Source organism: Hakea prostrata, chromosome 9 (assembly GCF_041222555.1).
Source record: "Hakea prostrata isolate BN-2017 chromosome 9, UWA_Hpros_2, whole genome shotgun sequence".
NCBI lineage: Eukaryota > Viridiplantae > Streptophyta > Magnoliopsida > Proteales > Proteaceae > Hakea > Hakea prostrata.
This window is the reverse complement of record NC_142608.1, coordinates 17,705,973-17,850,151: the sequence shown is the minus strand read 5'-3', so window position 1 is coordinate 17,850,151 and position 144,179 is coordinate 17,705,973. Positions and strand designations below refer to the sequence as shown.

Sequence of the window (144,179 nt, the reverse complement as noted above, 5' to 3'; positions counted from 1 at the left end):
TGGATCAGATCTCGAGGTTGCTGCCTAGGAGATGCTTACCAAATTTCTTGAAGTTTGAATGGTTAAATCTCAAGTTGTGAAGAATCTTGATTTTAGAAGGTGAAAAGAGGCTTTGAAATCAAGATTTGCTAGGTAACCAGGGTTTGGGAGAAAAGTAGAAATTAAAGGGGATTAGGTAAAGGGGGATGGCTGGTAAATTACTGGATGAGGAGCCTTTTGTAGAAGCTTGGATTGATGGAGATAGTATCTTGAAGGCTGTCAGTTGGGCCATACCAAGGATCTTAGCTGGATTTCACGTAGATCCTTGAAAGTTTCTCCAATCTTGGATCTTCTTGAACCAAATTGAACAAAAGCAGAAGTTGCAACAGAAGACACCAGTAAGAAACACTAAAAGCTTACAAGAATTATTTAATAATGTTAATTGTGTCAATTCCAACTGATTCAGGGCCTGTTTATAGCCTTTTACTTGAGAAGTCTAAACTAGGAGTGAAAGTAGCAATTACTCTAGGTCTTTATAAATAGAACTTTACAAGGACTGTTGACCCACAATTGTGGGCTCAATTAAATAAGACTGACTTTAAATAAAACCTAGTTGAAGTACAAGACTAGCTTCACGAGTTGGGCAGAATTGCTAGACTGCCCCTGCCCAATCAAAATAATGAAGTACAAGATAAAGTAAGTACTGAAAAAACTAAGCCCAATCAAAATAATGAAGTACTAGATAAAGAAGTACTGAAAAAACTAAGTTATGGGATGTGGCCCATTTGTTCTTGTGCTGCTGGGCAGCAGTCCTAGGTTCTGAGCTGCAACCCTAGAGGCTTCTTTTGGACATGGCCCTCCACTTACTTTGGGTATTGGTTGCTGCATCACATTTTGTGTTATATTTTTGTTTCAGAACTCCCATAGTCCACACATACACAAGCGGTCCTGCTGCATGATGGGGCATTCTAACTCCTACCTAGGGGCATCTCAGAAATACCGAGATCTCGACCGAGATGGCAAGATCTCGGTCGAGATATGCCAAAAAATTGGCGGTAGTCTCGGGTGGCCCATCTCGGTGGGTTTTAGGGCTCTGGTTGGGCTGAAATTTGGTATTTAGCCTATTTAAGGCCTTTTGAACACATTGGTGGCTTTAGATTTGTGAGAAAATAACCCTAACTATGTCTTCTAAGTCAACCCTATGTGTAAAACCGAAATGTAGAGATATCAAGTAATTCATGTTATCAACTATAAAGTATTAAATACATTACACATCAAACTATCAAAGAACTTGAATGGCTTCAAAATTTTACAACCATAAGAAGTTTTAGACTTTTAGTAAGTCATAAATCATAATCCATAGGTTCACAATCACAATCACAAGAGTATGTGAGTAATAAGATTACAAGACAAGCAAGAGTATCACTCAGCATTCTGCATCAACTGATTCTGAACGGTGGCCACATATGACTCCCAAGTCAACTCATCACTATAGTATGTCACATATAGGTTTAAATGTCACATTAAATTGGTTTCCATGAAAGTTAGATAAAAGCTTGTGGATCAACATATATTTACACTAAACTCACACACCCATTGTAGAATATTCTATTTGAAAAAATTTAAATTTGGGGAAAAATCTTACCTTTGTTGTAGATCTAGTTGAAATAGGCTTGAATGATGATAATTTGATGTTGTAGATGTCTTAAAGATGTTTAGAAGTTGAATCCCCAACAAATTCCGACAAAAATTCAAGTTTCTGGCAATTTTTTATGGTTGCAGCGAGATATGGCGAGATCTCGGCGAGATGTGGCGAGATCTCCCATCTCGCAGATCTCACCTCTCCTCTAGTCTCGCTATGTCAAAATAGCGAGATATCTCGCGAGATCTCGGTGAGATCTTGGAAGATCTCCCACCATGCCTAGGGGTGTAAGCGGATCGGATTCGGATCGGATCGGATAGTGGTAATACCATATCCGCATTATTATTATATTCGGACGAATTCGGATAATATCCTATCGGTTTTCGGACGGATTCAGTCGGATTCGGATGATAATTGGATAGTTATTTTCTTCAGTAGATTCTTCTAAATGGGCATGAATACAAATTGAATACAAGTTTTCGACTACCTGTTATATCTTTACCATTTTATTTGTGAGGGCTAGGCTTGAAATTTAAGAATTTAACAACTTTGATAGCTATTTTAGTATAAAATCTAGAAATATAGTCACGTATCATGGGTAAAAAGTTTATAAAATAAGAAAAATAAATCTAAATAGCTAACTTAATCGGATAATTTTATTGAACAGATAATAATCGGTAAGAAAGGAGTATACCATATCCATAGGAATTAGTAATCGGACGGATTCGGATACTCCTAAACGGATGTGAATGCGAATTCGGAAGCGGATTTTGGTTATCCATTTACACCCCTACTCCTACCTAGTAGTATGCTTATTTGCAACTGCTTATAACTTGGCAGACCCTACCAAGGACGAGGGCCAAATAAACCAATTTATGTGATCAAAACCTAAGTGCAAGGCCAACCTGTGTAGGTAGGGTAGGCAAGGTTTGGTTGGTGTCATGGTGTGTATGGGATGGGTCTTGTGGTGTAGTCTCAAATGGACTCTTGTTTTGTTGCTAGTGATGGAGATACTAACTAGATGGTCTCGGATGATTTGAGATGGGGTGTTTTAGGATAGGTTGGCTAATGGGAGGTTTTTGATATGGGATGCTATTTTGGGTATGTGTTTTGAGTGATCTATAGGGGTTTTGAAACTTGGGGGGTTTCTGGTGTGGATGATGCTCTATAAGTTTGAAGGGCTTAGGATGGCTGGTTAGGGAATTTGGAGATTTCTTAAGTTTAGGTCAAGAAGTTAGGGTTTCCTGCAAGATTTAATGGATTTTAGGGTGAAGGTTGTCAGATAAATGCATTCTGTTTCAAACAGTCTAGGGAATTTAGGGCCGTAGTGTATGAAGTTTGGGATAGTTCAGATGGTTGATAGATGAGATATGGGTATTCTTGATTTTGGTGGAAGGCATCAAACAAGGGGTTGGGGGCAGAATTACAACATATGCCACTATCTAACTAAAATTACTAGTGGAGGCTGAACTGAGGATTGAGATAATGAAATAGAAGACTGAAAAAACTACAAGGATTCTGCCCCTGACTCAAATTTGGGCAGAATTACAACATGTGCCACTATCTAACTAAAATTACTAGTGTACTGCTGAATTGCAATATATATGACTCTGCTTAATCAAAATTACTAGTATTACTTAAAAAAACCAAGTATAAAAGGACTATAATTAGTTAAAGTGTTGCTAGGTAGCAACCCTAGGGGCCACTCTGGGCTTCTAAATGCTGAGCACCAAATCTGGTGCCAGATTGCATCAGATCTGAATTTGAAACAGTAATTAAGTAAGGACTTATAGATCAGAAATCAAATTAAAATCTGTACTCCCAGTTGGTTTGACATACAGGATTGGAGGATCCTGTCACATTGGATCTTGTCCCCAGTTGGAGAGGGGAGAGAGCAAGAGAGGTAGAGATTTCTGAAGAGAAAGTGAGAATTTATTTATCCAGTCTTGAATTTATTTAACAAACTGGTTAGAATTTCTTCAACATTCAAAAGGGGCTTCTGCAATGGAATAACAATTAGCTTTGGCTGTAAGCTGGTTGCTCTTAAAACAAATGAGTAGAGCATGGGTTTAGAGTATTCAACTAATTCTAAGTGCCAAACAAGACAATCAATGTAAAAGATTTTTCTTGGGTCTATTATATTCTGGGTCTAAATATTTTCCTTTAGTTACCTTGAAACTGTAAGAAAAAATTATTTGTTCTTGAAAGTTGAGAAGGTATAAACTGACCTTATAACATTTTTTTATTTTTATTTTTTCAGGCTGAAGGTCAGATGGAAGGATATATGTGCATTTAAGTTTTTTCCTTCAAAGATTCAGGTGTTATTTCAACTTTGTGATCTTGCTGATGAATACATTCAAGAAGTGATCAGGAAACCTTCTGATCTATCAAAATGTCTTGTAAGTATTTCATCCTAGTCTCTTCCTTGCTTAAACAATACAGAGGGCGACAACTGTGACTGAGATAATTTCTATGCTGGGGGAGGTGTCACACCCAAGAAATGACTCAAACCCATTGAGCCCTAAAGCTTGTGCAAGAAACAGGAGAGACCTTGAGGGACAGGCTCTTGAGAAACAGGAGGTTTACTCCTTTAGGGTCATGATGTGTTTTAAAATTGAGAGGGATCATCTCAAACTTGCTGTGAGGCTGTTGCATTACAAATAATGTCAGAGTGACTTTGACACCATGTGGGCCAGAATGGGGACATTGTGCCACAGACCCAGGGAGAGAATGTCAACCCTAAGAAACAACTTACATCCCTTAAGCCCCAAATTTGAGTAGAAACTGTAGACTGGTAGAGGCACTGAGGATTGGACAAGGACTGGAGGCTCTCATTGTGATGCAGATCCAACACTGAAGTGGACTTATCAACCTAGGGCTGATAGATATTGGTGTTTGGTCTTTGTCCCCTACAATTTATAAGGTCATGGGGCCTAACAGTGGACTGTCTAGGCCAGGAATGAAAGTAGTTTAATTATGTAAATTCTCCCAACTTATAAGGGCAGAATAGTCATTTCTTATGTTTCATCTAAGATTTAGTATTGAAGTTGTAAGCCTATTGGAGTCTTAGGTCTAATAGAGTATTTTAAGTGCTATTTCTATCAGGAGTTATTTCCCATTTCTATTATGAGTTGAAACACTGATTATAAGCCTCTTTAAACTGCCCTAGAGGGGTTAGAATTAAAGCCTTTTGATTTAAAACTTTGCGTTGTAAAGTTGAGTATGATCATTTCTTGTGTGGGGATCCTCCTTGGTGGAGACCGAGAGTATGTGCAGCTCTGGTGGTTCAAGTTCAGGGAAGCTTCCAGTTACTTGGGTTTGAAAACCTAATTCTTTTTGCAGACTGGAATCAATCTATATACATTCCACCTTCGTTCACTATCCAGGTAAGGAAGATTGATCCCCATGCCCCTTCTTTTCCATTGGTTTCTCTTTTCGTTCTTGGAGGCCTCCATTTGCAGGAACCCTCCCAAATTTAATCAACACCCCTACATCATAACACACCTGGCTGCTTCACCTAACCACCATGAAACCTAAGTTTCAGGTTCAAACAAGCTGGTCTTTTGGAAAATCTTCAACTACCTTCTAGGAGAACATACACAAGATGTTTTTCACAGAGAGCCTGCCCTGTTCAATCCAACCATCATTGTTCATCCCCTTTGGACCACATCAACTAGGCTTTTACGATTCAGTCCTATCCCTAGTAGGAATGATCTGCTTCCAAATTCAAGTTGGCTCTGATTGAGATCTTGGAAGGACTGGCACCTAAGTGATCCTATTCAATCTAGGGCTACTTCATATTGGCTACAGAGAAGAGTTTGTGCTAGTAAATAACCTCATGCTCCTAGGTCAAGATGCATTTTCAGTCCATGTAGTTTTCACCTCAGAATGGACAATGCCTTGTGGTGCTGGGTTTTGGGGAATTATAATAGCAGTAGCTACCATTCCTACATTCTCAATTTCTTTTCAGAGTTCTTTCTAGGTTGTTATTCTTACATTCTCAAATTTTTTTGTAAGAGTTCTTTCGAGGTTCTACTAGAATAGATTCAATAGAATGGACTTTGATATGCTGGCATGTAACAAGACCCAGATTAGGGTAATTGCATTGATTAACATATTAGTGACTGAAATGAAACATATAGAACCCTCCCGAAAGTAAATTAAAGGACAAGCCACATGATTGTCACAAAACCGGGAAAATTTGACTATAATGGCAGCCTTTAGTGAAAACATCTGCTGCATGTTGATTGAAGCAAGCAAAGGCAACATTAATTGCAACCTTACTGACAAGCTTCTTAGAAAGATGATAATTGATCTCAAAATGTTAAGAGGAATGAGTGCTCAGTATTCAATTTCCAAGCTGGATTGACTAAACTGTTGGCTGCTTTTTGGTATGTGATCCCAAAAAATGAGATTGGGGCCACAATTAGTAAAACCTTTACCTTCTGTCATGATGTGTTTTAGAGCAGCTTCTCAACCTGGTTCTCTGCATTGAGCATCAGAAGTTTCTAATCAGATCATTCCTTTTCATTCTCATGTATGTTAAGGGTTCCATTTTGGGTGCCCCTTTCTGTCTCTCTCTCTCTCTCTCTCTCTCTCTCTCTCTCTCTCTCTCTCTCTCTCTTTTTTTTTTTTTTTTTTTTTTTTTTTTTTTTTTTTTTTGGGGGGGGGGGGGATATCACCATTTATAATTTGTATAATTAATATGGTTCAATCTGTAGTGTTCGACAGGGTGGCTTTCGTCATATGTGGTCAGTTGCTTGACATTGTGTGTTAAAGTGAGATTCATATCCATATATCCCAAAGTGGGTGCAAATGCCTTGTTGAGATCTGTATCTTTACGCTTTGAGAAAGCAAAAAGGATGCCACTTCATAAAACCGGTTTCAGGCCTGATGAAAAAGAACATCATACTAATGAAGGTTGGTTATTTATCTTTTGGGCCTTAACTGTTATTTGTGTATGTGGATAAGAAAGGTTGCTATTGCACATCCAGGTTTCTTGTTAACGCTTAACACTAGTCAATTTTACCAAGTCTTTGGCTTGAAGTATTTGCAAGGTTGCTATTGCACATCCAAGTTTCTAGTTAGCACTTGACACTAATCAATTTTACCATGTCTTGCCTTGAATTAGTTGCAGCATGTGCTTCTTATAGGTATTGATTTCATTTGCAGGCTCAGATAGTCATGTTCACAGAGAATCACCAGTGAAATCTAATGATCCAGAAAGCAGCAGCAACTATGATAAAAATGAACAAGAAATTGAGGATTACTTTGATGAAGATGATGATGATGATGATGATGAAATTGAGGATGAGGAGGAAGAAATAGATGAACTTGGGTCACCCCCTTTGGTAAGAATTTTCTTACATGATGTAGGCTTCAGGTTTTACTGGTTACAAACCTAGATCCCATAGGTGGTTGGCCCTTGATTTTAGCCATGTGGTCGAATGATATGGTTGTATGGTACTGCTAGCATAACTAATGAATTTGGAGGCATTAAACTGCTACATGGAGAACATGAGTTGGTCCTTGCAATAGAGACTGTGATTGCATCCCAGTGGTCATTTTTTACACTTGGAATAAGTACGTCATGTGGTGGAAAATTGAGTTTCTCCCCCTCCAACTAAGAAAGAATCCCTCGCTTTAAATTACCAAGTGGCAGTGTTGTAGCTCTTGTAGATTTATATCTGCACTTAGGTGTCCTAAGACTTGATAAATGAGAAGTTTGTGGGCCTTCAATCTTGATACAGAAGAATTTGTTGACAAGAGTAAGAGCCCATGTCTCTGTTACATGCTTTCATTGTGGGGTTTCTATTTCCTTTATTCTTATTTCTTGAGAGAGATTTTAACTACTTTCTTACACATTCCATGTTTGTCAGGATTTATATTTTGCTCTCTTATTCATAGACTCATATTTTTTTCCCCTCTAATTTGTAGGCTGGTGAGGATGGTGATTTTACTCAGCAACCATTTTCTTGTATCCTTGCATCTTAAAATATACTAATCTGAGGCTCTTTTCTTTCTTCTATGCCAAGTTCAAATTTCAAGTCAATGATTTAACTACCAATTAGTCTTGCCTCAATTGAGGCCATATACTATATTCTGTATAATGTCTTAGAAGTTATCTTCTTTTATTCTTTCATGTTTAAATGCTTTCAAATTTTATTTTTCTAAGAGCCTTCCATCATTGTCTTGCCTCAGTGAAGGTCACATATTATATTTTGGATATATTATATTCTGGATAGTGTCTTAGGAATTATCTTCTTTCTTCTTTCATGTTTAAGTTCTTTCCATTTTTCTTTTTCTTTTTTTTTTTTTTTTTTTTTTTTTTTTTTTTTTTTTCCTTTTTTTTTTTAATTATAGGCACAGATATATCATTCTTCCCTCAAGTGTAGGCACCTTGTTACTGAAGGTAACCAAATTTCTTGAGCCAAGGAGCACTTGATAACAGTCTTTGCTATTATATTAGTATCCAGTCAGTAGCAGTCACTCTATGAAGCACACCAAAAGCATATGTGGTTTTTTACATGTCATTCTTTTCTCATTTCCTCCTCTATTTTAACTATTCTTTGCATCAATTTCCTCTATTTAGTCTATTTCTAGGAAGGTTTCACCAGAACACACCTTTAATTGTTTAGAAGTACAGAGAATAAACATTTGTCAGTCCACTTCCGGCCTCCATTTATTCTGCTTTCTGTCCTTTTTCAACTCACGAAAAGTTGAAAGGTCTTTGGGATCATAATGATGGATCATCATCAAAAATCTCCTATTAGTTTTGGCTGAAAGGATCCAGGGAGCCAGAAGAAGCTTTTGCAACTTTGTATTTGGTCAGTGATAGCTAGATCAAGTGTTTCTTTCTTTTCTTTTTTATTGGGTTTCTGATGGTTGGCTTTTTTTAGTGTGTTTTGGTTTTTTTTTTTTTTGGGGGGGGGGGGGGGGGAGAGAAAGAGAGAGAGAGATACTGTTCATAACTTATACTGGGTTGATTCATTTTGACATGTATGTTCCTTTGAAAACTTTTCTTCTTAGCATGCATATAGTTTTCAAAAGAATTGGATTTCCTATATGTTGCTCAGATGCCAAGAGCTACTTGCAAGAACTTTTTGGTAATTTTCCTTCAGCCGGAGCAGGTAGGCCAGAGCTTGATACCAGCGATGTTGAATATCAGATATATGAGCAAGACAGCAGTGACGATGATTGATAACTATATCAGCAATGTCGTTTTGTAGCATCAGTTGTGGTAACCACTCTTTCTGTACATAACTTATATCTACCATTGACACACAAGGGAAACAATGCAATTTCTTTGGTGGTTTGAGCATCTGGTCAGTTCCTTGGGAAATATAAGTTTTGATGACAGTGAACTAAATTGGTTCATTGAATTTGGCTGAATTGTAAGCAAAATATGGGTAAAGTCTTTTAAAACATGTTGATATCTGAAACTAACCAAAAGTGAAAAATGCAAGTTTTCAGAAGAAGAATCCATGAATTCATTGTTGACATTTCAATTTCAGTCACCTCTCCAGTCATTTCCGGGTAATGTGCATCAATTCAGCTTTCAAACCACGATGCCATTTCAAAATGTCTTGGTGATATCTGAACTTTATGCTGGAGATGAGAGGTGCCTTTCTTGTGTAGTTAATTTGTCATTAATTCAGTTTTCAGTTGATTTTCAAGACAATGTTAGTTGTTAGTTGTTGTTGCTGTTGTTTTTCTCCCAGAGAACACAAAGACTGAAGACGCATTAACGACGTTGGCCAAGGAATAGAACAAAACATCACCAAGCCCTTGGGACAGCACAAACGGGCAATTGGTAGGGCCAATGTCGATCCCGGCCTAGGTAGTAGCTGAGTACTACCAGACCACACTTGTTGGACCAAAAGATGATGCCTGCCTGCTTTCGAGGCTCCATATGGCACGCCATCTTAAACAGCTTCTAATAGCGTTTCAAAAACATCCTTCCTTACCCACCTGAATATTTACACACTGACCTTAACCAACCAAAATGCACCCCCCCCCCCCCCCCCCCACCCACTTCCAAGCCTTCAATGGGGGAAGCTTTGATACCTGCAACAATCAAAGTGACCTTTAGTATTGAATGCCAGTTGTTAAGCTGAGAAGGGGGTTGAAGAGAGTACAAAGGAGAAGAGGCTTGAGATTGCATATCCATTTCTATATCAGGAGGTTTAATTGATAATGCAGCTGGTTTTCAGTACAGTACACTCTCTATCTAGAACAACAGGCTCACGCCTCTTTACATACCCATTTCTAGCTTTCCAAATATAATAGCAAGAAATGGCTTTACACAGAAAAAAAAAAACCCAATTGAGATAAGTCTTCTGCCACTTCAATTGAGTTACATTAACTCCTCCAGAATTAAGATTAGAAGAAATATGTAGCGTAGCCATTCCGAGACAATACACAGCGCCAAGAGTTCTCAGCTGTAGTAATCCTGGTTCCAAGAATCTAAAACACAAACTGAGAAGGAATCAAAGAAGATAAAAGCACTAAATTCCAATGGCCTTTTAATCTGATTCACCAAAGTGACCCTTGAATCAATTATTAAGTCTGCCAGGATAGAGTGAGTGAGTGGGTGAACCCAAAAATGGGTAAAGATGAAGCAATGTTGTTCCAAACTGTTGATCCACTTTTGTAAATTAAATGCACTTCCAAGCTTAACTGAAAGTGGAACATTATTATCCTTTGACCAAATTTGATTAACAAAGTCAAAGCACTTTGGATGACAGGCCCAAGCATGTTAGATAGTGAAAAAGCTTCTTAAACGAGACTTGCACAGTCTTGAGCTCAAGTAAAATAGGAACATGGTTAAAGCCTATAGGGGTCAGGTTAGAAGTTACCAAAAATCTGGACAAATGGAGAACCAATCTGTGCGAAATGAGAAAGTGATCGAGCTTTTCTCTAATTCAAAATTTTGTTTTCTGCTTATTAGACCAGGTAAAACGGGTACCTCTCCAGCTCAGATTAACGAGATTGAAGTTGTGACACAAATCTAGTAGTGCTGACGCAGAAGCCGTTAAAATGGAAGGCAAACCTCCCCTTTTTTTTTCTTTTCTTTTCTTTTTCTTCTTCTGAAGCACTCAGTACCTAATTAAAATCCCCCATTAACAAGATTGGAAGGTAGCAGTCTAATTTATCCTAGACATGTAAACAGATCGGATTCCGCTCAGATACCCATAGTATCCGAATCTGAATTCGATTAGCAAAACAACTATCCGAATCCGAATTCAGACAGAAATTTAAGAAAAGGCATCCGAATTCGAATATGGAACTTTATTGGATATGCGATAATAATTCAATTTGATAAACTATCTGACTATTGATTGGTGGTTGTCATTTTTTTTTTTTTTATTTTCGTTTTGCGTTTGGGGGGGGGGGGGGGGTTTTAAAAAAACACCAACAAAAAAAAAAAAAAAAAGAATAAAAAAAAAAGAGGGAGAGGAGTTTCTGAAAAAAACGGAGGGGGGGAGGGAACCCACCCCCCCCCCCCCGGGGGGGGGGGGGGCCCCCCCCCCCCTCCCTTCTTTAATGTATTGTGCCCCTCTACCAAGGGTTCTTCGCACCACCACCCCAAGAAAAAGCAACCCCCACCTAGAAGAAGGGTTTTTTGATCTCCCTCTTAGACAACTCGGATGACATGTGGGGGGGTCCCGCCCAATATGCAGGAGGGTTGGGTTTATATAGGCCCAAACCACACCTCCCCTCAAGGGAGGAGAATCAATCCTCCACTTTTCAATGGAGAATCAATGTCCCCCCCCCAATGTGAATTAACCCCCTTTACTCTAACCTCCCCACGACTTGGGGAAGTAACTCTCTTATTCCGTATTTGGAATCGAATAGGCTTTAACCCATTCAAAGACCTTAACCCCCACTCGGATCGGATGGCATTTGAATGGTCATGAAGTTGATGGAATGAAAGGTCAAGGTTGAATTTGAGTAATTCCACCATTCAAGTTAGCACCTCATCACCATGATTTTGGCTTAAGAACCATTGACCAATGTCATGAAGGCCTTATACCCAAGCTTGAAGGGCTCCTTTACTCATGGTGCCTCATTCCCCCTTCCTCGTGTGCCCAGGAGGACCCTTACCTCAAGGGTCCCACACACAAACAAAACAATTTAAATCAATGCAAAAGCTTTTGAAACTTACTATATAGATAACATAGACTGGAATGTAGAACCTAAGATCCGGTTAACCTTTTAGAGAAAAAAAAACAGAAAAAGAAAAAAAAATCCACCTCCTCCTTCAACACCTTCATAGTGTGTCTAGCTAAAATACCCCCCACATTCCCCCAGACAAACCGGACACCTTGCTGAACCAACCTATGAACCAAATCAGCCTCCTCCTCACACCTGGAAAGAAGAACCAAGATTAACCCCAAACACCTCCTCCTTCAACACCTTCAGAGTGTAGTCTAGCCAGAAGGACACCCCCTTCCCCCAGCCAAACCGGTCACCTTGCTGAACCAACCTATGAACCAAATTCAATGTAGGGAGATATCGCCATTAGTGATTCATCGTCATCCTCCATAAGAGATTCAACACTAAATGAGAATATCTCAACCTTTACAACAATCATTCGGAAATGAGCATTAATCGCCAGTGGAGCCGTTAGCAAATTAGAGTAAATGTTAAGAGGAACATCACAGGTGGGCCGATGATGACATTTCCGGTACACAGAGAAACATTTTTCCACACCGACGACAGAGGAGCCACAATTTAGACTTTAGATGAACAAGAAAGGGAGGGATTACCCTTGCATTTCTAATCGTAGATGAAGGACTACAGGCCTGCGTTTCTTGAACAAAACTTTAGTCCTCGCTGGGAACTCACTCACCATATTTTGGATGAATAAGCTGTATTTCCATTACCTGCCCAACATGTGCAAGAGATCATTTGCTTTAACATACTCTCAACTGAGAGGCAACTTGGCAGTAGTATTGCATGCATCTAAACCCAAATCGACAACCTATCCCAATCTTGGTCATAGTTCTGATCATTCATCGAATGAGTTTGGAGATGAAGTAGTACTGCTCCACACCAACAAGGTCCAAGATGGGCAACTCGATCACGATGATCTAGGAAGAAAATTGACTGGTTTCTACGAGTGCAAACTGTATTGCATACAGACATAGAATCATTAGTATACGTGAATTGTTTGGTAGAATGGTTACATATACAACAAGTCAACAAAATAAAATTACCGACTAAATCAAGTGATGGTATTGGATCTCACATATATTAAGTTGAAGACTATATATCATAGATATATAAAATAAAAATTCATAAATTTAGAAAATAATTATTAAAATCAGAAAATGAAAAAATGATAATAAATAATCGAAAGATAAGTTTAACAAAACACAATCATAGATCATAGTCCTAGACTATACATATATGAATTTCAAGACAATACAAGATCATTTAAGGCATGAACAAAACAAAAATAAAAAAAGGGGAAGTTTGGAATTGTTGGGTATGGCTCATGCTTTACATTCTATTGTTGCTAGAGTTTTCTTTTGTAGTTGTTGTGGCTTAGGAGATATTTGGAGGGAAAAAATATGAGCAAAAGAGGTATTTGACGGCAAAGGAGTCGTGGAAATTAAGTGAAAATGGAATAGAAATCAATAAAAATTAAGGAAAAACTAGTTGGAATGTTGAAATGGTTGAAATTTCAGTTGAAACCTCCGAAATGGTTGAAATGTCCAAAATTTCGATCGAAATTTGACATTTTTCCGAAATAATTGGAATTTCGTTTCATTTTTGACAAATGTAGACATTTCGGCCGAATATGGATGATCAGAAGAGGCAAATTTGCATCAATATTCCCTTTTTCAAAACACATATAAAATCCACTCCTAAGTTGGTCCATCATACCGCCAATAATGAACAAAGATTCTCTTTTCGTAGGCTTTGGAAACCCAATGTAGTAGCCATACAAAGTATTAGGAAAACCATGGCGAAGGAAGGGAAACTGGAGAGACACATCCGATAACTATCCAAGGGGCGATGAGGCATGCCACACAACATAGGGAACCCTAGGAGGGAGATGATTAGGATTTTTTTTTTCCACGCTTCAAGTGGTTTCCTAGCACTGGAGCACTAAGAGAAGAGGAAGCAAAACCTTCAGGAGTAGGGGGAGTAGTAAAGATTGGGGCCATTCTCAAAACCTAGAGAGCCAACAACAACACAAGCAGCTGGAGGCACCCAAAAAAAGGAAAACTGAAAGACAAATGCAAAGCCGAAGCTAAGCAATCCACCCAAACACAGGGGATGAAAAAATAGAACTAATTGGGAGCCAAAACCTAGGCAGCTAGAAACAAGAACCTAAAAACAACATTGAAGACCAGACATTGGGAAACAACACCAGAATGCCAAAGCAGAGCAAAGAGCAGAGATGATTGGTAAAGAACAAAGAAAACAATAAGAAGAACATGAAGCAAATGATGGATTTCATTTTCTACATGCAAAATTTAAATGTTGCTTGCCACTCCTTACGCACTACACTTCACTTCATCCCAAGCACCAAAAAATGGAAGCCAAAAAATCCAATAGAACTAGAGGGGGAAAGGGTTCAAATCCTCTACAATTCCTACCCCATGCAACTCCCTACAATTCATATTTAGGATTGTGACACGTGGTAGTCTATAATCCAATGGTTACAATTAAAACCCAACTAAGAAATGAATCTAATGCATTCTTAAATTTCTCTCAAATTTTGTCTCTCCTCTTTTCTTGAGGTTTAATTTAGGGATTTATTAGATTCAATTTCTAATTATGAACATTAGATTGTTAACTGTTAAGTGTCACAATCTGGCCTAAATACAAATTACGGGGGTATTGTCAGGGGGGGAAGGGGGAGGACCGGAGCCAAGACCAAGGGACAACAGGGGCAAGCAAAACAACCCGAAGGGGGGGGGGGGGGGGGGACGGGGGCCGGACCCAGGCCGCCCAAACGGGGGCGGGAAAACGATCCGGGGGGCCGCCCCGGGGGGCCGCCGGAAGCGGGTTCACTGGACGCGGTGTTAGTTTGTCTTGTTCCGGGCCCGCCCCCTATGGTAGCAGTTCTAGCCCTTACCTCTTATCATGTTGGTCCCAACTTCCAAGGAGAGAGTTATCACACTCGTTTATGCACTGTTAAGATTGCTATCACTTTCCAAAAATAAAACGTTGAAATTCAAAGAATTAGGGGCATCAACCTTTCGGGTTTTGCCAGTTTTGATTTGGGTTTTAGATCTCTAGTTGAAATCATTAAACCCAAATATGGATCATTGGCAAAATTTTGGGTTTGGTTTGTTTTGGTTTGGTTTAAGGTGGGTTGATTTTGAGACTATTGTCAACTTATTATCAAACAACCATTTAGGCCTTGGATCTTGCCTTTTGGGGCTTAAACCCCAAAATTAACCAACCTTTTTAACTTCTTTACATTGGGTTATAATGGTCTTTTAATTGTTTGGTTTGGTTAGTGGTTTGGTCTATTTAGTTTTGGCTAACCAACTCCTGGCAGGTTGGATCAAACCAATTTGAATTTGACAGGTTTTTTAAACTCCAATCTGTACTCCATCCAATTAGTCAATTAGACTTGAATTGATCTGATACAAATCTTAATGAGTTGGTTCGATTCGGTTTCAATGGTTCGGTCCTAGAATGGGCACCCCTTCAATGATGTAGGGTAGTCCAAAATGCAAAGGGTGTGTATGTAGTAATTTTTCTAAAGATAGACATCATTAGGATAGACATTTTTCAAGTGATCTAAATAAATGGTTGAAATTACCACTTCAACCTTCAATCAAGATGGCAAAGATCCATTGTTAAGTTTATGCACGATAAAAACCATCTTTAGCTACCACTGTTAGCTTTTTCAAAAGACTTCTCAAGCAAAACAAAATAGAAAGGCATTCCTCAAGTCTGGATTGCCTCTTCATCGGATATGCATTAACGTTTTTCTACCACACATTTTGTATGGGGCCCACATTTGAGTATGTAAAAAAAATCTAGCGGTGAGATTATCAATGAGTACCACATAGAATGTATGGTAAAAAGGCATCAAGGAGCATATATAGAATGAGAGGTGATCCGGACTCTCCTCAATGGTTCTTCCTATGAGTTGACGGTTTAAAACCTCTTGGTACAATACAGCTCATCGAATCAATCACAAAGTAAAGACCAACTTTAAGTACGCCGGGTGGGATGGGGAAGTAAATACATAAGTTTGGGATTGTGAAGATGAACATGATGTGGATGCTAGGACTACATTTTCCGCATTGTTGCTCATTTACGTAGAGAATGCTAAATCTTGCAAAAGTGAAATTCCTTGAGCAACTCCTTAGAATCCTCTATTAGATGTCTGATTTTCCATGGTGGGGTGGATTGTTCTATGAGGTCTTCAAGACATTATTAGGCAAGGGTTATCTCCTTCAAGAATGATATCTTGATTCTCCCATTGTCTTGTCTAGCATAACACTGTTCAACTTCAAGAATGCCACAACCACCACCCTTCCTAGTCAGCTCAACTTCAACATTTTGATGATTTTATTGGTTGGTCCAAGTCACCCCAAGGGAATAAAGTTTAAAAATCTCTTCTTTAAAAAATATTAAGGAAAAATCTATTCAATATTGTGGATCCCCGACCATGGATATCAAGTCTAATATCATAACAGTTTTGTTGAGGACAACAATTCCCATTCGGATCTATGATGAAGTAAAATCATGCACTGCTCATTTTTGCTAATAAAACAAAGAGTACCTCAAAAGGGAGGGGGAGGGGGGGGGGGAGGGGGAGGGGGGGGGCAAAACACGTGTTCTGAAAAGGGCTGAATTGGCACAAGAATTCGAGTCTAGATCACCTCCACGTCAAGGGAGAACAATGCGTTCTTCTAATGTATTTCCACCACTAATAATGGTGGGCCTGGACCGCTGAGGTTGAGCTTTCTCTCTCTTGCACTTGAAGCTTGCACCCTTACTAGTACTCACTTCAGCAGCAAGTATTTCAATGTGAGGGGCATCGGCCAACATCCGATCCTCCTCCAGCTCAAGGTGCTTGGCTTGATCAAAAGTCTTGACATCATCAGCATGAGTCAAGAAGATCTTCATATGCTCCCAAGTCTTCGGCAATGATCTGATGACTGCAGAGACTTGCTCCTCATCGGTCTTTTGGTGCCCACATGCATTCAACTCACTAATCATGTTCGACATGATGGTTATATGTTGCCTCATGGTTTGACCCTGCGCATTTTATAACCGTCAAAAGTGAGTCCGAGCTAGTGACCTCTTGTGGTGGAAGTCCCTCCATACTGGAACTTCACTGCCTCCCACAAAGACTTTGCAGTCCTATGCTTCTCAAACCGAAGCATTAGGTCATCCCTCATGGAGCTTAGGATAGTATTCCTAGCTACCCGGTCTTTCCTCTTCCAAGCATTGTAAAGCTCAAGGTCACTGCGATGTTGCGCAGTGGTACCTTCCTTAGGTGGGGACATGGTTTAGTTTATGGTTTCCAGCATATCATGCTCTTCTAGGAGATACTGCACCTTTTGGTGCCAGAGGTCATAATTCCTCTCATTTAGTTTATCTCCTTTAGTGAGGTCAACAACAATGCTCTTGGTAGACATCATAACAATACCTACAAAGATGAGTTCAACTATTCTAGCATAAAACACAACACAAGCAACAACAATTCACACTAGCATAGTCAACCTATGGGATAAGCATTTAAACCAAAAGACATGCTAACAAACATTCAATCAAATTATCATGCAAACCCACATAGACTTAAACACTAGTTTCATTCTGTGCTAGAAACACAATTAATAAGACCCATATTAAAACAATTTTAATAAAATAAAACATCCAATCATGTTTATACTATGAGGTGGTTTACATAGAACGCTTCTACTTCACTAGCTCCCACTAGGCCCCATTAGGTTCTCAATGCCCAAACATCACATAGATTATCGGGCCATTGGTGTCCAGTAAGTTAGAAACACATTCTAAACTGGACAGACCAATATCCAAAAAATCCATCTCCCATATGGACTACCATCTGGCCAGATGGACTTCCGCCGGACCACAAATCGGACAAAGACGGACGCACGGCCCGGGACCCAAACGGCGCATCCCGAACAATTTGTTCAAAAACGAAAAACACACTAAAAAATCCTAAAAACACATGAAAAACCAGCAACCATAAACAAAATGGATCTCATGGATTATCAACATGCATATTAAGAAGGGAAACACAAGGATCCTCCAATTGGACCAAACAAAAATAAGGGAAACCCCTCAACTCCTATGGATTCCTATAAACCTCGGATCTCCCATTGGATCCATTCAATAAAAATAAACAAAGGGAGGAACCGAGAATCGGGGAACCATGGCTCAATGCTAATGTAGGAACCATATCTACAAATAATGAAGGGGAAAGATCCACCCGGACGCCCCAAAATAGAATATCCGCAACGAAGAAGGACCACCCCCGTCCTCCACAACCCGCACCGGTGATTCCACAACCAGGAAGGGGAAAAACTCCACAACCCAAAGCCGGGAAGGATGGTATAGAGACAAAGCAAAGGGAAGAAAACTACCGGAAGACCCTCCGCGCTGGAGAGGGAGAGGAGAGAGTAAGGAGCCCACTCTGGAAACTCACGCACGAAAACACCCAAGTGAGTGGTGGTACAAAATATAACCCATACGAACCGCCCAAAAGTGACGTGCCCTGGGTATATATTTAAATTAATAAATATTAAATCCCAACAATGATGTCTATATCGTGCAAAAGTGTGACCACGATGAAAGTAAGAAAGACGGTTAATTTCAAACGTAAAGATGATATCATAAGTGTGGGAGGTTGAGACATAGTCCGAATATACCAACAGGGTGTAGGTCATCCATACCCTAGTGACCAGTATATGCACAGACCTAAGACAGAATGCTAGGTGCTAGAAGTGTGGCTAGAAACCCAGAGAACACCCCCGGTAGGGGAGAAACGGAACCCGGAGCGGGGAGGGGTCAGGGCACCAGAAGCCCACACCACAGAGAGATAGGGGCAAAAAGACAGGGCGGGGCGCCAAGACCGGAACCAACCAGAGAGGACAGAGAGCACGCCAAAGTGGAGACCAAGGATGAGAAAGGAACCAAAGAGCCCCCAAAGGATCTCACAGGTGGATAAGGATATGGGCCACAAAGCCCCCGGAGGAAGTACCAAGACCAAGAGTAGAAACAAAGACAGGTGGGCCTAGAATAGAGCACGGGTCTCTGCCAAATGGTGTGTAAGGAGTGGTGACTTTTCCAGCCATGGTTGTGTGACTTGACCCAACAATTGCGGAGAAGCCAATAGACGTTTCTTGTTGAGGAAGAGTGAATGAGACCTCCTAGAGGAGACTGATGTTCAACTTAATGTGTGTCTACCATAGAGACTTCATGATAGAGTTAGTAGCATAACATCATATACATTCATTAATTATATTATCATCATTATTTATATTATTATGGTTATTCTTATATGTGTGCGATGTGGGAATTTGTGAATGAATTCATGATATGTGTTGAGTTAACCTCATTCCTTAATATGTATATTTCTTTTAGATTTTACTGCAGGTTATAAGAACTCCATTCAAATGGAGGATCCGTCGCCGATAGACTATTTTGAAGGAGCAACTTGCGAGGAAGTGGACTCGCAAGGAGCTTCGTGCCCGTGTCAACACTACTCCTATGGAGCTGGGTTCCAATAGGAACTAGTGATGCTTTGGGATTCGATAGTGTCCTTCATGGCCTTATTTTATATTTTTTAGCTTATATCTTTTTAGAAGGGTGAGACATTTTCTACCTAGACACTTAGATTATTTCCGTTGCAAACTATTCTTTACTTTAAACTTTGATATTTAGTTTTGATCAACATTAGATAACATTTAAGTTTAGTTAATGGATGATTGTAACCTATTGATAAATTAGATTTTATAACTTTAGTATTTGAACTTGATTTATTCTTGTCCTTTATTATTCTAAGTCATATGTTTGTATGGATTTGTCATTGAACCTTGGTCCTGTAGTGTATCACCCCAATGGGTATTCCGGTGTGACCAGATCCAGCTGGGTGGAGTGTGACATGATGCATATTGAAGAGCTCGTCTGATTGTTGTTGCCTTCGCTTGTAATGTTGTAAGATTTCTAACATATTGCACAAAACAAAAGATGACTTGTCCCATATGATCTCTTGCCACTCCGCCAATTTCACCTTGAAAAAGATTGTTGCCTTTCTTTATGGATGCACCGTCCATATTTATTTTGATGAAACCCTGCTCTAGAACAATGCACCCAAAAGACTTTTTGCTTTTCTTTGAAGGATGCTTCTCGGCATTACTAAGGAATTCAAAGATGAGAATATTTGTTGTTCTTCATACTGTCGCTGGGGTTTTGATTTGTCTGCAATGAGAAGCATTATTAAAGGAGATCCATATGATCCATATTATAGTTAGGTGCATCACGAGGGATCTCCTTTGGTGTTATGTGCTTGAAGAAGCTATTTTTAACTAGTCATATATTTGTTCATTGATATTAGAATGTTGGTTTCCATAAACATATATTTAGAAGTCAGGCCAACCTTGCATGGTAGCATTGTAAGAAAATATGATTCATCGAAGCTGTACTAGAGTGACACAATGAGCAAATATCTGATTTTTTTTTTCCGGAGCAAATTGAAAATATCATTCAAGGGACAAACATGGGACATCAGAAGACAAGACCTCTTGTAGCCATGGAGAGGAGCACAGTTGTGAAATCCAACCCTATCCTGACCCAACCCGGATCCTTTGATGTTTGTAGGTCCGAAGACCCGGAGTAGTGGAAGAAGAGACTTGTGGGCCCTCATAGTTGAAGATTTGGTGTATGACTCAGAGCTTATGGATATTGACAGTGATGCCCCTTACTTGGATACACTGTTAGTGTTCAATGAGAAACTGCACCTAGAAAGGGGGAAGCTTAGTTGAAATACGTGATGCACTTCCGATCTCGTCCGAAGGTATTTTCTCTAATCTAGACTTGTTGATTGACTTGTAGGAGAAAACCCAACTCAATTTGGATCAGTCTGACCTTCCAATTCCCTGTCTGAAGTTGTTGTTCAGGCTTGGTCGACTGGTCTAGTCAACTAGCAGATTAATAATTGCAAAAATTCCAAGATTCTTGATTATTTTAAGCCTACTTATTGGGACCTCGTGAATAGAACCCTACCCTAATCATTTGGACTCCAAAGAATGAGGAGTGACCTTCCCAAGGCCATTTCTTGAAGTTGGTGAAGAATATTGGCCTCAATCATTGCATTCCATCTCCATTGCTTCCTCAAGGTATGATTTCTCCATCCCATCCTCTATTTTACTCATTCCTCTACTCTTTCTTGCTATTGAGACCATGGCTAAAGTGTTGTAACCTTGCAAACACTTGGTCATGTGTTTTCCCTTTCATTTTCATTGTTTTCCTTCCATTCTTGTTATGTTATGCTTCCATTCCAATGACTAGCATTGCATTTCTATGATTCTTTTCATTCCAACTTGCCTTATTGATCTAAACTGATGTGTAGATGTATGCTAGGTCTGATTTTATTATTGGTTTATGATTCTAATCTAGTTCTTATCACTTCCTTAGCTAATTCCCCATCATTCCTTGCCATTGTAACAAATTCCAATTCAATTCTTGATGTTTAGCATATAGAACATAAGGTTTCGATTTGGGCATTCCTAATTGGTCCATTATATCATGTTAATACTTGTTGTATAGTGTTCTTATACTGCTATAATCAATCCCTCCAAGTTTCGGATCGATCCCCAGAAAGATTGGTTTTGGGCCAAATTCACTATTCAGCCCATTACTGTTCATTTTGGTCAACTGCTTGGTCAAAGCAAACTTAAGGTCATGAGTGGGATAATTGTGATCATATTCCTTGAGTTGTCTTGACGCGTAAGCAACCACCTCTCCATGCTACATTAGAACACAATCAAGGCCAATCTTCGATGCATCAATATATATTGCCAAGCCTCCAGAGTTTTCGAGCACTATCAAGATGGGTGCATTTGTCAACTTCTTCTTCAACTCTTGGAAGTTCTTCTCACAAGATTCACTCCATACAAATTTCACACCCTTTCTTGTCAACCTTGTCATTGGGGCAGATAATCTGAAGAAGTTTTCAATGAACCTCCTATAATAACCTGCAAGTCTAATCTAGTGACCAATTTGGGTTGGTCCCAATCCCACACTGCCTTGACTTCATCTGGATCCACTTTTATTCCTTCAGCTGATACCATATGACCTAGAAATACCACCTATGATAGCCAAGACTCACACTTCAAGAACTTTGCAAACAACCTCTTTTCTCGCAATATTTGCAAAGTGAACTTTAAATGTTCAGCATGCTCCTTCTCATCCTTAGAATATATCAAGATGTTATCAATGAAGACTATCAGAAATTTGTCTGAGACATCATGAAATATTTGATTCATGAAATCCATGAAAGCGGTGGGTATAAGTGAGACCGAATGGCATTACCTTAAATTCGTAATGACCATCCCGAGTCCTAAAGCGTGCACGTGTCACGCTCACCTCAAGATGGATCCCGACCTCAAACAATCTTGGAGAACGCAGGCTCCCTCAGTGGAAACAAGTCATGATCGGTAGAGGATACCTATTCTGAGGTGAGCTTGTTTAACCTCTATAGTCAATAAATAGCCTCATGCTTCCATCTTTCTTCTTTATAAACAACACCGGAGCTCCCCAGGGAGACACTAGGTTGGATGAAATCCTTTCCTAGTAGCTAATTTAGCTAGTCTTGTAGCTCTTTTAACTCCATAGGTGCCATTCTATATGGAGCTTTAGACACAGGAGCAGCTCCTGGTATCAATTCAATAGAAAACTCTAGTTCTCTTTCTAGGAGTATTTTGGGTAGTTCGTCATGAAAGACATCCTTGAAGTTCTTCACCACCTTGAGGTCTTCAATGGACTGCTCTTCTTTCTTGTCTTCTATAGAAGAACATAGTTTAGCACCACCGACAAACTCCCTCACTTGCAGTGCTGCCACAATAGTCTCCTCACTGTGCTTTCCCAAATCACCTTGGAATTCAAAGATAGGTGCACCAACTGGATGAAATTGGAATTTCTTCTTGAAACATGAGATGACTACCTTGTGAGCTGTCAACCAATCCATGCCAAGAATTGCATCAAAATCCTTCATGTCCAATTTTACAAGATAGGCCTCTAAGTCTTTTCCTTTCATAGTCATAGGACAAGGTCCGACCACTTCATCAAGTTTTATTACAAATGGAGTAGGTGTATTAGCCACCAACTCATGACTCAATTTGCTAGATAGTAAAGAGGCACACCTCACAAATGATGATGCAATGAATGAGTGTGATGCTTCAGTGTCAAACAATACAAAAGCAGAACTGAAGCAATAGAAAGTGTACTTGTCACCACATCATGATGCATATCCATCTTTGTCCCCATCAAATTGAACACCTTCCCCTCCTGTGGGTACTGAGTTGGCTTAAAAGATGTAGTAGGTTGGTTCCCTTTCTGTGGACAAGTAGGAGCCATATGACTAGGCTTCTTGCATATGAAACAAATGACTTCTCCTTGTCCTCGAGCAGCTGTTGGCAGAGCTACTAGCCTAGGACTAGTGATAGGACGTGGATTAGCATAGATGGGTCTTGAAGGCTATGAGCCACCAACTTGGTGCATTGGAGCACCACTGTTCCCATGACCAAACCATGCACCTCTCGGCTGAAATTGAGGGGTGGGTAAGGTGCAGGCCTACTAACCTTCCTTGATTCAGATTCACATAAGGGATGGGTTCCTTATTCACCAAAATCCTTTGTAGCTAGTATGTCTCTCTTTCCCCTTCCTCAATCTTCTTACCCACTTGAACAATCTTAGCATAACTCACTATGGGCTGAATGGCCATCATGTAAGTCCAAATGGTAGACCTCAAGCCCTTGAGAAACTTCTTAGCTTTTTCAACATCAGCCTTCATGAACACAAGGGCGAAGAAGAAGAGCTCTTCAAACTTTTTTTGGTAGTCTAAGACAGAGAGAGACCCTTGTTGGAGTGCCATAAACTTAGCTTCCTTAGAATCTTTGGCCAATGTTGGGAAATAATTCTAACAAAAGGCTTCCTTGAATGCTTCCCATGTCACTACTTGGTGTTGTGCCACCAAAATGGGTTGTATGTCATTCCACCACACATCTACTTCATGTTGCAATTTTTGTTCAGTGCACAAAATTTTATGTTCTTCATTGCACCTTAACTGACGAAAGGCTTTCTCCATTTCCCTTAGCCATTTTCTTGAGAGCAAAGGATCTTTCGGGATTATGGTAAATGCGGGAACTTGGAGCTTGAGGAAATGCTCCATTAGTTTGGTGTGGGGTCCCAAACCGTAGATCCCATCATTCCCTCCTTGAGTGGAGGTCTTGACTCCATTAACATGAGGTGGATTCCAATTCCCTTGATTAATGGCTAGCTACCCTTGCATGAGTGTCTTGATATGTGATTGTTGTTTTTGCATCATGTTGGTCATGACGTTCAACACATCTTTGGTTGTGACCACCAGTGGTGCATTAGGTAGATCACCATCTTGAGGAGGGGGTGGTACTTTTGTATGACTGGAACTGCTAGCATTACCATTCCCAACATTTCAGTTTCTTAAGTTAACAATCTTGGCACAACCATAAAATTCCATGATTCTTCAACTCATAAAACACAAGCTCAAAACACCCATTATTTTGCATCAAATCCAAGCAAACAATCCATTTGAACCATATACATGCATAGAAATCATTTGAAACACCAAAAATTGCCCAAAATTGACTTATATTGGGCCTGTTCGAGTGGGCCCAGTCGACTGCCACCTCATTGGAACTTCTAGAACTCAAAATTTTTCTTAGAAAACGGATCGGTCGGGTTCCAATTGATCACCAATATTCTGGAGTTTTCGGGAAAACTAGAGAGGATGAGCGGTAGACTAGCTAGTCGATTGCCCATCAACAATGACTAGTTGACCCGGCTGGTCAATCGGTTGGTCAACCACCCCCAATTGACTCTGCCAAAAATAGGCTAAGTCGGCTGATTCTAGACCAGGTGGGCCTAGTCCAGTTGACCCACCCCAAAAAGGGGCCGATCTGGTTGACAAGCAAGACCCGCGCAGCGCATGGGCGATGGTCAAGTGATCGCCCCTCCTCTTTTTGGCCACTTTCTCTTGTTTTCTTGGCTCCCTTGCTCTGAGGAGGGGTTCTAATGCATTTTCTTGATGATTCTTGCTCTATGCGGCACCCTATGGCGAGATCTAACAGCATTTTCTCTATGAAACCACAAGTACGCTTCCTTATGAAACCACAAGTACGCTTCCTTTCTATACCATTTTGCTTAGATCCATGCTATATTTGAAATTTTTTCCGCACTTCCGCCAGTAAAAAGTTTAGTATTTTTTGTAGATTCACCCTATTCACAACATCCTTGTTAGATCTACATCTCATTCGCTCCATCTATCGATTTTTACACAAAACACTATTCATTCCTAATTCACTTTTCTTATTATAATATTTTTTCCATGATTTCCTCTTAAAATTTAGATGGCTCAGCGTGGTAGAGGGGGTGGGCCCACATAGGTGGTCGTAGTGTAGGTCAGGGGCGTGGGCAAGGAGTACAACGTCATGACCTATTCGACACTATAGAGGTCAAGTTTCTATATAACCACTTCTTTAGAGACAGACCAATCAAATATGGCAGGTTTGTAGAGCCTCACTCCGTGGCTCCATTTTAGATCGTAGAGATATTTGGGGTGCTAGGCTAGAGTTGTATGTTGGATCTTGATGAGTCAGCCTATCCCTAGATGATCCGCTATTTTCTATAGCAACTTGACCTTCCTAGAGGATGAGGTCATCGGAGGGGACACTGTTATCTATTCGATCTCGAGTGTGAGGTACTTTTATTCACTTTACCACGGAGTCTCTTGTGGGTATTTTGGGTGTACCTTATGTCCCTAGTGAGCAAAGACGGATTCCACCTAGGGGTGGAGATGAGTCCATCCACTACACTGAGTGTTTGTTGATCTTTACCATGCCGTGCAATCGTAAGTGTGATCACATGCGCTAAGGTAGGAATATGCTCCCTTCTCCCCGACTCATTTATCGCATCATGAGCCAAAACATCATTCCCAAGGGTGGGCACCAAGACAAGATCTTTGTGATGCAGGACTTCGTTACCTCACTACATATGTGGGATACCCCATTGATCTCCCCTACATCATTCAATGGGCGATGATCTATAGGGTTGAGAATCCTGTAGTGGCGAACCTTGGATTCGAGCAACTCTTGACCCGCATCTTCAAGCACTTTAGGGTGGACTTTAGCGACATTGAGTATCACTCTCCACCCACTGGTATCAATCCAACCCGACAACTCATGGGTGCAATCCATAGTCACAAGATCCACGGTTTAGCCATCAATAATAATAAATGCACACAATACCAAATCAAGAGCAATGAACAATTCAATAATTAATGTAAAGGAAACAAAGTATCCAAAATAAAAGGTAACAAGTGTAATCCAAAGAATTAATCAAATAAATGTATCTGAAAGAGTGTTTCAATGGAAGAAAAGAAAATTTCATAATCTAATCATCGTTCTTGTCTTTCTCATGACTGGCACATTTCTCTTGTAATCTCTAGATAAAAGGTTTCATAAAACCCTCTCTCATTGACATATCCAAATGACAAACCATTTGAATCATCTTGCCATCAATAGGTGCTATAAGAGCACTCCATGCACCCAGAGAGGCTTTGTGTTGTGCAACACCAATTCTCATTTGACATCTCCATAGTCTCTTCATTAGGGTTCTTCCACACATACGGAACTTCTCCCACATCTGTATAATTATCTAAAGAAAATAGAGATAATCTACAAATAATGATCTCTAATGAACTCAGTAAGGCAACAATCCCATATACACATCAACATCATGAACATAGCAACAATAATAATGAAAAGATGATATGCAACAATATGGATGCATCATATATCTAGTAGCTAACCATGCAAGTCTCTAATAAGGCGGACATGCTTTAAGGTATAACACCAGCCCTCCTTTGGGTAGGTCTCGTCACTCTGATCCCTCACAGACTAGCTACCTTTATTGGGATCTCGGGCAAGGGGTACAGTCCTTGTCAATCAACCATAACTGGGGTTTAGGTCTACATCTCTCACCACAACCATTGGCATGAGTACTGGCACATGTCAGGGATTCTAACCCAAGAAATGCAAGGTCCTATGGTAACTACATGTGGTCTAGATACCTCTCCTATGGCACCAACCAACTCGGTTCAATATCTTTCTCCACCTAGGAATGAGAATCTTCATAAACTGATTATCTCTATTGGACTCCATTCCCTAACCCTATGGTCATCTACATATTGTTGGGGGAATGCTCTCATGTCCCCTCAAGACTCCCAAGCTGCTTATTGGGCACCCACAAGCCCAACCCTAACATATGCAACCCTACCATTGCATGAGCAATAGTGGACCATTGAGTCTCCATGGACTGGCTACTATTGTAGGATGAAGCAAAGTCATGTCACCAATATCACGGGTCATTCAGCTCTCAATACCCTTGCCAAAAGGGAGGGTATTAGCATGTATGGTTACCTAACCGTCCAATCGGAACCTCCCAAGTATGTAATCCAACAACCACAATAGTGCTAGGGGCATCAGAGAATAGTGTCACATACCATAGTCCCTGATATCCCAAGCTAAGAATACCCAGCAAGGATAACCCTCAATTACAGTCCACCAAACACATCATTCCATATCCAATAATAAATCAAATACATCTAACATCGTCCACAACATGTCATCATCAAGTAATCATATTTGACAATTGTTACAGAAGGTTATAAGACTACATACATGTTCAAAGTGATAAACAATTAATCATATCATCTGTCAATCATATATGCAATTGTAACCTTACCTGTCTAAGCAAAAATATCACAGAAAAGCATATTACGTCTCTCAAATAATCACTCCCACAAACCTTAGAGATCACCTAAATTAGGGTTAAGAATTTACATTAAAGTTTGAGATCCAAACAGAGCAAACACAACATAGACATAGCCACTGTGACCCAGCCGATCGCTTGGGGAGTTGGGTGGGTCAATTGACCGCCCTAAGTGATCGCCCCTCTCCGGGCAAAATTCTTAGTTTGAAATTCAGACTTTTGATCACCCACCCTCGATCTGATTTTGGGGTGATTCAAATCCAAATTTTGTCCTTAGAACTTTAGAGAGGTCACCACACTCCAGATCACAGAAGAAGAAAGATCTAAAATCCACTTCATCTTTTTTGACAAAATCAGCCCTTGATCTAGATAAAAGAATCCATCTTCGGGTGTGATCTAATCGAGATCATTGATGGGAAGGACTCTAAACATTCCAACTCACCACTACAAAATTTTAGAGGGAGGAACAACTCTTTGACAATATAGAATTCAAGTAAAACGATAGTGTGCTTAACTAACCTCTAAAAGATCTGAAAGTCAAAGAGAGATCCAAGCCTTCTTTGTGTATCGAGGATTCTTAACCACCAACCACGTGTACACAGTCTCCCCACCATCCACAACAGCCTCCACGAATATAATAATGTGAAATTAGGTCATGGATGACTATTTATAGAGGGTCGGGGGTAAAACAAGGTTTAAATCCAGCAACCAAACTAACCGGTCGCTTAGTGTGGTTGGTTGGGTCAATCAACCGACTTGAGCAATTGCCCCCTAGTATTTTTCAATACTTGCGTGCCTTGCTCTTCGGTTGATCCCCAACACCAATTTAACTTAAACCAACACGTGGGGGGGGGGGGGCTCTTACCTTGATCCTTAACATCTTCAAACTTGACTTAACTCAGGCTAGAAATCCATCTGCCCAATCCATCTAGATTTCATTGGAACTTCTTTGGGTTCCTAGTAAGGCAGTTCTTCACCGGCAGTATCCAGATCCATGGGTTCAGAGTTTGGATCATGGGCTTCAATCCGGATAGCCCACAGTTTCTTCCGGCTGGAACTTCAAGTACTCGGTCCTACAATATGGTTCGAGTTAGAAATACAGGGGCTTGTTACACTATGGAGGTACAAGAGGGCATGGGAGACAGTATAGGGAGGAGACTTTTCTCAAAGATGGGCATTCAAGATGGGCCCAACTCTCCTATATTATCAACAGATGGTGAGGAGAACCAGATACGGAGGAATGCATCACATGAGAGTCATATGGAAGATGGAGAGTCTTCCCGCACTAGGAAGGATCCACTAGCATCTTCCGCTTTCACAATCAATCCCTCACAATGGGTGATGCTCTTGGCTTCACTAGGGAGGATCAAGACTAGCTAGCATCATGTGGCACATTAGATTGTGGAGATCGAGACCCTCCAGCAGGATATGTTCTGACGGATGAGGGACGTTCAGGATCATGTCATCCATTGGGAGAACTTCCTACGTTAGTACATGCCTCCACCTCCACCACCTCTAGAGTACTAGTGTTTTGGTTCTTGGTTGATCCTCGAGTTACTCAACTCAGTTTGTTTTATTTATGGACATGCATTATGTACTGATTATGCAAGTTTGTTCATGTTTTTACACTTTATATGGGGTTGTAATATTTTAAGACTTATGCACTTTTATCACTTTATATATTTATTATTGTAGCTTATGCTTGTTTATTTATTCTCACCTTATGACTTTGGATTTGATATGATTATTGTATATTATTTTAATTATTCAAGTTCATGTTTAGCTTATTATTCACTTCAAGTTCTATAGAATCATTTATGGATTGATGACTCAAGATGCCCTTACTACATCATATAAGAGTTAGGATTTGTAAGTGAATGAAGGCTTTGATACCAACTTCTGTCACACCCCCACCCAGCCGGATCTAATCATACCCAAATACCCATGGGAGTGATACACTACAAGACCAAGGTTCAGTGCCAAATTCATACTACCATAGAACATATCATAATAGAAGGACAAGAATAAATTAAAGTAAAGAGTACTAATCACGTAAGCAAAATGTTATTACAATTATCCATGAATTTAAAGTGAATCATTAACTAATGTTAATCAATCTAATCATCAAAGTTAAAGGAAATGAATAGTTAACAATGGAAGTCTATTATCTTGAGAATTTCCAAAAGTTAAGTAGCGCCATCGCCTATTGGTTGGGTGAGAAAGATAAAGCACAAAGATACAAGGGCAACTATGAAATCATATGATGTCTCCAATGCCTCAGAATGGCTGGACTCCGTAGGCACAATCCAAATAGGCACACGATTCTCCAAGTTGTTCCATGTCCTCTGTCGTGGGTCCCTCTTAGGACTCATACGGCGGTGGACTCTCAAGGTAAATGGGGTCCTCATTAACTGCAATGAAATCTAAAAGAACGTACACATAAAAGGAATGAGTTCAACAGAACTCATTGAGGTCAACTCAACTACATATCAAGCATCCATTCACAATACCCCACGTCGAACATATATGAATTATAATAATAAGATGAATAATTAAATGAATACGCAATCATGCTTCTAACTCTAATCATGAAGTCTCTATGGTAGACATGCATTAAGCTATACACCAGCCTCCTTTGGGCGGTCTCAATCACTCTCCCTCAACAAGAGACGTTTATTGGGTTCTCTACAATTGTTGGGTCAAGTAACATCAATCTATGGCTGGGGATACAGGTCATCACTCTCTCACATCACCATTTGGTAGGAGAACTGGTGCGTGTCAAGGATAACTCTAGGCCCAATGCATGATCATACAGTCTCGTACTACATATGGTTCAAATATCATTCCTCAATGGGAGGCATCTATTGGTCCGATATCCTTCTCCACCTAGAAATGGGATCCTCAAGGGGAGGCATCTGTTGGATTCCATTTCTCAACCCTATGGTCATCCACATATGTATAGGCAAACGCTCTCGTGACTTCCCCACAAAAATCGCACATCGTGCTAAAAGTGATACAAGCCCAAACTCTATACATATGCAGCCTTACCATCTCAAGATGGCAGTGGACCTACTTGTTGCTCACAAGACCTAGCCAATGACATCACAGATTAACTAGCTTCAATACCCCTATCGGAAGGGTAGTAGCATTCATGGGGTTACCAAGCCAACACCCCTAGACACCTAGTATTCATGTACTTAGGTCTCTAAGTGCATATATATATAGGGTCACCAAGGGGTAATGACGAACCCACAACCTTAGTTGGCATATAAATACAAGATGGCAAAGCCACACAATCCAATCCACACATTGACATCATTCTCATATCATAAATCATAAAATTTGAAAGTAGAAACAAACATAATGATCTTACCTTTCGTTTGTGCAAAGTCACACACAGAGTAATAATAGAATACAAGATATCCAAATTGTGAAGATTCAAATAACACCATTAATCATACAATATATGGTTAAGTATTTTCCTCACCTTCCAAGCTAACATCAATCTCCAAGTTCCAATGAAATCCACAAAATAGAGTGCAATTGACCCAAAATAACCTTAGAAACACAAGAAATTGAATGAGCAGCAATCGGGGATTGTCTCTGGGTCAAAGAGGGTTAAGCAAGCACCCTAAACAGGGGGCGGAGGGTTGAGCCACAAGGGTCGGTCGCCCACCCCTAGTTGATCACCCAGTCTAGGGTTTCGACCACTTTGGTGGATTTCCGCCCCGAGTCAATATCAACTTGCAATGAGACTTTGGAGTCTTCAATTTGATAGCATTAGGATCCCCAAACTACCTTTCAAACATCCCAATTGGTTCCCAAACAAAAACCCCCAATTTGAGCTCTTCGTGTCTGCTTGCGGGTGTCTCAGAGAGGTTCGAATTGGTTTCAAATGCAAAGGATAGCAAAAACCAACTCTCACAAAGGTTGGGGAACATTAGTAGGGCAATAATAAGCATTCAATTTTGGTGAACAACAATAACCACCACAACAATGCAAAGATCTCATCATAAATGCATCAAAATAGAAGTTGCAAAGAGGGTTTTAGAGTCCCCTTACCTTATCACGCGATTTCCTTTGTATCTCGGACTTTGGCACCACCAAAGAAATGAAGAAGCTTCACAATCACAAGCTCTCCTTCTCTCCTAGGTTCTCCGCCTCCCTCTAGTATAAACAATGCGTTTGTAGAATTAGAGAAACATAAAATAAGGTTTTAAACCCGAAATTCAGAATCTAACCCGAAACTAGGCAGCGGCGGTCATTCTAGCCCGTCGACCGCCTCCGACCAACCAGCCCTATATCTTATTCATGAGAAAGCCGATTACGACAGGCTTTGAAGGGTAAAAAGGTCTTTTCAAGGGTTGATCAATGGTATAGTTTACCTCGAATTTCGAGTTCTCTAACATTGGTTTATGGGCATGTCAAAACCTCCTTTATATGCCTTCTAGACTGATTTTCTCTCTCCTCTTGAAATCCATTAGAGTGATTGGGTCTTCATTGTAGTCATTAACCTCCATAGGTTCTATTTTCGAACACTCGGGCTCAACTCGTTTGGTCTAGAGTTGTCGCTTACTTGTACTCCTAGTTCGCGGTCCTGGAACCAATGGTAAAGGGTAAAAAAAAATCCTAGGGATCTCATAGCTAACATATGAAATTCTTGGATAGGATAACCTACTTTCATATTACATTGAAAGAGAAAAAATAGATGCCTGATTTTTCAACCAAAACTAGAAATACTAACAAATACTAACAAGCACTAAAAAAAACCATCTAAATCTATTTAAATAATTTATTATAGGGATAATTACTATTGGCCCCTTGTACTTTGATTTTATTACTATTGTATCCCCTGTACTTTTAAAAATTACTAATTCAACATTTAACTTTGTCTACAATTACTATTGCCCCCCTTCTGTTAAGTTCCGTTAGGTTATTGATGATATGGCATCTTTATATTTTTTCAAAAACCCCAAAATACCCTTATACTTATCTCTTTACTTATTTACCATTTTGTCAAGTTACAGTAGTACCCTTAATTAATTGTGGAGAAAAAAGTAACTATAATCCGTTTTATTCTAAAAAAAAAACACCAAATAAAGAAAGAATGATTGAATAAAATTCAAATAGAAACCGAAGAGGAAAGAAAATCGAATTCAACTAAAATTGGAAATTGAATATCACCTAAAATATTTTCAAAATAAATGAAGTTTATTGACGGTGGGAAACCAAGTTGGATTTGGATTTTTCTCATTTCTTTAATTCAAAATAAATGAAGTGTAGTGAAGGTGGGAAAACAAATCGGATTTGGATTTTGCCTATTTCTTTAATTCAAAATAAATGAATTAAAAATAAATGAAGTTTAGTGAAGGTGGGAACCAAATCCGATTTGGATTTTGTTCATTAATTCAAAATAAATGAAGTTTAGGGTAAAATTAACATTTAATCTAGTTTTTATTAATGAGGTAGCATCGTCTTTTGATTTCTTGATTTAATGAAGGGCAAATTAGACATTACATATTCAAACTTAACGGCTACTTAACACTATTATAAGGAAGGGGGCAACAGTAATTTCGTAAAGAACAGGGTTTTATTAGTAATAAAATCAAACTACAGGGGCAATAGTAATTATCCCTTTATTATATTAATCTAATACAATTATAACATCGGTACAACTTTACTCTAAATCTAGAGTTTTTGTAGTGTTTACCGGTGAATGAGAGATTAAGAAATAAATAACAATTGGCGGAGAAGATTGCACCAATAAGGATTCGTCGAATCTGAAGGAAAAGTTTGAAAGCAAAATTGTAGTTTGGTGCCGGATACCTGGCGTTGGAATTTAATTTATTCACTTTGTGTCTCCTTCTCTCCCCATTGATCTTGTCAGTTCTCAGCCAACCATGAGATGAGATCAATACCCGTCAACCCTCCCGGAATCCTTCTTTTCTTGTGGGACGGTTTAACTATCTATAAAAGAAAGAAAACATTAAAAAAAAAGAGAGAGGGTATTTTTGTCACAAAAATTATTAAACTAACAGTTTTTGTTAAGCTTGTCCTTATTTAATCGTTTCTTGAAACCACAACGGAGCCATATGCAAAAGAAATTTTAAATTGGACTAAAAGTGACTTGGACCAAACCTTAGGGTCCAGATGAAAATTACCCTTAATTCTAATGTAATAATACTTCAACATTGTCATTTAAAATTTTTAAAAAATGCAAAAACCATATATATTGAAGATATAAAATATTGTAATAGAAGGATTTGGATATCCATTAACTAATAAGTACTCTAATTTAGTTCTATTATTATGAAATTATTAAAAAAATAATTACCTGAAATTTTCTTATATTCGTAGTATTTCAATTGCCTCCGGTGTCTCAAACTTATTCTTTTAAAAATGAATTAAAAAAAAAAAAAAAAAAATAACTAGAGAAAATGAAAATAGCCACAAACATTCTGAATTATCTTTGCCGATTTTACATTTATTGTTCTCAATCATGCATAGTGTGGTACTAAACAAAATAGTTCTTATTTACATGCAATTATGCAATAAAAAAAAATAAAATATTCTTAAAATGCCTCATGTGATTAACATTTTTAATAAACATCACAATTTTAAACATTTCTTTCTGTTTGTTTCACTACTTCACTTTATAATTAAAAATTTGTTTGCATTTATGATATAACAAACAACCTTATGACTAATGGCCACCTACCAGTATGATTTAGGATGAGATTATTTGATTAATAACAACCTAATTTTGTTAAGTTTTACCAAATATTGGAACTTTACTTGAATTATAGACAAAGTATTATAAGATCTATTACTAATTTGGTAGTTTACTAGTCAACTTGGAAAACTATGTTATACCGAAAGATTAAAGTTTGAAGTGATCAATTACATTTAAAATTTTAAAGATTGAATTTTTGAAATTTTAAAACTAATATAACTGAAAGGCATTCGCTAATGACAGGAATAAAGTAAGATACTTTGGCTGCTTCTGCATCCCATCTACTCCTAAACCCTAAACAACCTTCCTCTTTCAACCTAAAGAAAGAGAAATTAGGAAGAGACATTTGGAAGCGTTGCACTTTTTTTACTTAGTAAATATAATGATTTGAATTTAGATTTTTAAAGAAAAAATTAGATGATGAGCTATTTCTAGATTTTCTTTTACAAAATTAGTCACTCAATGTTCGATTAGTAAAATTTACTAAAATCAATTTTGGGTTTATAAAATTAGCCAAAACAATGACTCTTAATCCTCCCCTTTAGACATTCTTATCCTTAAAACTAACCTTACTGTTCCATTAGGCCCGGAAATCTCTAGTTAACATGATTAGAGTCTTCGATGTAAAATTGAAAATTTAGAAAATTAAATGGTTTTGAATATAATTTAAAAAATAGTTATTTACACCTACAGCTCCGCATTTTCATTTATAATAGTTAGATCCAAACTTTTACACGTGGCATGATCATAATGGCTTGCAACGTACAGCCGTAGCTACCGTAAATGAAAACCTCTTTTTCTCTTCAACTTTCGTCTTCCTATTTTCTCTCTTTCATAGAAGAAAGATGACTTGCTCCTTAAATGAAAATGCATTTTGGTTTTTCTCTGACATTCCTTCATCATATTGTAAAATCATTCCATCCCCAAATGTTGAAAGCATAGAAATCAAAATTAATGGCAATCAATTTGGCTTTTCATCATGTTCTCGACCAGTTCAAAGTACTAGATTCAACTCATAGTTTCCCTCACTATGATAGCTCATAGTGCGAAATGATAGCAACTTATTTATATTTATTTTGCATGATTGCCTAAGAATGTCTCCATGGAATTGGCTTAAAAGTGTCTCCATGGAAATTGAAGTGTGATGAATTAGAAGAAAACAGATGAAAAACCCTAATATCATCTTACCAAAAAAAGCCACAACATTGTATTTGTAATACCATCATTTAACTTATTAAATATGCGACTTTCACACACACAACCCAAAAGAAAAAAGAAAAAAAAAAATCACCTTCATAGCTAATGACGAAACCATGGTGCCCATATATGGTCGGTTTGCAAAAGAGTCTAGGCATGCATTATCTTTTTCCCAAAAAAAAAATTTTTAAATAATTAAAAATAAATTCTCATGCGATTTCATTTAATCTGACCTTTTGAAATTGTCGGTCTTCCCACCCTCTACAGTCAAGGGTTTCATGAACTCAAAACTCAAAAGTCTTATTTATTTTTTTATTTTTATTTTTTTTTGGTAAACAAACTCAAAACTCATATCAGTAGATCTACCAAAAAAATCAAACATGAATTTCTGGATGTAATACCCTGCATAGGTAGCTTTAATACAAGTACGCTTGACACCAACAACAATTCTTTAAATCGAAGGACATGCCAACAAAACAAAATCTTTGATTTTAGAAAGCCACATCAAACACAAAATGCAATTTTCAAGTTGCAAAAAATTTAAGTAACGGTAGAATTCTCTATCTAAAAAGGTATTTACACTTGATGACTACCAAAAATTTGACAAAGAAAAAAAGGACAATCTCTAGAAGCTAGATGATCGTTGGTGTAAAAAGTTATCTGCAAATTCTCAAATTCAATCTGTACTCAGACCTTCTGTCTCTACCAGACTACTATAGTTTCTAGTCTCTAGCATCCAGCAAATCCCTGCAATTCAACAATCATAGGTTAAGTATTCATCAGTGGTCTTCGGTAAATCCATAATCATGATAAAATTTTCAAACCTGAGTCAAAAATTTTCAAATGCAAGGGATTGCAAGAGGGCAAAGTAGCACAATCCAATCCACACATTCACATTATTCACATATCATAATTCATAAAATTTGAAAGTAGAAACAAACATAATGATCTTACCTTCAATTCGCGAAAAGTCACACACAATTATAATATAATACAATATATCAAAATAATGAATATTCAAATAACACCATTAATCATATAAGATACAGTTAAGTATTTTCCTCACCTTCCAAGCTAATATCAATCTCCAAGTTCCAAAGAAATCCACAAAATAAAGTGCAATTGACTCAAAATAACCTTAGAAACAAGAAAAAATTGAATGAACAACAATTGGGGATCATTTGGGGTCAAAGAGGGATAAGACAAACACCCGAAACAAGGGGTGAGGGTTGAGCCACACAAGGCCGGTTGACCAGTGGTCGACCGCCCAATCTAGGGCTTCGACCACTTTGGCGGATTTCAGCCCCGATTCGAAATCAACTTGCAACGAGACTTTGGAGTCTTCAATTTGACGGCATTACAGTCCCCAAACTGCCTTTCAAACATCCCAAGTGAAAACCCCAATTTGGGCTCTTCATGTCTGCCTGCGAGCATCTCAGAGAGGTTCGAATCGGTTTCAAATGCAAGGGATTGCAATAACCATCTCTCATAAAGGTTGGGGAACTTTAATAGGGCAATAATAAGCATTCAATGTTGCCGAACAACAATAACCACCACAACAATGCAAAGATTTCATCATAAATGCATCAAAAGAGAAGTTGTAAGAGGGTTTTAGAGTTCTCATACCTTATCGTGCGATTTCCTTTGTAGCTTGCACTTCGGCACCACCAAAGGAATGAAGAAGTTTCACAAGAACGAGCTCTCATTCTCTCTCATGTTCTCATCCTCCCTTTAGCATAAACAATGCATCTGTAGAGTTGGAAAAACATAAAATAGGGTTTTAAATCCGAAAATCTGAATCTACCCCGAAACTAGGCAGCAGCGGTCGACCTAGCCAGTCGAATGCCTCCGACTAACCGGCCCTATATCTCATTTATGAGAAAGTACGACAAGCTTCGGAGGGTAAAAAGGTCCTTTCAAGGGCTGATGAATGATATAATTTACCTCAAATTTCGAGTCTTCTAACATTGGTTTATGGGCATGCCAAAATCTCTTTTTTATGTCTTTCTGACCTTCTCTCCTCTTGAAATCCATTAGAATGATCGGGTCTTCATCTTGATCATCAACCTAGGCTCAACTCGTATGGTCTAGAGTTGTCTTGTACTCCGTGTTCGCGCTCCTGGAACCAATGGTAATGGGTCAAAAATCTAGGGGATCTCACAACATAGGGAATTCTTGGGATAGGATAACCTAATTTCAAATTACGATGAAAGAGAAAAAAAAATAGATGCTTGATTTTTCAACCAAAACTATAAATACTAACAAACATTAAAAAGACCATCTAAATGTATTTAAATAATTTATTATATTAATCTAATACAATAATAATATCGGTACAACGTTACTCCAATTACGAAAACGTAACGTTACAATTTATTCTAATGTAATAATACTTCAACATTATAATTTAAATTAAAAAAAATGTGCCAAAAACTATGTATATTGAAGATATAAAATATTGTAATCAAAGGATTTGATATCCGTTAACTAATAAGTACCCTAATTTAGTTACATTGTTATGAAATTATAAAATAAAATTACCAGAAATTTTCTTTTATTGGTAGTATTTCAATTGCCTCCAATGTCTCAAACTTTTTTTTTTTTTAAATGATTAAAAATAAAAAAAGATAACTGGAGAAACATAACTAGAGAAAATGAAAATAGCCTGAAACATTCCGGATTATCTTTGTGGATTCTACATTTATTGTTCTCAATCATGCATAATATGTTAATAAACAAAATAGTTCTAATTTACTAGCAAAAAAAAAAAATCTTAAAATGCCTCATGTGATTAACATTTTTAATAAACATCACAATTCTAAACATTTCTTTCTGTTTGTTTCACTACTTCACATTATAGTTAAAAATATTATTTGCATTTATGATATAACAAACAACCTTATGACTAATGGCTACCTACGAGTATGATTTAGGATGGGATTATTTGATTGATAGCAACCTAATTTTGTTTAGTTTTACCAAATATTGGAACTTTTTTACTTGAATTTATAGACAAAGTATTATAAGATCTATTAATAATTTTATACACAAATCTGGAAACTAATTAATTACTAAGTTATATATATGGGATACATTACTTGCCTCCTCTACCTAATATTTTTTCTGCAACTTCATATATGGTTTGATACGAGGAAAATTGCACTGAACCCATTGAACCAGGTTCACACCCTTCGTTCTAGTTGGACCACGATCGGAACCCACCATAACGTAATCTAAAACGATCGAGAGGGCGTTGCGCTTGTGTTATACCAGTCACGAACAACCTCCCGAATCTTGCAGTAGGCGAAGCTGACTTGTAGGAAGCAACTATCGTCAAGGCGGAGAGGGAATCGTGCTGAGATCGGTAACTACTAGCACCACCAAATATCTAGGGTAAAACCCTATGATCTGACAGCCACCTAAAGAGATTGAGAATTCACCCAACGATCGAGAATTGGAGGTAAAGTCTATATAAACTGGTGATCTACTCAACCCAGAGATATCTGAATCGTTTCCCTACTATTTTCATTCAAGTTTATGCTCTGCAACTAGCCAGAGCTTTTTGGGATAAGTTCAGCAACTGACTTAAGCTTCGGAGGTGGCCTCCCGACCTCAACGGTCGGGCCACGTCTAACTATTTTGCAGGCCATCGTCAGGAGATCCGGAGGCTTAACAATTTCGGGACACATCATTTGGCGCCGTCTGTGGGAAACGCTTCAAGAAGTCATGGTAACTAGATCGGCAACGGCTGCGGCGACTTAGCGAATAGCAAACATCCAACCTCCTGAAGGAAGCCAACCTCGAGAAGTTCGTGGAGATGGAGGAGTAGATGGTAACGAACATAAAAACCATCCGAATCCTCTTCAACAACAAATGGATCAAATGCAGGTTCAATTCCTAGAGATGTAGGAGATGCTCCGCACATTGGTCAGGCAGGTAGTTGCTCCTTAGGCTCCTGATCAAGCGGAGGCCAGAAGATGTGCGGGAGAAGCAGATGAGCGAATACCTCTCATATGAGCACTTTCCAACGAAAGGGATAGACAACCAACCGTAGGCCAAAATTTTGGCCAAAAAGCTCAGAGAGATGCTCAGAGGCGAGCCCAAGGATTAAGAACTAGGGAAATACCCATGAGGGATGACCGGTACGACAAGCTACAAGGTAGCCGAACCGGATAAACAAGATTGCCAAGGGGGGTTCGCACGCATTCCCCAACCTCCAGACATTCGGGTCGAGGAACCGTTCGCGTAGACAACGGACGACCATTGCATATTGATCGAGAGCTAGCTAATATCAATCAAAGATTGGGACAACTTTCCCGAGGGCGAAGAACCGATGACATCTATTCTATTCGGTCATCGGAAAACTCCGTTCGTGGAGGCTATTGCCGAATTCGAGTTTCCACATAACTTTCGACTCCCAACTTTTACGTCGTTTGACGGATCGGGAGATCCCATCGCCCATATTAGTTACTACCAACAAACTATGGCGGTGGCGGGAAATTCCGATGAAATTCTCTGTCGAGTATTCGGTTCCTCCTTGACTGGAGCAGCCCAGAAGTGGTTCTCGAACCTCCCTTTTGGAAGAATCGTCGATTTTGAGGAATTGGCCAGAAAATTTATAGGTCGATTCCAAAGCGGCATTCAAATAAAAAAGACGGAGGAAACCTTGTTCACGATCAAGCAAGGAAAGAATGAATCGATTTGGGAATATTTGAAGAGATTCAATAAAGTCACCATGGAGATTGAAAACTTGGACGAACAGGTGGCCAAAACTGCTCTGTTTACTGGACTCACAGACAGAAAGTTACTGGAATTACTACTTCAAGACATGCTTACCACCTATTCAAAATTGGTGCAACGGTGCCAAAAGAAAGCAGAAGTGACAGAAATACTCAACGCATGTCAAGGAGAGCCAAAAACGCTCGGCAAAGAGCAGAAGGCTCATGAACGAAGCCAAAAACAGAAGCAGCCCGTCTTCGATTGGGCTAGAAAGCCATGATTGACTTGGAGACGGCGCTCTCCCGATCAAGATGGATTACACACCCTTGAACACTCCACGTTTGAAAATCTTGATGCAAATCAAGAACCAAGATATTTTGAAATGGCCGTAAAAAATATTAACGAAGACGGGAGAAAAGAACATGGAGAAATATTGCCGCTTTCACAAGGATTACGGGCACTACACAAATGAATGTAGACACCTGAAGGCTGATATCAAGAGATTAATAAATCAGGGTCACCTAGCTAGCTTTGTCAAGGGTCGAGAAAATGAACAGAGAACGGTCGCTGAGAAGAGGGATCGTTCAAGAAGTAGAGAGCATCGGGCAGAAGCTCTAAGGTTAAAAAAGGGTAAAGAAGTAGCAGGACCTAGTCGATCCCCTATTCTAACGATATTTGGGGGAACTGAACTCGAGTCGTTAAGGAAACTGAAGGCAAGATCCAAGTTTGTGGGTTAGGGAGAGTCCCAAAAGTGCAAGAAATTGGAAGAAAATCCTATCACATTCAGTGAGGAGGACGAACGGGGATGTATGCAAACCTCACGATGATGCCATAGTAATAAAAGTGGAGATAGGATGGCGAGAAGTACATAGGGTCCTAGTAGATACAGGATCCTCGGCCGACATCCTATCTTACAAAGCTTACTAAAAGCTGAAAATTGTGGAAGATTTATTAAAGCCATCATCAACACATCTTTATGGCTTCGCTGGGTCATCATCCGTGGCCGAAGGATCGATCCAGCTATACCTTTTGGTGGGAAATTTCCCGAAGGAAGCAACTATTCGAGTAAATTTCCTAGTCGTTCGGGACCTTCCCGCTTATAATGTTATTCTTGGCAGACCTTCCTTAACAAAGCTGGGTGCAATAGTCTCTCTAAGACACATGAAGATGAAGTTTCCTACCGAAAAGGGAATCGGTCGGGGGGGTGGGGTTAAGGGGGCCCGGGGGAGGGGTGTGGTTTCCTTCTGGGGGGGATTGGGGGGGTGGGAGGGGGCAAACTATTTTTTTTGGGGGGGGGGGGGGGGGGGGGGGGGGAGGGGGGGAGGGGGGGTGGTGGCATCCGGGGATATAAGGGAGGGGGGGGGTTTTTTTTTTGATTACCCGGGGAGTGAATCATGGTCCCGCCGATCAAGTTTAGGAACGATCATAGCCACTTAGCACAATAATATAATCAAAAGCAAGAACAATTCCTTGTATTCAAATAATTTAATAATAAAAGTCTAGAAAAGATCTCAGAAGGTTTCACAAATAATATCAGAGTGCGGAAATGGTACAAATAGGACAAATAGTCAAAGTGTGAAAAGGAGGGAGGAAACCCATCCTATAATAATAGTGGAAGGTAGATCGACTAAAATTAAGGGTTACAACCGGTTCCCAACATGACAAGGGAACAGACTAAACTACGATCTCAACAAATTAACTAAAAGGTTAAAAAGAAAATGGGACGATATCCCAACACTAGCACACAAGTGCAAAGGCCGAACTGCTCCAGATAAGTCCCAATCTCGGACTACTAGTCTTTATCAACTTGTACACCGTGACCAGTGGGGTACGGGTCATCAACTTGGTCTTCAAAGTGTTGACCATCATAGTCAACAGTGGTGGTACCTGCAGTAGAGTCTAACAAAAATGTTGCAAAAAGGAGTGAGTTCAAAAGAACTCAGCAAGGCAAGTTATTCCACAATAACATAGATACATGATACAAAACATAGCATGATGCAATATGATATGAAACACATGATGCAATTATGATTCTAACTCTATGTATGTTAGTCTCTATGGTAGACATGCTTTAAGTCATAGCACCATACTTCTTTGGGTCGTCTATCACTCCCCCTCAATCATACATGATATCTTGGGTCTGCCGGGGTAATTGGGTAAAGTCCGCATCAAAACCATGGTTGGGGATTTAGTCACCACTCTCTCACATCACCATTGGTATAAGTATTGGCGCATGTCACGGCGAAGCCTAGCCCAATGCAAGTCATCTACTCAGTCGTATTAAGTCAAATCCAGATACGTCCATTCCTCGCCCCTGGCGATCCTTTCCGGTATCCTTCACACTAGAGTCAGCGTAATCCCAGATTACGGACTCATCAACCGTATTGGTCATCCACAAATAGTAAACGGGAAGCTCTCACGTCCTCTCACGGATTGGTTACCGGTCTTGAGCGCCCGTGAGCCCAAGTCTAGCTATTTGCAACCCTACCAATAAATGGCCCCTTTCGGGTATCTGTAGCATGGTTTATGTCCCCTACCGGATTGGTTACCGGCCTAGAGCGCCCATCAAACCATACACTACCACGGGTCGTTCGGTCTCAATGCCCTTCCGATTCGGGTCTTATACGACAGGGACATCCTAACCATACATCTAGACAAGTCCTATATATGTCATCCAATAATTCGGAAAAGCGTCGATGGACATCTTTGGAGAACATCCCATACTATTCCCTCCGATGTCCAAGGACAGAAATGTCAATAGGACATTCCCCAATCCCAAATCATACCTATTCAATCACATTCTCAATTCCATCATATCATATATAAATGACATTTCATCATATAGAAAGATACATACCATAACATGATCAGTTACATATGAATTTATTAAGAATACATAATCATGATAACAAAAGAATATGTAAACATGGCACTGCTATACTTGAAGTACTTATAACAGTCATATACTGTAGGAAATACGATAAAGAAGGTAAATCTACTAAGTCTCTAACATAGAAGCAAGAATCACTGTAGTTATGGTAACAACCGTCCTTACCTTAAGTCACGATGATGATAATCCAACAATCTCAAAAGAATGATCCAAAGATGGTAATAAGACCCTAGACAAACATAAATGAAAGGTTAGAAAAGAAATCGGGAAAATCGGAGGTCGAATGGGTCAAAACGGAGCAAGGTTGCTGTTAGTAGCAAGTTTGGTCGATGGTCCTTGGTCGATGGCATCGACCAAAGAGGATCGACCAAAATTGTCTTCGGGGCTGCATAATGGGTCTTGGGGATTTTGGTCCGAAATGGGTCTTCCGGGGTTCGGATCGATCCGAAACTTGGAGGGAATGCTAGGAACAGTAGTAGGAGACTATGTAGCAAGAATTAACATGATCCAATGGTCAAATTGAAAACCCCCAAATTGAGGTCCTAGGTTCAAACTTGCAAGAATCATGTTCTTCAATGGAATCAATTGCAATTGCAAGAGAACTTAGGAATTCAATTAAGGGAATGATGGGCAGTAGATTAGAGATACATACTAACATATAATCAGACCTAATTGAAAGAGAAAATCAGATTAAGAGATGAATTCATGTTGTAAAGAAGAGAAAAATCAAAATAAGAAAGCAAGAACATCATGTATGAGAATCATTGCATGGAAAGGGTGAAGAGAGGTTTAATCAAAGCAAAAGAGCTTGTAGAAGAGGTGGTTGCAAGGTTGCAGCACCTTCTTCACGAACTCAATAGCAAGAACAAGATGAGGTAGAAGTAGATTAGAGAGAGAGTGAGAGATTACATACCTTGGAGAAGAGATTAGAGAAGAGAGACAATGATTCTTGTAGAAGATCATCACCCAAGCCAAGGAGGAGCCTAAGAGGAGCTTTCCCACGTTCTCAGATGTTGAAATGAGTGAAATATGGTTCTAGGTTCGAGGTTTCACTTAAATAGAAGAAGGAATATCCAAAAAGCATCTTTTTCTCGAATCTGGGTAACTTTGGTCGATGGTCCTTGGTTGATGGCATCGACCAAAGAGCATCGACCAAAACAGGTAACAGGTTTCAGCAGAAAATCCAGAAATAGTTCAGCAACTTCGGACAGGGATTCAGAGGGCTATACGGGGTCAAATTGAGTGAGTTTTTCTTCTACAAGTCAATAAAGAAGTCTAGTTTCCAGAAATACCTTTGGATCAAGCATGGGAGTTCATTAGGACCACCAACTAAGCTCACCTTCTTCAATGCGCAAGCAGGATTTGCCAGACATAGTTCAGCAACTTCGGACAGGGATTTGGAGGGCTATATGGGGTCAAATTGAGTGGGGTTTTCTCCTAAAAGTCCATCAAGAAATCTAGTTTTGGGGAATACCTTTGGATTGAGCACAGGAGTTCATTAGGTATTTCAACTAATTCACCCCTCTTTGGTGCGCAGATTCAAAACTAACACTGACAATGCTCTCAAGTGAGGGGCATCATCGTCAATGTCCATGGGCTTGGGCTCCTGACACCAAATCATCAACCAAAAGGGTCCACAAGTCTCTTTTCCCCCCACTTTGGGTCTTCGAACCTACAAACATAACAGATTCTAGACCGGGTCAAGGTTAGGATAAGGCCAGATATTACAGGTCTACCCTAAAGGAAAGGGCTGGCATGACTTCTTAAGGCTTTCAAAGATAATAACACTGAAATCAAGGTCCAACTTTAAGGTCTAATATCAAACAAGTCTTTCTTCACCCAAAACAAATAGGGTGTCCTGGTTAGGTTTGGGCTGGATGTCACATTCTCCCCCCCCCCCTTAAAATAATTTCGTCCTCAAAATTGGGAGGGTACTAGGTTTTCGAAGGAAATGGAGATACATCGCTTTTACCTTGACTTTCTTCTCCCAAAATCTTTGGAAAACAATTAACAATAATTCTTTTGTAAGAAAACAAGGAATAAATCTAACATGCTTTGAAATCAAATCGAAAGTATGATCATGGCTTCATGAAGACTTCACAAGGATCATGGCGAAGATCAATATGAAGATCGTAAAACCTTAAGAATGACAGGAGATCGTAGAAGAGATGGTTGCAAGGATGCAGCATCTTCTTCTAAATCTCAATCACAAAGAATAAAACATAGTAAGAGTAGATCAATACAACAGAAGAGAGATTACTAACCTTTGAATGAAGAACAAGAGATGAAAAGCTTGAAGTCTTGAAACAATTAGAAGGAATAACAAATCATGAAGATCACACTTGATTTCTCTTTGAAATCATCATGTGGAGAGTTCACAAGGTTATAGGGTGTATGGAGATCCACTCTAGAATAGCAGGGATAGAAGGATCAGTCATGGGAATGACTTAAGATCACCCTCCTATCAAAGGGAATAGAAGGCACAAGAAGAAATAGTAGAGAGGAAAGATCAATTTCGGGGTAAACTTCTACCAATTGAAACTAGGCAACTCATACGACAGAGAATAAACCAAACAATGTATATGGTAGGTATGCATTTGGCACAGTAGCAAGGTTAGGATTAGGTGGGATTTCACACCCACCCCTTGGGGAAGGAGAGGGGGACTGTTGAAAAAAGAAGGGGGAAAAAAAACAACCACTAGTGGGGGGGGGGGGGGGAAGGCAGAGGGAAAAAAAAAAAAAAAACGCGGGGGGAGGGGGGGGGGGGGGGGGGGGGCGGGGGGTGGGGGGGGGGGGGGGGGGGGGGGGGGGGGGGGAACACAAACTCTGGATCAACCCAAATGTCAAACCAGTGATTCAAAGAAGACTAAACTTCACAATTGAAAAGCATGAGGCAATCAGAGGAGAGGTCGAGAAACTGAAAAGCTCAGGATTTATCAAAGCAATCAAATGCCCGGCATGGTTGGCTAACGTTGTGATGGCAAAGAAGTCGAACAAGAAGTGGAGAATATGCACAGATTACACAGATCTCAACAAGGCATGCCCGAAGGATTGTTACCCACTTCCCTGAATAGCTCTTCTGATTGATGCAACTGCAAGTTATGAAACATTAATTTCATGGATGCCTACTCAAGATATAATCAAATCCTGATGAATAAGGAAGATGAGAAATTCACGGCCTTCATGACTAATTGGGAAAGTTATTTTTACAAAGTCATGCCATTCGGATTGAAAAATGCGGGGGCTACCTACCAAAGGGCAGTAAATAAGATTTTTAGTGATCTGATCAGGAAAAACATGGAAGCATATGTAGATGATATGCTAGTAAAAAGTCTCCAACAGACAGGGCACATTGCGGATCTCAGAGAAGTATTTAATGTTTTAAGAAAGTACCAGATGAAGCTGAACCCAGAGAAGTGCGCTTGCGGAGTGTCTTCGGGAAAGTTCCTAGGGTTCATGGTCTCTCAAAGAGGAATCGAGGGCCAACCCTGTTAAGATACAAGCCTTGATCAACATGGAGCCTCCAAAGACTATTCGAGATGTATAATGCCTAATGGGACGCATAGCTACGTTGACCCGATTCATTTCTCAGTCAGGGGGAAAATGTTTGCCTTTCTTCAAAGCCCTAAAAGACTTAAGGGGAATTAAGGAAGCTCGATGGACGGATGAATGTCAAAAGGCATTCAAGGAATTAAAACCAGACTCGGACAGCCACCTTTCTCTCCAGACCTAAGAAAGGAGAGACTTTACAACTATATCTAGCAACTTCACAATCTTCTGTAAGCGCGGTCCTTATTTGGGAAAAAGAAAAGAAGCAACGGCCTATATATTACATCAGTCACGTACTTTTGGATGCAGAAACAAGGTATTCGGCGATCGAAAAATAGGCTCTTGCACTTTTGATAGCGGCCAAAAAGCTAAGACCATACTTCCAGGCGCATGCAATTGAGGTATTGACCAATTTCCCTCTCAAAAAGGTTTTATTTAAACTTGATTTATCTGGAAGAATGGTGGCATGGTCGGTGGAGTTGGGAGAATTTCAAATAAACTTCAAACCCCAGACCGCCATAAAAGCACAAGCCCTAGCAGATTTCATAGTCGAATCAACAACCCCAATCGAGGAAGAAAACGAATTTACTCTTCCAACTATGTGGCATATCTATGTTGACGGCTCTAGCAACAAATACGAATCGGGAGCGGGTGTCTTATTAAAGAGTCCAGGGGGATTTCTTATTCGATATGCTCTGAGGTTCGGATTCGAGGCAAACAACAACGAAGTAGAGTACAAAGCTTTCATTATAGGGCTTCGACTCGCTAAAGCTTTAGTGATAATAGAACTGACTATATATAGCGATTCCCAACTCATCATCAACCAAGTGGAAGGAGAGTACGAGATAAAAGAGCCTCAGTTACAGAGGTATCATGAGCTAATTCGGACTCTCCGAAAAGAGTTCCGAGATGTTAAGGTATGTCAAATACCTAGAAAGGAAAACACAGTAGTGGACGAACTCTCAAGGTTGGCTAACGCTAAGGAAAAGACCTTAGGACCATCGGTCTACATCGAGGAATTGAGTTCCCCGAGTGCTCAGACGAACAAGGTATCCTACATAGAAAGTAAAAGATGTTGGATGGATTTGATCGTGGAATACATTCAAGATGACAAGCTTCCCGAAGATTCAAAGAAGCTCGATCCATAAGAATTCGGGTGGCCAGATACACCATTCATAATGGGAGGCTTTACTGAAGGTCCTTCGCCAGACCATTACTTAGGTGTATCGGACCAGAAGGAGCCAAAACTACCCTAGTAGAGGTGCACGAAGGAATTTGCATGGCACATATGGGAGGTCGAGCATTAGCGCATAAGATCCTTTGGCACGGCTTATATTGGCCCAAGATACAAGAAGATGCTATGAGATATGTTTGGTCATGCAGTCAATGTCAGGTACATTCGAACATGCCAAGGCTGCCCGCCACGGTTTTAACATCAATTCTTAGCCCAATTTCGTTCGCAATGTGGGGAATTAACCTAATGGGAAAATTTCCTAAAGCATCAGGAGGAAGGGAATACCTAGTCGTAGCAATCAATTATTTTACCAAATGGGTAGAAGCAGTTCCTTTGGCCTCAATTACGGAGAAAAAGATGGAAAAATTCATACTGGAGTCAATCATCCACCGGTTCGGGATTCCAAGAATACTCGTAACCGATCATGGGACAATTTGACAACCCCCAGTTCGAACTTTTCTGCAATACTTATATGATTGAGCATCGGATGTCATCAGTAGCCTATCCTTAGAGTAACGGCCAAGTAGAAGTCATGAACCGAACGTTAATCGAAGGAATAAAGAAAAGGCTCGAGACCAATAAGACTTTATGGGTAGAAGAACCGTTGAATGTCCTTTGGGCATACCGAACTACCACCCGAACACCCACTGGAGAGATGCCATTTAAATTGACTTACGGCTCGAAGCGTTAGCACCCAGTAAAGATAATGGCAGGAACTCTCTGGGAAAGAGAATTCGTGGAAAAGGCAAACAAACAAGGTTTGTTAGATAACCTCGAATTATTAGACGAGGTTCGAGAAAAAGCAATCGTCCGAATCCAACAATACCACAGGAATATAGCATCTCACTACAACACTCGAGTAAAGCATCGACAATTCCGAGCGGGTGATTTGGTTCTGAGGAACACCCTAGCATCGGACCCGCGTCATCAACGCAAGCTGGACCCAACATGGGAAGGACAATACAAGATCGTCAAGCAAATGGGTTTGGGAGCATACAAGCTAAAGGACTTGGCAACCGAATGAGAACTCGACCGATCATGGAACGCGAAACATCTGAAGAAATATTTTTCTTAATGATCTATTTTTGATCAATTTTGATGTAGGAAGAACTGCAATTATTTAATGCAATTCTCAGTTTTTTCACTACCAAATCTTTTAATTGGGGAACATATATGCATAAGGAACGACATATACGCATAAGGAACGATATCTAGAATCAAAAGGCTTCGGGTAACACCGAGTGAGACCTTCGAACGCCTCAAAAATTTCCCCGAGTTTTCAGGTTAAAGGCTTCGGGTAGCACCGAATGGGACCTTTGAAAGCCTAGAAAAATTCTAAGTAATTTGCTAGGTCTAAGGCATCGGGTAAAACCGAGTGGGACCTTTGAACGCCTCGAAAAAAATTCCAAGGAATTTTTTAAGGTCAAGGGCATCCATCAATACCGAACAGAACCGTAGAAAGCCTACAAAACTCAAGGAGGTAAAAGGCTTCGGGTAACACCAAATGGGTCCTTCGAACGCCAGCAAAATTCACGAGTTTTGTAGGTAAAAGGCTTCGGGTAACACCGAATGATTCCTTTGAACGCCTGATAATCCAAGGAGTTTTCTATGGAAAAGGCTTCGGGTAACACCGAGTGAGTCCTTCTAACACTTAGAAAATTTCTCCCAGAATGGGTATCACGTTGGAAAATCAATAACAAAGTTCGACGAGATTGAAATACAAAAGTCACGATCGGGCAATTTCAAGACAAATGAAAGCTATTTAATAAGTTCTTTTTCATTTATAGAAGGGCCAACAGGGGCCAACCTTTACAATACTAAGGATATTTTACAAACTGCTTCTGATGCAAAGACGAACGTCAACAAGTGGCCTCTTCGGTCTGTATGAGGAGCTTCTGATGCAAAGACGAATGTCGTTAAAGATCCTTCATTCGGGCAAAGATAGTATTAAGAAAAAGAACAGTTCTTCGGGAGGAACAAGAGCTTGACCAATGACTAGGAGGAATAATTCCATACCCTTCGTCTAGCTTTTCCAAGATCCATACCCTTCGTCTGGAGGAAGAACTTCATCTTCGGTCGCTGCGAAGAGTTTCGTAAGCTCCCACCAGGTAAAGGTAAGAAGGACGAGCTGGACGACGAGTCATAGACTTGGTCTCCAACTCCAATCGTTGGGGAGAAAGAGATGGGCAGGGCCTCTCCGTGGAAGAATGATTGACACCTTTAGGATTGACTTTGGCGATCTTCTTCCCTCTCGAAATCTCTACAATCAAGCTAGGAGGGACGTCAGAAAGAGTGTTATGTCGGCGGAACGGGCATATCTACAACGTCTTCGGCCCAATCGGGAAGAGGAAGGTGTAATTTGGAGAAGACTTCGGGAAGACAATGTTTCTGATGAGGAGCCGTGTCGAAGTTCGGGTCCCTCCTCAGAATTAATTGGAATACCTCATTCTTCACGATCCTTCGCTCAAAGCCATGGATGCTCTGTCACGCCCTCCCAGCCGGTACCCTATCCGCATACCCGAGAGGTGATCCACAGCCCAAGATCGGTATCGAGTGATCAACCCCCACAAAACAATAACATAATCATGAACAATCATAACATGAGTGCGGAAGATAAATCATAGATCCAATAAAGAAAGAATGAATATAACCGAATCGAATAATAGATATAATCGAGTATCAAACAGATAAGTAAAGTGAAACAAAAATCCCACTACATCCAACGGAAAAGTAGCTCTAAAAGAATAAACTAGACAAAACCTAATCCCAGAACAAGTACATTGGGTAACTAAAGTCTCCACTATAGACAACACCTGTAAGTGTAAACCATAAATGGCACAAGGACGCTCCACTCAATGGCGGACTAAGCATCGACGAAGCAAACCACCGCGGGATCTTCGAGTAATTGTGGTAACCGCAATCACCTCCCGGAGAATGCCTCTTCGCCGCGCTCCATAGGGACCGCATAGTACCAGACCGCAGGATAGTCTAACAACATTGTACAATAAAGGAATGAGTTTCAAAGAAACTCGGAAGCGATTAAAACCATAACAACATAAATGGCGAATCCGAACACTCATAAATGCAATATGATATGAGACAAACAATGAATGAATGATTCTAACCATGTATGCTGGCCTATTGAGACATGCTTAAGTCATAGCACCGACTCTAGGAAAGTCCACTCACATCCTCAACCATTAAGATATCTTGGATCTCTCACGGACATTTCACCGGCTGAGCAGCCGATTGGTAATGGGTCCTCATCCTCGGACAAACCTGGCGGGGTAAGTCAACACACCTCTCACAACCATGGTATAAGACCGGCGCATGTCGGGTAAAACCTAGCCAAATGCAAGTCTCTACGGTTACATCAAGTCGGATCCGGAACTCCATTCCTCGTCCCCGACGATCCTCGGATCCTCACACAGAGTCGGCGATCCTATGGCACCAACCAACTCGGACACGGACTCACAACCCATGATCATCCACAATGGTAAACGGGAAGCCTCACGCCCTCACGGGTTGGTACCGGCTTAAGCGCCCGTGAGCCCAAGTCTAACCATATGCAACCCTACCAAAAATGGCCCCCACAAGTGATTCGCCCCATGGGTTGGTTACCGGCCTGAGCGCCCATGAATCCCCAGCTACCACGGGTCGTCGGCTCAATACCCCCCGAAGGGACAAACAGACATCCTAGCCAAACACTACAGACAATCCTAGATATGTCATCCAACAGTAGGAAGGTGCCGAGGGCATCTCCGGAAACATCCCATAATACCGTAGTAGTCCAAGGACAGAAGTGTCGAAAGGACACCCTCCCCAAACCAACGAAGCAACACAGCATCAATTCATATCATCACAATATGGTAACCAAATGGAAAGAAATCAAGAATTACAATCACGATAACAGGTAAGAAATCATACATGAATCAATAAATGAATAAGTAATGCACGAATCAAAGAGCAACAGAGCAATCATGTAAGAATCTAATTTAGGAAACATATTAATGATATTCAAAATAGAAACTAGATTCATGCTATCCATGTAATAAGGAAATAACCATCCTTACCATAACCGCAAAGGAATCCAAGAAATCAAGAAGATCGGCAAACGAGAAGAAGGTCCAAACAAGATATACAACATATAGGAAAGATCCCTAACAGAAAAGATATCAAAACCATCCGAAACAGACCAAACGGAGTGCGACCATGGTCGAGTGGATTGGTCGAGTGGTCCAGACCAATGCGACGAGAGTAGCAAAAAAACAGAGTAAGAATGAAATCCGAAGGTGGTTCAAAAGGGTACTAATCAAGGGGTAGACTACACAGAGTATTCTAACATATAGGGGACCTCAAAACACCAATCAAATCAAGATATCAAGATCCAAATTAGGAAACAAAAAGTTACCAAATTAACTCAAACATGGATCTGATGAATGAAATGGAAAACAAAGACAAGAGCAATAGGAGGATGGATCATTGCGGTAATGAAAACAGAAAACAACATAGGTCCATGGAATAAGGCTAGAAGCATAAATCTAAATAAGGAAATAAAACCTACCAATATGTAACTATCATGCATCATGAAGAACACATAGTATGGTAGAAGAGAACATCTAGAAACTATAGATTATGGATCATGGAAAGAAAACACAGAATTACACAACATGATCAATAAAGAAGATCCAAAGAGATCGAACAAACAGAAGTTTAACAAGGTTAGATCATGGTTGATCATGATTCCTTCAAAATCTTGCAATGATCATGGTTAAGATCATGTCTAGCCCAAACCAGGATGATCATGGGAACATGTTCAGAGATGTTTGCAACAGAGAATGCAGCACTCCACGCCTCAACTCAAAAGGAGAAGAAAACAAAGATGGAGGAGAAGAAGAGAGAGTAGACATACCGATGCAAAAGAAGAGCGACGAAGACCGCAAGAAAACACCAAGGATGCAAGAGAGAGACGCGAGGCGGGCCGAGGGTTGGAGGCAGAAAACGAAGGGACTCGAGATTGGACAAAAGAGCAAGAACAACCAAGCCAAAGACGCACCAGGCGAGGGATGGGAGGCGCGACCAACGCGACCAAGCAAGAAGGCCAAAAAGGAATGAAGGCGACAAATCCAACAAAAGGGGTTTGCACACAAGTCAAGGACACCTAATAGGTAGAAAGCCCAAACCAAGATAGAGAGCCCCAAGCCATCAACAATAGCTCATCGGTCGCCATAAATAGAACCCATCATCAATTCAGGTTCAAGCGGACACCAAGTCCCCGGGATGGCCCAAGCGATTCTTACTTTACTGGTCATCGGACCAACAAATAACAAAGTTTCCGGGTCAAGGTTAGGGCTGGGTTTTACATGCTCCCCTTAGCAACATCCAAATCATAGTAAAGACGCTTGATCTCAATGTTCCTTACCTTGATCTCCTCGCAACGCATGTCACGAAGATGCGCAATCTCCCGATCCTTTGCCGAAAACTCTACCCAAAGCCTGGAAAGATCAGAATGCATCCTCCCGATCCGGTAAACAGCTTCCGCCTGTTTGTGTAAGTTATCCACGGTACTCCTGCAACATCAAGAGATTTGTTCGGGGAAAAAAGAGAGAGGTGATTTTAGCGTGCATCGTCAGGGACAGAATCAAAGGTTATGCTTTTCAGTGGCGTTTGGGCGAGAGTGCACCATTTCAGCGCTCTGTCAAAGTTGTCTGTCATGCGATCAAACCTTCTCAACTTCCACGAAGGTCTGTAAATCTCTTTGCCAGATTGTGAGGGCCTCTTTGATGCAGAAGAGGCTGACGGTTTAGAAGGAGAACGCTTTGAAGACACTGCAACTGAAGTAACAATGTTTGCCAAGTTCAATATCAAAAGAAGTTAACTAGGCAAGAAGATACCTAAATTCTAAGGAACCCAAGAGGGTTAATGGAGTCTGAAACCCTATTTACGAATAACAGAAGCAGACAGGAAGAAGGGCTATAGAACTTCAAAAGCATCAACAACACTTACTTGTTCAACAGGCAAGGAGCAGTTCTCCTGTAGATTCCTTCAAGGTTTCAGCCTCTGAGATAGAAGAACTATTGAGCCTTGTGCGAATGAAATTCCAGAATAAGAAATGAGTGAAGAAGGTGCGAAGGAGGGCTTAAATAGCTTGAAGGAAAGACTGGAGAGGTTCACACACAACAAATCAAGGGTTAAAAACTGGTGACGATTCAAATGCTACAAGATCAATGGTGGACAATGAGCAACCTTTCAAATTTTGAAAAAAGAGTGTTAACCCGTCAGATCCACCCACATGGAATTTTCGGCGCGAGTTACGAAAACACTTGACTTGAGAAGAAAATGTATCAAAGCATTAATGACGAAATGACGTTGGCACTTCCCAACAAGGGTTATCCAAGTGAGCCGTTAGGAAAAGCAAAAGGTTCGGAATTAAAAACCATAAGATGCCCAAACTCCATTACTCACTGCTTTCCCAGGGCCAAGGCCCGAATCACTCAGAAGCCCTCAAAGTGGAATTTAGTTTCCTTTGTGAGGAACACAGATGGCAGTCAACCTAGATGGTTCGGGAACGCATTGACAAAAGAACTACACAAGTTTGACAGATTGTGAAATGCGAATACTCTAAAGCCTATCATCTTTTGAATATGGGGCTAGGGTATAACATTACAACACAATCAATTCAAAAGGCTTCAGCTTTGGCCGATCGACCCTTGAAAAAGGTGTACCTGAATGAGGGCCCCGAAAGTTTCTGGATAACTCGATTAGAACAAGCGATGTAAAAAGGAAAAAGTTTTCATTAAGATCAAAGACCCAAAAAGGGAGGGCCTACCCTTACAAAAAAAAAAAAAAAAAAAGAAAGGAGGGGAAAAAAATACAAGAATTCTTGAAAAACATCTACAAGTCTGCTAGAGAATCAAGGACTTGGTCAACTACGACTTCAAGAGTCTTATCTTCGGGAGCTTGATGCTGGACGTTCGGCTAGGCATTATTTTCTACCACGCCTTCTCATTGAAGAGACATCAGAGGCTCATCGTTTAAATATCCTTCAATGGTCGGATCAGCAGGCGGCGGATTGTTCTTTTCCATAACCCAATTCGGGATAGGCTGCGGCAAATCCTCAAAGATCTCTTCGTAGATAAGATCTTTGTGCTCTTCAATCGGGAAGGAAGGCTCCACCGTCAGAATACTTTTCCAGACATCATTGACGCCAGCTCGATAAGCTATCACATTATACAGGTTAAGCAGACTGCTGAACGGCTTGCTATTCAGATACTTACGGATACAAGCCTTCCGAACCTCCAGCTTTAGATCTTCGAGACGCTTGGGAGCGACGCAGCCCTTAGTCTTTCCTCCAACTCTTGCTTTTCCTGAATCAGGTCCCCGATCTTGGATTCGGAGGTCGAGATCGTATTCCTCAGTTGTCCCAGCTCCCTATCCATCTCTCCATTCGGGACTTGGCCAACACAAGTTCCCCGACAGAAGAACGCAATCAGGCAATCTCTTATGTCAGCTTTGAGACCTCCCCCAGCCTCTTTGCACCGATATCATCACTGCGTTTTGCATGGGCGCTCAGCCGGCCAATCCTCAAATTTGCTTCCATCTCACGATGGAAGTTCTCGAGAAGAATTCTGCTCAAATAGCATTCGAGAATGAGTCAGTAAAGTACAGCGAATTTATCCAAAAGAAAAGATGAGTGTTTGGGATTTACCTAATGTTGGAACTCACCAACTCATCATCAGACATTGTGTTCAAAGCTTTACCATCGCTCGGTGCCCCAGCATTAATAGCCCAGTCGAGGACGCATCAGTATCCATAAGAATCAGGTCAAAAACGTTCACTTTCCATTTGGTGGCATAAATCGCCCCCTCAACTTTGCTTCTTTTAGAAGCAGCACCATCGGTCACCTCTCGTCTCCTCTTAACGAGAGTAGCATCATCATGGGTGGACTCCTCGACCTCCACCGTCTCCTTTCCTTTGGCAGCATGGTCCTGCCTGGTCCCTAGAAGCCCCTTCGGGGAAGGAGTTACCCCCTTCGGGGCAGCAGCCGATGAAGTTCCCTTCGGGGAAGGGGCACTCTCGGGAGCATCCCTATTTTTTCTTTTTCGGGGAACTCTCTCTTCAGATACGGCAAAACTCTGCTGGGCCAGCGATCTAACACCGTTACGATTGAACTTAGGAGGCACTGCAAGATCAATAGAAGACCAGAATTGTCATAAGTGCAATAAAAAAATTCGCGATAAAGAAAAATAAAGCTTCGAGCGCTCACCATGGCTCAGGCCCCAGTAGCGGAGAATCACATCGTACTCCATGGCATACCCATGGATTTTTGAATGCTAGGAAATGGCTTTGATGGCCTGAACCGCTTCTTTTTCATGGTCGGAAAGGAAAGAAGGACAATTGATCTGAGTGAAGGAGTCCGGGGTGCTCCATCTCATCGGGAATTTTATATTGGATTCAAGTACCCTACAGAAAACATTTTCCCGCCATCCTTTATTATTGGAAGGACAGGTACCTTCGGCGAGGATTCCTCCTTGCCATTTTAAGTCAGTTTTTGAGCGCTTGGAAAGGAATACCCACCCTGGGGGATTTGACTTGCTCAAAGTGTAGAAATGACAAAAAACACCTAAGGAGGGGGTTAACCCGAGTTTGTGACAAAGCCCCAGGTAACCAATGATATGCCTCTAGCTATTTGGAAGGAGCATATCGAGGCAAATATCCTAGTGGTTGAGAATTTCTGCAATGACAGAAGAGTAGAAAGGAAGTCAAACCCCACTCTTGAAGGAATCAAGGTAAATAGAAAACTCCCCTGGAGGATTGAGTTGACCCTCTCATCCAAATCCGAGGCATGGAGGACACAAGAATGTGGAATCGAATAATCAGAATAAAGACTCTTGAGGTCTGCTGGACGCACCTCAGAAACATAATCTGAGAGGCTAGTGGAAGGTCTCTTTGACGGTCGGGAACTCTCCGCCGTTGGTTTCTTAGGAGCTTTCCTCTTCTTTGAGGAAGTCCTTTGAATGATAGGGGCATTGCCAGGTGGATCTCTAGGGCTAGCGGGGGCAGATTGCAACCAATGTTCGGTCACCCTATAGTCTTGATCACCAGAGAGTTCAACAGAAGCCGTAGGAGTTCTCTGTTAGGCAGATTCCTCACCCTTAATCAAGCGATCGATAGAATCGCCCTCCTTCGAAGTCTTACCACTACCCATTTTCAGAGAGAAAGTGATGGACAGAGTAGCAGAGGCAGAATAGACTGTTTGAATGCAAAAGAGAAAATAAAAAAGATGTAACAAAAGTAAGGAGAGAAAACTTACTTGTGATCTTGAGAAAACTAAAAGGATGAAGCTTGAATCGCACAAGCCAAAACTGGAAACTTGTGAGACCACAAGTTGAAGAACTTGAAAGCAAGAGTGTTTTCTGAAGCAGGAGAGCAAAGAAGTGAAAAGAGGAAATGAGACAAGAAGAGCCTTTTATAGATTCAAAATTCAAATGAACACACGAGATTGAATTTGATTGACGAGCAGGATTGTGCGTTGGTTCGAGTAAAATGAACAAACGACCCAGATGAAAGATCATCAACGATCTTTAATCAATGATGGATCAAAAATCTTAGCAATGATGATAAAAGCTTGAGACACGACAGTTCGAATGACAAGACGCAATGTTCGCGCCTCCCCGGTTGCCATGTGGAGCACTAGACACAGGGAGCGAGGCATTAGAAAGGTTCGACAGTGCGCCTTGCTGGAAATAAATGTCAGAAGCATTAAATGCGAAGATATCTTAACATGAAAAGACTTCTTGTCTTCACTCATGTTCGGAAAGAATGCAAAGCCAGACCAAGCATTCCACAGCGTTGCTCGAACCCTCGGTCTATGGGGCAAATGATACGAGGAAAATTGCACCGAACCTATTGAATCGGGTTCACACCCTTCGTTTTGGTTGGACCACGATTGGAACCCACCTTAACCTAAACTAAAAAGATCGAGAGGGCGTTGCACTTGTGTTACCAGTCACGAATGACCTCCGGAATTTTGCGGTAGGCGAAGCTGACTTGTAGGAAGCAACTATCGTCAAGGCGGAGAGGGAATCGTGCTGAGATCGGTAACTACCAGCACCCCCAAATATCTAGTGTAAAACCCTATGATCGGACGGCCACCTTAAGAGATCGAGAATCCACCCAATGGTCAAGAATTGGAGGTAATGTCTATATAAACTGGTGATCTACTCACCCCAGAGGTATTTGAATCGTTTCCCTACAATTTTCATTCAAGTTTATGCTCTGCAACTAGACAGAGCTTTTTGGGATAAGTTCAGCAACTGACTTAAGCTTCGGAGGTGGCCTCCCAACCTCAACGGTCGGGCCACGTCTAACTATTTTGCAGGCCATCGTCAAGAGATTCGGAGGCTTAACAATTTCTGGACGCATCATAGTTACTGGTAGTTTACTAGTCTGCTTGGAAAACTATGTTATAACCAAAAGATTAATGTTTTAAGGGGTCAATTACATTTGAAATTTTAAACATTGAATTTTTGAAATTTTAAGATACTTTGGCTGCATCTGCATCCCATCTCCTCCTAAACCCTAAACAACCTTCCTCTTTGAACCTAAAGAAAGAGAAATTAGGAAGAGACATTTGGAAGCGTTACACTTTTTTTACTTAGTAGGTATAATGATTTGAATTTAGATTTTTCAAGAAAAAATTAGATGATGAGCTATTTCTAGATTTTCTTTTACAAAATTAGTCACTCAATGTTTCGATTAGTAAAATTTACTAAAATCAATTTTGGGTTTATAAAATTAGCCAAAACAATGACTCTTAATCCTCCCCTTTAGACATTCTTATCCTTAAAACTAACCTTGTTGTTCCATTAGGCCCGGAATTCTCTAGCTAGCATGACCTCATTGATTGGGGACTACCCTAATCCTTATTATCCATTCAATTGAGCATCCTTTCATCATCTTCCTGCAAATCAAACCAAGGCAAAAAGTTTTCTTTTATTTTTTGATCTCTCTCTCTAGATTATTTCCCTCTTTTCTTAGAGAGTTTTCTTTTATGATTAGAGTCTTCGATCTAAAATTGAAAATTTAGAAAATTAAATGGTTTTGAGTATAATTTAAAAAGTAGCTATTTACACTTACACCCCCGCATTTTCATTTATAATAGTTAGATCCAAACTTTTACACGTGGCATGATCATAATGGCTCACAACGTACAGCCGTAGCTACCGTAAATGAAAACCTCTTTTTCTTTTCAACTTTCGTCTTCCTATTCTCTCTAAAATCCAAGCCGTGCTCAGATCTTTCTGTCTCTACCAGACTATACCAGACTACTATAGTCTCTAGTCTCTACCATCCAGCAAATCTCGAGAAATTGCAATTCAACAATCCTAGGTTAAGTATTCATCAATGGTCGTCGGTAAATCCGTAATCATGATAAAATTCTCAAACCTAAGTTCCAAATTTTCAAATGCAAGGGATTGCAAGAGGACAAAGCCGCACAATCCAATCCATACATTCACATCATTCACATATCATAATTCATAAAATTTGAAAGTAGAAACAAGCATAATGATCTAACCTTCTATTCGCGCAAAGTCACACACAATTATAATAGAATACAATATATCAAAATAACGAAGATGCAAATAACACCATTAATCATATAAGATATAGTTTAGTATTTTCCTCACCTTCCAAACTAATATCAATCTCCAAGTTCCAAAGAAATCCACAAAATAGAGTGCAATTGACCAAAAAATAACCTTAGAAACACGAGAATTGAATGAACAACAATTAGGGATCAGTCAAACAAGGGTAAGACAAGCACCCGAAACAAGGGGCGGGGGTTGAGCCACACAGGGCTGGTCGACCGCCCAGTCTAGGGCTTCGACCACTTTGGCAGATTTCAGCCCCAATTCGAAATTAACTTGCAACAGGACTTTAGAGTCTTCAATTTGACAGCATTAGGGTCCCCAAACTGCCTTTTAAACATCCCAAATGAAAACCCCAATTTGGGCTCTTCGTGTCTGCCTGCGAGCATCTCAGAGAGGTTCGAATCGGTTTCAAATGCAAGGGATTGCAATAACCAACTCTCACAAAGGTTAGGGAGCTTTAATAAGGCAATAATAAGCATTCAATGTTGCCGAACAACAATAATCACCACAACAATGCAAAGATTTCATCATAAATGCATCAAAAGAGAAGTTGTAAAGAGGGTTTTAGAGTTCTCATACCTTATCGTGCAATTTCCTTTGTGACTCGTACTTCGGCACCACCAAAGGAAGAAGTCTCACAATTACGAGCTCTCATTCTCTCTCACGTTCTCAGCCTCCCTCTAGCATAAACAATGCATCTATAGGGTTAGAGAAACATAAAATAGAGTTTTAAATTCGAAAATCTAAATCTACTCCGAAACTAGGCAACGGCGGTCGACCTATATCTCATTTATGAGAAAGCCGATTACAACAAGCTTCGGAGGGTAAAAAGGTCCTTTCAAGGGCTGATCAATGGTATATAATTTACCTCAAATTTCAAGTCCTCTAACATTGGTTTATTGGCATGCCAAAATCTCTTTTTTTATGTCTTTCTGACCTTCTTTCTCTTCTTGAAATCCATTAGAGTGATCAGGTCTTCATCGTGATCATCAACCTAGGCTCAACTCGTATGGTATAGAGTTGTCGCTTACTTGTACTCCGTGTTCGCACTCCTGGAACCAATGGTAATGGGTCAAAAATCCAGGGGATCTCACAACGTAGGGTATTCTTGGGATAGGATAACCTACTTTCATATTACAATGAAAGAGAAGAAGAAAAACATATGCTTGATTTTTCAACCAAAACTAGAAATACTAACAAACACTAAAAAGACCATCTAAATGTATTTAGGGCTTGTTTGGTTACTTGAGTCTGTAGATTTCAAAAATTTAGAGATTTCAAATCTACAGACTTCAAATCTCTAGAGTTATGGTTCGTAAAATTAACTGTTTGGTTAGTAATTTTATTGAATTATGGTTCAAATCTTTAACGCTTTGATATCTGGATTTCACCTCATACCCATAAATCTACAGATTCATGTTTTTAGTGTAAAAATGTGAATCTCTAGATTTCATGAATCTAGAGATTCACACAACCAAACAGGTAAAAATCTCCCATTTGTGAATCTAAAGATTTCAAATCTCTGGATTCGCATAACCAAACAGGCCCCCTTGTACTCTGATTTTATTATTACTTTATCCCCTCTACTTTTTAAAATTGCTAATCCAACCTTTAACTTTGTCTAAAATTACTAATGCCCCCCTTCCGTTAAGCTCAGTTAGTTTACTGATGATGTGGCATCTATATATTTTTTCAAAAACCCAAAAATAACCCTACAATTATCTCTTTACTTTATTTACTCTTTTGCAAGTTATAATACTATCTTTAATTAACTATGGAGAAAAATTAACTTTAAATTAAATTTTCTTTTCTAGAAAGAAACTACCGAATAAAGAAAAGATTTGATTTTTCTTCTCTAAAAAGAAATCGCCGAATAAAGGAAATATGTGATTAAATAAAACTTAAAATAAAAACTAAAATATTAGGAAATATCAAATGTAATTCAAAGTTGAAAATTGAAAATCTCCTAATATATGCTAACCATTGTACAAAGTGTGTGGTCCCACTAAAGCCAAAATTTATTGTAAAATATAAGATTTTAAGGATATAATTGACATTCAATATAGTTTCTAAAAATGAGGGTAATATCATATTTTTTAACTTCTTAATTTTAATGAAGGGCAAAATAGATATTACATATTTGATGTTAACAACCACTTAACACCGTTAGAAGTGAGGGGGCAATAGTAATTTCATAAAGAAAGAGGTTTGATTAGTAATAAAACCAAAGTACAAGGGGGCAATAGTAATTATCCCTTTATTATATTAATCTAATACAATAATAATATCGGTACAACTTTACTCCAATTACAAAAACATAACGTTACAATTTATTCTAATGTAATAATACTTCAACATTATAATATAAATTAAAAAAATATGCCAAAACCCATGTATATTGAAGATATAAAATATTGTAATCGAAGGATTTGGTATCCATTAATTAATAAGTACTCTAATTTAGTTTATATTGTTATGAAATTATTAAAAAAAAATTACCTGAAATTTTCTTCTATTGGTAGTATTTCAATTGCCTCCAATGTCTCAAACTTATTCTTTAAAAAATTATTAAAAAGAAAAAAAGATAATTGGAGAAACATAACTAGAGAAAATGAAAATAGCCTCAAACATTCGAAATTATCTTTGTGGATTCCACATTTATTGTTCTCAATCATGCATAATATGTTAATAAACAAAATAGTTCTAATTTACCTAGCAGTATATATATATATATATATTCTTAAAATGCCTCATGTGATTAACATTTTTAATAAACATCACAATTCTAAACATTTGTTTGTGATTGTTTCACCACTTCACAATATAGTTAAAAAATATTATTTGCATTTATGATTAACAAACAATCATATGACTAATGGCTACCTACGAGTATGATTTAGGATGGGATTATTTGATTGATAGCAACCTAATTTTGTTTAGTTTTACCAAATATTCGATCTTCACTTGAAATATAGATAAAGTATTATATGTTCTATCAAATAATTTTGTAAACAAATCTGAAAATTAATTAATTACTAAGTTATATATATGGGATACATTACTTGCCTCCTCTAACTAATATTTTTTCTGCAACTTCATATATGTTTACAGGTAGTTTACTAGTCTACTTCGAAAACTATGATTTAACCAAAAGATGATTAATGTTTGAAGTGGTCAATTACATTTGAAATTTAAACATTGAATTTTTGAAATTTTAAAACTAATATAACTGAATGGTATTCACTAATAACAGGAATAAAATAAGATACTTTGGCTGCATCTGCATCTGCATCCCATCTACTCCTAAACCCTAAACAACCTTCCTCTTTCAACCCAAAGAAAGAGAAATTAGGAAGAGACATTTGGAAGCGTTGCACTTTTTTTACTTAGTAGATATAATGATTTGAATTTAGATTTTTAAACAAAAAATTAGATGATGAGCTATTTCTAGATTTTCTTTTACAAAATTAGTCGCTCAATGTTTCGATTAGTAAAATTTACTAAAATCAATTTTGAGTTTATAAAATTAACCAAAACAATGACTCTTAATCCTCCCCTTTAGACATTCTTATCCTTAAACCTAACCTTGCTGTTCCATTAGGCCTCAGGAATTCTCTGGCTAGCAAGACCTCATTGATTGGGGACTACCCTAATCCTTATTATCCGGTCACTTGAGCCTCCTTTCATCGTCTTACTGCAAATCAAACCAAGGCAATAGGTTTTCTTTTCTTTTCTGCTCTCTTTTCTCTCTATCTCTAGAGTATTTCCCCCTTTTCTTTTACAATTAGAGTCGTCGGTCTAAAAATGAAAATTTAAAAAATAAATTGTATTAAGAAATAACTATTTACACCTACACCCCCGCATTTTCATTTATAATAGTTAGATTCAAACTTTTACACATGGCATGATCATAATGGCTCGCCGCGTATAGCCGTAACTACCGTAAATGAAAACCTCTTTTTATCTTCCTATCTCTTCCTATTCTTTTTTTCATAGAAGAACGATGACTTGCTCCTAAAATGAAAATGCATTTTGGTTTTTCTTTGACATTCCTTCATCATATTGTAAAACCATTCCATCCCCAAATGTTGAAAGCATGGAAATCAAAATTAATGGCGATCAATTTGTCTTTTCATCATGTTCAAAGTACTAGATTCAACTCATAGTTTCCCTCACTATGATATCACATAGTGCGAAATGATAGCAACTTATTTATATTTATTTTGCACAATTGCTAAGGGAATTTGCCTGAGAGTGTCTCCATGGAAATTGAAGTGTAATGAATTAGAGGAAAACAGATGAAAAACCCTAATATCATCTAACCAAAAAAAGCTGCTCAAGATCCACGAAGCCATATGCTATTCCCTCAATGCAAGCGAAAGCGGGCCCCCCCAAAAAAAAAATTATAATGTTGTCATTTTGCAAAACCCTATCCAATGAACCTAAACCTAGCAATCAATGTATAGGGGTGACGGATGTCCAAGTCTGTAGCGCCAAGTAGTAACCAAAGGAAGGCGGCTATAATGTTATCATTACGAATGGAACTCTCTTGCAGGGACTCCTAGCCCCTTAAAATGGATTGGAAATGATGCTTCATTCCATTAATTAAAGCAAGCATCATGTTTGGAATTCACAAAAATAATTCATCGAAATATGGACCAACTTCTTCCTTGACCAATTTTGACTCCATGGGCTTATCAGTAATCTAAATATTCTAGGGGACTTAAAAATTAAAATGTTCTAAGACCATAACATACAACTTTGGCAGAAAAAATTTCTGCAAATGCTACTCAATTCACGAGTGTAGGGACAAGGATTATAATGCCGCAACATTATATTTGGCATACCATCAATTAACTTATTTAGATATGCGCCTTTTACACACACAACCCAAAAGAAAAAGGAAAAAAAAATCATCTTCATAGCTGATGAAGAAACCATGGTGCCCATATATGGTCTGTTTGCTTTTTTCCACCAAAAAACATAAAAATTCTCATGCGATTTCATTTGATCCGACCCTTCGAAATTGTCGGTCTTCCAACTCTCTACTACAGTCTAGGGGTTTCATGAGCTCTCAAAAGCCTTTTTTTTTTTTTTTTTTTTTTTTTTTTATATATATATATATTATTATTTTTTAACAAACTCATATCAGGATATCTTAAAAAAAATTCAAACATGAATTTCTGGATCTAATGCCCTGCAATATGTAGCTTTCATAAGTACGCTAACACCAACAAGTCACCTACCATTCTTTAAATCGACATGCCAACAAACCAAAATCTTTGGTTTTGGAAAGCCACACCAAACACAAAATGCAATTTTCGAATTGCAAATAATTAAAGTAACGGTAGAATTCTCTGTCCAAAAAGGTATTTACATTTGATGACTACCAAAAATTTGACAAAGAAAAAGAGTAAAATCTACAGAAGCTGGCTGGATGATCGCTGGTGGAAGTTACACTGCAAATTCTCAAATTCAAACCGCACTATAGTCTCTACCATCCAGCAAATCCCGAGAAACTGCAACTCAACAATCACAGGTTAAGTAATCATCAGTAGTCGTCGGTAAATCCGTAATCATAATCAAATTCTCAAACCTAAATCCAAAATTTTCATCTTGAACTATTGAAAGATTGAAACAGCGAGATAAAAAACAAAAGCAAAAGGAGATTTCAATATAAAGCATATATAGGTTTTGAAATTGATTCAATGTATGAGGGGGGAAAAAGTAAAAATTCCAAGTTGGAGTACCTGAGAGATCTAAAGCTCCTACGCCGAAAGATAGCCTGGAAGAAGAGATTAACACCGTGGAAGAAGACGACCACCGCCGTACAACTCAACAGGAACAGCTCCAACATCTTTACTTTCCCCTCCGTTTCTTCAAATCCAACACAAATTCGTCTATCTAAATTGATGAATCTACCGTTTTAAATTCTCAGAGCAGTCTTATTTGTAGAAGAACCAATAAAGAGAACGAAAGATCGAAAGAGAATGGGACTTGGAGTTGGAGTTGGAATTCTTATCTTGCTGCGTTTTAGCGTTTATCGTTTTCTATGGAATGACGAAATACGCCACCGGCATGTTTTGGGAATCGTGAAATTGGAAAACCCAGTTGGAGAAGGAACTGTGAGATACAGATGTATACACTAGTCTTACTTAAGCCTTTTGATCTTAAGGATTGGAATCTAGATACGTAATCTTGCAATGTATGCTTCTGATCTCAAATCGAACGGTTGAATGGCAAGAGAAGTGAAATAGGCGTTGGCAACCACTGAGTGGTGTGATTGGTGGTTGGTTGGTGGCCGGTGGGGCCGAGTTGAGTGTGGTATGACGAGTACTACACCGACTTCCCTTCCCAAACTCCAGAAATCATTCCCCTCGAATTCGGCAATTTTCTTTATCGTCAGAAAGGAAACCCGAAATCCTCAAATCAACGCTTTCAAACCCGGTTCACTCTTAGACCAGTTGGTAGGTGGTAGGTCAATCAAATAAACCACCGGGCCTAAAAGTGATCGAAGTTTTGGAATTATACGAACAAATCAACCTGAAAGAGAGAAACCAAGTTAAAGGGTTCCTTTTTTCTTTTTTTTGTTGGGGTAGGGTACGATTGGAGTCCCGATCAACACCCTGTCAAGGAATACTTTGTGCTCTCCGACAGATTTTTCACCACAAAAACATATGGGATCCAATACGGATCACAAGTACAGTTCAAGAAAGGAAGGAGAAAAAGAAAAAGAAAAAAGAAAGTAAAATTTAGGGACACCACCCAAGCCGGCACAGCATAGAAACCAAAATCCACCTAGAGGGGCACAATTTGCTTTCCTTTGAAGGTTGGAAAGAGTTCATTCTTGCTTGAAGCCTTGAACAAGTTGCATAAATAACATTCTTTGAAGCAACATAATAAGATAACTGAGTTTTCCTTAATTTACAAATATAACAAGTAAATTCACAAATTATGACACCATCTGTTGGTTGTTAAAGGCTGAGTTCTTTATAATTTTTACACTTTTGGAGGGAGAAGGGGTTGCATGTAAAAAGCTGTAAGATATATCCATCCATAAAGGGTGGGTGGCATTGCGACTAGAAAAGCAAGACAATGTTGATCCAATGGGGCTATTTGGAAGTCAAAATGACTGGGGACAAACATGACCCCTAAACCCACACCCCACACTAGGGCACAGTGCATCAAAATCAAGCACTATTCACCAGCCCAGTCCCATCAGCTCCTAGAAACTGATCAAGAGACGCTTCACTAGGTCCTCTGTTACCAGAAATTAAAATTGGAAATCCCCATTCCACAAAAGATTCCGGGACACAAACTGGGCAAACAAGAAAAAGAAAAAGAAACAAAAATCAATCAGTTGTATCAAGCAATTCCAGCCCCAAAAGAAAACAATTTGTTAACTATATCAACCAATACATATGGGTACCATGCCAGCTTCTATCTATACGGTACCCATACTCATGGGCCCTAAGATACAACTACTGAATCCAAGTAATCCAACAATTAACAACTACAAAGCTTACTAGAAGTGATCACTACTTCCTACACTTCAAAGCAAATGCAGTCGACTTCAAAATTGAATTGCACTTGTCAACAAAATTTACAATGTGTACGAGACAGACTGTACAATAGACATCTGAAACAGGTCTATATAAGGATTTCATGGAAGGCCATTGCATCTGGCATCAATCCTCAAACTCTATTTTGGCATCAGCTAATAAAGGTCTTCATCAGAAAATATTGTCAACAATGAGTACTTGACTTTCAAAGAGATCCTGCTGCCATCTACACAAAGCTTTGCACCAGTGACCACCCAATATCCAGGCAAGTCTTCTGGACCCCTCACTATTTCATTTGTGTCTAGAAATTGTGACAACTTTGAAGCAGTCACAGGTGCGGGCGGACCTCCTGGATGTACAGCAGAATTCACTATTACCTTGGTTGGCTTTTCACGGTGAAGTTGAGTGCTGAACCTGGTGCTGATCAGCATTGAGAAGGCGCCTGATTTCCGAGATGGTGTGCTCGGCCCAGCCCACTCTGATCTACGGATCTTGGCAGATGCCACATTTGAGAATCCCAGTCTCAAGAACAGGACTTTCTTCACACCAACTGTCTTAACCTCGAACCAGGCCCTGGTCACTATGGAGGCAGATTCATCATCTATACAAGCCCCACTGTATTGAACCGGTGCTGTGTATACATGTGAAAATAGCTTGCACTTCACAGATTCAATGTAGCGACGATCAATTGGATCCTCATTCAGATCATTAGTGTAATCATCAGAGAGTTGAATACTCTTTGGACGCGTCTCAAGGTGTTGAAGATGGATTGCTACATGATCACTCTTCCTACCTTCCATGTATAGACGGATTCCCGTCACTGGTCGATTAGCAGTGTCAACCTGCAACCAGTTGATTTAGAAACCAGAAAGGATATAGAATAATCATAGAGTACCACAGTCAAATAAAAACAAAGAACAGGTTTCACTAATTATTTGCAGGAAAACGTTGGTGGAACCAGAGTTGGTGGATAAAAAGTTGTAACCAAATTCGTCACAGGCACCTAGGCATAACCAGAGCAGGTGAATTAAAAGTTGTATCCATAGTTGTCAAGGCATCACTATCCACACTTTAGCACTGCCTTGGCACCATGGTGAGAGATCTCAAGATCTCGCGGAGATATCTCACTATTTTGGGATAGCGAGACAAGAGGAGAGATGAGATTTGAGAGATGGGAGACCTCGCCACGAGATCTCACCATCTCGGGTTGAACCACCTGGTTTAGGGGGTTTTAAAACCCCCTATCTCGCTCGAGAGAGGCATCTCACACCTCTCTCTCGCTACAACCCTCAAAATTTGTCGAAACCTTGATTTTTGGCCGGAATTTGTTGGGGATTCAGCTTCTAAACATCCTTAACACATCTACAATATCAGATTATCATCATTCAAACCTATTTCAACTAGATCTTCAACAAAGGTAAGATTTTTCCCCAAATTTGATTTTTTTTCAAATAGAATGTTCTACAATGAGTGTGTGAGTCTAGCATAAATATAAGTTGATCTACTAGCTTTGATCTACACTTTCATGGAAACAAATGATCTACTAAAAGTCTAAAACTTCTAATGGTTGTAAAATTTTGAAAACATTTAAGTTCTTTGATAGTTTGATGTGTAATGTATTTGATACTTGATAGTTGATAATTTGAATTACTTGATATCTCTACATTACATGTTGTCTAACCTTGCATTTTACACATAGGGTTGACTTAGAAGACATACTTGGGGTTGTTTTCTCATAAATCTAAGGCCACTAGTGTGTTCAAGAGGCCTTAAAGAGGCTAAATACCAAGTTTCAGCCCAACCGGGGCCTAAAACCCATCGAGATGGGCCACCAAGTTTACGCCATAAATTTTGGATATCTTGACCAAGATCTCACCATCTCGGTCGAGGTCTCGGTATTTTCAAGTGGCAAGGTCTCACTCCAAAGTGAGATCTCCGACCATGCTTGGCACCTAGAGGTTACCTTGTCACTTAGACGACACCTAGGCTCCTTGTTTGGAGTCAGCTTGATTTTCTTCAACACCTCCCACCCTTTCCCCAAGGCCTTGTTGCCTATTCACCTTGACAATTGTGGTTTCAACCTTAGTTTTCTTTTTCCTTTTGGTATAGAACATTACTTTAAATGAGTATAAGACCTGCCCTTTCACACATTTATTTGAGAAAGCAACTTCAGCTACAAGAAGATGCAACCTTTATTTGCACAAAACGGACTTCAATACATAAAGGCAACAAGCTGGAATTTTTAAATCTTCAGCAGAAAAGTTTCTTACTACTAATGCTATGATATCTAATCACCACTCTCTCTCAGTGAGTGACATTAGAAAACAACGGCTCTTTGGATAAGTCCCTAGATAGCACCAATAGACTTCAATTAGGGAGGGGGATAATTAAGGACTCAACTTGTTACTCTCACTTGCCACACAAAACATTTGAGGTTTCAAAAAAAAAAAGGGTAACCTTTAGGCAAAAACTCTTTCTTTTCTTTTCTTTTCCGTTCTTCCTCGTTACTCTTCTTTCTTTCTTTCTTTCTTTCTTGGTAAGAAATGATTTAGAAAAAACCCTGTGAAGTTCCATAATCCCAAGGGTCGTGCTAGCACAAATAAGAAAGTATGGAAGTTCTATGCACTTAATAACACATGAAGGAGGTTCCCCAGCCTTAAGCATCATGTAATCAAGTTAGCAAATAATTTTACCACCTCATCATTATGCTAGAATCTTAGAATTGGATGTTCCAGGATATGATGGAAAGCTTTCAACTGAGGTTAACAGATATAACTGGCTCATGAACAGTGGAGCAAAAAGATTACCTGCACTGTGTTAACATAAAATCGGGGGCCCATGAAGGAGAACTGCAGTGCCGGTGAACCACGTGTCTTGCGCTGAGGACCAAGAGGGAGTTCATTGTAAATGGGAGCCCACTGCCTAGGAAGCTGAAACTCTAGAAACTGATGAAGTTCTTCAATTGGAGGCTTATCTGCAAGAATAACCAATTTCCATAAGATAGAGAGCCACTTGTAAGCGGAAGAGCATGACAAAACAAAATTGGGAGGAAAATAGCTTGTCTTGCATTTGGTACACCACAGTAACACAACTATACACACTGTGGAAAATATTATCCCAAAACAAGAGATGAATGCTTGTATAAAACGATGTCCTAAAATTCGACAATGGTAAAAGTGAGAACCTCTCAGCCTCCCTTTCCAAATTGGAGGTAAGCAGCTTTTGTAATGGATCTTCCCGGCATAACCAAACTGGTTTGCCAGAATGCTGGTCTCATGTCTCAAGTGGGTTTTGTAACAACAAATACCAAGAAATCACAAACAAAAACAGAAACAGAATAAAAAGAATGCAGAGATTTAATGTGGTTCACACACCAATGTGGTGTGGGCTAAGTCCACAGGCCAAAAACAAGAACTTCACTATGTAGAAGAAGAAAATAATAGAGATCTCTCAACCAATTGCCATAACAGCATTACAAAAACTCTTAGTCAAAACCCTAAAAGAAAACCCCAAATCTCACAATGACCTAATAGAACAGAGGTTACATATTGATTGATTTTAATCGGGTAAACGGGTAAACCCATCAGGGTTAGATCGTAACATGTCATGAATTGGGTAATTCGGGTCGCCCACCAAAATATGTTGGTGTGGGTCCATCTTTAAAGTCAAGTACAAGATTAAGGTCACAAAATAACAGGTTTCAATAACCTAGTCCTATAATTTCATAGTATGACACATTAGTTTTTCTCTATAGCTAATAGCTATTGCAACTCTCAATTTGTGGATTGTAACCACGATGTCTCCCTCCCCCCCCCCCCCTCAAAACATTTTACATTTCGGTTGTGCTCATAATTTTTTAAATCATAATGCAACCTATAACACACTACATCAGAATCAGAAGTCAGACTATAACATATCTAGAGCTGGCACAACTCCTTGGGCAGTACAATTCCTCAGAAGATTGTTCTTAAATTCCCCATCCAAGAATAAATTTCACTGTGTCTCGACCGGAGGATTCTCAAAATGGCAAAAAGTTGAAACTGGTGTGCTTGAGATAGCCATACTCACATCTGAGGTAAAGATTTACTGCATGGCTTAGAAATCCACTACCCCGTACACCACTCAAAAGGGAGGTTATAGGAACAAAAGACATTGATATCACATTAGGAGACTGTGATATGGTTGAGATCCACTCATTATGACTTTGGCCATTATTAATACCTCCCTTCCTGACATGAATGTATACAATATCCTGCCATGAGTAAAGGAAACATCAGATCCATAAGAATTAAAAATCTTCACCAGTTGCAACACTGCATATAATTAAATTACTCAAGTAGAAAGGAAGAATCTTACCTCCTTCTTTGAGTGAGAAACAGTAGTATATCTAATTGAGTTTGCAAATGCATTATTTAGTTCCAAGGCAAGAAACTGTTTTTCCTGAAACAAACAGATTGAAGAAAGTAGTTTAGATCAATGATTTATGATTAATCATTTGTCTACTTATTCGTTCTACTTCAGAATATCCCACAAACAAATCTTTGTTTACCGACCATATAATTTGTTCTTTTTTCCATTACATTATCCCAATTCATAATAACAACCAGATTCCTAGCCTTCCGTTCATATCTTTTCAAAAAATTAGCATTCCTTACAAACAACTTGGCATTTTAACTCATGTTTAATTAGGAGAAAAATAAAAATAAACCTACCATAAACCCTAAAAATAAAAACCTACCATACATACATGATGCTTTCTCACAATTTAAAAACAATGTCTTCTTTATCTTTTTCAATAATTTACATAATTTCATCAAGTATTTTACAAGATTCCACTAAAGCCAATAACAGTTTGTGCAAATAAATTATTGCCGAGGAATTCAACTATTTATGCAGTCCATAGGACTACAACTCAGATTGAAATTTTGGCTATTTCCTCACTTTCCTTTTTCGCTGTAAATGCGTTCAAATCCTACATTTCCTTGCGATCAAGGAGTTTGCTTTAGTCAGCTAATAACTATTTCTATCTAATAACTAATTAGGATTCATCCCAGTCTGATGCACTACTAAAAGTCAAATGATTTCCTTTCTTCATGAATATAATCAACTGAGATACATATGATTGCTTAAATTGAGGAAACTACATGTTCCTTGGACACATATGATTTCTGTATCATCTTTCATTCTCACAATTTATCTTTTCCCTTTCACTCAAAAAAAAAAAAAAGATAAATAAATCATATCACTGGACGAGCAAATAAGTTTCAAAAACAATTATAATATACCTTTAGTTTTTTTTCATTAGAGCCAGAGTACAAATTTCTATTGGCATCTTCAGAGAATCTCTCATCAGCTGATTGCTTTAGCAGTTTCTGCACTTCAGTTGGCTGAAGATTTGAGTTTTCTAACTGCTTAATGTGAATAACATCTTTACCTCCCATCTTTACTCCAACAATTACATGAGTACCATATTTCTCAATAAACCTGGAAAATTATGTTGTCAGAAGAACTCAAAATGAAACAGGAACAAGGGGTAGGTGAAGTTGGAATTCAAACAGAAGTATGAATTTATGAAAAAAATTGCATTGACAATTGACATTCAAGAAAAATCTCAATGAGTTCCAGTTTAGCAAACAAGCGATGTTCCACCTTCTTTTCATAGAGAAACATCATTCGCCAATATGAACTACAAATCTACCAGTGATATAATTCATTAGCCCCTCTCCCAATATAAAGGGTATTTAAAATCCAAGTAATATTACTAGTTATCGTCACAAAACAGGCAGAATTTTCTACATTTGAGAGATATCCATGAACCTTAGTATTTTTGCTAGGAAGGAGTCAAATTGAGATACAATTGGACAATAAGTTGCTTGTTATATAATCCATCAAAATAGCTGAGGATGATTAAAAACCTGCAAGTATTTGAACTTCTGTAGGCACAGTACCAACTACCAATGACATGAACAAGGACAATTAATGCCAACATCTGCCCAACATAGGCACAGGAACCAACTCAGCACAGTCTCTAAAAATTACAGTCATGTTATATAAAACATTAAAGTAAGATGGATGTCACAGAGAGAGACATAATAGGTATCTACGATCAATAATCCATATTAAAGGTGACATAGAAGATGATGTCCCACAAAGGATTAAAATACATTGGAGAGACTGAAGAGGGACATCCAGAGTATTATTTGATCCAAAGGTGAAAATTACAGAATAGTCTATCATGTATGGTGCGAACTGTGGAGCAGTTAAGAAGTATCATAAAGATAAGCTGCATGCAGTAAAGATGAGGACTATGAGATAACTGAGTGGCAGAACCAGGAAGTATAAAGTAGTAAGGAATGACCACAATAGAGCTGATTTAAGAGTAGTCCAAATTCAAGGTAAGCTCCAACGAAGTTAAGGTGACATGACCGAGCTCAATGGAGTCATTTGGATGCTTCAGTTCAAAGGACTGGCCTTATTCAAATTGGAGAGACTAAATGAGCAAGGATCAGCGCCTAAAATGACCCTAGGAGAAATAGTGAGGAAATATACATACAGTTTAGGTCTTGTCTCTAATATGACATCAAATAGAGCTGTTTTGAGGCTAGGAGCCATGTAGCCACCCTGAGTTAGTTTGTTTAAGACTGACTTGTAATTTTGGTTTTCTCGTTGTTCCTTTTCTTTCTGTGTTTTACATTTTGCCCTCTCAAGGATACGTATTCGCGACCTCATTTAGTCGGGAGAGGACTTAGTTGTTGTTGGAGAAGAAAACATTAAGTCCAAGTCATATGCAGACGTATGGTATCCAACACCCAAGAAGACAAAAAATTAAAATAAAAAAGAGAGAAATGAAGCATGCATTGAAGGAAGGATTGGACATTGCTCTCAATATGGGGGCATGGCCTATTGAAATGGAATCCAACTGACAATTATAGCTCATAAAACAATCTGACAATCATCCTCTGTTGACAAATTGTCATGTCTGCACTCCATTAAGTAATGTGTTTATAAATTGAATTCTGCTTGCATCTTATGTAGAAGTAAAATTTTAGCCAATATATGGAACGGTAAAAAGGGTATCCCAGAAAAGAAAAACAAGTATACAACTGTCAGAACAGCAGCAGAGAAAGTCACTGTAACGGTAACCTTGTTTAGTTCCCAAAATCTTACCCAGCAAGAGCAGCAGCATCCCATGATGCTGGTACTTCTTTTTTCACTTGTTCAGTCAGCACGATTGGAGATCTTGCTAACTCTACACTATAAAGAGTCATGAACCATCCATCAAAAGCAAGACTTTTTGTGGCTGTTGCGTCCTTCGGCCAGCACCCTTTAAAATTAAACATTGCATTAAAATGGCCGGAAGGGATTTTACCAGTCAAAGAGAAACCCTGGTTGAACTGCTCTGACATCTGGAAGACAGATTGAAGAACCACACCAAATTCTTGATCAATTTATTTAAAACAGAGTTATCACTTGTAATCTACGTATTTCGTAATAAACAAGATCCTAATTAGGAGCACAAAACAGAAGACCCACCTGATGGAAGGAAACAACATCAGAACGAAACCTCGTGCGTTCTCCCTTATCGCACTTGATTGAATTGGGCACATTAGGAACAACCACACCACAAGGCAAGACAAGATCACGATCTAGGGTTTCATCGAGCTCAATCAAACGCGAATTGGATGGACCAGACTTGCAGTAGGAAAGATGGATATCACTACATAGATCATAACCAAGACCAATTGCCGAAACCGCTCTCACAGCTGCAGATTCGGGAGTCAAGATACTCCCATCCATGGCCATTTTTCACTCCCTTCGACCACCAGAAAGACGGAAGCTTTCTGTTCTAGAAATAAAGCCGTGAGAATTTAAGAGCAATTGGAGTTTCAAAGTCTGAGGTGATGAGCTGTTCTCGAAGGAGGAAGAAGAGTAGAAGAAGAAGAAGAAGAAGACGAAGGCCATGGAAATGGTCATAGCTTTGAGAGCTTAAAGGTCTTCTTCCTCCCCGTTAGACTGAAAAAGAAAGCAACTGACCAACTACGTTAGTCGTCAGAGCTTCTTTGGACCGATCGATCGTTTGACCAAAATCGAAGACTTTCGACTATCGAGTATGATGGCGGCTTTGCCAGTTGACAGTTTGAGAGCAATTTCACGGCATCTCCGCCTTTCACACTGAATCATCATCTTATAAACAATTTTCTCGTTTAACTCAAAAAAATAAATAAATAAATAAACAATTTTCTATGAACAAAAAATTTAGGGTAATTTTCATTTCAACCCCTAAAGTTTGGTTCATGTCATTTTTAGTCCAGTTTAAGTTTTTTTTTGCTTATGGCTCTTTTGTGGTTTCAAGAAATGATTAAATAAGGACAAGTTTAACTGAAACTATTAGTTTAATAATTTTTATGACAAAAATGCCCTTGTTTTTTTCTTTTCGATTTATTTGTTTTAATATTTTTTCTTTCTAATAAGCTTCTCTCTTTTATTCAATATATCAAAACAAAAAACAATTAAAAAGAAAAATTTTAGCAAATAACTCCCTCTCAAAAACGAAAGTGAATATGCAAGTTGAATGGTTGAAGCTTTGAAGCCCCACTTCTTGCAACATCTCAAAACGAAGGCAAAAGTCTAACAATTTACTTCATTTAGCTCTTCATTTTTAGGTATTGATGTCTTAGTTTTCAATCCTTGATCGGAGGTTTTAAATCTCCTCTTGAATTTGTTGTTCCGTTTCGAAGCTCGATTTGGGAGCAATGGTAGCAGATCACCATGAAAGAGAGCCTGTTCTGAGAAATGATTGAGACTTAGATCATTATTGAGATTTCAAGACTAGATTCTTTACAAAGGTTTTGCGGCATTAAAGGATTAGGTTTAGGAAGAGGAAGACGGACCGATTCTGCAAGTTCGAAAACGGGGTAAAGGTTGTTGATTCACGATGGGAACAAATCGCTATTGGTTGATCAACAAAAGTTTTCTTTCTGTTGGGATGAATGTTTTCCCCCTTTTGGATTTTTCTTTCTCTCGTCGTTTAAAATTTTTCTTAAGATTACCTCGTCTGGTTTTTTTTTGTTCTAAGTTCTCATTATGTTTATTTTTGAAGTTACTTGTTAGGTATGATGTGTGGTGATGAAGCTTATGTGGACTAGAGTTTCAAAAAATATTTAAATCTAGCCAACTTAGGAAAATTCGTTGTATTTATTGAAAAATATTTAAAAATTACTATTGTAGGGTTACTCGAGAGGAAGCTTTGTCGTAAGGGTAGAACTCATGACCTCTCCACTGAGAAGTATGGATCTTACCACTTTACCAACCCTGCATTAACAGTCATAGGTTCGATTTTGCCTAATAGTATATTACGTACTACACCCTTGCTTAATATATACATTTTTTTCTTTTCCAAATAAATATACATTTAAATTAATCACTTGTTAATTATTTAAATGTTGTAATTTATAGTTTGATCTGCAAAATAATATTTTTTGACCATTGGCCTTCAACTGTGGAAATGATATAAATATTTATGTTTATTGATTATTCTTGCGTATATTATGGAGTAAGAGTAAATATTCAAAATATTACTAATGAAATCACTTTTGAAAAGAAATATTGAAACCTAACTCAGAGACTGGGCAGGTTGTGGGGTCCATTTGGGTGGAATTTAGACTCTTGTGCATGTTTAATATTATGGCATGATTCATGTTTATGCCAAGGCAAAGTCTTGGTTATCAAATTGGATTTAAGGTGGAGGTGTAGAAAGCTCAAGTCCAAACCATGCTCATCAAATTGGTTTGGGTCTTTCATAGACAAAATGGTTTAAAAGTTTGATTTCATTTTGCTTCTTATTCTTAATTATGTGTTGGTGTTGGGTACTTGAGCAACAAAAGACTTTCAGGTATGATGCCGGCATAGTAGTTGACAGTTAGAGTACTTCCGTTAATCTTTACGTGTCACATTGAATCATCTTATCAACAATTTTCTACCGAACAAAGATATTTATAAACAAAAATATTTATTTTTGTTAAGTCAAAACCAAGGAGAAATATTTAAATCCTGTCAACTTGGGGAAAATTATGATTTAGCGAAAACAATTGAATTATTCACATTTTGGATTTTAAATAGTAATTTATCATATAATCTGCAAAATTATATTTTTAATAAATTTCTTGACTATTGGCCTTGAACTCTCAAAAGGATATAAATATTTGCCTTTATTGATTATTCCTACATATCTTATGGATTAAGAATAAATATTCAAAACATTACGAATGAAATTATGCAAAGAAAAGTAAACTTTTGACGAGATATATTTTGAAACCTAACTTGGAGACTGGGGAGGTTGTGGGGTCCATTTGGGTGGAATTTAGACTCTTCTATATTTATAATGTTATAGCGTGAGATGTTCACGAGTCTTTCATAGACAAAATTAGAACGATGGTTTTACAAGTTTGGTTTAATTATGTTTCTTTATTATGTTTTGGTGTTGGGTACTTGAGGAACAAAATACTTTCAAGTATGCCAAGATTGCTTACTAGCTGACAATTAGAGTAGTTCCATTCATCATTATGTTTCCCATTGAAGGATCTTATAAACAATTTTCTACCAAACAAAGATATTTATAAACAAATTATTTATTTTTGTTAAGTCAAAAACCAAGGAGAAATATTTAAATCTTCTCAATTTGGGAAATATTAGAATTTATGGAAAATTTTTTGAATTAGTCACGTTTTAGATTTTAAATATTGTAATTTATCGTATAATCTCCAAAATTATATTTTTAATAAAAAAATTCTAACCTATTGGCCTCAAACTTTGTAAATGTATAAATACTTATTATTTTGATTATTCCTACATATCTTATGGATCAAGAGTAAATATACAAAACATTTTGAATGAAATCATGTAAGGAAAACTAAACTTTTGACAAGAAATATTGAAACCTAACTTGGAGACAGGGGAGGCTGTGGGGTCCAGATATGAGCGGAATTTACACTCTCTAATATGTTTATCGTGGTAGCATGATTCATGTTCATGCCTTTTCTTTTGGGTTTTGACTTTCGAGGATATAGCGTAGAGGTGTTGAAAAGTTCAAGTCCAAACCATGCTCATCAAATCGGTTTTTGGGTCTTTCAGATACAGAATCGGACTAATTGTTTTACAAGTTCGATTATGATTTTTGATTATTTGATGGTGTTATGTACTTAAGTAATGTACTAAAAGCTCTGATGCCAAATGTTAGATACTTAAGTAATTAACAAATATACTAAATGTTTTGAAGTCAATGGAACGACTTGAGTCGAGTCATTTAAGTAGAATGGCTCGATCCAATACCTATATGCCAGAGTAAGTCCCATTAAATACATAATTGATGGTCAACTAATTTGGTTTTGAATGAAAACTAACAATGTGCGATTGGTTTGAAGCTAGACATAAAACAACAAAAACAAAGCTAAGCAAAATAATATGCACTTTTCGATAGGAACTTCTAGTCATTCTCATATGATGTACTAAAATTTAAGATATCATGCCTCGTACGATAAGGCACTTGACACATTTATTTGGTTGGTTGATCTTTGTTCATAATGTGGCTCAAGGTTATTGAGCTAGCAAGGTCATGATTGGGAGAATGATTGACTAAATAAACCTTAAACATGCTAGATACATAACCCTAGTCCACACGCTTGATAGGGACCACAAGGCCAAAAATCGATAGTTATATAGTTTAAGTTTTTCTGACCATTTGATATTTGTAGATTTTTTTTTTGGGCATGCACCAAGGTTATTTCATCCTCTTCAATTCACATTTTATAATTAGCTGTAATTGTCAATGCTTTACAAAAAAAAGAAAAAGTAATTGTCAATGCAAGGTTGGTATAGTGGTAAGATTCATACTTCTCAATGGAGAGGTCATAGGTTGACTTTTACAGACAAAGCTCATTCTGAGAATGTAGTAAAAAAAATTTTTTAAAAAAAAACCTTGTAATTAATCATTAAAATTGTAAGTGTGACACTTGACCATTTAATATCTAACGGTTATATGTTAAATCTTAAATTACGCAATTTATTTTAGGGCCTGTTTGGTTACATGAATCCAGAGATTTCAAAAAAGCTATACATTTGCACATTCACAAAAATCACGTCGATCAAATAATTTTTTAGGATGAATCTCAGATTTCATTCCAACAGCTAAACATTTAATTTTATAAATTATAACTCAATAGATTTGAAATCTCTAGATATTTGAAATCTCCAGACTCATGTAACCAAACAGGCCCTTAGTTGTTCTTACAATTTCTTCAAATTCCCCTCCTCTTTCAATTGTTTGCATGGATAGGATTTTCTCTCTTTCCTCTTGAAGCTCTCTCGAGGGCTGCACCCTTTTGTATCGAGTAACTAACCAATACATATAAGTTGATTGTACCGGTAAATATATACTTGCAATCTTTGAAAATTGATTCTTATTTTTATTATGCATAAAAAAAACTGGATTGTAGGGGTCACACTTGAGTATAAGCAAGGTTTGACATTTTTGGCAAAATTTCGCCAAAGACTTTGGGGGTTGTTTCAGTCAATAGGGTGTTGGCAAATTCGAATTATTTTCAAAAAATTCTTCCATGTAGATTATCCTCCCTAACCACATTTTGCACGTTGCTTTTTGAAGCTTGAATCATTATAACATAATTGATAAGATTGACCGTTTACGTTGAAAATCATTACAAAATCCCTTCGTAATTTGAATTTTATTTCCAAAAATTCTTCCATGCAGATTCTCTTCCCTAGCCTCATTTGGCACGATGCTTTCTAAGGCTTGAATCATTGGAACATAATTGGTAAGATTTCCCGCTGACCTTGAAAATTCTACTACAAAACCCTTCATAATTTGAATTATTTCTAGAAATTCTTTTATACAAATTCCCCTCCCCAACCACATTTGGCATGTTGACTTTTGATGCTTGAGTCATTGGGACAAAATTGTTAAAACTGCCTATTGTTGTTGAAGATTTGGCTACAAAATCCCTTCCTAATTTGTATCGCTTACAGAGATTTTTCCATGCAGATTCTCCTCCCTAACCACATTTGGCACGTTGTCTTTTGAGGCCTGAATCATTGGGACAAATTGGTATGATTGTCCATTGACTTGAAGATTCCACCACAAAATCCCTTTGAAATTCCAATTTTCCAAAGAATTTCCAAGTTTATTTTCGAATTTATGGTGATAAAATGAAAAATAATCATCGAAATTTTGCTGATTTCTCGGTGATTTATTGCCAATTTCTTGCATATGTCATTTCATCTTTTCTTTCTCCTACTCTTGAAACTCGACGATGTTTCGCCAAAATTTTGTACCATGAGTATAACACACGTTGCTAAAAAATCTTGCTCGTCCACACGATCAGATGTACCTGCAAGAACATGTTCGACCTGGTTGGTCGAATAGCGTCTTTGACAAACAAGTTAGTCGAATGTCCAATCCCTCAATGAAGAAAGCAGGTTGCAACAAACAAATAGTTAGTTGGATTGGTTCTTGAAAACGACCCTCTTAAGGATGGAGGTATAGGTATTTATAGTTGGAGTTAACTAAGCCATACCATTATTGAGTTTGATTTGAACTCCTAAATTGAGTCTTATCCGTAGAGAGAGTTTAACTGACATAGTAATTGTTGAGTTCGACCTAGACTCCAAAAGCAATCCAAACTTCCTGACTTGATTGTGATTCATATCCCTAACTTCAAGGGAGTCAGTTGCTACTCAAGAAGTAAATATTACTGGGCGAAAGTATCTTGGGTCATTCGGTTCAACCAAAACGAGATCAAACTGCATTGAACCTGGTTGGTCTTTATCAACTCGATCCAATGGAATTTGTCCAAATCATAAGCCCCCAGTTACTTGACACATTCTAGTAGAGTGGATTAAGTGACTATTCTTTGGATGGATCTTTATCTCCTCGAAGTCTCGAACACATTCTTGAAAAGATGCTCTTTTTAATTAATGCTCAACAGGATGTCTACTAGAGTGGCTGTTGCGCAGTGCAAAAGGCTTGTGCACAACTTCCCACCCTTTTCATTTCCATCCACGTGTCCACGTTTTAGGGAGTGACATGAGGCGGCTTGGAATTTAAAGAGTCTCTTATCTCTACCGTCCAAAGGGGTTGTTTCTAAGCCTTGTATTTGGAATCTAATTGAAGTCTAACCATCATGGTTCTTGAACTGTCAAGATGGGATCCTCTAGCTGACGTTGGATGAGTATCTACTGAGAATTTGTGAAGGTGTTACCTGGTCCGTCAGATTGCCTCTTTCTTAATCCCTTGGATTGGAATCTTACAATCACTATAAATATCTTGGTTGGACCTTTCCTTCCTTTTTTTCATTTCTTCTTCTTGTGAGAGCTGTGGAGTGTTTGATGATTTATCACTTCAACTTCTTCCCTTTGACTTGTCTTCAAAGTTCATCTCTTAGTTCTTACGAAGCAGATAAGTAAGTCACTCTTTCCTTTCCGCTTATTCATTTCGTTCTTCTTAAATGCATTTTGTGATGGATTTTGGATGTTGCTTATGTCTGTTTTGTCTTTCCTTCTTCTTTTTCTTTTTCTTTTTCATTTTTCTCAACAATTCCTTAGTTTAAAGTAGCCTTTAGAGATATGGGGGTGAAGTCAATGGCCTCAAAACCTCCTAGATTGTCTAGGTATGAAGAGACCTCGATTCTTGCTGATAGGGCGAGTGAACAAGTTGATGCCCTAGATCACTTAAGTGATGGTGCTCGAAATGTCGAATCCCCTTCGTTTTCTCCTAATCATGATTCTAGTGCCAATGTTCCTAGAGAATCCAATCATGCCCAAAGTTCTCGGCCACATGTGGTCAGTGATGAAACAAATCGTTGAGTGTTCGAGCTTGTTTTAAGGCTGAGAGAAAGAAATGGAAAGATAGTGTGTCTCCTGAGGAACTCCGAGCTGAATAGTGTAAACCGTGTACACCCAGTCACATAGGTTTTGATCCGAGTACATTAGGCCCTAAGATTTATCCTTCCGAATTGACCAACGAAGATCTTGATCTTCTCCAAGCTCATTACGACATCCCCAATGGGTACCGCCTCCACATCCCTTTCGAGCATGACCATACTCACAAACCACCCTAGGTAGAATTTACTCTTTATGAAGATGCTCTTAGGAGTGGATTCAGACTTCTTGTTTTCAAGCAAAGTCTTAACCATTTTGGTATGTGCCCGAGAATTTTAGAGCCGAGCAGTTGGCGAAACATTATCTACTACTGGGATTTTTGTAAACAACCTGAGGTCGGCGTTACCCCTACCCTTAACTTGTTCCTTCATTTTTTTTATGGCCAAGAAACAAGAACAAGACTCTTGGTTCTATATTTCAAAACGAACTTCCTTTCAATCAAGGTGGGAAAGTAATTACATTGGAGAAGGGACCCCACCGACCAATACCAAAGGGTGGCAGCCTAGGTATATTTTTGTTCGACCACCTTGCCCTCCTTCTTTCCCGACCAAATGGTCTAGGGGTCCTTATGAGGGGTACAACTTTCCAATTTTGATTGAGTCCAAGCAGGTAGCAAAAGATCAAATCCTGCAGATCCCATCGATGACCAGAATTTCAAGCAGTAAACGGATATTGTCCGGAATAACCCAACGTTCTGCGTTTTTGGGATTTCCTTACTGGTGAGCTTCTTTCTTCTTCTAATAATGGCCGGTAGGGCTTTTTCCCTTTCATTGTGAATATTTTTTTCTTAACTTCACTTGTTCGGTTATTGTAGTTGTCACATCCTCCCAGCCGGTACCCTATCTGGCATACCCGAGAGTGTGATCCACAGCCCTAAAGATCAAGTTTAGGAACGATCATATCCATTTCGCACAATAACATAATCAAAAGCAAGAACAAATCATAATGTTCAAGTAATTTATAATAAAAGTCAAGAAAGGATCTCAGAAGGATCACTAAAGAATATCAGAGTGCGGAATAACAAGATACCAAATCAAAAGACAACTGTAGAGTATAGCGGAAATACACCCTACAAACACATGCGGAAGGTAGATCGAAATCTAAATAAGGCTCTAAGCTAATACAAGTAAAGTAAAAGATAAGTCTAGAAGAAACAAAAGAAATCTAATCCACATCTTCAGTCAGCTCTTCTTGTTCTTCAGTCTTCATCTTCTTCACCTTGTGCTTCCTCATACGTACCGTCAAAGAAATCCAAACCTGTAGAGAAGTCTAACAACAGATTGTACAAAAAAAGGAATGAGTTACGAAAGAAACTCAGTAAGGCAAGTTAATCCATAACATCATAGGTAACATGTGGCAAACCATAACAAGATGCAATGCAATATGAAACAGATAATGTATGAATGCATCTAACTCTATGTATCTTTGGTCTCTATGGAGACATGCTTTAAGTCATAGCACCGTACTTCTTTGGGTAGGTCCGCTCACATCCTCAACCATTTAAGATATCTTGGATTCCCTCACCCATTTAAGGTATTCTTGGGCAGCCGGTTGGTAATGGGTCCTTCATCCCTCAGGACAAACCATGGCAGGGGTTAAGTCAACACACTCTCTCACAACCATTTGGCAAAAGTATCGGCGCATGTCAGGGAAAAGCCTAGCCCAATGCAAGTCATCTAGTCAGTTATATCAACTCAGTTCCAGATACGTCCATTCCTCGTCCCTGACAATCCTTTCCGGTATCCTTCGCACTAGAGTCAGCGTATCCTATGGCACCGACCAACTCGGACTACGGACTCATCAACCCTATTGGTTATCCACATATGGTAAACGGGAAGCTCTCATGTCCTCTCACGGGTTGGTTACCGGTCTTGAGCGCCCATGAGCCCAAGTCTAGCCATATGCAACCCTCCAATAAATGGCCCCCACAATGTGATTCCCGTCCTCTCACGGGTTGGTTACCGGTCTTGAGCGCCCGTGAATCCCCATTGCTACCACGGGTCGTTCGGTCTCAATACCCTTCCGAATCGGGTCTGATATAACAGGGGTGTATCCTAGCCAAACACTGCTAGACATCCCTAGGTATGACAACCATTGATTCGGGAAAGTGTCGATGGGCAACCCCGGAAACATCCCATACTATTTCCGATAATGTCCAAGGACAGAAGTGTCAAAAGGACACTTCCAAATCCCAAACCAAACTTAAGCAAACACATTCTCAGATCAGTCATGACATACACAACCAGTAGTTCATCATATAAAAGAGAATGTAAAAGCAACATCAGATTAAGCAGTAATAAGTAATTCATATAACATAAACAATGAAAAGATGATATAAATAAGTGCTACTATTCCCACAGTAGGAGATCAGAATTAAAATACAATAACAGTAGGTAATCTCATAGTTTTATAAAGTAGAAACCAGAGAACAAGCAATCTATGTAGTTAAGGAATCAACTGTCCTTACCTGATTACCGCCGAAGATAATCCAAAGATCAAAGGGAGAGACACCAAACTTGGCAAATAAACCCCTAACAAGCATAGATACAACATTAGGAAAGATACCTAAAAGATCAGAGAGCAAACGAATCAAATCGAGCGAAAATTGAAGCTATTGACTTCATTGGTCGATTGATTGGTCTACTGACCCAGTCGACCAATCGAGTCAGTACGGGATAGTGAAAACTGTTTTGGCCATAACTTCTTCGTTTGAAGTCGGATTGATCCGAAATTCGAAGGGGAACTTCCTAGGATGTATTAGAATCATATAGGAAGATAAAATCATCAAGTCATGGTAAAAATATGGGTTCTTGATTTAACCCAAGAAATTAGGGTTTCAACCTTTATGGCTCTCATGAAAAGGTTATGATCACAGGAAGAAAGGGAATGGTTGCAATCAAGAACATAATAAGAAAATCTTGTTTAGGTTAATAGAAACATTATGGGAAGATAATCATGGTCAAAATATGGGTTCTTGATCTAACCCAAGAAATTAGGGTTTCACCCTTATGGTTCCCATAAAAAGGTTAAGATCACGGGGAGGGAGGGAATTGATGATTGGCCAATTACAACAAGAAGAATTAAAGAATATTGAATTTAGATCAACCTCCACATTACCCATGAGGTTTCCCTCACATGGGAGGTTACCAAAAAGGTTCTCAGATAATCACCCAGGTTAGGGTTTCAAAGGATTAGGGTTAGGGTTTTCAAAGATTCCACTGGCTGGGGTTGAGATCATGATGATGATCATAGATCTCAAGGAACAAGATGAGATCATGGAGTGGATGGTTGCAAGAGTGCATCATCTTCTTCCTGATCTCAGCCAAGAACAGATTAAAGAAAGAAAATCAGAGATGGAGAAGAAAGAAAAGAGAGTAGACATACCTTTGATGCGAGAGGAAGAAGATTACTTCAAGTCTTGTGAGAGATCACCAAGGAATGCAAGGGAATTGATTAGATTAGGGTTCTAACTCATTCTAGAGGCTTAGGAGGCATAGGAGGCGAAGTAATCCCGATATTTGATTAAATAGAGGAGACAGGACCAAATTGGTAAATTCAGACACCATTGGTCGATTGGATTGGTCTCTTTGGTCCAGTCGACCAATGAGTCGACCAATCAGGACAAACAAGGTTCAAACAGGGATTCGGAGGGCTATACAAGGTCAAATTGAGTAAGGTTTTCTTCTACGAGTCAATCAAGAAGTCTAGTTTCCAGAAATACCTTCGGATCAAGAATTGGAGTTCATTAGGTTCACCAACTAGGCTCATCTTCTTCGATGCGCAAGCAGGATTTGACAGACATAGTTCAGCAACTTCGGACAGGGATTTGGAAGGTTATATGAGGTCAAATTGAGTGAGATTTTCTCCTACAAGTCCATTAAGAAGTCTAGTTTCGGGAAATATATTCAGATTGGGCACAGGAGTTCATTAGGTATTTCAACTAATTCACCCCTCTTCGGTGCGCAGATTCAAAACTAACACTGACAATGCTCTCAAGTGAGGGGCATCATCGACAATGTCCATGGGCTTGGGTTCCGACACCAAATCGTCAACCAAATCAAGGTCCAACTTTAAGGTCAAACATTTAAACTAACCCTTCTTTACCCAAAACAGATAGGGTGCCCTGGCTAGGTTTGGGCTGGATTTCACAGTAGTGCTGCTCGGAGAGGATGAGTTAGAGGCGACGACTGTAGAAAAGGAGATAAAGGAAGTGGAGACTTGTCATCCGACCAAGCAAGACCAAGGTCAGGGGTCTTGTGCTTCATTGAGGACAAAATCCAGTTCTCGACCAAGTAAAAGGGTAAGATCGTCTGAACCCTTTGAGCTTCCTCCAAGGCCAAGCAAGAAGGCCAGGAGCTCGAAAGGTCCGGCTAGGGACCATATACTAGAAAGGATAGTTAGGGAGACTCCCAATATCAATACTCCGTAAATTTTGACCAGCACTCTTCCGCCTGTTGGTCCTTCAGGTGTTGATATATCTCCTGAAGGGAGCATTCTTCAGCGAAGATAGTCGCTGAATGCTTCCTCTTAGTTTTTACAGGCCAGGAGGGGTCCTCAATCTCTAATGACTGGTTAGCTGGAGTCCTCCTCCTATATGCTACGGTAAGTTTCCATAGCATATAGTTTTCTATGATAGTGTCATAAGACTATATGCTATAGTAAATTACCGTAGCATATAAGTAGACTATATACTACGGTGAGTTACCGTAACATATAGTTTTCTATTATAGTGTCATAAGACTACATGCTACGGTAATTTACTGTAGCATATAATTTGACTATGTACTACAGTTGGTTACCATAGCATATAGTGTTCTAACGATAGTGTCATAAGACTATATGCTACGGTAAATTACAGAAGCATTTAATTGGACTATATACTACGGTTGGTTACCGTAGCATATGGTTTTCTATGATAGTTAGTCTCTCATAGACTATACGCTACGGTAGGTTTTTACCGTGGCAAATAGATATTCTTCTTTAAGTGTTTTACGCGCCTTCTACTTAGTCTCCCGCGAAGTTGATAAAACCCCCAAATCTCTGAGATTTCTAGCGTGAAGCTGACAAAACCCCAAATTGTGGTGCTCGATCGTCTTCCATAAGTAGGTTAGGTCGTGGTGTTCGATCATCTTCCATCAGTGATTGCAGTGGAGAACCAGCGGTTAGTCCTTCGTATTCAACCCTTGAGTTGCCGATGAGGTTGAAAAGGATCTCATGAGCTCTGTTTCAAGCTAAATTGATGAACTAATAGGGCTTGCCATTTTCTTTTTCCCTCATTGCTAGGGTAAGGTTTGCTGATCATAAGACCTGTTTGTAAAATTGTTTAACCTGTTCTTAATTTCACAAAATTCTCATCAAAATGTTTATGATACGATACTGGTACATTTTCGCTATGATATGCTTTTTGTTTTCTTTCTCTGTTCTTAAGGATTTTAGATTTTTCGTTCTAATTATCTATTTTCATTGGCTAATCAGTAATCAGATTTTGAAACCGGACAATTTACTCTCACATCGAATTTGTTTTGTAGTTTCACTTTCTGAGTCTCCAGTAACTCCTCTCTCCAAACACCCTCCACGGCTCATGTAGCAACAGCAATGTCTGATCCTAGGTGCGTATTCTTCTAAAAATTTTCTTATCTCTTTGGTTTAGGACCTCAAAGCAGCTGGTTGACAGGATGGAGTGTTTGAATCAATTTATTAATTTGTTTTTCTTCCTTTCCTGCCTAAAAAAAAACAAGTTGATGGGAGATGTAATGGAGTTGTTGTTATGTGTAGCATACCCAGTAGATTTTGTATGTATTCCAATCCTAAGATAAGGTAGATCCCTACTCTAATCTCTCTATTTTAGCTCTTCTCTACAGATTTGTTTAAAATTCGTGGCTCTTGCCCTGTGGATTTATAGTTATTTTAGCAAACCTATTTTGTTAGACAAGTTCTTTCTCAAACATATTTTGTTGGACAAGTCCTTTTAATCTTTATCAACTCGATCCAATGGAATTTGTCTATATCAACATGTAAGGGAACAGAGGAATGGGAAGATGCATCAAAAGTGATAGAGAGATGGAGGTGATTCCTCATGGAATGGAGTTCATTGGATCTCCAACATCAATTACCATACAATCAACTTTAAGGAGGTTTGCGAATTACACATTAAAACTCTGAACCAAGATGATGAGTAGCAAAGAGTGGGGGGGGGGGAGAGATGGTGGATCCTCTTCCCTAACAGCATGATTACATCCCATGAGAAAAGTGGAAATGAATTTGAGAGAGACATTAAGGATTCACTAGAGGCAATTTTTAATTGTGATTTAATTTTGGCCGTTAGATAATTAATTGCCATGTGTAAGGGGTATCAACACCTCAGTCTAGGGTGGTTTCCGCTTGGGCTTAACAGTTTCGGGTTAAAAGCATAAAAGCCCAAAGACGAACCATTAGCAAAATTGTGACTTCAATCCGTTTTGATTAGGTGGAGTCTGGGTTTCAATCAACTAACTTTTTAGATTAATGGTTTGGATTCGAGTTGGATCAATTTTGGGACCATTATACCAACCCATTATCAAAACATTATAGCCCATTTCAAATTAAAATTTTATATAGAACTTGAATTTTGCCTCTTGGGCTTGAGGCCAAAACAAAAAACTCTTTTTTTTTTTTTTTTGGTTGCCAACCCCGGTTTCTAAGGATTTACCCTGATGAATCCGGTGTTCAACCCGAGTCGCACACCTGGCTGTGGTGGGTGAGTCTCCCAGCAGGGATTTTTTGCATCCACAAGGTTCAAATAGTAAAATAAACTCATATTTCTATTAAAAAGCACATGAGATATCAATATAGAAACACAAAAAGCCATCTCTTTGATACAATTAATTGTTCCACAATACAAGTCTATTATTCTTACCAAAAATACAAGCCCATTATATCCTTTATCATTCATGAAAATAGATTAATAGAAAAACCAAAAACCTTAGGTGATTGTAACGGGTTATAATAGTTTGAGTATTTTTAACGGTTTGGTTTAGGTCGTGGTGATTTGATCCATTTGGTTCAAATCCTCTTCGAGCCTAATATATATAAGCTCCATTGAGGATTAGTCGAGACATGTATAAGCTGACTCAATTGCTCATACACTTCTAAATCCAAAATTCTAGATTTGATTTTCTTCGACATACTATTTTATTTATCCTAGCTATCATTGGTGGGCTAGATGAACCCATCAATAGCAGTTGAGTAAACCCAACATAAATGGGCTGAAATTATAAAACTATAAAAGCAAAATAAATACAAAATATACATATGAATTATTTGAAAAATTACAATATACAATTTTGGGTGCTTTATAAGAATAAATTAAATAATTTAGTAGTTTCTGATGAATACATAAACAATAATGAGAGGTCCAAAGCAGATATAAAAATGTACGTTGATTGAACCTTTATCACATACAAGTTCTGTTTGACATTTTATTTTTTTTGGTAATGAAGCATGCATTGAGAAAAGCTACCGAGAGGAACCATCTGAGAAGAGATAAGCATCCAGCTAGGGAGAGGAAATAGGCCAAACAAGCATACTCGACACTAACCGGGCTCTCCAAGCCAAGGTGCCAGCAAGTGTAGTAAACACTCTTAGGGCATGTATGCTTATATGAATTCATGGATTTGAAATGAAATGTGATTTCATATTTATAGATTTCAAACCTACGGATTCATGGTCCAAAAAATTAATTGTTTGGTTAGCCTCAAATCTATCAAAGTTCATAGAATTCCGTTGGGTTATTCCACGTGAATTTGCAAATTTCATCAATTTATACCTATAGTGGAATTCATGGATTTCACCCAATACCCAAGAATGATTCAATTCATGTTCTTAGGCTAAAAAGTGAAAATTTATGGATTTCACGAATCCAAGGATGTTTTACAACCAAACATGTACAAATCTCCAAATCATGAATCCAGGGATTTGAAATCTCTAGATTCAGATAACCAAACAAGCCCTATATAAGAAACATCACATACATTAAACATTCTAACTAACAAAAAAAAAAATAAAAATGTTGGTTGAGTTTAAAATAATTACAATCTATAAATTGAAGATTTCAATTACCTCAGCATTCAATCTTGGTAATTTACATTCACATCTTAATAAGAAGACACTATTTCCACTATAAATATGTAATGCTCTCAATTGAATGAACAATTTTAATTGATCTCGTTCTAGTTTGATTTCTTGTTTCTAATATATATATTTTTATATTTATAACACGTTATTAATACGACTCCGCTCAAAGTATTGTTTTTTGGGAAAAAAGCCAGTAGATTATGTATCATTATGCTTTCTATTCTAAAGTGAAAAGAATGATCGATCTCCCCGCTCGTTTTTGTAAACAATGGAGTTTGTTTTGTCCATCTTGTAATATAAGTGCATAATGATTAAGGTATGTGATTTATCGAATTTAATAATCAAACAAATTATAAGATATTATGTTTCCTTAACAAGTGTGGTTTATTATTAACCAATCCCAACATAATAAAAAAACCAACACTCTGGCCAACTTTGAGAAACTCCAATTCGGAAGTTTCGCAAGAGAGAAATTGTTGCTTCACTTAGAAAAGGCTGGGGAACATTCTTGTCTATTTAATTTCAAAACATAACCTCTTATTAAACCCTAAAACTACAAGTTTTGTACAATTTCTTTTCTTCTTTTTTTACAAAAAACATCTTTTCCCCTATGCAACCATTCATGATTACAATAAAAACAAATAATAAAATCATACATGAATTCAACACCGACAATCAATAAAAATATATAGGAATAAGAAAATTTGTTCCCTACCTAACAATGGGAAACGGAACAGAAAGGTTACATATTATAAAATATAAACTAATTTTGTTTCAGCAATTTTTGACTGGTTACATCTTAAAGAGGGGAGCTTGACCCTCAGAGTCTCAGACCTGGTGGTGAACAGCCACACAATCTAACCAACCGAGCTATTCCAGCTTGTTCTTAAGAAGTTTGCTGTTGTATGTTTTTTTCTTGCTAGACTAATTCAAGATTTGAATTTGGGTTTTCAATTAAAAATGATTGTACAAGTGAGAATTCAAGTCAGAAGTCGAAGCTTTATTTGGTCAATTAATGGTGTTTTCTCAGATGCTAATGAGGTATCTAGTGGAAGCCGTTGGCATCCCAGGTGACAGAATTGTCTGGGAGCAGCGTTGCTCCAAGCAGTAGACGACACAGATTCATTGATCGGTCTAGATTAATTCTGGACTGTGCAATTAACCACATGTAAACGGTACAGATTAAGTCAATCTAAATTGCACGGTCCAATTGTTCACTTTTCGGAGCACCCAAGCGAAATCCCTCAGGTGATGATGCCTCTTATAACGGCAACACTGCAAGGTGCATGCTGTGGAAGAAAGCGAGAGATCAAGGTTTTTTGCCCCACTCCAATCACTTCGAGAACTAGGTTGGCTCTTTTAGGGGCTGGGGGGCCATGGGAGCTGCTGCTCATGCAGTAGAACAAGATGATGCTAGCTCGTCGTTACATATCTATAGTCAGTATCGGCATTAAAAGTATGTAGAGGGGTTTTTGTAAGGTTTTGATTTTGAGGTAGAAGTGCCCTATATCCAATGAAAATAGAGGGAGCTCATGTTTCATTTATTTTCTTTAATCTTGAGTAAGGTTTAGGGTTAAAAAGTGCTTATCTTCTCTATTGCATGAACCCTTTTTTGGACAATGTGTAATCACCAATAGAGTAGCACTCTGGCTGATGAATCCAGGGCATGTTTGTTAGTTAAACCATCAATCTCCACTTCTAGCAAATGTTTACACTTCATGTTTACACTTCAGTTACATTGGTAATCCAAGAGACATCAGTCTTTCTTATGCCTTATTTATAGCTCCATCTGTTGTTGTACAAGATGGTTCTCTTGGATATAGAAACCTTTTTGATGCCATGGTTGATGCTTTGTATTCAACTCTTGAGAGATCTGATGGTGGTTCTGTGGAGATAATTGCAGGTGGAACTGCAACTTCAGTGGATAATGCAAGAACTTACAACGTGAATTTGATTAATCATGTGAAGGGTGGAACTCCAAAGAGATTTGGAAAGCCCATTGAAACTTACATATTTTCCATGTTTGATGAGAATTAGAAGCAACCAGAGTATGAGAAACACTAGGGAATTTTCTATCCAAATAAACAACCCAAATATCCAATTAATTTTGGTTATGGTACAATGATATCCATGATACGTAAGGCGGATGCTGGGTTCTACCAGAAAGTGGGTTTTCCTGACATGTAATTTCTATGGAGTTTGTCAGTTAAGTTTCATGTCGTCCTTCAATAAACCTGTATTTTCTCAATGTTTTGTAGGGATGTCAACGATGTGGTTTTGGGCTAAAAAACACTCAACCCAAACATGACCCATTAGCAAAATAACGGTTTCGGTTTGGTGCGGTTGGATTCGAGCTAACTAACGTTTTGGACTAACGGTCTATACTCAAGTTGACTAATAGTTTGGGCTAATAATTTATGGTATGCAAGAAAAAATAATAAAAACAAATAGTCAAGCATCCTATAACAAGAGCCAAAATTCTATAAAAAAACAAAATTGTTATTGATCATTTTTATTAAAAAATGAAAAGTCATTCCATGTTGTAGAAATCTCACCCACCTTATAGAAATCAAGAACTCAAATAATAAGTAGTAACATAGAAACTGCAAGCTCAGTCCTTAGGCTCCACCGAATAGTTCTGAAACAAATCTTCAAACCAAAAACAATTTTAAATTCTAACTTGTGCTGTGATTGATTTTCTTGAAATTGGGTTCCCGCCCGATCATGATTGTCCTTGGTTTGGCTCTGTTTTCTTTCAGGAGCTTTTTGTTCTTTGTTAGTGGTCTTTGCTTCCCCCTGACGTGCATCCAGAATCTCGGTCACCTCTACTTGCTTTTGACATCTTTGCACCAACTCGGCGTAGGTAGTTGGCATGTCCTGAAGTAATAACTCCAGAAGCCTCCGGTTTGTAAGTCCAGTGAACAGAGCAGTTTTAACTACGTGCTCATCCAAATTCTCGATCTCCATAGTGACCTTGTTGAATCTCTTCAGGTATTCCCGAATTGATTCGTTCTTCCCTTGCTTAATAGTGAATAGAGTTTCCAACATCTTCTTGATCTGAATCCACTCTGGAAGCGACCGATAAACTTTCGTGCCAATTCCTCAAAATCGACAATTCTTCCCAAAGGAAGATTCGAAAACCACTTTTGTGCTGCCCCAGTCAAGGAGGAACCGAACACTCTACAAAGGATTTCATCAGAGTTACCAGCTACTGACATAGTCTACTGGTAGTAGTTGATATGGGCAATGGGAACTTCAGAACCGTCGAACGAGGAGAAAGTTGGGAGCCAAAAATTGTGAGGAAACTCAAATCCAGCTATAGCTTCAACGAATGGGGTCTTTCTGATGACCGAATAAATGTCATCGATCATCCTTCCTCGAGACAGTTTTCCCAGCCTCTGATTGATATCAGCAAGCTCTTGACCGATGTGCACCGAACATCCACCACCGATTCAGATGCTTTCTCGACCTGAACATCGGGAGGTTGGCAAGTGAGTGCGTACTCTTTTGCCCAATCTCGTTATTGTCCGGGTTCGGTTCGTTTGCGGCCGTTCACGCCGATCATCCCTTCTGGGCAGTTCTCCAGTTCTCAACTCTTTGTTTTGCCCTCTAGAATCCCCCTGCAAGTTCTGGCCATAATTTTGGCCTTCAGCAGGTTGCCTATCTCCTTGTGGGGAATGCCCTCGCGGTGGCGGTATAAGCATCTCTACCTCTCCCACACGCCTTCTAGCCTCCTGGTGGTCAGGAGCCTGAGGAGCCACCACTTATCTGACCAACATACGAAGTTCATCTCCGGAAACTGGAGTTGCATTTGATATAATTGTTGTTGGAGAGGATTTGGGGGGGGGGGGGGTTCAAGCGTTTGTTACCGCCCAGTCCTCCATCTTCATGCACTTCACTAGCACAACTTCCTTTAGGGATATCTTTTGGATCATTCCCTTTTGAGAGTCGAATGCTAGGCTCTCATTGAGCCGATGCAGTTGTTGCTGTTGACCTGATAACCATGACTTTCTGAAGCATTTCCAACAGACGGCTCCAAATGATGCGTTCAAAATATGCTCAGCTCTTCGATCACTGATAAATGATCAGCAAAACAATCGTCAAATGTGGCCCGACTGTGGGGGTTGGGCGGCCACCTCTGAAGGCTAAGTCAGTTGATGAACTAATCACAAAAGTTTTGGCTAATTGCAAGGTAAAAGTTTGAATATGATTTAATTTCCTTCTTTATACGTATGTTATGACTTATATAGTTTTTACCTTCTAATATTGTCCGTTGAACTTGTTTGAGCCGTCTTCTGGTAGCCGTCGGATCTTTACGGTTACACCCGATCGTGGGGTGATGGACAATCTCCCTTAATCACACGATCCTTTGAGGGGAGCGCCGGTTTCCCTAGTTTGCACAATCGTCCACTTTCTCGAATGCTAATAACCGCCTCTTGGTGGGCTATCTATCCCGTGATTCTTGGATGTGCGCTTGCCTTCTGAACGTGCAAGGTTTCTTCTTTAGCACGCTATCCTTAAACTCGGTTCATTTGAACCTGAAACGGTAGGATCGTTCCCGGCCGGGGTCGAGGGTTAAACCAAGGATGAACCCATTTTCCTCATATTTTCCCGTATCAGGGAATATATTATTTTCCTTACAATTAAATTCTATTAGTAACAGGAGTATTTCAATTAATAATAATTATATTATTATTATATATATATATATATATATATATATATATATATATATATATATATATATATATATATATTAAAAAAAAAAAAAAAAAAAAAAAAAAAAAAAAAATTTTTTTTTTGGAAAAAATAACGTACAGATTAGCTGAAGTATAATGGTTTGAAGCATTGATATCGTTATCCATTACCAAACAAAAAAAAAATATATCGTTATCCATTGTTTTCTGAACTGTATTGGCGTGACAAAATAATCTAGGGCAAAATGGTAAATTAAAAAATGACTTTTTAGATAATATCAATGTAAACTTTGTCTTGGCATAGGTTGCTTTATTTATTTAGCCACGACTATTCATACCATTTCACACTATCCTTGTTGATTACTTATGATAAAGGGCAAAATGGTAAATAAAAAAATTTAGGTGGTTTTTAGTGGCATATCAATTTTGATTTATGAATAGTATATGACTCAATGGAACCGAGAAAAGCAATCCAAACTCAGAGCGCTGAAGGAAGACCGAGTCATTCAATATACATAACAAGCAAAGACTGAGTCATTAATGTGAATCTGATCTAAATCTAGACAAATCTTCATGACTCGTGACTAGATTTCATGGGATCTTCCCGTAGACTCAACTCGATCGGTGACTCAGTACCCGAGTCAAAATCTTGATTTTCAAACAAGGAGCCAAGGGCCAAAATCAAATGCTTAGTTAGGTTTTAGAAGGTTTTCCACAAGGGAGACAAAGGCTGGAGACGTCACTAAGAAAAGTGAGCATGGGAACACTTTCATGGTTCTTTCCGTGCATCATAACATAGTGATGCAAAATCAGTCAACGTGCGACAGAGATTCCACTTTGCGAATTACAATTGGTCCCACCACATCTTACCGGCTTGCCCAATGAGATTTGCATGGATGGATTCCACCGTCTCGATTAAATGCGTGAAAAACTCTCTCATCAAAGTCTCAACGCGGGGCGCGTGGACCTCACTGACTCGGAATCACATTTAAAGATACCGTGTTGAAGTGATTGCCTTGAAAATTCACCACCACCACTCATCGCACCACCCTCAAAATAGGGGCGAGTGTGCCTAACGCTCGTGAAACGACACCCACCGCATCAGATTTGGACTGCTATAACATAATAATATAGGTATAGCCGCCGTGGTGCCGTGTCTTATTCGACGCCTAAATGTCTATCCAACCATCGGATTGGAATCCACGTTTTCCTTTCGCGTTCCGACTGATGAGTTGATTTTGCAGTGTAGAGTGTAGACACCCTCACACCCCTCCTTCCCCCTCGTGTTCCTCTCGTCTGACATGTGTGAAGACCGTACGATTCAGGAATAGTAAATCTGAATGGGTGAGAAAACAGAAAAATAGAAAAGGTGTGACTACGCCTACGCCGTAGAGGCGCGGGTGGGGTGGGTGGGTGGTGGGGACCACATTCGCACTGGACAAAAGGATGCCTGTAATTCGGAAGGTGTGGCCTTTCGGGGCGTTTTCCAGGCTCCAGAAAAAGATCCGTTACCTTTGCCGCTTTTGGTGCGGAAAATCTGGTTCCCCCTACCCTTGGCCCTTGCCCGTATAACTTCGTTACAAAGATAACGACAATCTTATGATACTTTATTATTTTTTTATTTGAGAATCTAGGTCATGCATATGGACAGAATGGTAATTTCAAAAGTGAGAAAAGGAAATTATTAAATACTCAAAACACGGGGCTGTCAGGAGTGGACGCCTGTAAACTGTTGGCGTTGGTTGAGACTTAAGACTTTAGACTTGAGAAAGAGACAGAGAGAGAGAGAGAGAGAGAGAGAGAGAGAGCGAAAAGTAGGGCTGCAGGGTACTTCTGTGGTTTTGATTAGATTAACGCTCTTGCGTCTCATAACGCGGAAGGCACCGTTGAAGGCGTGTCATGATGGCATTGGTGAGGCAAAATTAACTGTCGGTCCTGGGGAGCGGTTCAATGGGGCCCAGATAGGATAACCCCGATCCAACTCACACGGCGGGAAAGCGGAGTGTGCCGACAATTGTTAGAAGTTTGAACCGGCAGTCAGCGACTGGGGAAATGGGACCCACCAAGCCACAAGAAAGCACAGTTTCAGTGATGTGCCGTCCTTGTATATTTAACGGCCGTTATGGAGGTCTGCCGTAAATTGCGTGTCTCAAGTATTATCTGCCACGTAAGAATGGGACGATATAGTATAATAATATTGCAGCCACGCTCGGGGCGGGGGCGGCGGCCAATGACAGTCAAATCCCTCGTTGACTGCGCTTAATGTTTTCGATTTCCTCGCCGATCCTTACCACACCCACTTTCTCTCTCCCTTTTCTTCTAATCTCCATTCTCTCTATAAAAGCCTCGCTTCGCCCCCCTTCATTCTTCATCCTCTCTTCTTTATCTTCTGCGACGGAAATAGGAAAGGTTAAAAAAGGGGTAAACTGACAAGAAAAGAAGAGAAAGCAAGCAAATCACAGTCAGAACTGAGAGAGATATGGCTCCTCGAGACAAGCCTAATGGAGCTAAAGGAGGAAACGGTGGAGGCGCCGGCAGCTGCGGCAAAGAGGTGCATTTTAGGGGTGTGAGGAAGAGACCATGGGGTCGGTACGCTGCAGAGATCAGAGATCCCGGCAAGAAGAGTCGTGTTTGGTTGGGAACCTTCGATACGGCGGAGGAAGCTGCAAGAGCTTATGATGCTGCCGCCAGAGAGTTTCGCGGCTCCAAAGCTAAAACTAACTTCCCTTTAACTTCTGACTGTAACAACAACAGCATCAACAACAATACCACCAACAACAATAACAACCAGCAGAGCCCTAGCCAAAGCAGCACGGTTGAGTCTTCTAGCCGGGAAGGTTTTTCTCCAGCACCGATCGTACCTCCTTCGCCTTTGAACCTTGATCTGTTACATCGCGGCGTTGCCGTTGGTGGCGGTGGTGGCGCCGTGGCCGGCGGAGGTGCCGGAACTGGTGGTGGTGGTGGCTTTGCCATGAGGTTCCCGTTTCACCACCATTCTCATCCTCACCATCAACAACAACAACAACAACAGCAGCATCAGGCTGCTGCTGCTGCAGCGGCTGTTGGAGTTTTGCCGACCGCCCACCCCTTTTTCTTCTTTGACACGTTCGTACGGTCTGAGAACATGAACATAAACCATCATCACATGAACCATCACCATCTGAGGTTCGATCCAATCGCCGCTGCTGCTGACTTCCAGGCTGCTTTTGCTGGTGCCGCCGGTGGGGCCCAAAGCGACTCCGACTCATCTTCCGTTGTAGATTTCAGCCACAACACTCACAGCTCACCCAGAGGACTCCGTGGGATTGACCTGAACCTCCCCCCTCCGCCGGAAGTTGCTTGATACCGGATTTTTGAAGCGGCGCCGGGATCTATCGGAAATTTAGTTCCATTTCAAAGTTCTTGCTCCTTTATTTTTTTTTCTAAGAAGGAAAAAGAAGAAACAAGAAAACCCAAAAAGAGAGAGAGAGTGCCAAGACCGGATGAATTATTATTATTATTATTATTATTATGTAAATATGTAACCAAGACCTTTTTTTTTTGTATTTCAACCAACAGTGCTGTTTTTTGCAACTGAGAAATTACATGTTTCTCATTGTTGTTCTCTTTATCACAGCCACTACTGTAACCTTTTTCATGGATATTTTTCAATTTCCCCCTTCAATGGAGCATTTGATGTTATCTGTTCATATCTTTTCTGTTATTGTTCCCCCTTAATTTGGCCGGCGGCATTGACATGATAGTTCACCGGTAAAAGTGTGTGCGAAGCGGTTAATTTTTCCTTTTAGTAGAAACTAGATAGATGCCGTTTCCCCTTTTTAAGTAATCCTAGTTAACCAGAGGACATGAACATGAAGGAAGATGCTTAGACCGGACGGTACTTGCTTTTATTTAACTTGTCAAAGTTTACCAACACGGCGACGGCCTTTCTTAAGGTGGGGCCGGTTACGGATACCGTGTTGACGCCGTTAAAAGTATGTGAAGTATGTGTGTGTGTGGGTGTGTATGGTCTTGGGTCTTGGGGGTGTTTTGATTGAGATTTGAGAGGGGCGGCACGAATACGTCTGCCCTGCCGTCCAGGTTTTTTGTTATGTGAAAATGGACTAATGAGAAAGGAAAGAAAGAAAAGAGCCGCTCTGGCCGCTGGGTGTTGTGGGGGGGGCGTAAGGTACACGTTTACACTCAAAAGTAGGAGAGAGGTCGGAAGGAGACAAATGTGGGGTCCACTTAAGACACGGCCCTTGGAAGTTAGGCGCCGCGGCGGCTTTTGGGCTTTTTTGGTGGGGCTCGGTCATTGTCGTCGGAATCTATGGAGAAGATTTCGCTTTTGGCCCTTTTTTTTTTTTTTTTTTTTTTTTTAAATTTGTTCAAATCTCTTTTCACCCGTTTGTCATGGTCACTCTCATGTATGTATGTATGTTTACATGTATGGCATGGATGTGCCGGTGGTTGGCTTTGAGACTGGATTGGATGGATATACAGTATACTATGTATGTGTATGCAAAGATGAGAGAGTCAAGACTCAAGAGACACGATGCATGATGTGCTCGTGGGATCGTACGGCATGTCGAAACGCTGAGGGCCACTGACGAAGTGGTGACGCGTTTTGAAAAGCGACAGATAGTTACGCCGGCGGGCCGGGGCGGGCCGGCATGATTCGGTGGTGGATAGGGTCAGCATGGAAGCGGGGGAGAGAGAGAGTGTATTTGTGGGGTTTCGTGTTTCTGCCTTATTATGTGCCACGTATCGCGGGAAAGAGGTTAAGGATGTGGGGATAATAAAAGCAACCGTCAAAAGAGGGAAAGGTTTGGGTGTGGGCGGCTGCTGATGCTGCCGCACCGCCTTCAAAAGTGGAATTTGTTGTCTCATGAGGTGACCACCCCTCCAACCCACGCTTCTTTCAGTTTATGTAGCGGCGCGTCATAGTCTTGGTCTTCGTTGCGTGCTTTTTATTTTTTATATAATATATAATATTCGGTTTCCTTTTATAATTAATTTTCTCGATTATATATAATCCTTTTAAGTAACCTGACCGGAAATCCTGAACCAAATGCTTAATCCATCTAATTAAATGTCTTAGCTTTAAATAATTCTCTACCTTTCTGGTAATTAAGCAAGGTGGGTGCTGGGTGCTGGGTGCTGGGTGCAGTGGATTTAAAGCCGTCAGACACGTCTGATCAAGTCACACGTCATGGAGAGAAGTTGGAGTTGACGCGCAGCCACTAGATCCTCCTCACCTTCGTGTCTTTTCTTCATGTGGCTGTCTGTCTTGGCCCAAAATATCTCATCTTTAAAAGCATCCTAGCCGTCTAATTACAGTTGACGCTAGATTCGAATCCATCCGCCTGAAAGCGATGGCAGTAAGGCTCCAATGAGAGCCGAGCGCGTAGTAGTCATGCCTCATGAGTCGTGAGTCACGTGTTATGCTGGCGTAGCCGATTGAGTGCAATGTCTATGAGTGAGTGAGTTCACATGCACGGGAGAAAATCGACAAACGTGTCAACGTTGGGCACCACACAGCTGTAGATGTCGAAATCTGATTGGCGAAGATCATTTCCTGGACTTCACGTGGTAGAGAGCATGAATTTTGTCTGATATCTGAAATCCAACGACGCTGATGGAGAGAGTTTTGATTATGACGCATGGAAAGTGAAACATCCAAGAAAGGGTGATTTTCATTTTTCGGTCCAGCCAAGTGCTAGCTGCCCGGTTCTATAGGTACACCTACCAACAGCGGCCACCGGCCACCGGCCACCGACCACCGCCATAGGTAGCGGTAACTGGTAAGGTTGGGTCCCACCCCCTTGCTTAGATCATATTCTTCTTCAGTCTTCTAGTTCTACCTGGGCCATGGTGAACTGTTGATCTGTCTTAGCCTAACCGACACGATGGGTCCTCAGTGCATTATTGTGCCTTTAGTACCACGGTTCAAGCAATCAGAATCAGAATCGAAATCCGAACCAAATTCAGAACTGGAATTTAATTCCAGTGTGAATCATTCCATATTTCCTTGTCAACGTGTCCTCACTGTCCCTCACCCTTGCCACTGCAAGTCTGCAAGTCCCCTCCCCTATGGTAAGTTGCTAACCACCTCACCTCATCTCACAATCACATCGCCCATGGAGTGGGGACCACCTTTGGTTTGACCATACCTTCACACAGGTTATGAGATCCGGTGGGTTGAATTTACTTATTTATTTATTTTATTTTTTGTAATAAAACCTTTAAGAAAATTACAAAGATACCCAAAGAATAAGAATGACTCCTTTCAAATATATATATATATATATATATAATAGAAAATGAGCGTGAGGCATATGTCATAGGTCTTGTGACACCTTACCTATGTGAAGAGGTTTTAATCCCGAATAAAAATATATGGCTACTTTCATTAATGATTTTTCACGATATACTATGGTATATTTAATCCACTCTAAGGATGAAGCATCTAATGTTTTTATATCATACAAAACAAAAGTTGAGAACCAACTACGAAAGATGATTAAAAGACTTAGAATCGATAGAGGTTTAGAGTATTTTAATATGTTTAGTTTTCTTCAGAGTATTGAAATAATACATGAAACGACAGTGTCATATCAACTAGAATCCAATGGAATAGTTGAAAGAAATAACAAAACTTTAAAGGAAATGATGAATTCATCACTTATTAGTTCTGGTTTATTTTTTGATATATGGGGGGAAGCTATGCTAACGGCTTATTTCATTCTGAATCGTATACCTCACAAAAGTACTGGTATGATTCCCTACGATTCCCTATGAACCATGGTTCGACATGTAGCCTCGTGTCGCCGTGTCAGACCCTGGCAACATGGGCGACATGTCGCCCGAAATTTTGCTAGGGTTCGATGAAAAATCGACCCCCTATTTCGAATGGTATTTGGGGTCATTACCTGAAATTTGACGTATAGCCTAATTTGCAGCCAATAAACACATTGAGAGTGTTATTTTGACCTAAAACATCACCTAAACTAATGTTCTTAATCGACCCATGTCCTACTGTATGCGAGCAACAGCCCCGAAACTAGAAATCTAAAAACTCATAGAAACCAAATCATCTAAAGTCTACAATTCATTGTATAAATACATAGAGTCATCCAACCATATAAAATCTCGAACTCTCAATTCCAAGTACTATGCCTAGGTGGATCAAACTCCTATGACTCAGACTGTCTCCAGTGATGCTCCCCCAACAAACTCACATACTGATATTGATAGTGGTCCAGATAATCATCAATTACAGATTTGTAGCGGTCATCTTCCGCCGCCAAGAGAACTCCAATTTGAGGGAAGTGAGAATCGGACCAAGGAAGGTGTTGCATGTTTGATGATGTTACTGTTGGTGCCATGGTCTTTGAAAGTGAAAACATGGACTCATGAATAGACAATGGCCTCCTCTCGATACCATGGTCAAAGTAAGTATCACAACTATCGGCTTGCAAGTGCCCTTGATACAAAGTACTAGAGGGGATACGAATTCTCATATCATACTGTCAATGTGAAGGAGGGACACCATAAATACCCATAGGCCAATAACCTGGTGTGGAGCCTACGGACTCATCCAAGCTCATGGACCCCACCGCTCCTACTAAGTCGGCCGATGGATCACAAGGATTAACATAATCATAACCTCCTCTGTGCTGTTGCTAGCCCTCATGGCCCTTCCCCCTCCGATGGTGGCTCGGCCTCTTATCAGGATATTCACGACCATGATGATAATCACTACTATGATCATAATCCTGGGTGGCATGTGAGAAATGACTCTCCCCAGTGTATCTAAGTGGGGGTTGCTGTGTCTCTGGTAGTGGAACATGTAGACACTTTTCAAGGCCACCACCACCACCATCATCATCATCATCATCCCTCGCAGGGATGACTAGGTGGGAGTGTGTCATCTGGATTGTCATCCTGCCGCTCCTCCATGCTTGGTGCCGTGATCCAATCCTCATCAACAGTGGCAGCCAAGGAACACAAGTTCGGTGAAATTTGCCAAAATTTTGGCAAATTTCTCCCATTTTGGTGGTGGGCGAACCGAAATCCATCACTGAAACCGACTTTACCATATGTCGCCAAAATATCGCCAGAAAATCGACGATATTTCGGCAATTCAGCGAAATACAGGGTAATATCGACGATATTCCGGCGATTCTACTTATTTTCAAACAAAAAATCTTGTTGGTGCGGTTTCTATTCTCTGAATCTCTGTTTAGGTTTTCTAGTTGAACATTTGATGTCGATCTGCAACTGCATATGTTCTTTTCCAATTCGAAAACGTGAGATTATTTTCCGGGTGAAAGTTTTCCGCTGCTCTTCTCTGTATCTTTGTGGAAATTTAGCTTGGCTTGAGCTCCAGGGAACCCCCGTCTTCCACAAAAGTTCTAACCTTGATGGAAGATCACCTACTGACCTTCGTCTTCCTCGTTGGACCAGACACCGCAACCCTGCAACTATGCATCTGATGCCAAAGTAAACACCAAAACCTAGCGGAGTGCATCTGTTATAACTTCAAGAGCACACAATAGCTTTTATGATTTTATCAACATGTCCCATAGTAAATTGGAACTGACAAATGGGGATTTAATGACAACTGACAAATTGGGTTGCGTGTGTGGTAATGAAACTTTTGAAAGTTGACTTTTGAAAGTAGTCAGTCCGTGAGATAATGGGAATTGAAAATCTGAGATTTAATAAATTTGGAAAACGAATTTGAGGAAATATTGCCGATATTCTACTTTTGGCAAGTTGCGAGATACGAAATCTTAGCGAGATTTCATACCTTGGTGGCAGCTGCCTCTGCATGTGCCTGACCCTCTCGAGAGGCCATAAACTCATCCACATCAACCCTAGCAGCTCGAGCTAGGTCTGGGTCAGGCCTCCCTTCAGGTTGGTCTCACACCGGCTCACCCCTGTCCAACATTCACTGAGTGAGGGGATCTTGCTCATTTGCGCCCACATCAAATATATCATCGAGATCGATGTATTGCCTATCATTCTTAGCCTGCTCCCTGACATGTTGCAGCTTCAACCTCATATTATAGTGACAAAATACCAGGATCACTCAGCGCTGACTTCCCAACCGGTTCCTCCTCTTGGAGTAGATCATGCTGAATGTACTCCAATTCCTCTCACATCTAGAGGCAGAGTAAGTCTGAGACAGGATCCTGATCGTCAGTCTCCGAAGGTTTGATGCACTATTGCCATAGAGATACCACCATCCAGCTGCATTATCATAAAAACATTAAGTTAGAAACTCATAACTTTAATACTTAACATCAAATCAACTTATCTATAAATAATAATAATAATAATAACGCATTTATGCATCTAAGAATCTAACTATATAAGTATCTAACCTAGATCACTGGTTTCTCTGCCCCGTACAGCAGCATCTCCACTAAAAAACCCAAATGCATCCCTAAACAACTTGATCTACAATAATACAATCATTAGTATTGATTGGTTAGCTAAATTATTTAAACAATAAATACAAATTCTAATCGTTTGAAATTCCCAATGTCTTACCTCGTGGTGGAAAAATGATTGGAGCATCGCATCTGACTCCAACTTCGAAATCACCTGTAACAGGACATCCAACAGGTTTGTGTCCAATCGTAAATGTTCACTATATTGATATTTAGGGTTTAGAAATAGGCTGCGTAATTAAAAAAAAAAAAAGCTTAAAATTAGTACCAATTCCTACAATGCTACAACTACAAGTCAACAACCTAGAATATTTACTTCCTGGCCCCTCTGCAGGGATGCATCAAATGAGCTGTCCATCGTGCATCCACAAGATCTAAGAAAGCCCAGTGTCCTCTAGGGTTTGCTGCTTGTATAGCAACTTTCATACGTTCAAGGGATGCATACAAGTGGGGCATAGTGGGTCCCCTCAAGGAAGAGTCCACCATACGCAAGACCTTTACAATAGACTTTAAGGTCAGCAACACCACAATAACACTTCTCCAGAACTCATTAGATGATATTGTGTATTGTGCCTCGTGCCCGTTGGGCGTGCTAAATTATCACAAACTCATTAAGTCAATAGACAGTAGATAAATAGATACAAGATAATCATAAATTCATAATATAAATATAATAATTTATAAGATGAAATAGTTGATAGTTATCTTACTTAGATCCAACCCAATCAAACCACTCCTGTGATGCAAACATGGATCTGAGGCCCAACTTCTTATCTTGCATGCTGCTCAAGGCAATGAAATTCGTCACAAATCTTGTTTGACCAGGTCGCACCAACTCACCTCCACATGATCTCCTCATCATTGCCAAAGGAGTATTATGATTGTAGATGAAGTTGGTTACCTGTCCTGCCCTTTCAACTGTGTTGTGGACAATGCTGATTTTTCCAATGTCCTTCAGCATTAGGTCAATTGACTGAGCTGCACAAGGCGTCCACAAAAGATGATAATTAGGTGAAGCCATCAACACTTCACCAGCCTTCTTAAAGTTGGAGCCATTGTCAGTGACAATTTGCTCCACATTTTCCTACCAACTTCATCTTGCAGGAGATCCATGATATATCTATGGTCTTTAATATTACCATTAGCATCTATTTCGAGAAAACGGTTGTCTACTCATAGTATACCATATAGTTGATGATGGACTTTCTTGTCGGGCCGGTCCATCCATCAGACATGATGGTGCATCCATAAGTTTCCCAAAAGGGTTGAGACCATCATATCCAGGGCCTGCCTCTGCAATAGTATCAATCATATGCCTGTAGTATGGACCCTATGTTGTGTTTGCTGGGATGTGATTGAAATATATCCACTTTGATAATGCTCTTTTTACCTTCTTGGCCATTCCTTTCCATGCACCAAATATCTTGGGCTGCTTGGCCCCCTTCTTCCTGAATATATCAGGATCCTGCTCCATGATCGGGTCTCTATGGTGTGGATAATCAGATGGTGGCGGCGGTGTTGAACCTGATGTACGAGAGGCCTATTGACTCTGTGATCTGCCAAACATGCCAAATACACCACCCTTCCCCCCAGAATCAGAAGGTCTAGCCCCTACAGGCCTAGAGGGACCAGCCCCTGAAACTCTACCTCTGGCCATATCTTGCTCTTGATGGTGCAATCGTCTGCTCTTTGCCATGGCCCGCCGCATGTCCCTCTCCTCCTGATCTCTATCCACATCAACAGGATCAACATCCCTATCATCATCTGAATCATCTACATATGATGAGAGTCCCTGCACTGCATCATCTAGTGCTTTGTTGACTCTCCTCCGATCATCTTTCTTCTTCCCCTTCGCATTTTGTAAATCCCTAAGTGCCTTCACTACTTCTTGATGGGCTTCTGTGCATGTAGTCACATCCTTTGAACTCCCAATGATGTGACCCTTGAACCTACAGATGCCACCTGAGTATATTCTCTTCCCACAAAAATTACACTGTATTTTATTTTTGTCTCCATCAATAGCCATACAATATTGCCATGTTGGGTCAGTCCTCCCTCCTACTGCTGGTCTCTTAGGCTGTCCCTGTTGTTGTGTCTGTCCCCGTCCCTATGACTATCCTCGTCCACTCTAGGAAGACCTAGCTCCCCTCTGACTCCCACTAGCAAACATGATGACTGTTGCATTCAAAATGATGGCATAACAGCATAAGTCACTTAACAAATAACAACATCAAAATAAATTTTTATACACAAATAAACAATCATCTATGAAATTATGAATATTGCATGTGTGATGTAAATATGTAATCATGTACTGATATACCTAAGCATAAGTGCATAACTGTATAAGTATATAACTATTAAGTATTAACTAGCAAATTCTTCATCTTATTTTTAAATACAAAATGAATTTTTACAATTTTCTTGGCAAAAAAAAAAAAAAAAAGGTTGCCCATATCAAAACTGGCAATGAAAAAACATGGGCAACACAGGAAACAGTTGAAAAATACTTACATACTTATCCCATAATTTTCAAAACACTTTTCCCCATTTTCCCCAATTTTTTCCATTTTTCATAATTATAAATATTTTAATATTTTTTGAAAAATAAAATAATTATTTATTGGGTCAAAAAATATTTTGACTTCGTGAGTCTGTAGATCGGCTCACGGAGTTTCACATATGATTTTTCTATCATCATACAACATTTATATCACTTAAAAAAAAATCATACAAGATAATTAAAATATAATTTTTTACTCACAAAAAAAAAAAAAAACTTTGTGAAAAAAATTCCAATTCCGTGAGATCATAGATTGGCTCATGGTATTCAACATATATTAATTTCATAATCATCCAACATCATTATAACATGCATTTTGTCAAAAATTAGTTGGAGAAGAATGGTTACCTGTTTGCTGAAAAAACTCCTAGATCTATGCGAAACCCCTCCTGATCGACAAAAACAACATTATATCCAGCAATAACGAAGCAAGATGTACTCGTAGATGTTGAAGATCAGGCCAAAATATGGTGAAAAGTGCGAAAAATGAGAGAGAGAAGCTCTGGAAAAGTGAGACAGGAGAGAGAAAATAAAAAAAGGAGTTGGAAATTCAGGCGAAATTTCGCCCGAATCTCGGCGATATCTTGCGAACGGTCGATTATTCGACCATTGGCAATATATACTGACTTCTCAGCGATATATCGTTGATATTGTGCATATATCAAGTCGCAGGGCGATATATCGCCGACACACAGTACAGTGCTATAACTATGGTTTAATAGAAAACCCAATATTAAATATTTAAGAATATGGGGCTGTTTGGCTAAGGTAGCAATACCTGAACCAAAGAAAAGGAAAGTATGACCAAAGACTTTCAATTGCATATTTATTGGGTATGCAAGACATAGTTCAACATATAGATTTATGGTCCTTAAAACCTTAGATGGCATATGTGAAGAAGGGGACATAACAAAATCTAGGGATGCAGAATTTTTTGAGAATATCTTACCTTTTAAGTTGCCTTCGATACAAGAAAAGGGAGTTAGTGGAGAGTCTGGTCAAAGAAAGGAATTGGCAACAGAGGTTTCTAGTGATCAAATAGAAAATGACGATCGCTTATCAAGTGATGAAGGTTCAAGCAACCTACGTAGAAGTAAAAGACAAAGGATTTCTAAACATTTTGGAAATGATTGGATAGTCTATTCAATAGATGATAATCCAACATGGCTGGCTTATCTAATACATAAGGATCCTATTTCATATAGGGAAGTAGTGACATCAATAGATGATGTTTTCTGGAAAGAAGCCATAAAAAATGAGTTGGACTCAATTATTTCCAATCACAGTTGGGAGTTGGTTGATCTCCCTCGAGGTTCTAAAATCTTAAACACTAAGTGGATATTCCGCAAGAAATTAAAGGCGGATGGATCACTTGATAAGTATAAGGAAAGACTAGTAGTTAAAGGCTTTAAACAAAAGCACAACATTGATTACTTTGACACTTTTCCAGTAGCAAGAATCACTGCTATAAGGATAATGATAGCTCTTGCATCCATTTACAAGTTAGTTATCCACTAAATGGATGTAAAGACAGCTTTCCTAAATGCTAACTTAGAGGAACAAATCTATATAAGACAACTTGAAGGTTGTGTAGTACCTGGCCAAGATTAAAAGGTATGCAAGCTCATAAAATCATTATATGGTTTGAAACAAGCGCCCAAATAGTGGCATGAAAAGCTAGATACGGTACTTCTAGGTAGTGGCTTTCTGATAAACGATGTGGAAAGGTGTTTATACAGTAGGTTCCATCAAGGTAAAGGCGCGTTTATCTTGGTATATATATGTAGATGACATGCTTATAATGAAAACAAATTTGGACATAGTGCAACAAACTAAGAAACTTTTTTTTTTGGGTAATTTTCATCTGGACCCCCTGAGGTTTGGTCCAGATCACTTTTAGTCCAGTTTACGTTTTCTTTTGCATATGGCTCCCTGTGGTTTTAAAAAATGATTAAATCAGGACAAGCTTAACAGAAACTGTTAGTTTAATAATTTTTCTGACAAAAATACCCTTGTTTTTCTTTTGATTTATTTCTTTTAGTTTGATCTATCAAAACAAAAAATAATGAAACAAATATATATAATAACAGATTCTCTTTACTGTACATGAACAATTCGTGAGGATTACTCCTTCTGATCACAAGCTTTGTAACTCCAGGATGGATTTCAACAGCGGCGAGCAGTCACATCATCACCTATACCTTCAGTCATGACGATGAAGCGGAAACAATCGGATTCTTCTTCGATAAAGACGGTCGGTGTTGCGAAGGAACGGCAACTCCAAGAACCTGCTGAATATGTGAGGTAATCGGTGAAGCTTCTTCTGACTTCCCCATTCCCATCATCCCGTTAGCTTCGATGTGTGAATCGATGTTGTACCAGAACGAGATACACGGTTTTTTGGGAGTTGGATGGACCTTCATCTCTTCAAATGCTTTTGCTGGATTTACAAAACCAACAAAGCAAAACAGAAATCCTAGCAAGAACACTATCAAAGATGCACTAATAAACAAAATCGTCCAGCTCCAGCGACAATGAAACTTGAAATTAATCATCAGCAATCGTGAAAATCACACACATAAAGTATTATTTCATCTTATTATTCTCCAACAAGAAGCCCAAAGATTATGGAAAAAAAACAAGGAAAAAGTCGTTTCAGAGAAAGTTCGTTTCAGAGAAGTTGCAGAGGCGGGCTTAGTTTTTTTTTTTTTTTTTGTTTAATTGTTTTTTGTTTTGGTAGATTAAATAAAAGAAAGAAATTTATTAAAAAGAAAAAAATTAAAAAATAAAACAAGGGTAGTTTCGTCACAAAAATTATTAAACAAACGGTTTCTATTAAGCTTGTCCTTATTTAATCATTTATTGAAACCACAGGGGAGCCATATGCAAAAGAAAACTTAAACTAGACTAAAAGTGACTTGGACCAAACTTCAGGGGGTCCAGATGAAAATTACCCTTTTTTTTTTACACATAAACAGGGTTAAAAACCCAAATCAATTTAAAGAGAGCTGGTCAAACGATCCACCTGAAGGAACTCCTCTATACCTTGAGGGGTCAAACTAAGAAACTTTTAATGTCAAAAATTGACACAAAAGACGTGGGTGAAGCGGATGTTATTCTTGGAATCAAGATTATCCAAAAGAATGAGGAGATAGTATTATCTCAAGCACACTATATTGAGTACTTGCTCAAGAAGTATAATTATTAGGATGAGAAAGCGGTCAAAACACATTTGATACAGCTTGTCATCTTCAAAAGAATTTGGGAGAACCGGTTAACCAGAAACGTTACTCCCAGATTATCGGTTAATTTGAAACTGAGAATGTGATTGGATAAGTATGATTTGGGATTGGGGAATGTCCTTTTGACATTTCTGTCATTGGACATCGGAGGGAATAGTATGGGATGTTCTCCGAAGATGCCCATCGACGCTTTCCCGGATTATTGGATGACATACATAAGACTTGTCTAGATGTGTTGGCTAGGATGTCCTTGTTGTATCAGACCCAAATCGGAAGGGCATTGAGACCGAACAACCCGTGGTAGTAGTGTGATTTGATGGGCGCTCAAGATCGGTGAGTTATATCCGTGAGAGGACATAAATAACATTGCAGATACCCGAAATGGGCCATTCATTGGTAGGGTTGCAAATAGCTACACTTGGGCTCACAGGCGCTTGAGACCGGTGAGTCATATCCGTGAGAGGATCTGAGAGATTCCCGTCTACTATTTGTGGATGACTAATAGGGTTGATGAGTCCGTATTTGAGAGAGTCGGATACGCTAACTCTAGTGTGAAGGATACCAGAAAGGATCTTGGGATGGGAGGAATGGACATATCCGGATCTGACATGATATGACTGAGTAGATGACTTGCATTGGGCTAGGCTTTACCTTAACATGCGCCAATACTTAGACCAAATGGAGGTGTGAGAGAGCGGTGACCGAAACCTCAGCCATGGATTGTCCGAGATGGATGCAGGACCCATTACCAACCGGTGCTGAGTGACTGAGACTTACCCAAAGAAGTATGGTGCTATGACTTAAAGCATGTCTACCATAGAGACTAGCATATGTAGAGTTAGAATCATATTTGCATCATCTGTTTCATATCATTTTGCATCATGTTTTGTTTTTGTATCATATGACTTATGTATTATGGACTAACTGCCTTGCTGAGTTCTCTCGAGCTCATTCCTTTTGTGCAATTGTTTTGTTAAATTACTCTGTAGGCATTGAAGAAACTGATGGCTCCTTCCTCGAGACGGACCCGGATTCCTCATACTACTCTGAAGGTCTTGGCTACTATGAAGGTCATGGTGAAGATCTCGAGGGTGGTTACCCTCCATACCAAGATTAGCTCGACTTTAGTGTGGGAAAGGCCGTGTTTGGTCTCCTATGTTTATACCTATGAGGATATCTTGTATAAGACCGAGGAGACCTTAGCTTAGATTTTTATATTGTTATACTCTTTTAAACTTTGGATCTATAAACTTTAACTTTGATTGATCTACTTTCCGCTGTGTACTAAAGGAGTGATTTTCGCTCACTTCCTTCATTTGGATTATATATTTGGTATCATTTTATTCCGCACTCTGATTATCTGTTCTTATCTTATTCATGATTTCTTTTATTATATGCTTTAATCTTGATTATTATTGTTCATGATTGTGTTATCGTGTATGTGGGAGGCATGGTTGCTCGATACTTGATCCTTGGGACTGTGGATCATATACCCAAGTATGTCAGGTAGGGTACCGGTTGGGTGGATGTGACAGTCCATGTCACCATTTGGCCCACCAATCTAGTCTACATAAAATCTTCTTCATAGGGAAGTTGGTCAAGACCACGATAGGGTGTACTTGGAAATATGGCCTTAGTTTGCGAGATGCAGTTACTAAGGCTAAGGCTTGCTTGTCCACTTTTGGGTACCGAGTCTCGGCGTCCACAAGTACATGGCTTATATAATAAATGGGGCTTTCAGAAGTCCCCTCTTCTTTTACTAATACGACATTTATTGCAACTGAAGAAATGGCTAAGTATGTATATAGATGTTCTTCGGTGGAAGGTCTGGCCAAAAGAGGTGGTGACCCAAGCTTCTCCTTCAACTTCTCAAATGCATGCTAACATTCTTCGGTCTAAAGTGTCTCTTTGGCCTTTTTGAGTTCTTTGAGAGCTTTGAAAAATGGCAAACACTTCTCTCTTGATCTTGTTATGAATCTATTCAAGGTGACTACTCTCCCGGTCAAGCACTGAATGTCTCGAACCTTTCTTGGAGGCTCCATTTGGATTAAGGCTTTAATCTTCTCTAGGTTTGCCTCAATTCCTCTTTGCAATACCATGAACCCGAAGATTTTTCCCAAGGACACCCTGAATGCGCACTTCTCCAGATTCAACTTCATCTAATATGTCCTAAGTACATTAAAGACTTCTTCAAGGTCCGTCAAATGGTTTCTTCGAGCTACTTTTTGACAAGCATGTCATCAATGTATACTTCCATATTTCTCCTAATTTGGTCCTTAAAGATTTTATTCACCACTCTTTGATATGTTGCCCTGACATTCTTCAACCCAAATGGCATTACTTTGTAGAAGTAACTCTCTCGATCTATCATGAAGGTTGTATGTTTCTCATCCTTAGGATTCATCATGATTTGATTATATCTCGAGTAGACATCCATGAAGCTCAACATTTCATGTCCTGCTGTGGCATCGATCGATAAGTCAATTGGGGGAAGTGGATACCAATCCTTGGGGAATGCCTCATTCAAATCGGTGCAGTCTGTGCACATTCTCCATTTTCCATTGCCTTCTTCACCATGACTACGTTTGCTAACCAAGTCGGGCACTATATCTGCTTTATGAAACCTAATTGTTCCAACTTCTCAACCTCCATTTTGATTGCCTCATGCTTCTCGAGCGAAAATTTTTGCGTTCTTTGAATGTTTGGGATTGCATCTCCTCTAATCCGTAGACTATGCTCAGCTACCCTTCTGTCAATTACAAGTAGATCTTCATCTGACCATGTAAACACATCTAAGTCGTTTTGCAAAAACTCGTTAGCCTCTTCTTGAACTCCTCGGGCTACTCCGACCCGATCATGGTTCCCCTCTCAGGAAGATCAAGTAGATCTTCATCTGACCATGTAAACACATCTAAGTCTTTTTGCAAAAACTCGTTAGCCTCTTCTTGAACTCCTCGGGCTACTCCGACCCGATCATGGTTCCCCTCTTAGGAAGATCTGGGTGAAGTTGTATTCACTCAAGCTTCTCCATTGGCTCGACTCTTTGCATAGCCTCTTCACCTCGAACTTCGCTGGTCATTGTATTGTCCTACCTCTCAGACCTCTTCTTTTGTTTGAGATAGTTGACATAACATTGCCTCGAGACTCTTTGATTAGACGACCACTCCTTGGCCTCTGCTTCAGTTGGAAATTTTGATTTCATATATCTTAGAGAGACCATTGCTCCTAAGACACTGAGAAGAGGTCTCACAAGTATAACATTGTAAGCTGAAAGATCCCAAACCACCATGAAGGTCGATTGGATGACGGCATTGAGAGGGGGCGTCTCGATCCTTAAGTCTGATTGAATGGTGCCTTAGACTATAGTGGAGGACCCTGGGAACACTTATAGATGGGTCCCACAAGGGATAATCATCTCATCTTCAAGCTTGAGTTTCTTAAACACCTTATATGATAGGAGGTCGGTGGAAGAACCTGTGTCTACTAGTACTTGGTGGAATCTCAATTGGCTAGCTTCACTTTGATGACTATGGCGTCATCATGAGAAGTGGTTATTCCCTTGAGATCTTCATTTGTGAAAGTTATTGGATCTATGCATAGATCACTTCTCCTCTTTCTAGACAATTGCTGATCCTACAAATCGAGCCTTTTGTTTAGCCTTCTTGATTGATTCTTCGGTTGGTCTTCTAGTACAACGTAAACTGGGGTCTCCTCACAGTCATCTTACTTCTTCTTAAGATGCTTCTCCACTTGATCGGAGCTCTTTGACCTTTGTCATTTGCGATCCTTGATTGGGGACTTTTTCCCGATATTGCCCTGTTCTTCGGACATACTTTTCGACTTGACTAAGCAATGTACACCATTTGAACTATAACCAACCTCCTTGACGCTTGGGAAAAGGACTTTGGATGAATTAGGAAGTTCAAACTAGTTTAAGAGTCTAGGTTGAACTCAATTACTATTAGCCTTACATCTGACAGTCAGCAAGTGCTTGGAAAACGGATTACACAGTCAGTGTAACTAACTAAAATCTATATAAACCTACACTTTTGCTAGTAACAGGCATGCATTCTTCTAGTACTCCACATCGTATTGAGAGCTTTGCAACTTGCGTTTTACTTCTAAGGTTGTGTGCATTCACTAACTTATTCATTAAAGGTGTTATTCGACCAGCTTAGTCAAATGCGTGTTTTGCAAGTCAGTTCACTTGCACTAACGAACAAAATTTTAGAACAACAAGCCCATTCTTGGTCCACCTTATTCATACTTTGATGTACAACTCTCCTAAATATATGGTATACGATTCTAATAGAAGAAATCACTAGGGGAGAAATGACAAAAACATAGTACTCTATCCATGTGGGTAGAGATTCCCCACTCGATTTTTTTTTTTTTTTGAACAGATGAATTTATAAATAAGGGATAGAGATAGATATTCCATGATACAAGGCGTGCCTTCATTCTTGGCCATGAGAAGATTCGACTTGTAAGCAATGTTTAAAGTATTGTTATGTGATTTTAAGAGACGTATCGTCCCGTATCGAGTATTATATCGCTCTGACTAATGTATTTTAGTGCAATTAAGTAGAGAGACGTATCGAAATATATCATGCCGATTGTGTCGAATATACTTACGTATCGGATTAAACAACTTGGTCGATTTATTGTCTTATGGGATCTACAATGATGACGATTTAACATCCACAGACGAGTTGCCATGCATGCGTGCCAAATGTCTTTCAACCATTTGATGGATAAGCATTTAGGACAGATGGCTATATACATACCATGTGTACGGCTCCTAGGCCCTCGCGTGGATGACTCTCGCTTGAACGATTAAAAGCATGATTATGTATTACATACCATACCACGCTTGTCGGATAATGAGGTGTGCAAATCATAGCCGTCAAATCGTCGGAGCACATCAAGATGCTAATTCTACGATTCGGTGCATGCCTTCCCTCTCGTATCAGCAATCCAACGCAAGAACCAGACATAATGATGAATGCGAGGGCTGGTGCAAAACGACCGGATTCCGATTCGTGACGAGCCTGCAAACCACAAAGTGATCATCTTCGTCTTCTTCCTGTCTGTTTCTTTCTGATAGTTCTAAATGGATCGATCGAGGTTATCGAAATCGTCATTCGTATGAGCCGTTTAAGTGTTGCAGAGGAACTCAAATAGTTCGTCTTTTTTATTTCTTTTTTGGAATTTTTTTCAGCGCAACAAGGTGATGGGTAGGGTGTTTCTGGTGGAGCTTGAAGGTAGGGTTTACAGATGCAAGTTTTGTAAAAGCCACTTAGCTCTCGCCGATGAACTCGTCTCCACGGTATTTTCTACTCTTCGTCTCTTATTTGTTTCGGTTTTCTCTAATACCTCAAATTGAGTGTTAGCTGTGGAATGGTTTGGTCTGATATTATCACGAACCAATTCAAATTTTGTTATCTACGATTACAAAGTGATAGAGGTTACGATTAAAGAAAGGAAATGTTAAACAACAATAGCTTTCTTACTGGGCTTAAGGATTAGCAGGCTGGCTGTTCAATTTGAACCTTGACATTTGCTTTGTTTTACTGGCGATGCCTATGTCCATATATAGATTTCTCTATCAAGGTCAGTCAGTTGAACAATGTCATGGTGCAATGTTCAGCTAAACGTAAACAGGGCAATGGGAAAGTGTATGCCATTAGGTCAATGAAAGGAAAATTTTACGAGAACATGAAGAAGAAGTAATCTTTTTACGATTGAAAGTTTGGCGCTGGGGGATTATATAATTTACATTTTTGTGATCGCACCTATAACCCTTTGGCTACCCCTTCCAAGCTAGTGCATTAAAACCAATCATCTTTAACTTCCTCAATATCTCATGCAAATGGCATCCGTAAATTCCTTCCTAATCAAAGATGCCTGTCCACAGTTCTGGCTGGACACTGGTGTGCAAATTTCGCTACACATTTTCTTCCCCATTTCGTGTTACAATTATTATAACCTCAATTTGTTCTGGCATATCTTGTTGCGTTGAATCTTTATGTTGACAACTTAAATTAAACCTGGGAAATCAGTTCAGGGAATGATATCTTAAATGAAAGAAGTTCACAAGTTCGGTGTTTGGTGGATCTTAAATCAAATTATTCTACTTGGTCTTGCAACTATGTTGGTGTGCTCCTTTTTGTGTTACTAGCCTCTAATCTCGTAAAAACCCTTTTAGAAGCCTTAACTTGACCTGTTCTGAAAATTTCAGTGAAATTCAGTTGGAGTCTCACAACTTTGGTGACTGAGTGGTTCCTTCTCAAAGGGATGTTTTGAATCGTCTTTTCTTGATGACATCTGCTTTTAGTTAGCCTGCCAGCCATCCATACATGATACCAGCAGTATCATATGATTTGTATCACTGTGTATCAGTGATTCATGTGAGTGCATGAACTAGATTGTTGATGCCAAATTCAACTGAAAAGGGGGTGAGTCTTTCCAAACTTCTTGCTGGTTTCTACGAATTCTAGAATGTGGCTGGGTCACCATTTTAGGCTCCCTGAATATAGTCAAGAACAATTATACCGCCTGGAACACATAAGGATTAGTAGATACAGTTACCTTCTTGAGACAATTCCTTGAGTCTAATGGACTGCAATCAATAACTTGAACCTACTGTCATTAGTGCAACTCCTGGTGTTTCCCATTGCATGAGCCTTCAACAAGGTGCTAGACTAGTAGAGGCTGCTCTTCCCTCTTCTCTGTCATTTTTTGAGCCTTCAAGTAGTTATCTGATCTTTGAGAAAATTACATATGCAGTACTGTTCCAACCAGTCTGTCAAAAGTCAAGTAAGATTTTCTCCCCCAAAATGCCCTATCTACTAACCAGCTGAGGATTCTCTGCTTCACTACTAGAAATCTGCTGCCGACAATGACAACACTCAGATGCAGCCGTCGCACTAACATAGATGATTGCGTTATTCTGAAATGTGATGCCCAAGGTGTGGATGCTATTAAGAGAGAACTCCTCAGATCCGTTCGTTCAACCTTTGCCTCTCTCATGTTGTTCCTTCCTCCTACCCTCCTTCGTGCTTGATCTGGTTGAAGGTTGTGCATGATCACATCTATGTGATCTTTCTCTGACTTGTGTTTCCACATTGTTGTGGCTTTGTCCCTGAACCTGGTTATGTACTTGGAGAAACATTCTCTGAGAGTTATGAACGTCTTCTAGACGTGCTGTTAGTTTCTTGAAATTTCACATAATTATGGGGGGAGTACTGAGGTATTCTTATGTTGTGATATCCTTTCTCATTCAAAGCTAATCTATTCTTATGGCAACTTTGGTAGTGTATCTGCTTGAATGAGTTGACTTTCGAACCTTTGCTATTTTTCACGCTTTCAGCCTTAGTCATAGAAAGTGTGGTTAACTTGACATTTCTTAATTTGCTTAAATAGTTTTGTTACCAGATGTGAATTCATTGTTGGTTCCCCCCCCCCCCCCCATACTGATATAATTTAGCTTGTTCTTGAAATGCAAACCTTGCTGAACTATCTTGGCTCCACTTTATTGTTTTCTTATTGAGCAGGCTTTTCATTGCCATCGAGGGAAGGCATACCTTTTCAATTCTGTGTGAGTTCCTCAATGCTTTTGTTGATATTCCACTGTTTTTATGGTTCACAAATTTTCTGAAGATAGTCTCCTCTGCCCCCACCCCAAAATCTTATTGGACCACTGATATATACACCTTAAATGCTTCATGTACTTTGTAATTTCATTTTTTCATTCTGGGGAAAATAATTCATATTAGTTAACAGATGAATTCATTGTTTTCTCTGTGACTTTCACATCAGTTTTGAAGGGAGGAATATCTGGAAAAATTGCTGTAAAAGTAGTTGAACATAATTGTTTACTGTGGTGGCTTGAGTTTACATTTTTTTCTTCTTTTATTCCTGAGGTTTAACTGGAACACTGAGGTTTAGTTACATATTTTCATGTTAATTATATTATTCTTCTAACTTTAAGAACCATGAATAATTTCTTGTTAAAAAGTACATGGAGAGGAATACTTTGGAGAAGTTGGTGAAAAATGATTACATGATCACCATGTTGATGGTAATTCCTGGATTTGGTGTCTGCTAACTTAACTTCTTTTTAGACACATGCCAAGCAGCCTTGATGATCCTTTTTCTGTTGATGGCAATTTTGACATGCAGTTGACTAGGTAATGCACAACTCTGGGGGCAACTATCTCTTTCCTCTCCACGACCATCCTTTTGGTCTTAACACCTGACTTGTTACTACCATGACTCATTCAAGATTTGATTGAACAGAAAAATGGTTTCATTCATACTTACTCTCCCTCCAGAATTTTATATTCCTGAATATGTGCTGCACAAAAACAAGATGCAATAGAGCACATGGTTTTTCACTGATAAACCCGGTGTCTCACTGTCTTGCATGGCTCCTGATATGGAAGATTAATTTCTCCCTCCGGTGGAGAAAATATAACAACGCCGCATCTAACATTGCATAAAAGCATGGGGCAGCCACAAGCATAGGTGCATACAAGCGTGCGCACACACACACTGACTACTGTATTGTTTTCCATTATGCTTGTATTGCTCAACCGACTTCATTTTTAGGAGGATAGGAGAAAATGATATATTCCACCTCTTTTAGGTGGCTAAATGCCAACCTTCATTCCCTCTCTTCCTCGCCCTCCTTCTCTCCCTTAGCTTGGTATCCCTCCCCTGCTTTGTATAAAAATTGACAACCATATCTGTTCCATGAAAAAAGGAAAAATAAAAATTGTTAAGTGATTACCATAAGACTTTCAGTTTAAAACCCCAAAATAGTCTTACCCTGCCCTAACTTCATAAAGATGGGTGAAGACGTACTCCCTTTGCTTATCCCTAACTTCATTGAGGTGGGTGAGTATACGCCCTCTTCACTTAAAGAATTTTTGTTTGGAATGACTTGACGCCGGTGGACGTAAAGGTAAGAAGATGAAACAGGGTAGGCTATATTGATGGTGGTAGCAGAGTTGAATAAATAGGGTATTGGGTCGGTGGTAGTGTCATCTATGGTGCCACTGATGTGCAAACTGGTTAATTGCAATATAACAGTAAAACTCACTCATATTTTTGAGTCTTCAATTAATTCTAAATTGCCTAGTTGTTCTGACTGGGTACTCCTGTAGCTGCAAAATCTTCATTATTTCTTAACTTAAATAGCATTGTGGCAGTGTATCATAAATCAAACTTCGTGGGCATTTCTACAAGTGAGGGTTTTGAGGATATCCCATGCATTGTAATGGTTAATCTGTATTTTCCGTTTGTTACTTTTCTGTACTCTAGTTTTAGTCCGCTAGGGCCAACCGGAATAGCCATAACATTGGGAGAGAATCTTTTGAGGTTAAACCCTAGAAACCTATAAAGTAAGATATAAAAAATTCAAAGAGGGTTCCTGTTTGGTATGGAAAAATTTGGTTTCAAGGGTGTGTGAAGGAAGGATGTTTGATTTACTTTCAGTTGCCAAGTAAGTCATCGTAAGTCAGAGAGTTGCTATTCCAGAAGACCACATTCAACACTGAAGACCTTCAATGAGTGTGAAAATGAACTTCTCTTGAAAAGTTCTTACCTCCATCTGATCTGATATAAATTGGCATACGAGTTTAGAGTATCTCTTCTCCGGTTTTCTGTCATTTGATTAATTTTCCATGTATCTTAGGTATCAATTATCATTCTCAATTATGGGGTTTTTTCATTATTTTAAGTTGTTTGGCATCTATTATCAGTTTTATTTTTATTTAAAATAATAGAAAAACTTCCAAAATCCATAATGAACTTTTTGTCTATTATGGATTATGGTGAGAATTTCATTCTCTTCATTTATGCACAAGTTTACTTAAAATTTTATAGTTAAGATGAGGGTAAAATAGTCAATACATATTTTTTTTATAAAAACCATATTTCCCCCCCTCTTTTATCACTTGCTCACTATTATTTTCTAATAATTTTTTATTTTTACACCAAACTTATTTCTTATTCCATTATTTATTTTCAACAAAATTCACCAAACCATTTTTTCATTCTTGACCAATAATGAATTCTTGTACTTATTTCTTTTAAATAGGCATAATAGAGAGTGAGAATTGATACCAAAAAGAGCCTTAATCAGATGACACTTAAATCTAGTTAATGAATAAGGGGGAAAGATGGCCTGAAATTGGAATTTCCCAAAGAATGATGTCCAAGTTGGTTGCAATCTACAGTTTGCCACTGTAATTTGCCTGAATGCAGTTGACTATGGTTGTTCTTACAGGTGACTTTTAATGTCTTTGTTCACTCCTCCAGATATTCCAACTGATAAATCTCAGTTACATTTTACTAGCTGTCACTTCCCATCATCAGTGATTCAGAGTTGGAATGTAGCTCTGATGCTCAACGTTCCACGAATGGGAGGCAAGAAATGCATGCACACACATTTGCAAGGAAGAGGGAGAGATAGGTAGATGATATTTGAACTTCAGCAGGCAGCAATTTCATGCCAGCAGTAGTGATCATAGTCCTGATGGTGGTTGTGGACAGCTATAGATTTCAGAAACTGTAATAGGGAGCAATGAGAACAAGTGTACATCTTTTAATGGAGTTAGACATCAGAAAGTGGTGAAGACCTCATCATGCATGGTAGGAGAACCAAATTTTATTTTTGATTAGGTTGGTCTGTTGAAAGGTGTTAATTTCCTGTGAAGATTCAAGGCTGTTGAACGGAGAAAAGTTCTTTTGTGTAAGATTTATTGGTACAGACGTGCGCAGGCACACATGCATCCCATCTCTTGCTAAGGAATGACTATGGTTTACAGACAGCTTAATACAGCTCCATTTATTTTATTTTCCATCTTGTCTTTATTTTATTTTATTTTTGGCTGGGCAGTAAGAGTAAGGTGCAAGTGAGGCTTCTGTATCTTGACAAGTTCACTTGAACATTTATTCATAAGCTAAAATGTGCAAATTTCAATTGCTGTACATCCTTATTTTATTTGTTACAGTTGTGAATTTTGATTTATTCGTGCTGGCTCAATATAGAAATTAGAATCTTAATTTCCTGGTGTATTGCGGTTTCTCAATTTCTTGATAATTAAGTGTTAGTAGCTCCCTTATGGAGTCTTGAATGATCATAACTTTATATGGAGTGGTGTATTGAGATGTTTTGTTTCAGGGTGAATGTCATTGTTGGGCCAAAAGAAGAGCGAATGATGCTCTCTGGAATGCATACTGTAGCTGACATATTCTGCTGCTGCTGTGGACAAATATTTGGCTGGAAATATGTAAGCCCTCGCTCTCTCACTTCCCTCCCCCAACCCCACAGTTTAATCTCTGGCCTTCCGGATGGACTTTGGGTAGCTTCAGGAACCTCTTTTCACTTTGACAAACACCAAAAACTTAGTAAATAAATTAGGAAAAAGGCAACAAGCATTTTGTGGATTGCAAACCCCCTTCTCTCTCATGTTCTTGTGCGCACCCTGGCAATCTATTCCAGCAGTTGGCAATAGCAAACCTGCACTTGCCCAGCTTGGGAGAAGGAGAATAGAAAGGGGTTTAATCATTTCTGGGAATTGACAAGAGATTTTGTCATAGTGGAAATTTGGTCTTTATCTTAATTTTAATTCTTATTTGGTATTAATCCCTACTTGTGTCTCATCTGTCAACACAAAATCCTTAGCAAAATGCTTACACCAAAGGACATCATCTTGAATGTCTTTGGCTAATTCATCCTTTATACATCAAATAATTATGTCTTTGGCTGATCCTTGATGTAACCTATCCGTAATTGGGAAGTCACCACCTTGTCCCTCACCATTCTTACACTTGTAGGAAATATCTTCACATGGTCTTTATTGACCTAGAAAATGCTTATGATAAGAGTCCCTAGAGCATTAATTTGGCAAGTACTAGAGAAAATAAATATTGTAAGTAACTATGTGGACACAATTAAAAATATATGATGTTCATTGAAAAGTGTGAGAATGATAGGGGAACAAAGTGGTGAATTTTCAATTACAAATGGGCTACATCAACGATCAACTTTAAGTCCATATTTATTTGTGCTTATAATGGATGAATTAACCGAAGACATTCAAGATGATATTCTTGGTGTATGATTTTGCTAATTATATCGTATTAATAGATGAGACATGTAGGGATTAATACCAATTTAGAATCATGGAGAACAAAGTTGAAATTTAAAGGCTTTAAACTAAGTAGAACAGAGATGAAATATTTAGTTTGTAACTTTGGTCATCATTAGGCGGATGATAAGGTGGCGAACCTTGATGAAAAGGAGATTCCTCAAAGTGATTATTTTAGGTACCTTGGCTCAATTATAAATAAAGAAGGCGATATAGACGATGATGTTTCCCAAAGAATTAAAAAAGATGGATGAAGTGGAGAGGTGCGTCTAGGGTCTTGTATGATCGATGTATGCTTTTAAAGCTTAAAGGAAAATTCTATAAGATAGTAGTATGACCAGCCATGATGTATGGTGAATGGTGTTGGGCTGTTAAGAAACATTATATAGATAAACTCAATGTAGTAGAAATGAATATGCTAAAATGGATGAGTAACAAAATTATGAAGGATTCTACCAAAAAACAAAATTATGAAGAATAAGATAATGAATAATCATATTAGAGTTGGTCTACGATTAGTTCCAATAAGTGATAAGCTACAAGAAAGTCATTTCAAGTAGCACGACCATGTTCAACAGAGGCTTGTAAATGCTTTTGTCACATCCCATCCAGCCGGTATCAGATCCATCGGATACCTGTAAGAGTGATCCATAGTCATAATATCAGGTCTACCATACAATCATATCCATTCTACATAATAACATATTGAGCAAATTGCACGGCACCCACTATTTTTGGGGTGAAACTAGTGATCACCCACTATTGCCTAAAAAATTACATGGCACCCGCATTTATAATTACAAGTCACCCACAGTTAAATTTGCTGTTAAAATGAGTTATAAAATTATCTAAATGCTCTTACTTTTATTCAAGTCATTTAAAAATTGAATTTCAAATTACTGAATGCCCTGTGGGAGAGGGAAATGACAGTAATGCCCCCACCCTCCCATACGCAACCCTTAGGTGGGTGAAGGGATTCTCCCTCCACCTTGCCGGAAAGTGCCCACCCTTGCCGGAAATCTCTCTCTACCCACTAAAAATTTGACCTTGAGCCACTGCTTGAAGAGCATGGATTTGCTTGAAGCTATTTAAACAACGCCTCTCTCTATCTTTCAATCTACCTCCATCCAATTGAATCTCACCACCAAGTGGATCATAAAACCTTTCCAGCAAAGGGATATTGGTAGACTTACCGGAGCGGCTTCCTTTGACTAAAGCCACCATCAACCCTGCCGGAACTTTAAGGCTGAATTCTAGGAGAATTATGCTACTGGGTGTTGATGGATAGGTGAAAACAACGTTTTTCAATTCAACATCGCCTACTATGTTCTCCAGGATTTCACCTTCCATGTTGTATGAATCAATTAAAGGTTCCTTTTTATGACCTCCCTTATTCGAGCACTTGCAGAAGAAACTTTAGAGAAGTACCTTAGGTCTGAAACCTAGATCCCAAAGCCCAGTATGAGAAAACAGAGCAATAGAAAATTTTCAAATTCATCATTATGTCAAGAGTACCCAACTGAAATAGCAAAATTCGGTGTTAGAGAAAGAGAAATTGCATTGATCTATCCATTCTTAAAAACTAGAAGGAAGAGTGGGAGATTCTTTGCAAACCAGTTTCTGTGCTTCAAAATGCTGCCTTTTTCTCATTTTTTCTAGCATATCGAGTGCCTGCAACAGGAGTCTGGAGAGGAACAAATTTAATCTTCAACCTTTGATTCTTCAATTTCCAACCTTGCAGGTTAATTTGAGATTTTTCTAGGTTCTTCCTTCCTTAATCTGCTACCCTTAATCCAAATTTGAAGGAGGAAAGACGGGAAGAAGAACCAAGGTCAGATTTTTCTTCACAGGAGTTCTAAGTCATCTTGATCGAGTGCGGATTCTTCGTTGTCTTCTGTTGTTGAGAGAATCTGATTCAAAGTTAGTTTCTATTTCTTCTTGCTTTTCACTTTCTTCTTTGTCTTCTTCGAGACCTGACCACAAAGATCTCCCAAGACTTTCTCTAGATTCAGATAAGTCGAATACAATCCAAATAATTTCTCTATACAGAAACCCTCCTTTGGAGCTTAGAATAGCAAAGCCATCGACAGCTACCACTACCACTGACAACGTGAGGCCTTTTGCGGCAGAGTATCCACCGGTAAGAGCAAGACGAAGCCCGATTCGTAGAGCACTTGACTCAACCACCATTCCTGCTAGAGGGGTCTCTGTCGACAGTCCTCATCTGTGTAGGTAAAAGATAGGTGAAGAGATTCTCCTTTCACCCACCTAAGGGTTGTGTATGGGAGGGTGGGGGCATTATTTTCATTTCCCTCCCACAGGGCATTTGGGTAATTTGAAATTCAAATTTTAAATGAAAAAATAAAAGTAAGGGCATTTAGGTAATTTTATAACTCATTACCTATACAACATGGGATAAATAATGGAAATCTCAATGTTCCATTTAAATTTGCAATAAACTAAATTTTGTATCCATTAAGCCATGGTTTACTCACAAGAGCTGTTATAGATGTATATAGCCTAATGGCCGGACAGAGAAGAAATAGAAATTCAAATTCTAATCAGAAGCTCCAAGAACACTAGGATTCCAAATAGGTATAGTACTCAAAACTTACAGTTGGATTCAACTAGTATTCCACCATCAAATTCCCATTAGGATTACAACTCGGTCAAATTAAACTTCCTACACTACAATGGGCGGAGGACTTGACTAGTTGGATGTGTTGTGTGGAGCAGTTCTGTGATTTTCATCAAAATTAGTAGCAGTGCATTATGTTAGCTTCCTTTAATTTGGCAGGAGATGTTCAATCACGCTGCCAAGTTTAAAGCAAGATGAAGGAATGGCATTGTGGCACCTCCAGCTGCAATAGCCTTCATTCAAGGTTTGGTCCAACACCATTCAGAATTTCTTTGGAAAACAGAAAAAATTGCAACAAATGGATTCGATTCGCGACTATCAGTCCAGATTTGAGAATCTACTGCCTAAGGTAGGACTACAACATTCAACTTAGCTTCTGTCGGTGGGAGGGGCACATTAGAAAGGATTTGTTGGCATAGCTAGATTGGCTCAACCGTATAAGGCTTGTGACAACTCAATTGCAAGAGTGCATTCTATCTAACATAGATCCTCTTCCCATTTGTTGACTCACACTAAAAAAAGAGATACAAGGAAGGTGGGCTAAGGAATTTAGTTACAGTTGTAATGGGTGATTCACGTTTGGACGTTGCAAATGACTCACACTAAAACAGAGATACAAGGAAGGTGGTCTAAGGAATTTAGTTACAATTGTAATGGGTGGTTCACGTTTGGACGTTGACGCAAGAAATTCTTCTTGATCAAGGGTTGTTGCAAAGTACAGGGAGGCCATGGTGGAAGATTTAGAAGCAATGTGACATCAGTTTTCTGAACATGGTCTTGGCACAGGACTGAAGTTTCAGAAGAGCTGTTGCAGACCTTTGATGCATGGGGTTGGCTGCAGGATGTTGTATGGGTTCTTATGTGGGACGATAAGATATCGTGGTAGGTTGTATGGTTTGTGGTATGAATTATTCATCTAGTGGTAGCATTTTTGGATGAGTTGGTAGTTGGAAAGCATTAAGGGGCCATGAAATGGTGGTTTTACCGTTTTGCAACTCGTACCTGTTCCTTCTCATTTTTATAGGACCGTAACTTGGGTTTACCAATTAATTTCTTTATTGAGAACGAGGTCTGGGAGCCTCCTAGTTATTTGCAAGTCATTCAACTCTTCATCATCATAATAGACAACCCCGTCAAGTGGTGCATGTTTGGTTTTAGTAGTCAAATAAGTCATATATATGATAACACTAGTCCTCTATTCTATTATTTTTCCCTGTAATGCTGAAGTGGTCAATAGAGTCGATGTTTTCAACAAGGGAGGTCAGAGCAGCGACATTGTGCTCCATCTAATTTGTACCTAAATGGTTGGCAAGATGTGGAAAGCAAACAGAAGAAAAGAATGTGTCATAGGTCTTTATATTGTATGGGATGTGTTGTCGATTTTCAAAGCTGTCCTTTTATTTGAATGCTATTTAGAAAGAAATGCTTCTCCATCTAGATCTGATTCACCAAACTGGTTGTTCTTGGAAGGAATCAGTCAAAGGAGAATATAATACTGGCTGCTGAAGTTCTATACTTTTAATTTATAGCCGCCTGAGGAAAACAGCATGAATGTCTCTATCATGCATCTCCCAATTGAACTTTCAACTAAAAAAACGAATTTGATATTCTCTCACACATCATATATTCATATGTGCTTCCCTCATTCTGGATGACTTGTTTAACTTTGAATTTTAAGTTGGCCAACTTAATGGTTCTTTTGTCACATTCAGGAGGCGGCACATGATAAAAGCCAGAAGTACAAGGAAGGGAAGTTTGTTTTGGAAAGGTAAAGATGTTCATCAGTCTCTCTCTGCCTTGTATTCTTATCCCACTTCTTTTTCGTTTACTAACTCTTCCTTTGTATGAACAGGGGAAAGATAATTGATGGAATTGACTCAGAATTCTATCTGGATTCTTGCCCTAATATGAGTGATGGGGAAGATGCTTAGAAGCTAGAAGCACCTCTTGTACATATTGTGAGATTTTTGAGTTCTGACTGTTTATTCCTATATTGAAGCTTGCATATTCTTCAACCTTTGGTTTTGCAGTGCTTGAATCTATAATTCAAGCTGAGTTGTGGTGCAATTTACTATTGGATTGACCAATTAAAATAGTGGGCTAATACAAGATTTTTCACAGAAGAAGCTGTCGCACGTATAAAGCTGAGTCATTTGAATACAAGAAGAATCAGATCACTCTGGCGAAATGGCTCAGATCTATCTATCTATCACAACATTTGACCTGGGAAATGGCTGCTGAGCTTTGAGGTGTATAAATAGAAAGCTCCAAGGACCAAAGTCACACAAGGAATTTTTATTCAAACTTGTTTATTTCTTCTCAAGAGAATAAGATATTCTATTATTTCTTTAAAGCTCATCACTAATCTATCTATCTTATAAAAGTGTCAGCTTTGGCTTGTTATCCTGGGTTTTTCATATAAATAGATATTCTACTCTTGTACCAAGTAATTGATTCAAAACCGGTTCCAATCACAAACCCAAGAGGGAACTCATTGTACTTGTGGTATTTGGCTCCTCTCCCAGAAGAAAATTTCCCAGTGAGTGTATAATTAGTTATAGAATTCAATTACATAAATCTCAGTTAACCCCAGTGAGACCTTTCCCACAATCACCAAAATCCAAGAACAATCACAGAACCCTAGTTGCAGGATTTAAGCTTATTAGAGAATTCAAGGAATTGGGAGAAGTGCTTGAGCTTAGAGAAGATAAGAATTGGTTTTCATAAGAGAAGGGGGTATTTATGCCCTTGTTGCAATGTGAGAATGTGAGAGGCATTCCATGCATGTGTCCTGGTCAACAAGGGATAGTTCTAGACTTTGTGACCATGTAGGATGACATTGAACTATATGCACACACAGATGGTATATTAAAAGAATGTGAATATCATGTGGAAAGGATCTTAAACTTCATTAATTATTTTTATGTCATTTTTATTATTGTATATTAGCTTTGTATTAATTAACTTCTCTATAATAAGAAATTATAATTTGCAAACTATTGTGACTACACCTTTTAAAAAGATGGGACTTTTTCATCCTGTGGTGTAGAACACATATGAGATTAAAAATGAATTTCTACACGTTCGGTGTATGAAGACAACTTATATATAATATATGCTTCTTGATGCGAGATGGAAGCTTCCTCTTATCTTTCCTTAATTCTTCATTTTATAATAATGTATAAGCCTGCCTTTAATCAACTTATGATTCTTGTTTAATTGTTTCTATTTAATTGTTAACGTTTAGAGAGGTCCCCTACTCATCTCATCCAGCTTCATTTTTCAATGAAAAGATCACTGTGGAATGAGGAACCGCTACGTTGAGGATTTGCATCCTCAACAATCATAATAAATTAATTAATTTCTTCCATATAATTGATTCTATTCTGGAAAGTGATAATGAATTAGTTTAATTAAAATTAACTTTTCAGGTGGGGAATGAAATAAACATTTTTAAGATGTTATGAAGAGTAAATGGATGGTCAAGATCAGGAGAGCAATAGGAAAATGACATGTGTCACGTACTTTTCATGAATTGATTATTTGATTAGTTACTATTTATTCTCATGTCAAGAATCATCATGGAGTAGAGGGAAAAAATGTCATCAAATTTTGTCTTAAATGATTTTAATATGACAACAAAAGTCAAATTACAGAAGAAAAAGAAACCCTCATAAAGGAAGGACAGGAATAATGTATAAAGTAAGAAATTTACATTCTTGAATCACAGATACAACTTTGGAGGTTGCAAACATCTCTTAAACGTGTAAATTTGACTTTGAAGTCTCCATATACAATGAATGGTTTCATTAGTGATCTAGGGAGCATTTGGTTTTATTAGAGATCTAGAGAGCATTTATTATTGTTGTTGGAAAAGAAGAAAAAAAAATATTATGTTTGTCATTTAAAAAAAAAAAAAACTTAAACGAGATGTTGTTCATAATTAATAGTACTTTTTTTTAGACGTACGTCTAGCCATGGTACCGTGTGTCGGCAATATATCGCCGACACACGATAATTTTTCGCCGTGTTGCTGGGGGCGACACGAAACCCCCTAGCGACACAACATTTTCTATATGTCGGCAATATATCGCTGAGAAATCGGCGATATATCGCCAACGGTCAACTTTTCGATTGTTTGCAAGATATCGCCAATTTCTCATCGATATATCGTCGAGAATCGGCGATAAAAGGGGGATTCGTGCGAAATTTCGCCTGAATTTCCCTCTTATTTTTTATATTTTCTCTCTCCTATCCCACTTCTCCAGAGCTTCTCTCTTTTATTTTTTGCACTTTTCACCATATTTTGGTCCGATATCGACATCTACAAGTACATCTTGCTTCATTATTGCCTGATACGTTGTTTCTGTCGATCAGGAGGGGTTTCGCACAGATCTAGGATTTTTTTTTCATTAAACAGGTAATCATTCTTCTCTAACTAATTTTTGACAAAATGTATGCTATAATAATATTGGATGATTATGAAATTAATATATGTTGAATACCATAAGCCGATCTACAATCTCATGGAGTTGGAATTTTTTTTTTTGCAAAGTAATTTATTTTTTTAAAATTTTTGTGAGTAAAAAATTATATTTAGAACACTGAAAAATATTACTTTTTAAGTGATATAAATGTTGTATGATGATAGAAAAAACATATGTGAAACTCCGTGAGCCGATCTACGGATTCACGGAGTCGAAATATTTTTTGACCAAATAAATAAATATTTTATTTTTCAAAAATATTAAAATATTAATAAAAATATCAATAATTATGAAATATGGAAGAAAAAAATAGGGGAAAATGGGAAAAAAATGTTTTGAAAATTATGGAATATTTATGTAAGTATTTTTCAACTATTGGTTGTGTTGCCCATGTGGTTTCATCACCAGTTTTGATACGGGCAGCCTATTTTTTTGCCGAGAAAATTGTAAAAATTCATTTTGTATTTAAAAATAAGATGAAGAATTGCTAGTTAATACTTATTTTTTAATACTTAATAGTTATATACTTATACAGTTATGCACTTATGCTTAGGTACATGATTACATATTTACATCATATATGCAATATTCATATATGATTGTTTATTTGTGTACGGGAAATTATTTTGATGTTGTTATTTGTTAAGTGACTTATGAGGTTATGCCATCATTTTGAATGCAATAGTCATCATGTCTGCTAATGGGAGTCAGAGGGGAGCTGGGTCTTCCCAGGGTGGACGGAGACACAGACATAGGGATAGGCACAGCCATAGGGACATCCTGAGAGACCAGCAATATAAGGGAGGACTGACCCAGCATGGCAATACTGTGTGGCTATTGATGAAGACAAAAATAAAATAGAGTGTAATTTTTGTAAAAAAAAAAAAAAAAAAAATCTACTCATGTGGCATCAGCAGATTCAAGGCTCACATCACTAGGAGTTCAAAGGATGTGACTACATGCACAAAGGCCCATCAAGATGTAGTGAAGGCACTTAGGGAGTTACAAAAAGCGAAGGGGAAAAAGAAAGATGATCGGAGGAGAGTTAACAGAGCACTAGATGATGTAGTGCGGGGACCGTCATCATACGTAGATGATTCAAATGATGATAGGGATGTTGATCCTGTTGATGTGGGGAGATATCAGGAGGAGAGGGACATGCGACGGGCCATGGCAGAGAGCATACGATTGCACCATCAGGAGCAAGATATGGCCATAGCTAGAGCTTCAGGAGCTAGTTCCTCTAAGCCTACAGGGGCTAGACCTTCTGAATCTGGGGGGGGGGAGGGGTGGTGTATTTGGCATGTTTAGCAGATCACAGAGTCAGCAGGCCCCGTCGTACATCAGGTTCAGCACCACCGCCACCATTTGATTATCCACGCCGTGGGGACCCGATCATGGAGCAGGATCCTGATATATTTAGGAAGAAGGGGGCCAAGTAGCTCAAGATTTCTGGGGCATGGAATGGTATGGCCAAGAAGGTAAAAAAGCAGTATCAAAGTAAATATATTACAGTCACATCCTAGCAAACACAGCACAGGGTCCATACTATATGCATATGATTGATACTATTGCAAAGACAGACCCTGGATATGATGGTCCCAACCCTACAGAATTGATGACCACCCTCCTTCAGGAAGAGAAGGAAGAGCTGCAGGAGTATATTGACAGTATGAAACCCTTCTGGGATACTTATGGATGCACCATCATGTCTGATAGATGGACCGGCCCGACGAGAAAGTCCATCATCAACTTTATGGTACTATGACAGGAGAACCATTTTCTTGAAATCAGTGGATGCTACTAGTCATATAAAAGACCATAGATATATCATGGGTCTCCTACAAGATGTGATAGATGAGGTTGGTAGGAAAAATGTTGTGCAAATTGTCACTGACAATGGCTCCAACTTCAAGAAGGCCGGTGAAGTGTTGATTGGTTTATCGAATTATCATCTTTTTTGGACACCTTGTGCTACTCATTCTATTGACCTAATGCTGAAGGACATTGGAAAAATTAGCATTGTCCACAACATAGTTGAAAGGACAAGATAGGTAACCAACTTCATGTACAATGATAACATTATTTTGGCAATGATGAGGAGATCATGTGGAGGTGAGTTGGTGCAACCTAGTCCGACAAGATTTGCGATGAATTTAGTCGCCTTGAGCAGCATGCAAGATAAGAAGTTGGGCCTTTTGCATCGCAGGAGTGGTTTGATTGGGCTGGATCCAAGTAAAATAACTGTCTACTGTCTACTATTCATCTTTGTATCTAGTTATCTACTGTCTATTGACTTAATGAGTTTGTGATAATTTAGCACGTCCAACGGGCGCGAGGCATAGTACACAATATCATCTAATGAGTTCTGAAGAAGAGTTATTGTGGTGTTGCAGACCTTAGAGCCTATTGTAAAGGTCTTGCGTTTGGTGGACTCTTCCTTGAGAGGATCCACTATACCCCACTTGTATGCATCCCTTGAGTGTATAAAGGTTGCTATACAGGCAGCAAACCCTAGAGGACACCGAGCTTTCTTGGATATTGTGGATGCACGATGGACAGCTCATCTGATGCATCCCCTGTATAGGGCCGGTAAGTAAATATTGTGGGTTGTTGACTTATAGTTGTAGCCTTGTAGGTATTGGTAATTCATTCAATCCTAGCTCTAAGTACTAATTGTAATCTTTTTTAATTATGCAACCTATTTTCTAAACCCTAAATATCAATATAGTGAACATTTAAGGTTAGACACAAACCTGTTGGATGCCCTGTTACAGGTGATTTCTAAGTTGGAGCCAGATCTGATGCTTCAATCATTTTGCCACAATGAGGTGAGACATCGTGAATTTCAAACGATTAAAATTTATATTTACTGTTTAGAGAATTTAGGTAACCAATCAATACTAATGATTGTATTATTGCAGATCAAGTTGTTTAGGGATGCATTTGGGTCTTTCAGTGGAGATGTTGCTGTTCGGGGCAAAAAAACCAGTGATCCAGGTTAGATACTTATATAGTTAGATCATTTGATGCATAAATGCATTATTATTATTATTATTATTATAATTTATAGATAAGTTGATTTGATGCTAAATATTAAAGTTATGACTAATGAGTTTCTAACTTAATGTTTTTGTGATAATGCAGCTAAATGGTGGTATCTCTATGGCAACAATGCATCAAACCTTCGGAGATTGGCGACCAAGATCCTGTCTCAGACTTGCTCTGCCTTTGGATGTGAGAGAAATTGGAGTACATTCAGCATGATCCATTCCAAGAGGAGGAACCGGTTGGGAAGCCAGTGCCTAAATGATCTGGTATTTTGTCACTATAATATGAGGTTGAAGCTACAACATGTTAGGGAGCAGACTGAGAATGATAGGGAGTGTCACATCCACCCAACCTCGAAGATCTAGTATTCGAGGAAATCATCCTCTCACATTCACAATAACATAATCACGAACAAGCCATAATCAATGTAACATTATATAAACAAAGAGATCAAGATAAGATACAGAGGATGACAATATAATCAGAGTGCGGAAAGAATGATACCAATATAATAATCAAAATATAGAGTGTGCGGAAAATCACTCCACATAACACAACGGAATGTAGCTCGACTCCCAAAAAAAGGAAAGAAAAGAAGTAATCAAACTAAACTAAGGTCTCTTTCGACTTATAAAGAATATCTTCATAAACATAGACTTTAGAAATCAAACACGACCACTTCCACTCCAAGGTAGGGCTAATCCTGGTATGCAGCATGATCACACAAGGAATCTCCACCGTTATCTTTGTAACAGTTAACACCTTGAGAGTAGTATGCATCATCGGCTTGCGCTTCATAGTACTGGCCTTCATAGTCGTCAATACCTGCAGGATAGTCTAACAAAGATATTTGCAAAAAGGTGTGAGTTCAAAAGAACTCAACTAGGCAAGTTATCCCATAGCAACTTAGTAAAACATGATAGCACAACATAATATGATGCAAGATGATATGAAACAGACAATGCATGTATGAATCTAACTCTATGTATGCTGGTCTTTATTGGCAGACATGCTCTAAGTCATAGCACCATACTTCTTTGGGTAGATCTCAAATCACTCTTCCCTTGACCATTCCGGTATCTTGGGTTCTCTGGTGGTAATTGGGTCATGCATCCCTCTCGCACATTCGTTGGTTGGGGTTTAGGTCACCGCTCTCTCACATCACCATTGGTACATGTCAAGGTAAAACCTAGCCAAATGGAAGTCATCTACTTGGTTATATCAAGTCAGAGTCAGATACTTCTATTCCTCCCCTCTCGGGATCCTTTCCGGTATCCTTCTCACTAGAGTCAGCGTATCCTATGGCTACAACCAACTCGGACTACGGACTCATCAACCCTATTGGTCATCCACAAATAATAAATGGGAAACTCTCATGTCCTCTCACGGATATAACACACCGGTCTTGAGTGCCCATGAACCCAAGTCTACTACTTGTGACCCTACCAACAAATGGCCCCCACAATGTGATCCATGTCCTCTCACGGGTTGGTTATCGGTCTTGAGCGTCCACAAACCCACATTGCTACCACGGGTTACTCGGTCTCAATACCTTTCCGAATTGGGTCTGATATAACGGGGACATCCTAGTCAAACACCGCTAGACAAACCCTAAGTATGACATACAATAATCCGAGAAAGAGTCAAAGGGCACCATAGGAAATGTCTCATACCACTTCCACTGATGTCCAAGGACAGAAACATCAAAAGGAAATTTCCCAATCCCAAATCATATGTAATCAATTACATTCCCAATTCAGTCATAACATACACAACTGATATTCCATCATATAGAAATATACATAAAAACATGATCAATTGAATATATAAATTACAAGAGTAAGTATTCATACATGATCCAAGTAATATGAGAATACATGAACAAGGTCCTACTGTACTTAATGTACTTACAACACTATGATCATGATAGGAAACTATAAGAACAATAGTGATTTCATGAAATTCCCAAATTAGAAACTAAGATCATGCAATCTAAGTTAATATGGAAACAATTGTCCTTACCTTGATTAGCTTCGATGAATATTCAAAGATCAAAGAGAATGGGTCCAAACTTAGCAAATGAACCCTAAACAATCATAAATACATCATTAGAAAAAAGCCCTAGAAGATTAGAAGTCAAACAGATCAAATCGGACAAAGATACAAGCCTCTGTCAGCCTTGGCAGCTTGCTTGGTTGATTGGCCCAATCGACCAGGTGAACAGTACGCAACAGAATTTAGAATTTTGATCTGAAACTCATCTTCCGAGATTCAAAACACTCCAAAAATTCAAAGGAACATTAGAAATAGTGGTCTAAGACTAACTAGCATAGATTAAACACCAAACGATGATCAAAATCATGACTTTCTAATTTGATAAAAAACATGGTTTTCAATGAAAACAACCATGAATTCAAAGGAGAAAACAAGATCCACTCTAGGTGAATACCTACAGTAGATCATACATGAATCTAACATGAAAATAGATCTAACATACTAGAGAAATCAAATCAAATGAATGATCATGGCTTTATGAAGAAATCACATGAATCATGGCTAGAACCAAGTATGAAGATCATAGCATCATTGGAATGAATGGAGATTCATTCTCAACTTCTGAGATTGTAGAAAAGGTGTTTGCAAGGATGCAATACCTTCTTCATAATCATAGTACAGAGATTAGATCATGGCAAGAGTAAATTCAACAGCAAGTTAAGATTACTAACCTTCAATGAAGAACAATCAATGAAGAACTTGTGAACTTGTAAGTAGATCTTCTTCAACACCAAGAGAGGCTTTGAGAGGGGTTTTAGAAACAAAAGAGGCTAAGAAACACGAAGTTCTAATATATAGAGCACCAAAAGACCTAAACAGAGGATCTTCACAGATTTTGTCCCTATTGGTCGATTGGCTGGTCGACTGGTCCAGTTGACCAAGCATGACAACAAGGCCAAAACAGGGACTTCAAGGTCCAAACCTCTTCCAAATCCAATGGGCTTCTCCCAACTCAACATATGACTTACCTAGCATAGAGGAATGCCTTCAAATCATGTCCAACTAGGCTTTAGGTCCATCAACTAGACTCTTCTTCGTCAAGGTGCAGTTTCATTTCTAACTCTGCCAAAGCTTCCAAGTATAGAACACCATCATCAACTTCCATGGGTTATGGGTCAAACACCATGTCTTCCACTGAGATGGCCATAGTTGACTTCTTCCTTCACTTCAGGTCTTCGAATCTACAAACAATAGGGTTTTCGAGTCAAGGTTAGGGCTGGATTTCACAAGGAGTACATCGATCTCGATGATATATTTGATGTGGGCGCAGATGAGCAAGATCCCCTCACTCAATGTGTCACACCCAACCCAGCCGGATCCGGTCATACCCGAATACCCGTGGGGGTGATACACCGCAAGACCTAAGTTCAGTGACAACTCCATACAACATGTGATATAGCATAATTTAAAGGACAAGAATAAATCAAGTTCAAGTATACAGTTATCAAATCTGAATTATCAAAAAGTTACAGTCATCCATTATCTAAAGTTAATCAAAATGGACATCAGAGTTTGAAAGAAGCATAGTTTATCGCAGTGGAAATTAAACTAACTGATTTTCTAATGGAATCCAATCTCATAAGAACAGTACTTGCATGGGCATGAAGCTCCATGTGAATCTACATCTTCTTCAGTCACTCCTTCAAGAAAGTCTGTCGGCGAATAATCCTCCACTTGGAAGGAGTCTTCATAACTTGTAGAATATTCTAATAGAAACAGACATATAAAATGGAATGAGTTCAACAGAACTCAATGAGGTCAACTCCACATCATATCATGCATTTGTTCACAAGATTCCACACCATGTCATGCATTCGTTCACAAGATTCCACACTACACATATAGCATAAGTATCGATAATGTAATTAATGATAATGATTATGATATATGAATGATTATGATATTATGCTCCTAACTCTATCATGAAGTCTCTATGGTAGACACGCATTAAATTTATACACCAATCTCCTTTGGGCGGTCTCAGTCACTCTCCCTCAACAAGAGACGTCTATTGGGTTTTTCGCGGTTGTTGGGTAAAGTTCTATCAAGCCATGGTTGGGGTATAGGTCACCACTCTCTCACATCACCGTTTGGCATGAGATTTGGCGCATGTCAAGGATAATCCTAGCCCAATGCAAAGTCATAAGGTTTCATACTATATATGGTCCGGATATCTCCCCTCATGCCTAGTGCCCTTTTGGTTCGATACCTTCCCACCTATGAATGGAATCCTCAATGGGAGGCATCTGTTGGATCTCATTCATTAAGCCAGTGGTCATCCACATATAATGGACATGATGCTCTCCATGTCCTATCATGGATCATTTCACCGGTCTTGAGCACCCAGGAGTCCTTATCTATTATATGCAACCCTACCTCTCTATGATGATAGTGGGTCTACTTGACACTTAGGACCCAGCCACTAACATCACGGGTTAACCAGCTTCAATAGCCCTGCCGGAAGGGTAGTAATACTAATGAGGTTACCTAGCCAAACACTTCTAGACACTTAGCATTCATGTACTTAGCTCTAGATGCATATTCATGTAAGTTCACTAGGGTAATGGGCGAACCCACAACCCTAGTTTGAAACATAAAATAAAAAGATTAATTTAATCCAACATCATCCATATATCTTCACATCAATAATTTAGGATATGAAAATAAAAGAAAAAGTCACTCTCATATTATTTTCAAAGAATATTGAAAATGGAAGCAAACATACTTTCTTACCTTTCATTCGTGTAAAGTCCCACACATGAACACAAGAAAATAAATACTAAAGCAACAAGATGTCAATAATGACATTTAATTAACATGATTAAACATGTAAGATAAGGTTAAGTATATTCCTCACATTTCTAGTTAGTATAAGCTCTCCAAAGTTCCACAAAGTCACACTCATGAGTTGGTGAATATAATCAAAATAAACCTCATCATGTAAGAAGATCAATAGACATAAATTAGAAGTCAATTGGTTTTAATAGAGTTCCCTAAATCACCCAACAAAAGCCTAATGTCACATCCCCCAGCCCGGTACCCTAACTGGCATACCCGGGTGTGTGATCCACAGCCCCGAAGATCAAGTATCGAGGAAATCATCCTCCCACATATGCAATAACATAATCATGAACAGAAAATAATCAACGTTTTAATATTATAAACAAAAGATCTAAATTAGGAAATGAATATCAGTATAATCAGAGTGCAAAAAATGATACCAAATGTAAGCACATCAAAGAGAAGTAGAGTGAAGCGAAATTTCACTCCACAGTTACAGCAGAATGTAGCACATAAATCTAGAAAGAATTACAACTGTTTCTAAAGGAAATTAAGGAAAGAAAGTCAAACTAAACTACGAGTTTTCTATTCTATAGATAACATCTTCAAAATAGTGGACTTCATCAATCCAACACAGATGTTCCCATTCTACATTATGTCTAATCGTAGTACGCAACGTGATCGCTCATGGGATCATTAGTGTGATCTTCATTGTTGCCAACACCTTGCGTGTAGTATGCTTCATTGGCTTGCGCTTCATCGTATTGTCCTTCATAGTAGTCAATACCTGTAGAATAATCTAACAAAAAGGTTGCACAAAAAGGAGTGAGTTCGAATGAACTCAGCAAGGCAAGTTGGTTTCTATTGGCAGACATGCTTTAAGTCATAGCACCATACTTCTTTGGGAAGGTCTCAAATCACTCATCATCGGTTGGTAATGGGTCCGGCATCCCTTGGGACATTCCATGGCTGGGGGTTAGGTCACCGCTCTCTCACATCACCATTGGTCTAAGTATTGGTGCATGTCAGGGTTAAGCCTAGCCAAATGCAAGTCATCTACTCTGTCATATCAACTCAGTTCCAGATACGTCCATTCCTCGCCCCTGGCGATCCTTTCCGGTATCCTTCACACTAGAGTCCTCATAGTCCTTGACTACAGACTCATCAACCCTATTGGTTATCCACATATGGTAAATGGGAAGCTCTCATGTCCCCTCACGGGTTGGTTACCGGTCTTGAGCGCCCATGAGCCCAAGTCTAGCCATATGCAACCCTCCTAATAAATGGCCCCCACAATGTGATTCCTGTCCTCTCACGGGTTGGTATCGGTCTTGAGCGCCCAAGAATCCTCATTGCTACCACGGGTCGTTCGGTCTCAATACCCTTCAGACTAGGGTCTGATATAACGGGGACATCCTAGCCAAATACTGCCAGACAGCCCTAAGTATGACAACCAATGGTTTAGGAAGGTGTCAATGGGCAACCCCGTAAACATCCCATACTATTTCAATTGATGTCCAAGGACAGAAGTGTCAAAAGGACACCTCTCAATCCCAAACCATACTTAATCAATCACATTCTCAGATCGGTCATGACATACAAAATCAACACCTCATCATACAAAAGAGAATGTAAAAGCATAATCCAATCATTATACAATATGTAGTAATAAGCATTTCATATAAGCTTGAATAATGAAAAAGAAAACATAAGTGAAGTGCTACTGTACTTACAGTAGTACATCATAAGTATAAAATACAATAACAGTAGTTAAACTCAGAGTTTCTTAAATTAGAAACCAAAGTATACGCGATCTATGTTATTATGAAATAACTGTCCTTACCTTAATTATCGTCGAAGATAATCCAAAGATCAAAGAGAGAGGTTCCAAACTTAGCAATTAAACCCCTAACAATCATAGATACAACATTAGGAAAGAAGCCTAAAAGATTGGAGAGCAAACGAATCAAACAGAGCGAAAAACAGAGCCTCTGACTTCATTGGTCGATTGATTGGTCTACTGACCCAGTCAACCAATCAGTCAACCAACAGAGTCAGTACGAAGCAAATACGGGAAATTTGATCCGAAACTCAATCTACAGGGTTCGGAACTTCACGAAACTTGGAGGAAAACTTTAGGATAGTATTCTAACACTAAGGGAGCAAAGATTAGGCATTAATCATGATTAAAAACACTACCTTCCAATTTGAAATCATGGTTTCCCCAATTGGGTGAAAACCCTAGAATTCAATGAAAAATATACTATGAAATCACGAAAAAGACTAGGGATGATTTAGATCTCATCCAAGAAAAAGGTAATCAGAATCAAATACAAGTATGTCATGAAAATTAGATTCAGTCGGCTAAGAAATTAGATCCATAAGAAGGATTAGAGTTTCAAAAAGAATTTTCAGGGTTAGGGTTGAGATCACTATGATGATCATAGACCCTAAAGAAAAGAATGAGATCATGAAAGAGATGGTTGCAAGAATGTAGCATCTTCTTCCCAATCTCAAACAAGAACAAGATTGAAGAAGGATAATTCACAACACCGAAGAGATTACGAACCTTGTATTGGCAGATCCGAGATGAGAGACTTCAAATCTAGCCGAGAATTCTTCGAAATCATCAAAGAGAGATTCAAACGAATCTTCCACGTTCTCTGAGTGTTTTGGAGGCAAAGGACACTAAGAAACACGAAGTGTGTTTAAATAGAGAGTGAAAAACCCTAAAATTGGATTTTCTTGGATTTAACACACAGTTGGTCGATTGCTTGGTTGACTGGCCCAGTCGACCAATCAATCGACCAATCAGGTTAGCAAAGCCCAAACAGGGAATTGGAGGATCAAATGAACACCAAACCTAAAGGGCTTTTACACACACATCAAGTGACATACCTAGGGTGTAGAAATGCTTTCGAACCAAGTCAGATAATACTCCAAGTCTTTCAACTAATCTCATCTTCATTCAGGTGCAGTTTCCTTTCTAGTTCAGAGCAAGTTTTCATAATTGAAATACCAACATCAACATCCATGGGTTCAAAGTCAAACTTCATATCTTCCACTGAGATGGCCCACAGTTGACTTCTTCCTTTACTCCGGGTCATCAGACTTACAAACAACAGAGTTTCCGGGTCAAGGTTAGGGCTAGGTTTCACACCTAATCTGCCAACTAGGTTCGAACCCATCGTTCTTAACCTAGTTTCGGCAAAAATCAATATTTCACCATCGACTCGAAGTTGAATCGAAACGAAACTTTGGGAATGTTTAATTGGAAGCAATAGGGTCCTAAGGGTACCTTCAATTTGATCCAATTTATTATGAATCAAAAGGCCCCAAATTTGGCTCTCGCGAGTCGCCCGAGAGTGTCTCTGAGAGTCAAAACGTGAAATCATTTGCAACGATCCGCATAAATCACTCACAAACTAAAGAGAAACATAAATAAAACCATTTACAAGCATTTAATAGACCTAACATGCAACAACTACCCAAATCCATCATTTATTGCGAATAACACCCCATGAAACCAAGCTTAAAGAAGAGGGTTTGAGGATTCTTACCTTTTCTAATGATTCTAATGATTCCACAATGATTAGGGTGCCGGCACGCCTTCGAATGGTTAGAAACCTTCCTCCCCTGGTGTTGGACCAACCTGGAGAGAGGCCTGACCCAGACTCAAGCTGCAGGGGTTGACATGGATGAGTTTATGGCCTCTCGATAGGGTCAGGCACATGCAGAGGCAGCTGCCACTGTTGATGAGGATTAGATGATGGCACTAGGCAGGGAGGAGCGGCAGAATGACGATCCATATGACACACTCCCGCCTAGTCAAACTGCGAGGGATGATGATGATGATGGTGGTGGTGGTGGTGGAGGCCTTGAAGAGCGTCTAGATGTTCCACTACCAGAGACATAGTAGTCCTCACTCAGATACACTGGGGAGAGTCATTTCTCACATGCCACCCAAGATTATGATCATGGTGGTGATCATCATCGTGGTTGTGAATATCCTGATATGAGGCCGAGCCACCATCGGAGGAGGAAGGGCCATGAGAGCCAGTAACAACACAAAGGTGGTTATGATGATGTCACCCTCCCGCACGGATCTTACGAATCCTATGCTTCTTATGTTAATCCTTCGGATCCGACGGGCAACTTAATAGGAGCGGTGGGGTCCATGACCTTGGATGAGTTTGTAGGCTCCACACCAGGTTATTGGCCTATGGGTATTTATGGTGTCCCTCCTTCACGTGGGACAATATGATATGGATATGAGTATCTCCTCTAGTACTTCGTATTATGGGCACTCGCAAGCCGATAGCCGTGATACTTACTATGACCATGGTCTCGATTGAAGGCCAATGTCTATTGAGGAGTCTATGTCTTCACAGTCATTGGCACCAGTAGTAGCATCCTCAGGCATGCAGTACCTTCCTTGGCCCTATTCTCACTTCCCTCAAATTGGAGTTCTCTTCGGGGCAGCCTCTTATGTAGAAATAGGTGACCAATGAAATTTTAGTATTGAACCTTTATCTTTCTACTCCTTCCTCCTTCCTCCCCTCCCTTTCAATCTTTGTGACTGTTTGATGTTGATTCAAAAAATAACCTAAATTTTCAAGTTTAGATTAGATATGGAAGTAGGGATTACTATTATGATTAAGAAAATAGAAAGATCTTAGCCATTGAATTTCAAAAACCTAACATATCGTGATTGGAGAACACAAACAAAAATTTTGTGGAGAGTAAGTCCGACTAAAGTCGCCTCAGGGCAAGGGACGATGTCCTGCCTTATATGTAATTATATTCCTAACATATAAAATCAATTATTCTAAAAGGAAAACCTAACTAGAGTTTGGATCTTCTATCCATGTGGATAGAAGATTGTGAGCCTTTCACGTTCCTTTACCCCACATTTAGGAGGAAGTCACACTTCCATGGGCACCTATAAAATGGACAAAAATAAATCCCCTTCTTAAATATATTGTAAAGAAGTGCAAGGAAATGCAATTCTCTACTATACCCTTTTCTTAAATATAAGTTCATAGATACAATCTTGTACCCTCGTGGACTCGTGGGTATGCGATCACATTTGTATGAGGGCAAGGGAAACCCATCATTACTTACGTCCCACTCTCCATTCATGACCATAGTTAATTAATTCTACGAATAATTAACAAATTATTCTCCAAATACGAATATGAATAATACGATTTATTCTCCCAAATCTGCATTTTTTCCATTAATTTAGTAAAATTCCCAACTTTTATCTATATAAATAAAATTCACAAATAATTTTGGTTGAACCAAATTATATGCGGAGAGTTTTGGTTAATAATGACATGAAAAAATGTGAAAACTCATTGATTTTTCAATCTTCTACTAACAATTTCTACACATTCATGGATTTCTCAGCGCTTATTCCTTCTATAGATGATTTCCACACATTCATCTACCAATTGATTGAAATTCTCAACTGGAGAACGAGATATGAAGCTGAGAGGCTAAATTTGCTATATGTTTATCACTTTTTGAGCCTGTATTTGTCCCGGTTTTTTTATTTTAGCAAATGAGTAATTCTTGAATTTGAATCCAAATCCGAATTATAATTTGTGCGCCTTTTTGACCGCTTTGTTGACCGAACCCAAAAAAATTGATTAATCTAATTATTCTTAATAATTCTCGGTCCAAATAATTCTTGAATCCAAAATAAATAACTACGTTCATGAGTGAAGTCTGAGTTGTATTTTGGGAATAGGAGCTTTATATATATTTTGGCCAGGGGATATGCCATCCACAAGGGTCAAACCCACAATCTATCCATTGAGAAGTAGAGATCTTAAGCTCTGCCAACCCTCCATTGTCGACGTCTGAGTTGGTGAAGATTTTAATTGAGGGGTAGGGTGATCGTATGGAGTCATAGAGATTCTCCTTCTACGTCCTGGACGTTGCTTGGGTGCTGCGTAATTAATGTGCAACACCTGCAACGTAAAACCAAGATTTGGATCTTGTCCGTCCGTTTTTAAAAAGTGTTGGGTGAATCTGGAGTTGTAGAAATTTTTCCTCTATATCATGGACATTATTTGGGTGTTGCATAATTAATGCCCAACACCTGCAATGCAGTAAGATCGAGATTTTGATATTGACAGTCTATTTATGAAAAATATTAAAATACGTTTTTATGAAACGGATGGTCCATATGGAAATGTCACATGAGATCTCAATATTGATCGTACGGTATACGGTGCTGCTCGTTACTTGCGTACACTGAAGAGGCACGACCCTACGTCCTACGCTCTGCACTACCTTGGTAGGGTACCTTCAGGCTTCCGTATTCTTTTACGTTCTGACCCTATAAACCTGAAAAAGTATCTAGATTCTGATAAGAATGGACGGATGGGATAGGCTGACATGCATAGATATATAGATATGGGGTTATAGAATATAAAAATCTCTCCGTATTGTACCCGAATATATTTGAATATTGAATTCAAAATATAATAGAACAAGACAGCGTACGTTCGTATCTGCCCCTTGCTCTTCTTTCCCACTCTTCCTATTAATAATTAATATTCGAGGCTTTCTAATTCTACCTTTATTTTAAAATGTACCTTATCCTTAATGCCCGGGGAGAAAAACGCGGTCAACTTACACGGATGGTCGTCATCGTCATGGCTCGCCATCGCCATCGCCATCGATATCCCTATATCATCCATGATGGTCATGGCATACATCATGATGAGTTCTCCTGAGAAGAAGAAGAAGAAAAAGAAAAAGAAAAAGAAAACGGAAAGGACGTGCGAG

General features: G+C 39.1%; 5 protein-coding genes and 1 pseudogene across 8 annotated transcripts in view; 4 read left to right on the top strand and 2 right to left on the bottom strand.

Annotated features, from left to right (window-relative positions):
• LOC149004895 (transcription factor tau subunit sfc1-like) overlaps positions 1–9,369 on the top strand; it is a 64,730-nt gene extending 55,361 nt beyond the window's left edge. For all 3 annotated transcript variants that reach the window (XM_089169166.1, XM_089169164.1, XM_089169165.1), the window contains 5 exons: positions 3,882–4,020; positions 6,343–6,541; positions 6,794–6,972; positions 7,559–7,598; positions 8,698–9,369. In XM_089169166.1, coding sequence (XP_089025292.1) covers positions 3,882–4,020; positions 6,343–6,541; positions 6,794–6,972; positions 7,559–7,598; positions 8,698–8,822 — 682 coding nt within the window. In that variant the 3' untranslated portion in view covers positions 8,823–9,369. The remainder of the gene's footprint in view (positions 1–3,881; positions 4,021–6,342; positions 6,542–6,793; positions 6,973–7,558; positions 7,599–8,697) is intronic.
• Positions 9,370–22,442: 13,073 nt separating this feature from the next.
• Positions 22,443–23,729, bottom strand: LOC149004894 (uncharacterized). Its single transcript, XM_089135738.1, has 2 exons — positions 23,534–23,729; positions 22,443–23,032 (listed from the first exon to the last, which is right to left on the bottom strand). Exons 1-2 carry the CDS (start codon positions 23,727–23,729, stop codon positions 22,443–22,445), a joined length of 786 nt encoding a protein of 261 aa, XP_088991864.1.
• A 43,084-nt stretch (positions 23,730–66,813) lies between these two features.
• On the bottom strand, positions 66,814–75,344 carry NSL1 (MAC/Perforin domain-containing protein). Its single transcript, XM_089168438.1, has 7 exons — positions 74,736–75,344; positions 74,370–74,608; positions 72,488–72,686; positions 71,559–71,642; positions 71,271–71,454; positions 70,010–70,176; positions 66,814–68,044 (listed from the first exon to the last, which is right to left on the bottom strand). Exons 1-7 carry the CDS (start codon positions 75,003–75,005, stop codon positions 67,358–67,360), a joined length of 1,830 nt encoding a protein of 609 aa, XP_089024564.1. The 5' UTR covers positions 75,006–75,344; the 3' UTR covers positions 66,814–67,357.
• Positions 75,345–91,639: 16,295 nt separating this feature from the next.
• Positions 91,640–92,300, top strand: LOC149004892 (glucan endo-1,3-beta-glucosidase pseudogene; annotated as a pseudogene).
• Positions 92,301–97,258: 4,958 nt separating this feature from the next.
• LOC149004891 (ethylene-responsive transcription factor 4-like) lies at positions 97,259–98,649 on the top strand. Its single transcript, XM_089169698.1, has one exon. The coding sequence runs from the start codon at positions 97,440–97,442 to the stop codon at positions 98,301–98,303; it is 864 nt and encodes a 287-aa protein (XP_089025824.1). The 5' UTR covers positions 97,259–97,439; the 3' UTR covers positions 98,304–98,649.
• Positions 98,650–115,188: 16,539 nt separating this feature from the next.
• LOC149004890 (protein yippee-like At5g53940) lies at positions 115,189–127,759 on the top strand. 2 transcript variants are annotated; one of them, XM_089168174.1, is made up of 7 exons: positions 115,189–115,270; positions 115,427–115,534; positions 117,762–117,805; positions 121,397–121,505; positions 126,717–126,772; positions 126,857–126,962; positions 127,126–127,755. In XM_089168174.1, exons 1-6 carry the CDS (start codon positions 115,211–115,213, stop codon positions 126,933–126,935), a joined length of 456 nt encoding a protein of 151 aa, XP_089024300.1. In that variant the 5' UTR covers positions 115,189–115,210; the 3' UTR covers positions 126,936–126,962; positions 127,126–127,755. The 2 variants fall into 2 exon arrangements, with proteins under 2 accessions (XP_089024300.1, XP_089024301.1); XM_089168175.1 differs by having other exon boundaries at positions 115,202–115,332; positions 127,126–127,759.
• The last annotated feature ends 16,420 nt before the right edge of the window (positions 127,760–144,179 follow it).

Excerpts from the sequence above, each read along its gene's own strand:
- LOC149004894 (XM_089135738.1), bottom strand. The coding sequence starts at position 23,729 with ATGGCACTCCAACAAGGGTCTCTCTCTGTCTTAGACTACCAAAAAAAG. Across the intron at positions 23,033-23,533 it reads TGCTAAGATTGTTCAAGTGG|CATCACACTCATTCATTGCA; the intron begins GTAAGAAGATTG and ends TTGACACTGAAG.
- NSL1 (XM_089168438.1), bottom strand. The coding sequence starts at position 75,005 with ATGGCCATGGATGGGAGTATCTTGACTCCCGAATCTGCAGCTGTGAGA. Across the intron at positions 74,609-74,735 it reads ATGTTGTTTCCTTCCATCAG|ATGTCAGAGCAGTTCAACCA; the intron begins GTGGGTCTTCTG and ends TCTGTCTTCCAG. Across the intron at positions 68,045-70,009 it reads TTTATGTTAACACAGTGCAG|GTTGACACTGCTAATCGACC; the intron begins GTAATCTTTTTG and ends AACTGGTTGCAG.
- LOC149004891 (XM_089169698.1), top strand. The coding sequence starts at position 97,440 with ATGGCTCCTCGAGACAAGCCTAATGGAGCTAAAGGAGGAAACGGTGGA.
- LOC149004890 (XM_089168174.1), top strand. The coding sequence starts at position 115,211 with ATGCGAGGGCTGGTGCAAAACGACCGGATTCCGATTCGTGACGAGCCT. Across the intron at positions 115,271-115,426 it reads ACGAGCCTGCAAACCACAAA|CGCAACAAGGTGATGGGTAG; the intron begins GTGATCATCTTC and ends AATTTTTTTCAG. Across the intron at positions 117,806-121,396 it reads GCATACCTTTTCAATTCTGT|GGTGAATGTCATTGTTGGGC; the intron begins GTGAGTTCCTCA and ends GTTTTGTTTCAG.